We start from the raw sequence: 144,179 nt of genomic DNA on the forward strand, positions 1-144,179 counted from the left end.
ACAGTGTTTCATTTCTTTCACAGAAGGACCCAATTCACTGAAAAAATACTGCATTATGTCATGACATGTAATCAGACTAAATAGTCAAGCCAATCTGCCACCTTTAATTTTTTTCATGGTCTAATTATTTAAAATACCTTCTGAAGTTCTATGAAACACTTGTTATTCCTGAAAGCAGTTTTAAGTATTATATGTTTACATTTACATATTTGAATTTGCCTCTACAGCTGCAGCATTCAAGGCAGGTTCTAAGCCAGGACCTGGTCCCATGCCTGGGCCCCCTATGATGCCAACCAACCCCATGGGAGGCCCCATGGCCCCTATGGCCATGATGCACGGACCTCCAGGACCCAGACCAATGATGATGCCAGGTTAGTGGGCAACTTTAAACTCATGCGATTCCTAATTACTAAAACTTAAAAATATTGTGCACAAAATATGCTAGCTGGTATTTTGTAAATCAAAATTTTGTTATACATGTATTTACAAAAATGGCTAAAAAAAGATAATTAGATATTATAAGTTGAGCTGTGCTTTGTTAAAAGGGGGTTTAATTTATGTGCGTAATGTGTCATCCGTACAGGCTAATCATGGACAACACTTTCTGCCGAAAATAGATTTTTGCTAAGAAGAGACTTTCTTTAAACGATAAATATCATAAAAGCGGAAAGTGCACAGGCTAATCTGGGACGACGGTTTATGCACATGCTTTAAAACGATTAATATCATAAAAGTGGAAAGTGCACAGGCTAATCTGGGACGACGGTTTATGCACATGCATTAAAACACCTTTTGGCAGAGTGAGGCTCATTGGTATTCGTCTGCATTTGAATATGTTGAATTATCAAAAAATGTATTGGGTGATGATGTTCTTTTAAAAAGCTTAAATCTTCTCTACCTATATATCAGACTTGAAATTAAACTTGAATTTGGGTTGTGTACTTGTACATCCTTTTGGAATTAAATTAGTTTAAAAACATGGTAGTAAATATATAAATAACTGTACTAAAATATGAACATTACGCATCCATTATAGCCAAGTTATACTATTTCTAAGCAAATCGAGTTAAAAACAAGTTTTATTTTTAAAAACATTTTTACATTAACTTCAAAAAGTCTATACATCTCACTTTAAAAAATATTTACCTCAATAAACTAACTAAGTTACAAAATCATGACAACTGTTGTAAATTGTATTGATATTTCCTTCCTGAGAGAGCATTATGAATGATTGCCATTTAATGTTCACATATGATAACACATTTTGTATTGCAGGGATGCGGCCAATGGTACCAATGGGACCAATGGGAATGGGGCCGCCAATGCAGTTCCGGGGAGGGCCCCCTATGATGGGACCACCAGGGGGTCCCCGAATGATGAACAGATAATCTCTAGTGTATAACAACAGATTGTTGTTGTTTTAATTTCCTGTGGCTTTTCATTTGCACACTGCTGAATACTTGTTTATTCCACTTTTTATAAACACGATAAATACCTGGTAGATTTTATCTTATGTTTTCCACTGATCATTTGTTTGATTATCAAGTCATTTTGTTATTATTGAACTGTATTTTCTACACAAGATGAATTAATACTGTCAAGTCTGTTACCTTGTGTTAATTCAATATTTAGATGTTATTTCCTGAAATTCAATTTTTATCTATATTTTCTAGGACTGATGAACAGGTTATCTCCATCTGGCATTATATTCATGTGGTTTCTGATAAAATGTCATTCAGTGTCTCAAGAACAAGTTCATATATCTGTAGTTTCTCTGCATAATTGTCATCATTGATATCAGCCCCATGAGCATTGTAATATTTGATTCTTTATAGCCTCATCTTATGTATCATTTCAATTTACCAAAATGATGTTTAACCAGTACTACATTTTTCGGGAAAGCCATCGTTGTGTTTTTTTACGCAAATTGATAGTATGCACATCACATCATTTTTTACGTTTGATTTCCATAGTATGTCTAGCAAAGTTTGGATAATAAAAGTAAAGACAATCTTTTGTTGTCACATATTTTATTTCAATACATCAACAACAATAAAGAGTTATGCCCCCCTTCGAAGAAGAGGGGGTATATTGTTTTGCACATGTCGGTAGGTTGGAAGGTCGTTGGTCAGTCAGTCCGTCCGTCCGTCCACCAGATGGTTTCCGGATGATAACTCAAGAACGCTTATGCCTAGGATCATTAAACTTCATAGGTACATTGATCATGACTGGCAGATGACCCCTATTGATTTTGAGGTCACTAGGTCAAAGGTCAAGGTCACAGTGACTCGTTCTTGGATGCAGTTTAGGACCACATTTGCAGATTATATTATGTACTGTTGTGGTGGGGTCTCCGTCCGTCCACCGGATGGTTTCCGGATGATAACTCAAGAACGCTTATGCCTAGGATCATGAAACTTCATAGGTACGTTGATCATGACTGGCAGATGACCCCTAATGATTTTCAGGTCAAAGGTCAAGGTCACAGTGACAAAAAACGTATTCACACAATGGCTGCCACTACAACTGACAGCCCATATGGGGGGCATGCATGTTTTACAAACAGCCCTTGTTTTAGGCATGAATTTATGGTTGGCAGAATTTTTTTGAAATGCCTTCAAATTGCTATAGCTTATCAACTTACCAATTAGCATAACCATTCCCACTAATACATATTTTGATGCATCTGTAGTCCCTATGAAAGTTACCAAGTTTTAAAGGCTTCATTTCTAACCGTTAGTTACTGATGAGCAGCAAAAAGCATAAACCTGAACAGACTCCGAGTTACTTGCAGTCTGTTCTGGTTTTATGATGGTTGCAAAAGCCATTTTCACTTTGTTTCCTATGTTGGAAAGGGATAACTAATTGGCTCATTTTTTTCATACTGTGTTTTAATGTTTTAATGACAGAATTTCACAGACTTAGTGGGGTATTCTTATATCTTTTTAACCTGATCATGATATAAAACTAATGTTTACTAGCTTTAAAATCGTATAACCATATAATTTAACCCTACTGACGTACTGTGCACATATTAAACATTTAAATCATTAATTGTAATTTTGTTTTTAAAACCATTTTTATATCTTGATAAACTTTGAAAATGTGAAGCAATAAAACAAATTTATGTTTTTTCTATATGAAATACGATCTTGTTTTTTTTCACCTTATACTGTAAGGTTATGTTTCGACTTTTTTTTTTTAAAGGTTATTAATAAAATTGTAAAAGCGTAATTGTCATTCAGTTTATGTTTTGAATCTTGGGTAACAGTTTTCATAGTTGCCAGTATAAGAGGTACGTTAAATAAGGCATTTTGTGTGGATCTATGTTGAACAAGGCATTTTGTGTGAGCAGTACGTTAAGCAAGGAATTTTGTGTAAAAAGTTTGTTGAGCAAGACATTTTGTCTTGGAAGTTTGTAAAGCAAAGGAATTTTGTGTAAAAAGTTTGTTGAGCAAGACATTTTGTCTTGGAAGTTCTTTGAGCAAGGAATTTTGTGTAAAGTTTGTTGAGCAAGACATTTTGTCTTGGAAGTTCGTTGAGCAAGGAATATTGTGTAAGAATATGATTGGAAAGGCATTTTGTGTAAGCTCATTGAACACAGCTTTTTGTGTGAGAAGTTTGTTGAGCAAGGAATTTTGTGAAAGAAAAAAGTACTTAGAACTAGGCATAAAACAAAATATATTAAGCATCACATGGATCTGACAAAATATAAAAAAGGGAAATAACATTTATTACTAGAACTATATTAAAAGGACACTTTGATCAAATGAGGATATTCAGAAAAATTGTCATAAATTTAAAATAAGATATATAGTATGTTAAAACTGAAAAAAAAACAACTTATGATATGGTTTTGCTTCCAGAGGTCCTGATGTCAATTTTTTATTCAACTTTTTTCCTGCTATTTTAAACTTTACCACTTATATACATATTTAACTCTTTCGACCGAGGGAGCGTTCTTAAGATCTCCCCCATAGACACCAAGTACTCTCAGCCCAGGAAATGGACTCAAGAGCATTTATATAAGCCTTAGGCTTTTGATGCAATCAAGCAAAAATAAATAGGTTTAAACTAATTGTCAGATCATCATGAAACTTGGTCAGAAGACAAATAGTTCTGGTTAGTTGAAAAACATGGGCACCAGAGAGGGCAGTGCATTTTTAGCTCACCTGAGCACAACGTGCTCATGGTGACCTTTATTATCGCCTTTTTGTCTGTCATGTGTTGTCCGTTGTGCGACGTCAACATTTGCCTTGTTCACTCTCTAGAGGCCACATTTATTGTCCAATCTTTATGAAATTTGGTCAGAAGATTGGTTTCAATAATATCTTGGATGAGTACGAAAATGGTTACGTTTGCTTTAAAAACATGGCTGCCAAGGGGCGGGGCATTTTTCCTTATATGGCTATAGCAAAATCTTGTTAACACTCTAGATGCCACATTTATTGTCCGACTCATAAAACTTGGTCAGAAGATTCATCACAATGATATCTTGGAAGAGATCGAAAATGATGTCGGTTGGTTGAAAAACATGGCCCCCAGAGGGCGGGGCATTTTTCCTTATATGGCTATAGTAAAACCTTGATAAAACTCTAGAGGCAACATTTATTTTTTCGATCTTCATGAAACTTGCTCAGAAGATTTGTCCCAATGATATCTTGGATGAGTTCAGAAATGGTAACCTTTGCTTGAAAAACATGGCTGCCAAGGGTCGGGTAGTTTTCTCATTTTATTGTTTACGTTGTTATTCTTACAATAATAATTCTTTAAATTACAATTTTTAGCTCATCTATTTTTTGAAAAAAAAAAATGAGCTATTGTCATCACCTTGGCGTTGGCGTCCGGTTATGTTTTGCGTTTAGGTCCACTTTTCTCAGAAAGTATCAATGCTATTGCATTCAAACTTGGTACACTTACTTACTATCATGAGGGGACTGGGCAGGCAAAGTTAGATAACTTTGGCATGCATTTTGACAGAATTATGTGCCCTTTTTATACTTAGAAAATTGAAAATTTTGGTTAAGTTTTATGTTTAGGTCCATTTTATTCCTTAAGTATCAAAGCTATAGCTTTCATACTTGCAACACTTATTAACTATCAAAAGGGGACTGTGCGGGTAAAGTTATGTAACTCTGACTGGCATTTGGACGGAATTATGTGCCCTTTTTATACTTAAAAATTTTAAAAAAAAGTTTTGTGTTTTGGTCCACTTTACCCCTAAACTATCATAGATATTGCTTTCATACTTGGAACACTCGCAAACTATCATAAGGGGACAGTAAAGGACAAGTTGCATACTTCTGGTTGTCATTTTTATGGAATTATGGTCCTTTTTTGACTTAATAACTTTGAATATATGGTTAAATTTTGTGTTTCGATCCACTTTACTTCTAAAGTATAAAGTCTATTGCTTTCAAACTTCAAATACTTTTATGCTATCATGAGGGTACTGTACCTGGCAAGTTGAATTTTACCTTGACTTTTGAATGACCTTGACTCTCAAGGTCAAATTATTAAATTTTGCTAAAATTGCCATTACTTCTTTATGATTTGATTTGATCGATACTTTGACAAAACAACATCTGACATACCACAATAGACTCCACCCAAACCATCCCCTACGCCCCCAACGAATCCCCCCCCCCCATTTTTTTAAAGATCATCTAATAAATGACCACCACACCCTCACACTATACCCTGCCCCAACCCCCCCCCCCCGAAATATTTTTTTAAACATGTTATTTGGCAATTTTTTTGCATTTTTGGAAGATAATGTAATAAATTACCACATCCCCACACTATACACCCTCTCCACTCCATCTCTCCCTTCTTTGTGTTTGAAATTGACCAGTCGCCAAATTATCGATCGCTCCGCCCACATAGTCACGTGGTCTAGTGATTAGAAAACTCCGACAAGCAGATCGCAATTATAGCTGATTACGTGAGGGAAATTCTATATTTGTAATGATGTATTATGCTCTTTTCTATAAAATAAATTATTAAAGCCGCACACTAAACTAAACTGCTTTGTAAAACGTTAATACAATCATAAAAACTTTAGAGAGAAATGGCGTAATCAAAATAAATGAGTTAACGGCAGACTGACTATCAGAAACGTTTCTTATACATATTATATAGGGAGGTGATGAAAAATCCGTTGTAAAAATGAGCATTTATTTCATATTGATTTTGAACTTGTATTTAACCGTCTGACAGTGAACCCGGTGGCTATTCATATATAATTTTAAAAATATTTTTATTAAATTCAAATGACATATCCATATCATGATGGGTTTTTTGTTTATTAAAAATGTTTAGATCTTTGTTTTATTGTGTTATTTTTAAAAAGACACCGATTTTTTTTATTTAGATATAAATTAAATTTTTATTGTAACCATAATTTAATACAGGCCTGATTTCGTGGTTTCATTAACAGATAGTCTTATATGCATTTTATTACATTTATGTTTAATGCCAACCTGTTACATTTCACTATCAAAAAATGAAATGTTGGTATTACGGTGCTGCTCACGAACATTCGAATTGAATACATTTAGCATATTATGCATTTGCTTATTTATAACAAGATGGCCCTTATATGTTAATTGCAATTTTCACATTTCTCCCCGTATCAATATATGTTGTATTAGAAATGTTGTTGTTGTAATATAAGCCGTACATGTTACACTTGAAGTCGCTTTAAGCTGGCTAAGCCGCGTTGAAATCACCTTTTTGTTGTTTTCACTTTAGTTAAAACAATATTTAAGTTAACAATTTATAATGATTTCCCTTGTTTATGATCCACAGAAAATAAATATATAATTGGAAATCATTTAAGTAATTAAATAGTTTTCTTTTCTTGTGTACAGTACCTAACAATGCCTTAATGTTCCTTCATTCTGAGATCCACGCAACATACTGTTATTTATTAATCATCGACAATTACGCTGAGATTAATAAGCACGTGTGGCAATTATTATGTTGCCCAAACTGCTTAATAATATTGTGCATCAAACGGTATAACACGTTTTATAGAACACACACCTGGTGTGGTTAAACTATTTATTGTGTTTGTTTTCTCATTACTCGTTCATATGTTCAAGAAATAAAGATAAAATAATAACCTTTTATAAAGTATGTATAGCACCTACAATTTTGAATAATGATCGAACAGTAATGATCATGCATTTGATATAAAATCTGTGTAAACTCTTAAAAATTACGTCCATTCCATATGTACAACACGCTTTGTTTGTCGGACAAAATGGCGGCCAGATAAGAGTTGCTGAGGGGTGTGTGAAAAATCGATATCTGATTGGCTGATCGACAAAATGTGGGCGGAGTTGGCGACTGGTCAATTGAGATGAGTCCCTTCACCTTTAAAAAGAAAAATAGATGAGCGATCTGCACCTGCAAGGCGGTGCTCTTGTTTTGTGAAATGTCTTCAATCTTGTTTCACTATATGAAACATAATTTTTCTTAGGAGGATGCCCAAGCTAAAAAAACGTTTTGTTCAGCAGAAAGTGCTGCAAGTAGGGAGAGGATGAGGCAGAATAGGATTTCATAGAATGGTGGTGGTGATCGAGTTCTGAAAAGCCCCACAATTCCCAAGGGTCTGCATCATCTGACGATAGATTACTATATTCAGATGTGGGTATGATACGCCCTATTGTGGCATCTGAGGCAAGTATGAAAACTTGCTTGCTTGTGATGTGAATACCGCAGAAATTGATACAAATTGTACCTCAGATATGATGAATGGCACAGAATATGCTCTGAAGTGTACTACAAGTGTGGTTGAAGCAACAACATTTATATCTCAAGCTGCCCGATCAATTACGAAATGTATGCAAAAGCAAGCACATGCAATGAAGCCTATACAAACTATAAAGGATGCAGTTATAGAAGCTCGTGCGACTACTGAATTTAAAAAAAAAGAGAAACAAAACAGAAAACATGCAATGAGATTATATATAAAAAAAACTCAAATCTGATCAGAAGCATAACGAAGAAAAACAAGATTTGTTACATACGGGCAACAACAGTTTTCGCAGTCAGAATAGTTCATGTAAAACGTCTACAGATAACTTGCTGACAATTCAATCAGAAACTTCCAAAACACCCTCAAAACAAAAAAGGCATAAAAACCCAAAATATGTTCATGACCTTCATGCTAACACTCGCAATGTTAACCTCACAAGTATTGAACACAACTTTGTCTATGGGTATGGACCAACAAATGTCCAATGTGCAAATATTAGTAATGAACAAAAACATCCTGACAGTGAACAAATGTCTACACAACAGAGCATGAATGTTTTGCATGGGATGGCTTTTTCAAGTATAGTTACATGATCTTTCCATCACGCTTATTGTAGATTCAGTTTTAAATCACGTGTTAGTCAATGCACAATAAATGCTTTATGTTCTTTGATTGATGCAAAATATTGTCATGTTGAAACATCACAACATTTAGACCAGATACTCTGTGTTGGAGACCTTGTGTACAATAAAACTGTCTCAACATTGAAAAGAGCGAACAGAATCATTAATAAGCTATTGTGCTTTGAAGAACTTCCAAATTCAGTGAATATTCATGATAGACAAATAATTGTTAATAAATATTACATTGTTTCAGGTGTATGCATACAAACATTCAATAGTTCTCATGTGCCATCTTTATACGAAGCCTTCCATACTACTTTTGATCAAAGTTCATACATACTGATTATGACTGGGTCCATTTGCTCAGCAGTGTTCATACAATGTGAGAAGTATGTTATATGTCTCCCACTCTCATGGTCCAGATGGTTTATCATCTCCAGACGGCACATCAGTCTTAGCAACTTTCAATAATTTAGAAGATTTAGTACTTTTCTTGTACTCTATGTATACAAGTATACATATTGATTGTATTGTGAAACAGATCATGACTGCTGTGAAACTTACGCTTAAGATCATTCCAAAGACTACACAAATGATGATATTGGTGTTCAAGCACATGATATGTGGATTGTTTGGGAAAAAAGGTTAACAACAGTTCTGTTACTAAGCAAAGAATGAGTCCTCAAACAAAAAAAAATACTTTATGTAATGAAGAAAGTTTTCCACAAATATGCACTAAAGACAATTCAGCAACTTTGATAAGTAAATACTTAAATGATCAAAAACAGAGACATGAAATAAACAAACAAAGAACATTGAAAGAAACGCATATCTTTTTTTGTACAAACAAAGACAAAGATAATCTAACAAATTTAGGCTGAACAAATGAATCTAGAAGAAATTTCAGATCATTAGCTTAAAATAAGTTCATTGAGAGAAAAAGAACAGGGAATTCAATGAGAAAAGCAAGACAGAATAAAGATTTTAAAGCAAAAGAAAGAGACGCAATGAGAACCTTTTGGCAATCACCTACAATACAACTTATTTAAAAAGAAAGAACATTGAAATCAAAGAGAAAAGCAAGGCATAATGAAGATTTTAAAGCAAAAGAAAGAGACGCAAAGAGAACCTTTAGGCAATCACCTACAATACAACTTATCGAAAAAGAAAGAACATTGAAATCAAATAGGAAAATATGGCAGAATGAAGATTTTTAAGCAAAAGAAAGAGACGCAATGAGAACCTTTAGGCAAATACCTACAATACAACTTATCGAAAAAGAAAGAACACTGAATTCAAAGAGGAAAGCAAGATCAGATCCTTATAATTTAGAAACAGAACGAATTAAGAAAAAACAATGGAGGTCAATTTTGAGAAATAAAAGTTTAGAGGCCATTTCAAATCGATGCAAAAAGCAGCAAAAAGAAAAAGTAATGATTACCTAGAGCATGAATGTATTGCTTCTAAACAAAGGAAGTCAGGTAAAACGATGAATGATTGTATTGAAAAATCCATGCTGCAATTGAAATCGGGCCAATCTTTATCTGCAGTTGCTGTGAACAAACTTGGTTCCGACAAAGTGTGTCTGAAACTACATGCATGTCAAAAGAAGACAAGAAAAAGTATTTGAATACGTTGGTGTATGTCGATGCAAAACAGTGGATTTATACTACATGTAAAATAAATATTGCCCAAAGAAAAATACCAAAGCTGTCGGTTATTAATGGCATGCAGTGGCCAGTTAAGCCAAAAAAATTAGATCTTCACCCATTAGAGCAACGCTTAATTGCTTTAAGAATACCGTTTATGCAGATACGAGAATAGCCCAGGGGACGACAGTTGTCTATTAAAGGAAATGTTGTTAATGTACCTGTTGATATACAACCTGTTGTTAACGCTCTGCCAAGACCGCTTGGTGAAAATATAACAATTGCTGTGAAATTTAAGAATAGATGTCATATAAATCGTGTGCTTTTTCGGAAAATGTTCGCCCTTTGATTGTTTTAGCTGCTTTGGACTGGTTAATTAATCATAGTGATTTGTACAAAAACACTAATATTGCATTAGATCCAGATTGGAAAAGAACTGTTACTGAGTCCAAGTCTGATGAAGCAGAACATTTTTTGTGTAACACATCAGATATCTCACTACCTGATGGTACTCACTCATTTTGTAATGAAAATGGATCAAATCAAAACCTTTATGATTCAGATGCTGAAGAAGTGTTTCAAGAAAATGTCGGAAACATTGATACTCTATTAGATGATGCAACTATTGAAAATAGAAATGCAACATTCACATTTGCACCAGGTGAAGGTCAAATGCCATTGAGATTATATCAAGATATAGATGCAGAATATCTCTGTTTTCCTTCTATTTTCTGTGGTCAGAAACGATTTAATAACGATCAAAGACTTGTTCCAGTTCATTATAGCGACATTGCTAAATGGGAATTACGCAGTAAAGATAGACGGGCTGCTAACAGTGTTCAAAACATATTTTTCCAACTGACGAAAATGCAAATGAAACAATTAAATGAGAAAGTCAATCTTGCTGTTCGAAGGTGCAAAGATAGCAGCATGAAAATTACTGTCATTCAGGCTAAAGATCCAAATTAATTTCATGGACAATATGGTTAAAAAAAGATGAGGGCTATTACATATTCAAGAAACTGCGCAATTCTCCAGCCTATTTGGAAACAAGGAAAAAAGATGTCTTTGCTATGATTAGACAATTAGGGTTGCCAACAAGGTTTATGTCACTATCTTCTGCTGATACTAGGTGGCCTGATCTACTAAAAATGCTCTCAAAGTTGAATCTAGACAAGGAATTGAATAATACATAGATTGAAAATCTTACTTGGAAAGAAAAAATAAAGTAATACACAAAGATCCTGTAACATGATCAAGATATTTTGACCACAGGGTTCAGGAGTTTATCAACATTGTGCTGACAAGTGAGCATAAACCACTTGATAAATTAACAGATTATTTTTACAGATTTGAATTCCAACAGCGTGGTTCTCCACACATTTACATGCTTGTATGGATAGAACATGCTCCAAAGCTTGGAGTTAACAGCAATGAAGAAATATCTCTTTATGTGAATCAATTTTTGCAGTGCACTCCTAAAAATGATGCTCTGGGCTCCTAAAATGAACTTCAACTTCATAAACACTCAAGGACCTGTCGCAAGAGAGAAGACAAATTGTGTCGCTTTGGTTATCCACTGCCTCCACTTTCTGAGACCATGGTTTTAGATCCTCTAGAAGACGACAAAGACAAATACTATAAATTGTATCAAAATCTTCAAAAGAAAATAAATGATCACTAAGATGAGTATGATATAACATATATGGAGGAGTTTCTCAAAACTGTTGTGCAGATGCCTGAAGCAGAATACATCAAGTGCATACGAAGTTCTTTGGCAGTTTCCAAAGTCTTCTTAAAGCGATCTCCTAAAGACATACGAGTCAATTTATATAATGAATCTGTTTTGAAAGCTTGGAAGGTAAACATAGACATTCAGTTTGTTCTTGACCCTTATGCATGTGCGATGTACATTGTTTCTTATAAAAGTAAATAACAGAGAGGTATGAGTAATTTTATGCATGCTGCAGCAAAAGAAGCAAGAAATGGAAATCTTGATATCAAGAGACAAGTGCGACATATTGGCAATGTCTTTTCAAATAGTGTTGAAGTAAGTGCCCAGGAAGCTGTGTATTTAGTTCTTGGAATGTCACTCACAAAGAACACCAGAGATGTTGTATTCATAAACACTTCCCTACAAATCAACGTATTCAATTGTTTAAGCAAAATTCACTGCTTGATGAAATGCCAAATGATTCAAGAGATGTTTTGTCAGACAACCTCTTAAAAAGATATTCTAGGCGTCCATCAGCTATAATTAATTGGTGCTTAGCTGATTATGTTTCTCAGAAAAACATTCATTATCCAGAAAATTTGCCAAAACTTAATGATGAAGAAAGTGAGGACAATTTTGCTGCAGATGATGACAAGGATTCTCATGAGTATGATGATGTCACATTTGGAACTGATGATACTATTCTTACATTAAAAATGGTGTAAAAATAAATATGTAGAAGGAAAAATAACTAAGCCATTCGTTAATTCCGTTTCAATAAAAAAAAACTGATGAAGAAAATCACTTCAGAGAAAAGCTACTGCTATTTTATCCATGGAAAGATGAAGACAAAGATTTGCTCGGGAAATTTGATGCTTTCAGATCTCACTATCTGTCCATGCAGAGAATCATTGATGCCAAATGTAAAGAGTATGAACATTTTGCAGATGAATTAGAGCTTTCTAGAGATGTAGTTGAAGCAGACTGTGATGGTTTTGATGACATAGCACCAAGTACCGAACAAATGGAAGGCGACACTGCTGAGGAAGAAGCTATTGATTCTGAATTATTTATTTACTTCAATCCTGATTGAGTATTTAAACACACAGAATATGATATTGGTAATGAACTAGGTTGTTATGTTTCTGCTCAAAGGACTGTAACAAATGAAAACATTTTATCTGAAACTGACTACAGAAAACTCATATGCAACCTAAATACAAAACAAAAGCAATTCCACAATCATGTCATTCATTGGATCAAAACCAGAGATGAGCCCATTTACACATTTTTTACCGGTGGCGCTGGCGTTGGAAAAAGTGTTGTTATAAAAGCGTTGTACCAAACATTATATCGATTTCTAAACATGAAAGATGGGGAAAATGCTGATGACGTAAGAGTACTTCTTTGTGCTTTTTCTGCAAAGCTGCCGTCAATATAAATGGCTAAACTATTTCAGCAGCATTTATGCAAAAGTATAAGCAATCTGATCAAACATTAACTTGTGACAATTTGAATTCATTTCGATCAAAATATAGGAGTTTACACTTACACCACCAAACGGTATTCTTGTTCCTTTCAGTTCTTGCAGTTGGTGATCTCTATCAGTTAAAACCTGTTAGTGGAAATTTGATATTTAATGATTTAACTTGTGATGCTACAGCATTAGCTTCCAACCTTTGGAAAGAACATCTTAACATTTTTGAACTAACTTGAACTAACTGAAATAATGAGACAAAAAGACGACCTTGAATTCTCCGAGTTACTCAACAGTCTCAGAGTAAATCAGGCTACAGATGTAAATATGGCAAGACTCAAACTATGTGAAACATTTCTTCTCCTTTGTATGACATCAATGCCCCCATCTCTTTGCAGAGCACTCTTTCAATCATTCCCTTATCAATAAAATGGCCACAGAAAAGGTTATAATATCAAGTTTTACCAGCGTGGTTTCTCCAAAGCTTACCAGAGACAGGCAAGAAAATGCAACTAGGACTTTGCCCAATGATCCAAGTAAAAATGCAAACCTTCATAGTTCCCTAACTGTAGTTGTTGACATGATTTATGACTTAACTGTGAACATTCATACAGAAGATGGGCTTCCAAATGGTGCAGCATGTGTTGTCAAGTATATTGAATACAAACAGACAGAAACCACTCGTCCAAGCATTATTTGGGTTCATGTAGATAATGAAATAGCCGGACAGGAAACAAGAGTGAAATACAAGAATCGTGGATTTTATCATTCAGAAATTGATGCTAACTGGACACCTATTTTTGATATCGAAAGCTCTTTTACTTATAACAGAAAAACATTCCAAAGAATTCAGTTCCCTTTACAGCCATCAGGAGGGCGTTCTGTGCACAGAGCTCAAGAAAGTACTTTAGACAAAGTTGTGATTGATTTATCACAGCGCAAAATTAGAAAAGTTCCACATCTGCATTATGATGCACTTAGTAGAGTAAGATCTCTATCAAAATTACGTTTTGAATATCAATCAGCTTGCATTGCACGTTGATGAACAGGTGCATGCAGAAATGGAAAGATTGCGACAACATGCTTCACTTCAACTGTGTTATACACCCTTGGAGCATCTTGATTCAAATCAGTTTTTCAAAATTGTTTTCAATAATTGCAGGTCTTTAAACTTGCATTTTGATGATATAAAGGTTGATCATGATGTACTACACTGCAACTCCAATATATCGCGGTTGAAGGGGTCCAAAGATCGCGACCGTGATATATCCGGCGCGCGATATAAATTGTCAGTTTATGTATGCATGTATATGTTTACATTAGCATCATTATGCAATCTCAAAACACGCTATTTACCAACCTTATTCAAGTTTGTGTTATATCCATATGTCATTAATTGGTATAACACAAAACATTATTCCATGTGAGTATTTTCAAATGCGTATAATTAAATTTTTAATCCGAAAAACATTGCCGAGTTTTATTGTTCAAGAAAGCATGCACAAATTAGACCCATGTACAAAATGACGTCATTCATTTCTCATGAAAAGCATGCACAGCATGGGGTTTAATAGTAGAGCATTGTGACTAACTGATCTATATTGTATACTGTATTTAACGCACACAGATTGTTGAGATAGGTCAGTATTGACTTGTGACATTTACTGTTATAATTGTGTACACCTTCATGTGTGCACTGGTGCGTTTCGGCAGTTCAAAGCAAATTCAATAGAGAATTGTAACACCCGAAATGACCTGTCATGTTTGACAAATGGGTCTTTTGTTTATGGCAGTACACAGGTGTTAATGTGATGTATAATGTAAGCAAACAATCTGGTCCAAACTGGATTATGACTGTTGGATTAAAGTTGGTGAAAAAAAGGGGAAAATACTTGCTTGAAACGGATTTTAATGCATCAAATTCTCAGATAAAAACATTTTATTTAAGGATTATGCTCGTCAGATTTTTGGGAGCCATAGCCGATTCGCGATATATTGGACAACGCGATATAACGGACCGTGATGTATTGGAGTTGCAGTGTATCTTCACACATTACTGCATTTGCACAAACACGTTTATGTTCCAAAAATGCCGATGAAAACTACTCGATTTCAAGATTCAGTGTGAAAAGGAATGATCAAAATGAAACAAATCCAAATAGAAAACCCCCACATGGTTTGATTGTGTGTATTAAACAAGATATCAGAATTCTTAACAACATTACTTTCAGTGAGGAAAACATTGACATTCCGTACCTTCATGTAAAATTGGTTGTGATGAAAAACAAATTGTATTCATTTACAAAGTGCCGTCTTTGCCATTCACAAATTTTAAAGACAAATTTCAATTCCATCTTAGTCAATGTTTAATTCAATATATAGCTACAATATTTATTGGAGATTTTAACATTAATTCTCAAACAGACAACATGCTCTGTCATATGATGATGGACACTTATGCATGTAAACAGTTAATCAATTCTGCCACAACAGACTTTGGATCAACTCTTGATTTGATATTCACTCAACTTGAAGGTTTATCAGGTGTAATAGAAAATTATTGGTCAGACCATAAATTAATATATTTTGCTGAAAAAAAATAAATAATCATTTAAAGAATTTTAAATACTTTTTTGTTCTATCACGTGCCAAAACAAGACTACAGTTGCGCATACATATAGTGTTTTTTTTATCCGTGCACACTAGGAGATAAAATGTTGGTATCAAAGAAATTGTATACATGCTGAAATTAATAGTTCAGAGCCATGTCTTAAAATTAATTGGCACCAACTTGGAGTGAAACACTGATTACTGATCCATATATCTATATACTTGGAGTTCAAACCATAATGGCATAACCACACTGTTAAAACTGGAGTTGTTACTTTATATTTAACTGACTGGAGTTGCTTTACAGTTTTGATCATTTACTGGATCTGAAAAAAGTTTTCACTGGCACTAACTTGGAGTTGAACACTGATTTCTGATCCATATATCTATATACTTGGAGTTGAAACCACAATGGCATACCCACACTGTTGACACTGGAGTTGTTATATTAAAATGACTGAAGTTGCTTTCGAAATTTTGATAATTTACTGGATCTGACAAGGAGTGTACAATGGCACTAACTGGGAGTTGAACACTGATTACTGATCCATATATCTATATACTTGGAGTTGATATATATATTTGGAGTTGATCTATATACTTAGAGATGATCTATATACTTGGAGTTGATCTATATACTTGAAGTTGATCAATATACTTGGAGATGATCTATATACTTGCAGTTGATCTATATACTTGGAGTTGATCTATATACATTGTACTTGGAGTTGATCTATATACTTGGAGTTGATCTATATACTTGGAGTTGATCTATATACTTGGAGATTATCTATATACTTGGAGTTGATCTATATACTTGGAGTTGATCTATATACTTGGAGTTCATCTATATACTTGGAGTTGATCTATCTACTTGGAGTTGATCTATATACTTGGAGTTGGAACCATAATGGCATACCCACACTGTTGAGACTGGAGTTGTTATATTTAACTGACTAGAGATGCTTGCAAAATTTTGATCATTTACTGGATCTGACAAGAAGTTCACACTGGCACTAACTTGGAGTTGAACACTGATTACAGATCAATATATCTATATAGTTGGAGTTGAAACCATATAAGCATGCCCACACTGTTGAGACTGAATCATAATGGCATGCCCACAATGTTGAGAATGGAGTTGTTATATTGAATTGACTCGAATTACTTTCAAAATTTTGATCTTTTACTGAATCTGACAAGGACAGGTCAGTTCCTTTGTATCTCAGGTGAGCGACTTTGGGCCTTTCAGGCCCTCTTGTTCCTTAAATGGCTACCGGCTTATGGCTTTAGTAAAACCTTGTAAACACTCTAGAGGCCACATTAATTGCCTAATCTGCATGAAACTTGGTCACAAGATTTGTCCCAATGATATCTTTAACGAGGTCAAAAATTGTTTCAGTTGGTTGAAAAACAAGGCCACCAGGGAGCGGGGCATTTTTCCTTATATGGCTATTGTAAAAAAAAAATAACACTTTTTGTTTCACATTTATTGTTCAACCTTAATGAAACTTGGTCAGAACGTTCGTTTTAATGATAGTTTGGATGTGTACGAAGATGTATCCGGTCTGTTGAAAAACATGACCACCAGGTTGTTCACTATTCATGAAAGTTGGTTAGAACATTTGTTCTAATTGCATCTTGGGCTGCACAGAACAGGTAAGTTCCTTTGAATCTCAGGTGAACGACTTTGGGCCTTTCAGGCCCTCTTGTTATGTGTTGTTGTTTTTTCAACACAAAGGTCGACAAACATAATCCATAATGGAAGAACAATTTACGATTCGAACTTTGGTGACGTAATCATGCAATATGCATGTGAACTGGTTCGATTATGCATACTGGACCCGTGTTCATTTGTCTTGCATGAATCCTTGAATAAAGTCCAACTAACAATAACGGTGCCAACATGATAACACTTACTACCAGCATTAACGTGTTAGCTCACCTGAGCACATTGAGCTTTTGGGATCACCTGTCGTGAGTCGTCAACATTTAGCCTTGTTAACACTAGAGGCCAAATTTTTTGTCTGATCTTTATGAAACTTGGTTAAACGATTTTTCCCAATGATATCTTGGTCGATGTCGAAACTGGATCATGTGAAGTCAAAAAATAGGTCACTAGGTCAAGTCAAAGAAAACACTTGTTAACACTCCAGAAGTCACATTTATTGTCTAATCTTTATGAAACTTGGTCATAACATTTGTCTTAATGTTTACTCAGCTGAGTTCGAAAATGGTTTCGCTTGGTTGAAAAACATGGCCGCCAGGGGGCGGGGCAATTTTTCTTATATGGCTTTAGTAAAATCTTGTTAACACTCTAGAAGTCACATTTATGGTCCAATCTTCATTTAAATTGGTCAGAACATTTACTCTTATGATAGCTCGGCTGAGTTGGAAAATTTGTTCCGGTCCTTTAAAAAACATGGTCACCAGGGGGTTAGGCAGTTTTCCTTTTATGGCAATACTACATGTATAGCAAAACATTGTAAACAATCATTTATTTACATTTATAGTCCAATCTTCATGAAACGTGGTCAGAATATTTGTCCCAATTATATCTCAGCTGAGTTTGAAAATGGTTCCGGTCCGTTGAAAAACACGTCGGCCAGGGTGCGGGGCAGTTTTCCTTAGCTGGCTACTGTATATACTAAAACCTTGTTAACACTCTAAAAGTCACATTTAAAGTCAACTCTTCATGAAACGTGGTCAGATCATTTGTCACAATAATATCTCAGCTGAGTTCCAAAAAACATGGCCACCAGGGGGCACGGATGTTTTCCATATATGGCTACAGTCGAACCTTGTTAACACTCAGGAAGTCACATTTATATTCCAATCTACATGAAACTTGTTAAGAACATTTGTTCTTATGATAGCTCAGCTCAGTTTTAAAATGGTTGCGGTCTGTTGATAAACATGGCCGCCAAGAGGTTGGGCAGTTTTCCTTATATGGCTATTGTAAAACCTTGTAAACACTCTGAAGTCATATTTATAGTCCAATATTCATGAACAAATTTCAGAACATTTGTTCTTATGATATCTCAGCCGAGTTCCAAAATGATTCTGGTTTGTTGAAAGACATCGAGGGCGGGGCAGTTTTCCTTTTATGGCTACAGTTAAACCTTGTTAACTCTCTAGAAGTCATATTTGTAGTAAAATCTTAATGAAACTTAGGCACATTTGTTTTTTATGATATCTAGGCCAAGAATCTTTGTGGTTATGGTCTGTTGAAAAACATGGCAGCCACGGCATTTGGTAGTTTTCCATAAATGGCATAATAGTGTAACCTTGTTTACACTCTACTTAGAAACTACCATTGTACACTGTGAATAAAATGTATGCATATTATGATATTCATGACCTCCATGCAGGCATCTGAATATTAATTCAGATACAATATACATTTAAATTGCCAAATTTGTATGCCCCCAGATCGAATGATTACTGACCATTGTTATCAAATAAAATATTTTGCTAGAAAATACAAAATTCCCTGGAAAAGGTAATCCTGCCAGGAAAAGTAACATAGCCAGTGGACATGTGCCAACTCAGTTGTTTATACATCAAGTTCTCTTATACTAAAGATGCATCATTTTCGATGGAATAAGATTTCCCTGGCACTTCTCTATTGTTCATATCCTTATAAATGCAAACTTATCGCTCTAATTACTAATATGCCCTGTACAGGGTCCAAGCGTAGATTTATTCCTTTATAACTGTAAAATTAGTTAAGTAACATAACTAAAATTAAAATTAAAGTTGAAAATTGCAGTCTTGGAGTAAGAACATGAAATAAAACCAGCACTTTTTACCCAGCATTTCTTTTTGAAAGTTATCATAAAATTAACAAAAATTTGAATGACAACATTACTGACATGATGAAAATCATTGTTGACATTGTACATGCTAGTTCGGTTATGTTTATTAAACCAAATTAACATACTAGCGTTATTATGTTTAAAAAACCCACTAAAGTTATCTCTTACAACAAAATGTAAAATGCTACCCACACCCAAGTCTTTCTTTGACTGACCATCTAAAAATCAATGTTATTATCCCCCATCATAGGCGGAAGGATGTTTTGGCATATGCCGTCTATCCGTCCATCCAGCACTTTCATGTCCGGAGCTATATCTTGGAAGTTCTTTGGCGGATTTCATTGAAACTTGGTATGAGTATATATATAGATACGAGGATGATGCACGCCAAATGGCATTGTACACCATCTGTTAATAACGGAGTTATGGCCCTTTGTATACTTACAAAAATGCTTTTTTAAGTGTCAAATATAACACGTTTGTGTCCAGAAGCATATTGGCGGGGGATATCAATTCAACAAATTTGCTTGTTTACTACCTAAAACAAGAACCTCTGGCCATATATTTGACATCAATTTTTGTTGTGTATCATGGTCATCTGCAGTGAAATAAAACTTGATCAAAGTTATGCATGGACTGTATCAATATAAGTCTCCCTCTGTAAGAGGGGTTTAATGCATGTGAGTAAAGTGTCGTGAAGTATACACAGGCTTATCAGGGACAACACTTTCAGCCTAAATTGGATTTTCGCCATGAACAGACTTTCTTTAAAAGATAAATATCTTAAAAGCAGTAAGTGTTGTCCCTGATTAGCCTGTGTGGGCAGACTGCACAGGCTAATCTGGGACGACACTTTACGAACATGCATACCCCCCCCCCCCCCCAGAGCACAGCCCATATATATCCTATACGTGGAAGTGGAATAACAGTATAAAGGTCATCCAGTTACCCAGTACAGCATATTAGCAATAAAATGGCAGAAATAAAAATACAGCATAGTTGCAATCGATCTATGTTTGGAATGTTTTTAAAGCAAACTTTGTCACATTAAAACAGTCATTTAGAAACAATAAATGAACGTCAAAAGCATTGAGACAGGAATTTTGCATACTTTACATGAATTTAATCTTACAGATTCATATAATACAACATGGATAACTATTATTGCCAGACAACAACTAACAAGCAAGGCAAGTAATACAAGCTGAGAAACAGATAAATATGTTCATCATCTGTAGCCTTTTATTCCGTGCACATTAACAACAATCGTTAATAACATAAGCAAGGTCATCATAGAAATATCAACACATTATACAAGTAAACGCTCAAAAAATACTTGATTTCAATACGTTGAAGCACTCCTGGTGATAAATGCACATGGAATAATAACATGTTATAGGGACAAGAGTATCTAACATCACAGAATAACATACCCGGTAAGCATTATCAAAGAAGATGCACAACATTTTAAAATAACAGCACCACATTGTGAGTCACAGCTCAGACTCAAGTCCAGTCACTTAAATTCAACAAGATAAGAGGCCACACTCATAATTAAAGTTGGTGAAAATATCTTGTAAGTAACATAACTATGATGGACACTTCTAGCATAGTGAGTCACACTTGGAATATCAATGATCCAAATTTGAAAATTGACACTGACTTAACATTCATGGCATTTCAGATAATATATTTCGCCAGTTGCTCCAATTCCAAATAAAATATGTATATGCAATTAGAAGCCATTTGATAAGCTTGTCAAACTAAAAGTGGTCTCTTTTGTAAATAAGGAGTAATAAAAGGTGATTGTATCCACTAATCTGACCAACCCTTATTTTTAGTATGAACCATAAAATGTGTTGGTACTTCAAAATGAGTTTTTCGATCAGTTTTGCAAAATTGGATCACTTCATACAAATTAAGTTATAAGTTTGAAAAGAGAATTTGAATATTTCTGTATCATCAATAAATGTGTAAGACAGAAGTTAACCAAAAAATAGTAAAGCTGACCTATCAAGCCTATTTTGTTGGGCATTTAATTAGACAGAAACAACTTTTTCTTGGCCACTATGATGACTGTTGTCAAGCAAGCATTACTCCTGCTTTACATTTCTTCATACACATCGTTAATAAGCAATTAACCCTTTACCACTTAGATACAGATTTTGACGCATTTGTTGTCCCTTAGAAAGTTACATTTAATTAAAGACCTTTCTAACAAAATTCAAGTTTTTAATGCTTCATTTCCAACCCTTAGATACTGAGAGCTACTCGCAGGCTGTTCTGGTTTAATGCTGTTTGCACAAATTCATTTTTACTTTGCCTCTGAGTGGGAAAGAAAAGGAAGTATAAAAACAAATGTACATCACCATATCAGATGAAGGTTCTATCTTCACACACAAAACATGAAATTTTAAACTAAACAATTCAATCTGTACAAAATTGTATAAAAATCTAATTTCTAAAAGTAATCTTCTTGAAGTGCTACATGTATATTTTTCTCCCTTTTCAAATTAATGCTATGAATAAAATCCATTATTGGTCTTTTGAAACAGAGCATCTACAATTATTTACAAGCCACACTTAAATTGTGTATTTTGATTTTTTGCTAAAAAATTGAAGAAAGCCTCACTTTGTTATGGACGGTGTAAGAAATAGAGAAATATTGCATAAGTAACATATTTTCCATCACCTAACTTAAAAAAACACACAATCAAACATAAAATAAAACATATTGATATACAAGATTATTTTCGAGCAATATATGTCCCCTACCGGCTCAACCATTGTAAGATTATTTTTTTTGCCATAGCAACCAAAATTCTTGACGTAGGAATAATATCCATATTGCCATCTGAACATGTTTCAAGTTTCATGAAAAAATATGAAAAACTTTTAAAGTTATCGCAGGATCCAGAAAAGTGTGACAGACACACAGACTCACAGAGCGCAAACCATAATGCCCCTCCGGTGAAACCGTTAAAATACAATTACAAAATATGTAATGGATAAATTGGTTTCAACATTAAAAGGTGCATACTGATATTAATTCCAAGTTAAACATAAGACTAACAAATTTTTGTTAAAAAACATGTCAAATTTTGATATCATTTCAGTCCATGGTTTATAACGCATACTATTAAATTATCATTTGCTGTGTAACATGCTAACCAGTGCAGATGCAAAACAATTAATATGCAATCATTAATTAAAATAGGCAATACAAACATACATCAACAAAAATAAAAGCTTAAAGCGAGTATATACGATTTTGTCAAATATTAATGAATTTATATAAAATGTGTAAAACACTTAATATATTTATATTTCAATAGAAACTAAAATAAAAGTTCAGAAGAACATGTGTCGAAAAATGCGAGATAAGCCAGATATTTAAATCTGAAATCGAAAATGGCTGTACAGTCGAATTCACCAGCATGCATATCATGCATGTATGATGTGAATCTAAACTTACTTTAACGGTTCATCTTAAATTCCTGCAACGATATATATTCATATGACACACAAACACTAACTCTGGTCCTAATAAAAAGACGAATGCTTCAGTTATTGTAGGAAAATATTTTTATCACAATCTGCTCAGAGCACTAATTTGTCTTGGCTGCATTTTATGAAATTCGTATTTAATGTATAATTTTTCTTGCCTATTTGTGTTATTGTAACATATTTTATCAATATATTACAATTTAACACATATAAAATCGTATAATCTCGCTTTAACAGATTATCAGCTTACAATATGTTTCAGAAAGCAACACCAAATACAAAATATTATAAAGTGTAACTTGCAGTTTATATTTAATATGCATTATTGATCAAATGTTCAATATAATTGATGTATTTTATGACTTTTTTAAGAAAATAACACTCTGGAATTTGTCTAGTTTTTAACAATATTGGAATGTTATGTGTATTTTTATATATTATTTAGAAAAATATGTTAGTATCCATTTAACCATTAATAAAAATTATTGTTGGTTCTTAAACAATCTATCAAATTTGTAGCTTCTTAAACTATCTATCAAAGTTATTGTTTTAAAACTGATATTGACACACAAACATGAGTGTTATATATTTCAATTATATAAAATAATTTACATAACGTGATTTCCTATAAATGATATGACTCTGTGATTATGTTACATAAACTGTATTGAGAAAATGTGCATTTCGAAATAAATGAAATGAAAAATGCATACTGAGTAAATCACTTAAAACAATAGGCAGCTCAATAATTAATCAAGCAATACAATTTATATGGAGTACAGAATGGTCATCAGACTTGACTCTTTGCACAACGTCAAGTGAGCTTCTCTGACATATATATTAACCATTTGTAAACTTGATCATAACATGAGAAGAGCACATGTTTTGAGAGCGTTTAACTTTAGATTTGGCAATTTATGTGGCCCCTCAAATTTTTCTCCAATTTACAAATTGACCTCGTTTCTTCATAGATTTAATTTTTTCTTTACATTAATATATCATCAAAACAATATGTACTGCACTGTGTAATGCAATTAAAGAAATTAAAATGAAATTATGCTGAAGATGCAAAATAGACAAAAAGGGGCTATCATGAAAGCTTGCAATGAGCATATTATGTTGATGTATCCTAAGAAAGACACAATTATCTTGTCACCAAACCTGCTCCACATAGCACCAACTTCAATGTATGTAAACGTTATGCAAAAATAATAACATACCAAAGCTATGAAACAGAACATTTGTACACGTAAAACAATCCTGCAATTTGTGTCATCCAATCAATAAGACACAATTTATAAAGATGTTTTAAATACATTAATCTAAAAGAAATATTCAAACAAGCATGATCAGAGCTAAGCACAATTTGAAAACTGGAAAGCAGGCTAATTAAAGCATAGTTGTTGTTATTCCAAACACTTAAAGAACAATTCTTGGAAAGCAGTAATGGTCTTTTTAAAATAATAAAACATAAACATTCAAATTAATAACAAAACGTGGACATTTGCAATAACAAGCAAAGACAATATTATTTTCTGACAAAATACCAGAATAAATATTAAAAAACCCGCATAACTCGCACGCCAGACAAAACATTTAACACATCAATTTTAACTACTTATTCAAATATGAATGTAACATTTGGACATATGAAAGAATACAATAAATGCAAGCTTGTTCAATCTGCCAATTTGTGTGTGTGATAACACTAAAGCCCTGCAGAACCATTTTTAGTCTTGGTTCGATGGCGAACCCCGTCGTTCCTTAGGTTGTACCTATTGTCTTCTTCTTCCACCTCATCATCTTCCTCTTTTTCTTCATTATCATGTAGTGCTTGAGACTGCTCCTTAGCCCTAGGAGTTACTTCAAGATCATTCTTCACGTCACGCTTCACATAGAACTTCCAGATTGTGTACCCCACTAGACCTTAATGATGGACACAAAAGTAAATGAAAAATGTGTTTATGTACATATCAATACTTTTCAAAGTCTATATAATAGAGTTAAATCTTCAGTTATAGAAATACTTATTCTACAGTTTTGAACTAGACCTTTAAGAGAAGTGACAAACACCCGAAAACTGAATGTAGTTATTCGTAGCAATTTGTGGCAACAAGAACTTTGTGCAAAAAAACAGAAGTCCCTTGCTGGGGTTAATTTTGTCAGGATAAGAACAAGATTTCCACAAGTTTCATGACATCCTTAAGTACTCTACCACAGGATGCAGATCTTAGGTATCAGTAATAATAAATATTTCCATAATCATAGCAATTATGACTTTGGATTGAAGAAAAACAAATCTGAAATTACATGCATATTCTCCATATGGCCCTCTATCCACATATAAAGTTTCATCAGCCGGGCTTAAGTGTTTTTTTTTAAACTTATTGCAAGGTCCATGGGCATTGCAGATCGGGGAAATTTTAAAAAGGGTTTCCATACAAAAATCCATATAAACTAGTGACACAGGAGTTAGTAGGCCAGGGGAATAATTTAAAGAACATTTGTATATGCTGCTAAATATGGAATATCAAGTCCATGGGTTTATTGCGTCAGAATATTTCTTCAGGTCTTTCCTATAATGTCAATGTACAAGTTGTGACCCACTGGGAGGGGAAGGGGCAGTTTTTACCTGAGGGGTACAATTTTTACATTGTATGTAGAAAGCTTCTACATGATACATTAAACCGATTATGAAAAACATGGGCATTGTTATTTTAGACAAGAAGATTTTAAAAGGATTTCCATACATAATGGGCCCTGCTCTACGTACCGTAAAAGGAATTTAATGCATATGCGTTAAGTGTTGTCCCAGATAAGCATGTGCAGTCCGCACAGACTTATCCAGGACGACACTTTCCACCTTGATATTTTCCGTTTCCAAAAAGTCTTTTCTAAGCAAAAATCTAGCTAAAGTGGAACGTGTCATCCCTGATTAGCCTGTGTGGACTGCACAGGCTAATCTTGAACTACACATTACACACATGCATTAAATCCCCTTTTTACAGAGCACAGCCTAATTGGTAAAACCGGTGACACCTGCAGCGAGCCAATTGTTTGTAGAGGACTTCTAGATGAAGCAGATTACCAAATAAGAAAGCCACATGTTTCGGAGTTTCAGACAACATTTATTATGAATTTCCATACAAGTTAATGTACAAAGTGTGTCCACTAGGGCTTGATGCTTTATTTCGCATGGGCATGATTTAACAAACTGGGTACACAACCTTTAAGTCATGCTAAACACCAAACATTGGACTTTTGAGGTTTTTGATAGGAAGATTTTTTAAAGAATGCACCTACACAAATCTATGTAGAAATAGTAATCTTTAGCGCTTGGCAAACTGCGTCCCCATGGCATGACTTAAGAAAACTTTGTAATGGGCTTGTAGATGATGATACATAACAAATATGTAGCTTTAAGCTTTGCTGCTTCAGTTTAGTTTCTTTAAGGCATGGGAAGTTTTCACCTTAGGGGGCATGATTTGATGAAAGTTGGTAGAGGGCCAGAGTGTGATGTTACACAAAAAATACTAAACTCTGGACCTTGCATATTATATGAAAGATATTTTAAGTTTTCACAATATACTTATAAGGAAACAAGTAACACCTAGAGTGTGGCCAATTTTGACCACCGGGGGATGTTTAAACACTTTCTCACTTAGAAGCAAATTGAAAATGGCTTTTGCAACAAGCACAAAACCAGAACAGCCTGCGAGTAACTCACAGTCTGTTCTGGTTTTATGGTTTCAGCTGCTCATCAGTATCTAAGGCTTGGAAATGAAGCCTTTAAAACTGAAATATAGTAAGAAAAGTCTTTAATTAACTTTTACTTTCTAAATAACTACACATACCTGAAAATACGTATCAAAGTGGCAAATGGTACAAATATGTTTTTAAGTGGCAAAGGATTAAACAAACTTTGTGGAGGACCATAATATGATGTTACATACTAAACATTGATCTTCTGCACCATAAAAGCTCAAAAACATTTATTATCATAAAGAAGTAAAATATCCATGTTCAATATTGTTTTGCAACAATTACATTTGGATATTTTACAGTTTCAACAAGAGCTGTCTCCATAGGATGACATATGCCCCCAAAAAACGCTTTGATAGAAGTTATGAGCATTTTTCGAAACCTAAATGCAGATTGTGAAACCTAAACCCGGACCCTAAATTAAAGTTTAGGTTCAAGGTCACAGGGGTCAAAATTTGTGTGCATATGGAAAGGCCTTGTCCATATACCAAATATGAAGGTTACATCTGAAGCAACATAGAAGTTATGAGCATTTTTCGAAACCTTAACGCAAAAGTGTGACGGACAGACAGACAGACTGACAGACAGGCGGACTGCTAAATGTCACCCTACCAGGGGCATAAAAAATGGATATATATAATAGTGATGCTTGAAGGATACTTACAGAAAAATCCAAGGCTCCAAAAGTACGCGATATGAGTGGGAAGTGGCTTGCTCAAGGTTTCAGCATCAAACTTGATAGCAATCAGCAGCTCTGTCACCGTGATTGCGATGATCATCCATGCCTGGCGACCAAACTTCTTGCATTCCCTGTTGCGATAAAAAGAGTATTATAACAAAATGCCCATTTGAAAGCTAGATGGGACAATAGGCAAATTGTTACAAAAGACTCAAAGCCCTTCATGTTTTCTAACTACTTTTTGAAAATGACTATGTCATAAATACAGGAATGAAAACACTAAATAGCAATGCAGATATAAGATTATACGAGTAAAATTGTACGTGGCTTTTAAATTTCACTTTAAAACTATGCCAACAATAGAGAGCTTCAATTATGCGGCTTTAAAATACTAGAATCTTTAAGTAACATGAATATTGTTCATGAGCACAAAACATTTGTTAATCCCTTTCTCACTCAGAAGCATAGTGAAAATAGCTATGTGAAAACTGCAAAAAAACAGAACAGCCTGCGAGTAACTCACAGTCTATTCAGGTTTTATGCTGTTAAATGCTCTTCAGTATCTATGCCTTGGGAATGAAACCTTTAAAACTTGAATCTAGTAATAAAGGTTTGACATTAAATTGAACTTTCTAAGGGACTTCAAATACGTCAAAATATGTATATAAGTGGTAAAGAATTAAACGAGTTAGGTACCTATCCTTGCAGTAAGACATATTAACCAGGATGTTATCTTTAAACAAAACACCATGTTTCCAAGTTTCAAACTTGGAAGAGATATGTTTGGGACAATTCTGACCAAGTTTAATGAAGACTGGGCAATACTTGTAAATGTGGCCTGTAAATTTAACAAGCCTTTTCTGTAAATCAACGCATCCTAGTGTTTCAACCCTATGAGACCCAAGTGTTTCAACCCTATGAGACCCAAGTGTTTCAACCCTGTGAGACCCAAGTGTTTCAACCCTATAAGACCCAAGTGTTTCAACCCTATGAGACCCAAGTGTTTCAACCCTGTGAGACCCAAGTGTTTCAACCCTATGAGACCCAAGTGTTTCAACCCTATGAGACCCAAGTGTTTCAACCCTATGAGACCCAAGTGTTGCAACCCTATGAGACCCAAGTGTTCTAACCCTATGAGACCCAAGTGTTTCAACCTTATGATACCCAGTTTTACACTCAGTCAAGATATCATGGCATAAAATGCTGATGCTGAGTTTTCATGAAGATTGGGCACTAAATGCAACCACTAGAGTGTTCACAAGGCAAATTTTTACAAAATCCCATGGACAAAAGGTCACATCAACAAGAGCTGTCACAATAGGATGACTATGCCCCCTATAAACACTTGATAGAAGTTATGAGCTTTTTTCAAAACCTAAACGCAGATTTCGAAACCGAAATGCAGACCCTAAGTTCAAGGCCCCAGGGCTCATAATTTGTGTGCATATGGAAAGGCCTTGTCCATATACACATGCATGCCAAATATGAAATTGCTATCTGAAGCTACATAGAAGTTATGAGCATTTTTCAAAACTTAAACGCAAAGTGTGACAGACAGACAGACAGACAGTCAGAAAAGTATATGCCCTCTTTCGGGGGCATAAAAATAGAATGTTATGAACAGGTTATTAAATGATAAAACTTTTGTACAAAAATGGGCCACTGTCTTGTTTGATTAAAGCAAAATGTGTTCATAAATGTTTGCAAAAATATATTGAAATATAAAATATATGCAACATTGCTGTATATACCAGAACAGTTTGTAAACATAATAAATCAAACAAACTCTTAGGGCCATGTTTGTTTGACATATTTTGACCACTGCTGCGTCTTTACAATCTCTTTGTTCAAATGTCTCTAAATGACTCTAAGCTTATAATTGTTCTGATCAAGTTTCATGAAGACTGGGCATTAAATATGGGTGTTTGCAAGGTAACTGTTGACGGCACATACAAGTGGAGGAATAACAATGTGGATCCCTTACAGGATCGTGGAAAAGAAACCAGCTATTTGACCCTCTCCCCAATTCCCCATGTAATACATACGGGTCATCGAGGTACTGGAACCCCTCACGCAGGGATGCAGCGCCCATGAACAGGAAGAACACAAGCCGGGTGAGGTTGAGGAAGTGCTCCGGTGGGATCCACAGCACAAACTTCAGGTAGAATGTGTTCAGCTCCGCAAGCAGAAACTTAAAATTAACAGAACATTTTTGTAAACAACAAGAGATTGCCAAGCAATATGGTCCCCTGCCGGTGAAACTTCACCATTGTCAGTATTTTTATTATTATTATTATTATTTATTTTTTAAATATTTGTTGCCATAGCAAATAGAATTCTTGATGTAGGAACAAAATGATATGTTTAAAGTTATCGCAGGATCCCGAAAAGTGTGACAGACAGACTGACAGACTGACTGACAGACTTACAGACAGAGCGCAAACCATAAGTCCCCTCCGGTTTCATTAGTAGGGGACAAAAAGGTCTGTGAGTAGTGTTAGCACATACGCTGCTAGCAGAAACTTTCTATACTTAATAGACAAATTTTGTTTACGGGTTTATTTTAATATTGATTTTAAATGTTAAAAGTTTGCATGAAGTGCACTAAGCCATTCTTGAAATACAAGATGATATAAATCATCCTAGCCCCAAAAATGACACCAGAGCCAGCAAACTAGCTTGCAGTCTCATGAAATAAAATCCAGCAGAGGTAATTAAACCATAAAACAAAAGTGTCCATTCAACGGATGCCTACCACAATGAAAATGCAGATGGTTGCAAACCATCTTATGAGACTGGAGGTCGGCCGCCAGTTGAAGTCCGTCCAGCTGTAGGGAGTGAACTGCAGGGCAACTCTCTTAGCCATCCCCCTGAAAATGGGCAATATATATATATATATATATATACATATGAGCTGTGCTCTGTGAAAAGGAGGTTTTATGCATGTGCATAAAGTGTCATGGCTGATTAGCCTGGGCAGTCCGCAAAAAATCAAGTTTAAGCAGAAAGTGTCGTACCTGATTATCTAGGATAACACTTTACGCACAGGCATTAAACCCCCTTTCTACAGAGCACTGCCCATATATGATTGTCCTTTAAGTAACAGGCCTATGATCATTTTCAGTGTGTGTGTAGAAGAAGCAGCTGATTTAACCACAGGCACTCGGCATTAGTTGCTTGCCCCCTACCCCAGCTGCTTCCCCCCTAACAAAACCCTCAAAATTGTCCATTTAACAAATTAATGTCAAAACAAAACAAAACAAGAGATGTGTTCGTCAGAAACACAATGCCCCCTATTGCACCTTTGACCTTGAAGGATGACCTTGACCTTGAACTTCCACCACTCAAAATGTGCAGCTTAATGAGAACGCCGCTTTTAATTTATATATATATTTTTTTACCTTTGACCTTGAAGGATTACCTTGACCTTGAACTTCTGCCACTCAAAATGTGCAGCTTTATGAGATACACATGCATGCCAAATATCAAGTTGCCATCTTCAATATTTAAAAAGTTATGGCTAATGTTAAAGTTTTTCGGACGGACAGACGCCATATATTTGACATTTGACCTTGAAGGATGACCTTCACCTTCACCTTTCACCACTCAAAAGTTTTAGCTCCATGAGATACACACGCATGCCAAATATCAAGTTGCTATCTTCAATATTAAAAAAGTTATGGCCAATGTTAAAGTTTTCGGACGGACAGACGCCATAAATTTGACAATTGACCTTGAAGGATGACCTTGACCTTTCACCACTCAAAATGTGCAGCTCCATGAGATACACATGCATGCTAAATATCAATTTGCTATCTTCAATAGTGAAAAAGTTATGGCCAATGTTAATGTTTTTTTCGAACGGACGGACAGACAGATAATTAGTGTATAATTAATTATCTCAGTATAGGAATATTTATATTTTCATTATCATTATTACTGTGACAGTGAATTTTACATGCATGTGTTTCTGGCGCTAAATAGCGTCACTGCCGTTTAAACGTCATGACGTCATTTCCTGTTTATTTGTTTTTTGAAGTCATTAGTCTTGTTTGTGTTGAGAAATAGAAAGAAAATGTAGTTAATTTGTAAAAACAAACTTTGAAAAAGCCTATTTAGGCGAAATATATCAGAAAAGAGTGGAACTTGTTCTGTGTAAATTTATATTTATCCCTACTGGATACAAAACTGAGTACCATGACATAAACAACAACTACTACTTGGATATACATTTGCAGGAGACAATGACCTCTAATCTGTATGTGTGGTCTATCTTGTTTTTCTTTAAAAAAATACCCTGTCCTCTATACTACAAAAATGACAGAAAAAAGTGGCTAACAATGGTTAAAATGCTACACAAAGCTAGTATTACCTGTATCTGGGTTAGTTCCACATGCCCTGTGACACATAGCTTTGTATTACCTGAATGTGGGTTGGTTCCACATGCCCCTCCAGTGGTAAGGCTTCATGGAGAGGTAGTTTAGGGTCTTCATGCCCAGGTAGATTCCCAGACCATTGCACACCAGGGCATCCATGATCCACTGGGGACAAAGAAAGCTTCACAGTCACCATGGTAAGAAATACACTTTGCTTCTAAGTGGAAAAAGGTTACAGAGTGGAAATATCACCTTATAACAAGCCTTGATTAAAAGTTGTGTGTGAAATAAACAACACATACACTTTTGTTTATCTTATATTTTGTATAATCAACTGTAATAAATTAAACAAATCAATGGTAAAAGGCAGTTATCCTTAAAAGCAGCCTTCAGAAATGTCAGAATTGTTGAGAGTTAAAGGCCAGAATTTCATAACAAAAAGATGACAACGAAGAATAAATGAAACCAAGGGCCAAATGGCCCTAGTTCGCTCACCTGAGAGGAGTCGGTTCATTCAATCTTTACCAAATGTCAAACTTGACCTAGATATTGTCCAGACAAACATCCTGGTCAAGTTTCATCATTATTTCATCTGCGAGTCATGATCAATGCACCTATGAAGTTTCATCATCCTAGGAGTAAGCATTCTTGAGTTATCATCCCGAAACCATTTTTCTAAGTTGAGTTACCGTGACCTTGACAGCCATTGTGTGAATACTTTTTTTGGCACTGTGGCCTTGACTTTTGACCTAGTGACCTGATGATCAATAGGGGTCATCTGCCAGTCATGATCAATATACCTATGAAGTTTCATGAACCTAGGCATAAGCGTTCTTGAGTTATCATCCAGAAACCATTTAACTATTTCAGGTCACCGTGACCTTGACCTTTGACCTAGTGACCTGAAAATCAATAGGGGTCATCTGCGAATCATGATCATTGTACCTATGAAGATTCATGATACTAGGCATAAGCGTTCTTGAGTTATCATCCAGAAACCATTTTACTATTTCAGGTCACTGTGACCTTGACCTTTGACCTAGTGATCTGAAAATCAATAGGGGTCATCTTCGAGTCATGATCAATGTACCTATAAAGTTTCATAATCCTAGGCAAAAGAGTTCTTGAGTTATCATCTGGGAACCATTTTACTATTTCGGGTCACTGTGACCTTCAACTTTGACCAAGTGACCTGAAAATCAGAAGGGGGTATCTGCGAGTCATGATCAATGTATCTATGAAGTTTCATGATCCTAGGCATAAGCGTTCTTGAGTTATCATCCGGAAACCATTTTGCTGCTTTGGGTCACCGTGACCTTTGACCTAGTGACCTGAAAATCTATAGGGGTCATCTGCGAGTCATGATCAATGTATCTATTAAGTTTCATGATCCTAGGCATAAGCGTTCTTGAGTTATCATCCGGAAACCATTTTACAATTTCAGGTCATCGTGACCTTGACCTTTGACCTAGTGACCTGAAAATCAATAGGGGTCATCTGCCAGTCATGATCAATGTACCTATGAAGTTTCATGATCCTTGGCATAAGCACTCTTGAGTTATCATCTGGAAACCATCTGGTGGACGGACGGACCGACATGAGCAAAACAATAAACTCCCTCTTCTTCGAAAGGGGGGGGGGGGAGCATAATGAGAAAACTGCCCCCCTCCCAGCAGCCATGTTATTCAACTGACCGGAACCATTTTTGACTCAACTCTCGTATCAAGGAAACAAATGTTCTGCGCAAATTTCATGAAAATTGGGCCAAAAATGTGACTTCTACTGTGTTCACGTTTTCACTATATACATATAGAGAAAAATGCCCCTCCCAATGGCCGCCATGTTTTTTCACCGATCCCGACCATTTTCAAACTCGTCCGAGATATCAATAAAACCAATGTTTTGACCAACTTTCATGATGATTGGGCAAAAATTGTGACTTCTAGAGTGTTTACAAGGTTTCTCTATAGCCAAATAGGGAAAACTGCCACTATGTACATATAGAGAAAAATGCCCCACCCACTGGCGGCCATGTTTTTCACCGATCCCGACCATTTTCGAACTTGTCCGAGACATCAATTGAACCAATGTTTTGACCAACTTTCATGATGATTGGGCAAAAATTGTGACTTCTAGAGTGTTTACAAGGTTTCTCTATAGCCAAATAAGGAAAACTGCCCCGCCCACTGGTGGCCATGTTTTTCAACGGATTGGAACCACTTTTGAACTCAACCAAGATATCATAAGACAAACATTTTGACAAAGTTACATGAAGATTGGGCATGAAATGTGACTTCTACAATGTTTACAAGGTTGTTTTTTTTGACCAAGTGACCTAGTTTTTGACCTGGCACAACCCAGTTTCGAACTCGTCCGAGATTTAATTGTGACAAAGCTTCTGACCAAGTTTCATGAAGATGGGACAAGAAATGTGGCCTATAGAGTGTTTACGAGCAATTGTTAACGGATGGACAGACGGACATACGACTGACAAAGACCGGTCACAGTTTCAGGTACACTTATACAATGTCAGGTACACAACTACAGTGTCAGGTACACAACAACAGTGTCAGGTACACAACAACAGTGTCAGGTACACAACTACAGTGTCAGGTACACAACTAGTGTCAGGTACACAACTACAGTGTCAAGTACACAACTACAGTGCCAGGTACACAACTACAGTGTCAGGTACACAACTACAGTGTCAGGTACACAACTACATTGTCAGGTACACAACAACAGTGTCAGGTACACAACTACAGTGTCAGGTACACAACTTCAGTGTCAGGTACACAACTACAGTGTCAGGTACACAACTACAGTGTCAGTTACACACCTACAGTGTCAGGTTCACAACTACAGCGTCAGGTACACAACTACAGTGTCAGGTACACAACTACAGTGTCAGGTACACACCTACAGTGTCAGGTACACAACTACAGTGTCAGGTACACTCACAGGACTACTTTCAAGCAGCAAACCTTACAAACTAGTGTCAGGTACACAACTACAGTGTCAGGTACACAACTACAGTGTCAGGTACACTCACAGGACTACCTTCAAGCAGCAAACCTTACAAACTAGTGTCAGGTACATAACTACAGTGCCAGGTAAACAGCTACAGTGTCGAGTAAACAACTACAATGTCAGGTACACAACAACAGTGTCAGGTGCACAACTACAGTGTCAGGTACACAGCTACAGTGTCAGGTACACAGCTACAGTGTCAGGTACCCAACTACAGTGTCAGGTACACAACTACAGTGTCAAGTACAAAACAACAAAGTCAGGTACACAACTTCAGTGTCAGGAACACAACTACAGTGTCAGGTAAACTCACATGACTACCTTCAAGCAGCAAACATTACCAACTACAGTGTCAGGTAAACAACTACAGTGTCAGGTACTTAATTGCAGTGTCAAGTACACATCTACAGTGTCATGTACACAACTACAGTGTCAGGTACACAACTACAGTGTCAGGTACACAACTACAGTGTCAGGTATAAAACTGCAGTGTCAGGTACACAACTACAGTGTCAGGTACATGACTACAGTGTCAGGTACACAACAACAGTGTCAGGTACACAGCTACAAAGTCAGGTTCACAACTACAGTGTCATGTTCACAACTACAGTGTCAGGTACACAACTACAGTGTCAGGTACACAACTACAGTATCAGGCACACAACTACAGTGTCAGGTACACAACTAAAGTGTCAGGTTCACAACTACAGTGTCAGGTACACAACTACAGTGCCAGGTACACAACTACAGTGTCAGGTACACAACTACAGTGTCAGGTACACTCACAGGACTGCCTTCAAGCAACAAACTTTACAAACTACAGTGTCAGGTACACAACTACAGTGCCAGGTAAACAGCTACAGTGTCGAGTAAACAACTACAATGTCAGGTACACAACAACAGTGTCAGGTGCACAACTACAGTGTCAGGTACACAACTACAGTGTCAGGTACACAACTACAGTGTCAGGTACACTCACAGGACTACCTTCAAGCAGCAAACCTTACAAACTACAGTGTCAGGTACACAACTACAGTGCCAGGTAAACAGCTACAGTGTCGAGTAAACAACTACAATGTCAGGTACACAACAACAGTGTCAGGTGCACAACTACAGTGTCAGGTACACAGCTACAGTGTCAGGTACCTAACTACAGTGTCAGGTACACAACTTCAGTGTCAGGAACACAACTACAGTGTCAGGTACACACACATGACTACCTTCAAGCAGTAAACATTACCAACTACAGTGTCAGGTTAACAACTACAGTGTCAGGTACTTAATTGCAGTGTCAAGTACACAACTACAGTGCCATGTACACAAGTACAGTGTCATGTACACACTTATAGTGTCAGGTACACAACTACAGTGTCAGGTACAAAACTACAGTGTCAAGTATACAACTACATTGTCAGGTACATGACTACAGTGTCAGGTACACAACTACAGTGTCAGGTACACAACAACAGTGTCAGGTATACAACTACATTGTTAGGTACACAACTATAGTGTCAGGTACACAACTACAGTGTCAGGTATACAACTACAGTATCAGGTACTCAACTACAGTGTCAGGTACACAACTACAGTGTCATGTAAACAACTACAGTGTCAGGTACACAACTACAGTGTCAGGTACTCAACTACAGAGTCAGGTACACTCACATGGTCCCACCAACACTCAGAGAAGTTAGGCAGCTGATGTTCAAGGGTGTACTCTAGAATCTCAAACATCAGGCTGATCACCCAACAAAACCACACATCTCGGATAATCAGAGTCTGAAATATTATAATTTACAATCATTTCAAGTAAGTTGGAAAAATAGTGAATAACTTTTCCAAACCACATATCTGAGATAATCAGCATATCACAGGAGAAATAATGCACTTTAATTATAGCCTTGCTGGTAAATTACCACAGAGAACCACGTTAACCAGTGTGGCAGTGTCTGAAACATTAAGGCACCAGCAAATCCCCTGAAACACACATGGCTATTATTGTATTGTACCCTTAAAGTTGAAAATCAGCCAACATTGAAAATCAATAGATTGTTCAATAAACTGGCTGAAACTGGTTGTTTGCATATACCTTATAAACAAGATATGTGTTCGTCAGAAACACTATGTCCCCTTTTGCGCCGCTTTGAAGCTATATATTTGACCTTTGACCTTGAAGAATGACCTTGACCTTGCACCACTCAAAATGTGCAACTCCATGAGATACACATGCATGCCAAATATCAATTTGCTATCTTCAATATTACAAAGGTTGTTTCAAATGTTAAAGTTGGGGCAAACAAACAAACAAACACACAAACCAACAGACAGGGCAAAAACAATATGTCCCCCACTATAGTGGTGGGGGACATAAAAATTAAATGAAAATGGGTCTATTGCTACATGTGGCAAGCATACCTCCAGCGCAGTCTGCGCATTGTCGCAGTCTGGTCAGGGGCCAGACTGCTCAATTACACAGGCTAGTCTGGAGCTGCGCTGGAAGCATATAACATAATCATTTTCAATTGCGGCTGCTCATAATGAGTCTTGTTCTGTGAAAGCTGGTCATAATGCATGTGCGCAAAGTGTTGTCCCAGATTAGCATGTGCAGCCTGCACAGGCTAATTAGGGACGACACTTTCCACCTAAACTTGATTTTTGGTAAGGAGGGACTTCCTTGAAACTAAAAATACTATTAAAGCAGAAAGTGTTGTCCCTGATTAGCCTGTGCCGACTGCACAGGCTAATCTGGGACGACACTTTACGCACATGAATGAAGCCCAGTTTTCTCAGAACAAGACACATATACTCATAGTGTCCAAGTTTTGTATAGTATTAAATCATAATTGCAAGTCTGCTTAATGGCTTCTTATTATGGGCATTCACGGTAAAAAACTGACTTGTGTAACTTTTTTAATATCATGTTTTAAGCCGCTTTTACCCATTAACCATTAAATAGATCAGCATCATTCTCTTCTCCCTAGTAACAATTACACCAAAGCTCAAGATTATAGATCAAAGCATTCTCTGGATATCATGAATTGTCTACCAGCCAACCATCTGACCATCAAACCATCCAACAGTTGCATACCAGTATACCCCAACTTCTTTGAAGGAAGGTGTGGTGGGGGGATAATTAAACCCAAAAAGTTTTTTCACAATTAGATTTTATGTTTCCATAAGATTAGCAATTCAAAAAGATCTTACTCCATTTTAAAAGTCCTGTCTTGTCTACATAAATTCATTGGTGTTAGTCAGACTTGATATTTATAGATTAAAAAACTAATTTTCCGATATATTAATATTTCACCATGCAGATTCACAAATTTTGACGTCTATTTTCACAGTGATGAGCTTCCTTCCGTCAATTAATTTTAGAGTTAGTATCTGATTAAAGATATTCAAGTTTAAGTTAGTGAATATAATGGTAACATTATAATCATATAAATGTCTTAAAGGCCAGTTTTGATCTTTTTTTATTTGACCCCACCCATATGTGTATGCGGTTTGAAGTTTATCAGATCCTTCCCCTCACCTTGGGCAGCATTATGTGTGGGCTTCAGAGTGTGTCCCACCACTCCTATGTAATACACTTCTTTCATACACGAAAGTTGGGACGAATTTTGAATCATAGCGAAATTTCCAGCTATTTATTTGTCGCTGAAAGATTTTAATTTTGGTGTGGTCTTGTTTTGTGGGGGCAGCCAAAGTACCTGGAGGAAACCCCACCTGTTTCGGTATGTTGACCACAGAAGAAATTCACATGCTTCTGGAAACAGGGATTGAACCTTGGTCGCCTCAGTGAAAAGAGCTTGTACCAACCCACCCAATCTAGTGTATTATACCCCTGTGAGCTTGTACCAACCCACCCAATCTGGTGTATTATACCCCTGTGAGCTTGTACCAACCCACCCAATCTGGTGTATTATACCCCTGTGAGCTTGTACCAACCCACCCAATCTGGTGTATGATACCCCTGTGACCTTGTACCAACCCACCCAATCTAGTGTATTATACCCCTGTGAGCTTGTACCAACCCACCCAATCTGGTGTATTATACCCCTGTGAGCTTGTACCAACCCACCCAATCTGGTGTATGATACCCCTGTGAGCTTGTACCAACCCACCCAATCTAGTGTATTATACCCCTGTGAGCTTGTACCAACCCACCCAATCTGGTGTATTATACCCCTGTGAGCTTGTACCAACCCACCCAATCTGGTGTATGATACCCCTGTGACCTTGTACCAACCAACCCAATCTGGTGTATTATACCCCTGTGAGCTTGTACCAACCCACCCAATCTGATGTATCTTACCCCTGTGAGCTTGTACCAACCCACCCAATCTGGTGTATGATACCCCTGTGACCTTGTACCAACCCACCCAATCTAGTGTATCATACCCCTGTGAGCTTGTACCAACCCACCCAATCTGGTGTATTATACCCCTGTGAGCTTGTACTAACCCACCCAATCTGGTGTATTATACCCCTGTGAGCTTGTACCAACCCACCCAATCTAGTGTATCATACCCCTGTGAGCTTGTACCAACCCACCCAATCTGGTGTATCTTACCCCTGTGAGCTTGTACCAACCCACCCAATCTAGTGTATCATACCCCTGTGAGCTTGTACCAACCCACCCAATCTGGTGTATCTTACCCCTGTGAGCTTGTACCAACCCACCCAATCTAGTGTATCATACCCCTGTGAGCTTGTACCAACCCACCCAATCTGGTGTATTATACCCCTGTACACTGAGAGCTTGTAACACCCCACCCAATCTATTATACCCCTGCGCACTGACATAAAACAGTGGTCACACAATTATAGTTTTGCGGACCTGTATCAGCTGGTAAACTGCAGAAAAATCATTAATTTGTCAGTCAGCAAAGACAAAAGATTTCAGATAAGGCATTTGACCCTTTCCCACTCAGAAGCAAAGTGAAAATGGCAATGTGCAAACAGGTTTTATGCTTTTTGCTGCTCATCAGTATCTAAATTTTGGAAATGAAGCCATTAAAACTTGTATCTAGTAAGAAAGGTCTATAATGAAAATTCAACTTTCTAGGGGACTATAAATGCGTCAAAATACGTATATCTAACTGGTAAAGGGTTAAATTAAGCCTTTAACTTTGTCTATTAGAAAAATCATTACCTTTAACCACCATCCAAAGAAATGAGTAGGAACAAACCCATCCATTTTGTCCTGCAACAGATTGTGTGATTTGACATAATATATTTATTCTGTTCAAAACTTGTATACAGTGATTTATTGTTCCATATTGTATCTATAGCACCTTTTTAAACATGACATAATTGACATTGACAAAAATTATAATTAAAAAAAAGGTGTCACAAAACAAAACCTTTAAATATAATTTTAATCACCGTTCAAAAGCAAAAATGGTGATTAATTTCTCCAAGGTCTGAGTTTCATTTTTTTCCTAAAGAATCTCAAAAATATTGACTTGTTGGATATTTAAAAAAGCTACAGAAATATCAGTATATTAAATAAAGCTCTATAGAAAAAGGTTTATTATAAAAACATTTGGGTAAACTTATCATAAAATAATATTGATAACAAAATAGTAATCTAAGATTGAGTATTCGCCGCATCTGGTCCAGTCAAGATTCCATCTTATTCCTGAAACAAAATCAATAACAGTATTTACCCAGAAATTATGCCAAGGGTCATTTGGGTTTTCTGCGTCGTAAATCAGGCAGTTCCCGCCATAACTTTTCTCAGGGAGGGGCTTGCCGAGGTTAGGGTCCAAATGGCGAATCAAGAGACGGGCATCGTCCCTACTCTGTACACAGAACACAGATGAACTTCAATCAAATGTAATGTTAAATTTTACTTTTAGTTAATGCCTACTTCCAAAATATAGAAAACATCGTTAAATGTATACTTAAATCAAACACTGTGTTGAAATTCAATTTCATTTAATTGTCTTTACATGGAAAACATTTCATTAAAATTAAACATTTGTTTTCGGTGCGGTAATGCAAATATCATCCCTGGGATAAAGGACTGTTCATATTTATTCATTCCTATGATAGGGGACTGTTCATGTTTATTAATTCCTATGTTAGGGGATTGTTCATATTTATTTATTCCTGAGATAGAGGACTGTTCATATTTATTCATCCCTGGGATAGGGTAGTGTTCATATTGATTCATCCCTCGAACAGGGGACAGTTTATATGTATTCATCCCTTGGGATACAAAACTGTTTACATTTATTAGCGATGCTGTTTTTCGGAGAAAACCCGAGCAAGCTATTGTCATAGCCTGCTGGTCGTCAAAGTGCTTCCACCTACAACTTTGAAACTTCATACGTAGATGCACCTTGATGAGTTCTACACGCAACACCCATTTTTGGGTCACTAGGTCAAAGGTCACGGTCACTGTGACCTCTAATATCAAACTTTAATATATTCTCTAAAATCAAAGTGCTTCCACCTACAACTTTGAAACTTCATATGTAGATGCACCTTGATGAGTTCTACACGCCACACCCATTTTTGGGTCACTAGGTCAAAGGTCACTGTTACCTCTAATATAAAACTTAAACAAAAATCTTAACATTGCCTCTAAAATCAAAGTGCTTCCACCTACAACTTTGATTGAAACTTCATATGTAGATGCACCTTGATGAGTTCTACACACCACACCCATTTTGGGTCACTAAGTCAAAGGTCAAGGTCACTTTGACCTCTTAAAAAAAAATTCTGACAAGCTTTCGCAGCCGAACGTGGCATCAGCTATGAAGTGCTCTTGTTCATCCATGGGTTAGGGGACTGTTTATATTTATTCAACCCTGGGATAGGGGACTGTTCATATTTATTCATCCATGTGTTAGGGAACTGTTTATATTTATTCATCCCTGGGATACGGAACTGTTTATATTTATTCATCCATGGGTTAGGGGACTGTTTATATTTATTCATCCATGTGTCAGGGAACTTTTTATATTTATTCATCCCTGGGATACGGAACTGTTTATATTTATTCAACCCTGGGATAGGGGACTGTTCATATTTATTCATCCATGTGTTAGGGAACTGTTTATATTTATTCATCCCTGGGATACGGAACTGTTTATATTTATTCATCCATGGGCTAGGGACTGTTTATATTTATTCATCCCTGGGATAGGGGACTGTTCATATTTATTCATCCATGGGTTAGGGGACTGTTTATATTTATTCAACCCTGGGATAGGGGACTGTTCATATTTATTCATCCATGGGTTAGGGGACTGTTTATATTTATTCATCCCTGGGATAGAGGACTGTTTATATTTATTCATCCCTGGGATAGGGGACTGTTTATATTTATTCATCCATGGATTAGGGGACTGTTTATATTTATTCATCCCTGGGATAGGGGACGGTTCATAGTAATAAATCTTTGGGATAGGGGACTGTTCATATTTATTCATCTCTGTGATAGGGGACTGTTCATATTTATTCATCCCTGGGATAAGGAACTGTTCATATTTATTCATCCCTTGGATAGAGGACTGTTCATATTAATTCATCCATGAGATAGAGGAGTGTTCATATTTATTCATCCATGGGATAGGGGACTGTTCATATTTATTCATCTCTGTGATAGGACTGTTCATATTTATTCATCCCTGGGATAAGGAACTGTTCATATTCATTCATCCCTTGGATAGAGGACTGTTCATATTAATTCATCCCTGGGATAGAGGACTGTTCATATCTATTCATCCCTGGGATAGGGGACTGTTCATATTTATTCATCCATGGGTTAGGGAACTGTTCATATTAATTCATCTCTGTGATAGGGGACTGTTCATATTTATTCATCCATGGGTTAGGGAACTGTTCATATTAATTCATCCCTGGGATAGAGGACTGTTCATATTTATTCATCCCTGGGATAGGGGACTGTTCATATTTATTCATCCCTGGGATAGGGGACTGTTCATATTTATTCATCCCTGGGATAGGGGACTGTTCATATTTTTTTATCCCTGGGATAGGGGACTGTTCATATTTATTTATCCCTGGGATAGGGGACTGTTTATATTAATTCATCCCTGGATAGGGGACTGTTCATATTTATTCATCCCTGGGATAGGGGACTGTTCATATTTATTCATCCCTGGGATAGGGGACTGTTCATATTTATTCATCCATGGGTTAGGGGACTGTTTATATTTATTTAACCCTGGGATACGGAACTGTTTATATTTATTCATCCATGGGTTAGGGAACTGTTCATATTTATTCAACCCTGGGATAGGGGACTGTTTATATTTATTCATCCATGGGTTAGGGGACTGTTTATATTTTTTCATCCATGGGTTAGGGAACTGTTCATATTTATTCATCCCTGGGATAGGGGACTGTTTATATTTATTCATCCCTGGGATAGGGGACTGTTCATATTTTTTTCATCCCTGGGATATGAGATTTGCAGATTTGCCTGTGCAGTCCACACAGGCTCATCAGATGTGACTCTTTCCAGTTGTATGGATTTTTTGGCTTAAGGAAGTTTCTTCAACACTTAAATCCAATTTAGGCAGCAAGTCTGGGAGGACACTTTATGCACATACATATTACCCATTTTCCCAGAGCAGGGCTCATATAAACATTGGCTCCCGTTCTAGACAGGATAAAAAGAGAATAATAGGTTGGTGACGTGGATGGAGAATGTTTATCTGGCAAGTTGGAGGAATTTATCAGGTGAGCCGAAGGCGAACCCCATACGATCCTCCAACGAGCCAGATAACCATTCTCCATCCACTTCACCAACCTATTATTCTATTTATCATGTCACAATTATTTCTTTTTATTTTATGCTTTTTTTCGTTTATTTACACTGTAAAAGAGTTTAACTGGAGAGTTTCGCTGGAATAATGATGTCATTTTGTAAAAAAAATGATGTCATTTCACAGTAAAACAGAGCGACTGACGGATATTCGCGGTCGCATGGTCAACTAGCCTAATAACTTTTGGGTTATTAGGTTCCCTGGTTATCAGGCTGATTTAAACTAAAAGCATGCGACAGGATAAAATGTCTTATTGCACCAAAATGCTACAACTATATCCTACAAAAAAAAATATTTCTTACTAAAAGGTTAAATAGTTGTATTTTAATGACATGCAAGTGCTATCATTAAATATGTAAATACTAATCAACACATGCAGGCTATTTTTTCCACTGGCGGCTTTTTGACCAGTTCAATTTTTTTTTTCTACAAACCATCAGAGGTTTATTTACCTGATATACCTAAAAAAGTTGTACCATATAAACATGTAAAAAACACTGATTATTTGTTTAATAATTATTAATAATTTTTGTTGCAAACAGAAATTTCACTAAATGTGAAAGTCCTAACCAGATTTGAGTGAACATGTGCATAACGATTGTCAAATGCTTTACACATTAGCTGAATCAGTTTTGAAGAATAACAAAAGTCCTATTTATTTAAAATTATAAACTATTGTGCTTACTTGGAAGAGAAGGTAGACCAAGGATAGCTCATACAGAATGCTTAGACATAAAATAAGTCTCCAAAATGCTGAAAAATAGGAAACAAAGTAAACAGTAAGTTTATAGAAACAAATTTGGGATGTGTGTACAAACATAGCGTACTAGTACATATATATAGAACCATTTATAAAAAGTGCCATTAAATTTAAAAACAATTTTTATCAAAGAATGATTGCCAAACTTGCAATAAAAGCAACAATATTACGTAAAAAGTTACACAATGCAACAATTATGCAGTTGCTAAATAACTGTTCAAATAACAATAACTTTTTCTTGAAAATAACAGTTTGCCAATAGAAATTTATTAATCAGATGATAAAAATTGAAGCACAAAACTATAGTGCATATCAGAAAAAATAAGACATGCAAAAATCATCTAACAAAACCAACAGCCATTTGTGGTCATTAAAAGTGTGATAATGTGCCATTTGTGGTCATTATAAGTGTGACAATGTGCCATTTGTGGTCATTATAAGTGTGATAATGTGCCATTTCTAGTCATTATAAGTGTGATAATGTACCATTAATGGTCATTATAAGTGCGATAATGTGACATTCATCAGCCCATTTGTGGTCATTATAAGTGTGATAATGTGCCATTTCTGGTCATTATAAGTGTGATAATGTGACATTTGTGGTCATTATAAGTGTGATAATGTGACATTTGTGGTCATTAAAAGTGTGATAATGTGCCATTTGTGGTCATTATAGGTGTGATAATGTGCCATTTGTGGTCATTATAAGTGTGATAATGTGACATTTGTGGTCATTAAAAGTGTGATAATGTGACATGTGTGGTCATTATAAGTGTGATAATGTGACATGTGTGGTCATTATAAGTGTGATAATGTGCCATTCATCAGCCCATTTGTGGTCATTATAAGTGTGATAATGTGCCATTTGTGGTCATTATAAGTGTGATAATGTGCCATTTGTGGTCATTATAAGTGTGATAATGTGCCATTTGTGGTCATTATAAGTGTGATAATGTGACATTTGTGGTCATTATAAGTGTGATAATGTGACATTTGTGGTCATTATAAGTGTGATAATGTGACATTATTCAGCCCATTTGAGGTCATTATAAGTGTGATAATGTGTCATTTGTGGTCATTATAAGTGTGATAATGTGACATTTGTGGTCATTAAAAGTGTGATAATGTTACATTTGTGGTCATTATAAGTGTGATAATGTGACATTTGTGGTCATTATAAGTGTGATAATGTGCCAAATGTGGTCATTATAAGTGTGATAATATGCCATTCATCAGCCCATTTGTGGTCATTATAAGTGTGATAATGTGACATTTGTGGTCATTAAAAGTGTGATAATGTGACATTTGTGGTCATTATAAGTGTGATAATGTGCCATTTGTGGTCATTATAAGTGTGATAATGTGCCATTTGTGGTCATTAAAAGTGTGATAATGTGACATTTGTGGTCATTATAAGTGTGATAATGTGACATTCATCAGCCCATTTGTGGTCATTATAAGTGTGATAATGTGCCATTCATCAGCCCATTTGTGGTCATTATAAGTGTGATAATGTGACATTTGTGGTAATTATAAGTGTGATAATGTGCCATTTGTGGTCATTATAAGTGTGATAATGTGCCATTTGTGGTCATTATAAGTGTGATAATGTGACATTTGTGGTCATTATAAGTGTGATAATGTGACATTCATCAGCCCATTTGTGGTCATTATAAGTGTGATAATGTGCCATTCATCAGCCCATTTGTGGTCATTATAAGTGTGATAATGTGCAATTTGTGGTCATTATAAATGTGATAATGTGACATTTGTGGTCATTATAAGTGTGATAATGTGCCATTTGTGGTCATTATAAGTGTGATAATTTGACATTTGTGGTCATTATAAGTGTGATAATGTGCCATTTGTGTCATTATAATTGTGATAATGTGCCATTTGTGGTCATTATAAGTGTGATAATGTGTCATTTGTGGTCATTATAAGTGTGATAATGTGACATTCATCAGCCCATTTTTATCAGCCCATTTGTGGTCATTATAAGTGTGATAATGTGCCCTTTGTGGTCATTATAAGTGTGATAATGTGCCATTTCTGGTCATTATAAGTGTGATAATGTGCCAAATGTGGTCATTATAAGTGTGATACTATGCCATTTGTGGTCATTATAAGTGTGATAATGTGCCATTTGTGGTCATTATAAGTGTGATAATGTGCCAATTGTGGTCATTATAAGTGTGATAATGTGCCATTTGTGGTCATTATAAGTGTGATAATGTGACATTCATCAGCCCATGAGCAAAGGGAATAAGTTGTCACATAGTATAATTCCTTAAAGAACTGCTAAATGGACTGACTCAAAACAATTAAAAAGAATATGTTTAGGGTCACCAAGAACATTCGATGAAATATTTTCATGAATGGTTTATTACATCTGGTAATAAAGATTATCATCAATTAAATATTTCATGAAAAACAGTTTTGGAAAATAAATAGTTAGACTGAAGAACATATTACAGGGTCAAAAACAGAAATATTTTGATTCAGTATTTTGGCTTCCAAAGTTATAAAAGTACTGGCTATCAATAATACAAAACACTAAAACAAGTTTTATCTTATTTTTTACCAGATACATCTATCAAACAAGTTTGCCCAGCCTGTGCAATGTCAATATCTAAAGAAAATCAAAATTTAGAATTCCCAATCAGCTTGCGTTTTACCAGGATGGGGCCTCCTAAAAGGGCCATCGGGGGTCTGGGTGACACCAAACAGCAGGAAACATAGGCCCATGGCAGTCACTCCTCTGAAAGGTGCAGACAGTAATAGTGTTCATGCACAAATTAACATATTCTGCCTACTGAAAATAAAAAAAACTAATAGCATTTGACCTTATAGAAAAATTTAATCATTTTCATCAAACAAATAATTCCTAGCTTGCCCAATTATGAGGGATAATTACGTTTACTTGTGTTAAGTCAACCTTGAAACTGATGATAGCTTAAAGCTTTAACCAATAATTAATTAAACATTTAATTTAACATTAACACTTAAGGACAAAACATTTTATTTCTCCATAACTCCAAAATCTTGCATTATAGTCTTTTGATAATGAGCTGCTGTCTGAAGCTCAGTTGGTAGAGGGCTAGACTAGAGATGTGAGGTTGCAGGTTTGATCCAAGGCCAGGCAACATAACTTGTGTAGGGATTGGTCATGAAATCCGTATTTACAGCCCCTTCTCCCACCACCTCTGCTTCAAGAAGACAGCTGCCAGTTTCTGGCATATGTATGCACACATAATGCTGGTAAACCAGCTTACTCAGAATCCCTTCATTCACCCATTTATGCCTAGTGGACTCTCCCATCCTTCTAAATTGGATCAATTTATTTCCAAAATTAGGGATGTCTAGTATATTTATTTCTAAATTTAGAATATTTCTACCAGAAATTCCTTTAAGCAAACAGTGCAGACCCTGATGAGACGCTGCATCATGCGGCGTCTCATCTGGGTCTACGCTGTTTGCCAAGTCCTTTTTTCTAGACGCTAGGCATAAATGGGTTAAGGATACATTGTAAAATAATATTTGAAATCAATTATTGATCATGCATACCCATTTCATATCCAGGGTTTTATTTGGCCCGATTTTATAGCCGATCTTCGGCTATGTTCCCAATCCCAAAAAGTATATTTTTTTCCCAAAATGTGGCAAAAAATTCCCAATTTTCAAAAAAAAACAACATTTGTTTTTAGAAAGTAGTGTCTAATGCGTATGTTATCTCAATTTTAATTCAATTGCATCTAACAAAGTATTATATGATTGTGTTCTTTTAATCTGAATGATTATAAAGAGTCATATCAAATTTAGTAATTCCCTAATCAGTGGACTTTTCGTGTGAAAAAAAAGGTTAGTGAATAGGGCTGTAACGAATACTCTAGGTGACGAATACGATACGTATCACCAATACAGGGTGGCGAATACGAATATTTATTCGGGAATATGAATTTCAATAAACAACAATAATACTGACAACTTGACATGACATTATATAGCATGAAACTATGAGTATTTGTCAATTTGATTAATTTAGTATCATTGCATACTGAAAATATGAAATATAACACTTTGAAATAACAAAACACTGACTAGAACTACTTAAACTTTGAACACAGTTTTGAAAACATGACTAGTAGTGTCAACATTATCAATAGCATTCCCTTTGCTAGGCTCCATGTTTGTCGATAAGTTGCACAATCATTGTCGTAAAGATAAACAAAAAAGAAATTCCATCTGCTAATCCTTTGTGTGTATGTTTGAGCATCAAATCACTCGTATTTACCTAAATAATCATTAAACAACCATAGAAATATTTTTCAATTCAATGTCGTAAATATTCAACCGGTGCCCGCCATTTTTGTTGATAATCTCACTGTGTAAGATAGTGGGTGGGGTAAATATGATGAAAAACGCCGAATAAGAGAATTAATCTTCATTTGTAAGGTAAGATAAGATGATTAAACTTTCAATTCCGAAACCACATTATTTGTATTCGTCAAATATTCGGTTCGGGGGGTAAAGAATAACGAATACGATTCATCCACAGCCGTATTCGAGTAATTCGAATATTCGAATGAATCAATACAGCCCTACTAGTGAATTTATTTTCTCAATTTCATGAAAATGCCGATAAAATTCCCAATTCCAAAGCCATGGGCTATCTTCCCAAAAAGTGGAGAAAAACCCTGATATCAGTACCTTTCAATCTGATGTTCATAATCCAAAGATGTGTGTGAGTTTGTATCATTGTCAAAATGTATTGATAATGCATACCGTTTCATATTAGTCTGTATCTATTGATAATGCATACCACAACTGTTTCATATTATAGTCCGTATCTATTGATAATAAATACCGTTTCATATTATAGTCTGTATCTATTAATAATGCATAATAATTCAAATTATAGTCTGTATCTATTGATAATATACACCGTTTCATATTATATTCTATATCTATTGATAATATATACAGTTTCATATTATACCGGTAATCTGTATCTATTGATAATGCATACCGTTGCATATTACAGTCTGTATCTGTTGACTGTTCTACTGATTATGCATACTGTTTCATATTATAGTCTGTATCTATTGATGCATACTGTTTCATATTAGTCTGTATCTATTGATAATGCATATTGTTTCATATTACAGTCTGTATCTATTGATAATGCATACCGTTTCATATTATAGTTTTTATCCATTGATATATACCTTTTCATGTTGTGGTCTGCATCTATTGATAATGCATACTGTTTTATATTACAGTCTGTATCTGTTATTGCTTCTATTGATAATGCATACCGTTTCATATTATAGGCTGTATCTGTTTACATTTCTATTTATTACCGGGTATGCATACCGTTTCATATTATAGTCTGTATCTGTTGATGGTTCTTCGATGAGTGCCACATATACCAAGATGAAGCTGAATATCACCAACACAGTCAGAGTGTGAGCACGCCTGAAATATTGTCAAGATAAAATAAAGGCATAGTGTTTATTAGTGAAATCAACACATTTCCTAAGGTACATAATGTTAATTTGCTGGAAACAAAATTGTAATCACAGGTAAAATTAAGCATGGTTCAAGTTTGGAGACACATTTCTCTATCTTTATGTACATCTAGGATGGCTACATTGAGATGAACTACCCGGGTAGTTCATACACTGTAAGATTATTCAGGATAGTGATTAACGAATGATAATTGAATTTATGCTAGTTAGAATATTAACAATTGTTAAATGTTTAGCTTCACCTAATGATACAATTTTTGAACCACAGGGTCCTGATGTGTAAGCATTAAAGTAAATAAAAACAAGAGCACCGCCTTGCGGGTGCAGACCGCTCATCTATTCTCTTTTTAAAGGTGAAGGGACTCTCATTTTCAATCACAAAGGAGGGAGGAGTGGAGTGAAGAGGGGTGTATAGTGTGGGGTTGTGGACATTTATTACATTATCTTCCAAAAAAGCGAAAAAAAAAAAAAAAAAAAATCGGGGGGGGGGGGGGGGGGGGGGGGGGGGGGTGGGGGGGGGTATTTCAAACATAACCGTTTAAAAAAAAAATGGGGGGGGGGGGTAAAGTGTGAGGGTGTGGTGATAATTTGTGAGATGATCTTAAAAAAAAAAAATCAAAAAAAAAGTGTGAGGGTGTGGTGGACATTTGTGAGATGATCTTAAAAAAAAAAAAAATTAGGGGGTGGGGAGGGGGGGAGGGGGGGGGGGGGCACGGGGGATGGTTTGGGTGAAGTCTATTGTGGTATGTCAGGTAAGAGTAGTTTCATCAAAGTATCAATCAAATCTAATCATAAATAAAGAAGTTATGGCAATTTTAGCAAAATTTAATAATTTGACCTTGAGAGTCAAGGTCATTCAAAGGTCAAAGTAAAATTCAAGTTGCCAGGTACAGTAACCTCATGATAGCATGTAAGTATTTGAAGTTTGAAAGCAATAGCCTTGATACTTCGAGTGGATCGAAACACAAAATTTAACCATATATTAAAAGTTACTAAGTCAAAAAAGGGCCATAATTCCGTAACAATGACAACCAGAGTTATGCAACTTGTCCTTTTACTGTACCCTTATGATAGTTTGTGAGTGTTCCAAGTATGAAAGCAATATCTATGATACTTTAGGGGTAAAGTGGACCAAAACATAAATCTTAACCAAATTTTCAATTTTCTAAGTATAAAGGGCCCATAATTCCGTCCAAAAGCCAGTCAGAGTTACATAACTTTGCCTGCAACCGTCCCCTTATGATAGTTCATAAATCTTGCAAGTATGAAAGCAATAGCTTTGATACTGTAGGAATAAAGTGGACCTAAACACAAAACTTAATCAAATTTTCAATTTTCTAAGTATAAAAAGGGCACATAATTCTGTCAAAATGCCAGTCAGAGTTACATTACTTTGCCTGCACAGTCCCCTTATGATAGTTAGTAAGTGTTGCAAGTATGAAAGCAATAGCTTTGATGCTTAAGGAATAAAATGGACCTAAACACAAAACTTAACCAAAATTGTCAATTTTCTAAGTATAAAAAGGGCACATAATTCTGTCAAAATGCATGCCAGAGTTATCTAACTTTGCCTGCCCAGTCCCCTCATGATAGTAAGTAAGTGTACCAAGTTTGAATGCAATAGCATTGATACTTACTGAGAAAAGTGGAACTAAACGCAAAACTTAACCAAAATTTTCAATTTTTTAAGTATAAAAAGGGCACATAATTCTGTCAAAATGCACGCCAGAGTTATCTAACTTTGCCTGCCCAGTCCCCTCATGATAGTAAGTAAGTGTACCAAGTTTGAATGCAATAGCATTGATACTTTCTGAGAAAAGTGGACCTAAACGCAAAACTTAACCGGACGCTGACGCCAACGCCGACGCCAAGGTGATGACAATAGCTCATAATTTTTTTTCAAAAAATAGATGAGCTAAAAAATTGTAAAGAATAGTTTTTAATGCTTATGCTAACTTTTAATGTCTAAAAGTAGATAATTTGAAGAAATTTGCCATTTGGTTTCTACATATACAGTGTAGATCATTAAAAATATCTGAGTGGTAAAGAGTTATTAAACACAGCTGAAACTGCCCAGATAGCTATGGGGAATTACATGAGAATATCAATAGGGTGTAAACCAGCATATCAAAGGAAGTAAAATAGACACAAAGATTAAGGATGTAGAACAGAATACTCGATCATATTAGCGGCAAACAGCATTTAGCAAATCAAACTAAAATTTTTATAATACAGCATTAGATCGTGAAATTTTGCAAGCCAACATTCAAATACTTAGAATTAAAGCCGGCCTTCCTCACCTTATAATGCATAACATGCAAACTTTGCTATTTCTACACTGCTTATCCTAGAAATATGAACATTCTGATAAACCCACCAGAAGAAGGTCATGGTTCCATCATCCTGGATGTCCTTATATTTGTTTTTCTCCTCTTCCCAGTTGTGAGCAGTCGCCGCGTGCAGACGGCGGTACATCATCTTCCTCTGCATAGGCATTGCAGTTTTCCTGCAACGTCAAACATATATGAAGAGTTAAAAAAAAATCATAACTTAAGCTGAAACTAAATCAGAATATTGGAAGATTAGCCGACAACTGTTAGACAGATAGTATGATCTTCAACAAGTTAGACATAGATAGTATGATCTTCAACAAGTTAGACATAGATAGTATGATCTCCTACAAGTTAGACATAGATAGTATGATCTTTTACAAGTTAGACAGAGATAGTATGATCTTCAACAAGTTAGACATAGATAGTATGATCTCCTACAAGTTAGACATAGATAGTATGATCTCCTACAAGTTAGACATAGATAGTATGATCTTCAACAAGTTAGACATAGATAGTATGATCTCCTACAAGTTAGACATAGATAGTATGATCTCCTACAAGTTAGACAGAGATAGTATGATCTTCAACAAGTTAGACATAGATAGTATGATCTCCTACAAGTTAGACATAGATAGTATGATCTCCTACAAGTTAGACATAGATAGTATGATCTCCTACAAGTTAGACATAGATAGTATGATCTCTTACAAGTTAGACATAGATAGTATGATCTCCTACAAGTTAGACATAGATAGTATGATCTCCTACAAGTTAGACATAGATAGTATGATCTCCTACAAGTAAGACATAGATAGTATGACCTCCTACAAGTTAGACATAGATAGTATGATCTCCTACAAGTTAGACATAGATAGTATGACCTCCTACAAGTTAGACATAGATAGTATGATCTCCTACAAGTTAGACATTCATGTAGATAGTATGATCTTCAACAAGTTAGACATAGATAGTATGATCTCCTACAAGTTAGACATAGATAGTATGACCTCCTACAAGTTAGACATAGATAGTATGATCTCCTACAAGTTAGACATGCATGTAGATAGTATGATCTTCAACAAGTTAGACATAGATAGTATGATCTCCTACAAGTTAGACATAGATAGTATGACCTCCTACAAGTTAGACATAGATAGTATGATCTCCTACAAGTTAGACATTCATGTAGATAGTATGATCTCCTACAAGTTAGACATAGATAGTATGATCTCCTACAAGTTAGACATAGATAGTATGATCTCCTACAAGTTAGACATAGATAGTATGATCTCTTACAAGTTAGACATAGATAGTATGATCTCCTACAAGTTAGACATAGATAGTATGATCTCTTACAAGTTAGACATAGATAGTATGATCTCCTACAAGTTAGACATAGATAGTATGATCTCTTACAAGTTAGACATAGATAGTATGATCTCCAACAAGTTAGACATAGATAGTATGATCTCTTACAAGTTAGACATAGATAGTATGATCTTCAACAAGTTAGACATAGATAGTATGATCTCCTACAAGTTAGACATAGATAGTATGATCTCCTACAAGTTAGACATAGATAGTATGATCTCCTACAAGTTAGACATAGATAGTATGATCTCTTACAAGTTAGACATAGATAGTATGATCTCCTACAAGTTAGACATAGATAGTATGATCTCCTACAAGTTAGACATAGATAGTATGATCTCCTACAAGTTAGACATAGATAGTATGACCTCCTACAAGTTAGACATAGATAGTATGATCTCCTACAAGTTAGACATAGATAGTATGACCTCCTACAAGTTAGACATAGATAGTATGATCTCCTACAAGTTAGACATTCATGTAGATAGTATGATCTTCAACAAGTTAGACATAGATAGTATGATCTCCTACAAGTTAGACATAGATAGTATGACCTCCTACAAGTTAGACATAGATAGTATGATCTCCTACAAGTTAGACATGCATGTAGATAGTATGATCTTCAACAAGTTAGACATAGATAGTATGATCTCCTACAAGTTATACATAGATAGTATGACCTCCTACAAGTTAGACATAGATAGTATGATCTCCTACAAGTTAGACATTCATGTAGATAGTATGATCTCCTACAAGTTAGACATAGATAGTATGATCTCCTACAAGTTAGACATAGATAGTATGATCTCCTACAAGTTAGACATAGATAGTATGATCTCCTACAAGTTAGACATAGATAGTATGATCTCCTACAAGTTAGACATAGATAGTATGATCTCCTACAAGTTAGACATAGATAGTATGATCTCCTACAAGTTAGACATAGATAGTATGATCTCCTACAAGTTAGACATAGATAGTATGATCTCCTACAAGTTAGACATAGATAGTATGATCTCTTACAAGTTAGACATAGATAGTATGATATCCTACAAGTTAGACATAGATAGTATGATCTCTTACAAGTTAGACATAGATAGTATTATCTCCAACAAGCTAGACATAGATAGTATGATCTCTTACAAGTTAGACATAGATAGTATGATCTTCAACAAGTTAGACATAGATAGTATGATCTCCTACAAGTTAGACATAGATAGTATGATCTCTTACAAGTTAGACATAGATAGTATGATCTCCTACAAGTTAGACATAGATAGTATGATCTCTTACAAGTTAGACATAGATAGTATGATCTCCAACAAGTTAGACATAGATAGTATGATCTCTTACAAGTTAGACATAGATAGTATGATCTCCTACAAGTTAGACATAGATAGTATGATCTCTTACAAGTTAGACATAGATAGTATGATTTCCTACAAGTTAGACATAGATAGTATGATCTCTTACAAGTTAGACATAGATAGTATGATCTCCTACAAGTTAGACATAGATAGTATGATCTCTTACAAGTTAGACAGAGATAGTATGATCTCCAACAAGTTAGACATAGATAGTATGATCTCTTACAAGTTAGACATAGATAGTATGATTTCCTACAAGTTAGACATAGATAGTATGATCTCTTACAAGTTAGACATAGATAGTATGATCTCCTACAAGTTAGACATAGATAGTATGATCTCTTACAAGTTTGACATAGATAGTATGATCTCCTACAAGTTAGACATAGATAGTATGATCTTCAACAAGTTAGACATTCATGTAGATAGTATGATCTCCTACAAGTTAGACATTCATGTAGATAGTATGATCTCCTACAAGTTAGACATTCATGTAGATAGTATGATCTCCTACAAGTTAGACATAGATAGTATGATCTCTTACAAGTTAGACATAGATAGTATGATCTCCTACAAGTTAGACATAGATAGTATGATCTCCTACAAGTTAGACATAGATAATATGATCTCCTACAAGTTAGACATAGATAGTATGATCTTCAACAAGTTAGACATTCATGTAGATAGTATGATCTCCTACAAGTTAGACATTCATGTAGATAGTATGATCTCCTACAAGTTAGACATTCATGTAGATAGTATGATCTCCTACAAGTTAGACATAGATAGTATGATCTCTTACAAGTTAGACATAGATAGTATGATCTCCTACAAGTTAGACATAGATAGTATGATCTCCTACAAGTTAGACATAGATAGTATGATCTCCTATAAGTTAGACATTCATGTAGATAGTATGATCTCCTACAAGTTAGACATTCATGTAGATAGTATGATCTCCTACAAGTTAGACATAGATAGTATGATCTCCTACAAGTTAGACATAGATAGTATGATCTCCTACAAGTTAGACATAGAAAGTATGATCTCCTACAAGTTAGACATTCATGTAGATAGTATGATCTTCTACAAGTTAGACATTCATGTAGATAGTATGATCTCCTACAAGTTAGACATTCATGTAGATAGTATGATCTCCTACAAGTTAGACATTCATGTAGATAGTATGATCTTCTACAAGTTAGACATTCATGTAGATAGTATGATCTCCTACAAGTTAGACATTCATGTAGATAGTATGATCTCCTACAAGTTAGACATTCATGTAGATAGTATGATCTCCTACAAGTTAGACATTCATGTAGATAGTATGATCTCCTACAAGTTAGACATAGATAGTATGATCTTCAACAAGTTAGACATAGATAGTATGATCTCCTACAAGTTAGACATAGATAGTATGATCTCCTACAAGTTAGACATTCATGTAGATAGTATGATCTCCTACAAGTTAGACATTCATGTAGATAGTATGATCTCCTACAAGTTAGACATTCATGTAGATAGTATGATCTCCTACAAGTTAGACATAGATAGTATGATCTTCAACAAGTTAGACATAGATAGTATGATCTCCTACAAGTTAGACATTCATGTAGATAGTATGATCTCCTACAAGTTAGACATAGATAGTATGATCTTCAACAAGTTAGACATAGATAGTATGATCTCCTACAAGTTAGACATAGATAGAATGATCTCCTACAAGTTAGACATTCATGTAGATAGTATGATCTCCTATAAGTTAGACATTCATGTAGATAGTATGATCTCCTACAAGTTAGACATAGATAGAATGATCTTCAACAAGTAAGACATAGATAGTATGATCTCCTACAAGTTAGACATAGATAGTATGATCTCCTACAAGTTAGACATTCATGTAGATAGTATGAACTCCTACAAGTTAGACATAGATAGTATGATCTTCAACAAGTTAGACATAGATAGTATGATCTCCTACAAGTTAGACATAGATAGTATGATCTCCTACAAGTTAGACATTCATGTAGATAGTATGATCTCCTACAAGTTAGACATTCATGTAGATAGTATGATCTTCAACAAGTTAGACATAGATAGTATGATCTCCTACAAGTTAGACATAGATAGTATGACCTCCTACAAGTTAGACATAGATAGTATGATCTCCAACAAGTTAGACAGAGCTAGTATGACCTCCTACAAGTTAGACATAGATAGTATGATCTCTTACAAGTTAGACATAGATAGTATGATCTCCTACAAGTTAGACATAGATAGTATGATCTCCTACAAGTTAGACATTAAGAGTATGATCTCCTACAGTTAGACATAAATAGTATGATCTCCTAAAAGTTTGACATAGATAGTAGTATGATCTCCTACAAGTTTGACATAGATAGTATGATCTCCTACAAGTTAGATATAGATAGTATGATTTCCTACAAGTAAGACATAGATAGTATGATCTCCTACATGTTAGACATAGATAGTATGATCTCCTGCAAGTTAGACAGAGATAGTATGACCTCCTACAAGTTAGACATAGATAGTATGAGCTCCTGCAAGTTAGACATAGATAGTATGATCTCCTACAAGTTAGACATAGATAGTATGATCTTCAACAAGTTAGACATAGATAGTATGATCTCCTACAAGTTAGACATAGATAGTATGATCTCCTACAAGTTAGACATAGATAGTATGATCTCCTACAAGTTAGAACATAGATAGTATGATCCTCCTACAGTTAGACATAGATAGTATGATCTTCAACAAGTTAGACATAGATAGTATGATCTCCTACAAGTTTAGACATAGATAGTATGATCTCCTTACAAGTTAGACATAGATAGTATGATCTCCTACAAGTTAGACATTCATGTAGATAGTATGATCTCCTACAAGTTAGACATAGATAGTATGATCTCCTACAAGTAGACATAGATAGTATGATCCTCCTACAAGTTAGACATAGATAGTATGATCTCTTACAAGTTAGACATAGATAGTATGACTCTACAAGTTAGACATAGATAGTATGATCTTTTACAAGTTTAGACATAGATAGTATGATCTCCTACAAGTTAGACATAGATAGTATGATCTCTTACAAGTCAGACATAGATGTATTATCTCCAACAAGTTAGACATAGATAGTATGATCTCTTACAAGTTAGACATAGATAGTAATGATCTTCAACAAGTTAGACATAGATAGTATGATCTCCTACAAGTTAGACATAGATAGTATGATCTCCTACAAGTTAGACATAGATAGTATGATCTCCTACAAGTTAGACATAGATAGTATGATCTCTTACAAGTTAGACATAGATAGTATGATCTCCTACAAGTTAGACATAGATAGTATGATCTCCTACAAGTTAGACATAGATAGTATGATCTCCTACAAGTTAGACATAGACAGTATGACCTCCTACAAGTTAGACATAGATAGTATGATCTCCTACAAGTTAGACATAGATAGTATGACCTCCTACAAGTTAGACATAGATAGTATGATCTCTACAAGTTAGACATTCATGTAGATAGTATGATCTTCAACAAGTTAGACATAGATAGTATGATCTCCTACAAGTTAGACATAGATAGTATGACCTCCTACAAGTTAGAACATAGATAGTATGATCTCCTACAAGTTAGACATGGCATGTAGATAGTATGATCTTCAACAAGTTAGACATAGATAGTATGATCTCCTACAAGTTAGACATAGATAGTATGACCTCCTACAAGTTAGACATAGATAGTATGATCTCCTACAAGTTAGACATTCATGTAGATAGTATGATCTCCTACAAGTTAGAAATAGATAGTATGATCTCCTACAAGTTAGACATAGATAGTATGATCTCCTACAAGTTAGACATAGATAGTATGATCTCCTACAAGTTAGACATAGATAGTATGATCTCCTACAAGTTAGACATAGATAGTATGATCTCTTACAAGTTAGACATAGATAGTATGATCTCTTACAAGTTAGACATAGATAGTATGATCTCCAACAAGCTAGACATAGATAGTATGATCTCTTACAAGTTAGACATAGATAGTATGATCTTCAACAAGTTAGACATAGATAGTATGATCTCCTACAAGTTAGACATAGATAGTATGATCTCTTACAAGTTAGACATAGATAGTATGATCTCCATAAGTTAGACATAGATAGTATGATCTCTTACAAGTTAGACATAGATAGTATGATCTCCAACAAGTTAGACATAGATAGTATGATCTCTTACAAGTTAGACATAGATAGTATGATCTCCTACAAGTTAGACATAGATAGTATGATCTCTTACAAGTTAGACATAGATAGTATGATTTCCTACAAGTTAGACATAGATAGTATGATCTCTTACAAGTTAGACATAGATAGTATGATCTCTTACAAGTTTGACATAGATAGTATGATCTCCAACAAGTTAGACATAGATAGTATGATCTCTTACAAGTTAGACATAGATAGTATGATCTCCTACAAGTTAGACATAGATAGTATGATCTCTTACAAGTTAGACATAGATAGTATGATCTCCTACAAGTTAGACATAGATAGTATGATCTCCTACAAGTTAGACATAGATAGAATGATCTTCAACAAGTAAGACATAGATAGTATGATCTCCTACAAGTTAGACATAGATAGTATGATCTCCTACAAGTTAGACATTCATGTAGATAGTATGATCTCCTACAAGTTAGACATAGATAGTATGATCTTCAACAAGTTAGACATAGATAGTATGATCTCCTACAAGTTAGACATAGATAGTATGATCTCCTACAAGTTAGACATTCATGTAGATAGTATGATCTCCTACAAGTTAGACATTCATGTAGATAGTATGATCTTCAACAAGTTAGACATAGATAGTATGATCTCCTACAAGTTAGACATAGATAGTATGACCTCCTACAAGTTAGACATAGATAGTATGATCTCCAACAAGTTAGACAGAGATAGTATGACCTCCTACAAGTTAGACATAGATAGTATGATCTCTTACAAGTTAGACATAGATAGTATGATCTCCTACAAGTTAGACATAGATAGTATGATCTCCTACAAGTTAGACATTAAGAGTATGATCTCCTACAAGTTAGACATAAATAGTATGATCTCCTAAAAGTTTGACATAGATAGTAGTATGATCTCCTACAAGTTTGACATAGATAGTATGATCTCCTACAAGTTAGATATAGATAGTATGATTTCCTACAAGTAAGACATAGATAGTATGATCTCCTACAAGTTAGACATAGATAGTATGATCTCCTGCAAGTTAGACAGAGATAGTATGACCTCCTACAAGTTAGACATAGATAGTATGTGCTCCTGCAAGTTAGACATAGATAGTATGATCTCCTACAAGTTAGACATAGATAGTATGATCTTCAACAAGTTAGACATAGATAGTATGATCTCCTACAAGTTAGACATAGATAGTATGATCTCCTACAAGTTAGACAGAGATAGTATGATCTTCAACAAGTTAGACATAGATAGTATGATCTCCTACAAGTTAGACATAGATAGTATGATCTCCTACAAGTTAGAAATAGATAGTATGATCTCCTACAAGTTAGACATAGATAGTATGATCTCTTACAAGTTAGACATAGATAGTATGATCTCCTACAAGTTAGACATAGATAGTATGATCTCCTACAAGTTAGACATAGATAGTATGATCTCCTACAAGTAAGACATAGATAGTATGACCTCCTACAAGTTAGACATAGATAGTATGATCTCCTACAAGTTAGACATAGATAGTATGACCTCCTACAAGTTAGACATAGATAGTATGATCTCCTACAAGTTAGACATTCATGTAGATAGTATGATCTTCAACAAGTTAGACATAGATAGTATGATCTCCTACAAGTTAGACATAGATAGTATGACCTCCTACAAGTTAGACATAGATAGTATGATCTCCTACAAGTTAGACATGCATGTAGATAGTATGATCTTCAACAAGTTAGACATAGATAGTATGATCTCCTACAAGTTAGACATAGATAGTATGATCTCCTACAAGTTAGACATAGATAGTATGATCTCCTACAAGTTAGACATTCATGTAGATAGTATGATCTCCTACAAGTTAGACATAGATAGTATGATCTCCTACAAGTTAGACATAGATAGTATGATCTCCTACAAGTTAGACATAGATAGTATGATCTCTTACAAGTTAGACATAGATAGTATGATCTACAAGTTAGACATAGATAGTATGATCTTTTACAAGTTAGACATAGATAGTATGATCTCCTACAAGTTAGACATAGATAGTATGATCTCTTACAAGTCAGACATAGATAGTATGATCTCCAACAAGTTAGACATAGATAGTATGATCTCTTACAAGTTAGACATAGATAGTATGATCTTCAACAAGTTAGACATAGATAGTATGATCTCCTACAAGTTAGACATAGATAGTATGATCTCCTACAAGTTAGACATAGATAGTATGATCTCCTACAAGTTAGACATAGATAGTATGATCTCTTACAAGTTAGACATAGATAGTATGATCTCCTACAAGTTAGACATAGATAGTATGATCTCCTACAAGTTAGACATAGATAGTATGATCTCCTACAAGTTAGACATAGATAGTATGACCTCCTACAAGTTAGACATAGATAGTATGATCTCCTACAAGTTAGACATAGATAGTATGACCTCCTACAAGTTAGACATAGATAGTATGATCTCCTACAAGTTAGACATTCATGTAGATAGTATGATCTTCAACAAGTTAGACATAGATAGTATGATCTCCTACAAGTTAGACATAGATAGTATGACCTCCTACAAGTTAGACATAGATAGTATGATCTCCTACAAGTTAGACATGCATGTAGATAGTATGATCTTCAACAAGTTAGACATAGATAGTATGATCTCCTACAAGTTAGACATAGATAGTATGACCTCCTACAAGTTAGACATAGATAGTATGATCTCCTACAAGTTAGACATTCATGTAGATAGTATGATCTCCTACAAGTTAGACATAGATAGTATGATCTCCTACAAGTTAGACATAGATAGTATGATCTCCTACAAGTTAGACATAGATAGTATGATCTCCTACAAGTTAGACATAGATAGTATGATCTCCTACAAGTAAGACATAGATAGTATGATCTCCTACAAGTTAGACATAGATAGTATGATCTCTTACAAGTTAGACATAGATAGTATGATCTCTTACAAGTTAGACATAGATAGTATGATCTCCAACAAGCTAGACATAGATAGTATGATCTCTTACAAGTTAGACATAGATAGTATGATCTTCAACAAGTTAGACATAGATAGTATGATCTCCTACAAGTTAGACATAGATAGTATGATCTCTTACAAGTTAGACATAGATAGTATGATCTCCTACAAGTTAGACATAGATAGTATGATCTCTTACAAGTTAGACATAGATAGTATGATCTCCAACAAGTTAGACATAGATAGTATGATCTCTTACAAGTTAGACATAGATAGTATGATCTCCTACAAGTTAGACATAGATAGTATGATCTCTTACAAGTTAGACATAGATAGTATGATTTCCTACAAGTTAGACATAGATAGTATGATCTCTTACAAGTTAGACATAGATAGTATGATCTCTTACAAGTTTGACATAGATAGTATGATCTCCAACAAGTTAGACATAGATAGTATGATCTCTTACAAGTTAGACATAGATAGTATGATCTCCTACAAGTTAGACATAGATAGTATGATCTCTTACAAGTTAGACATAGATAGTATGATCTCCTACAAGTTAGACATAGATAGTATGATCTCTTACAAGTTAGACATAGATAGTATGATCTCCTACAAGTTAGACATAGATAGTATGATCTTCAACAAGTTAGACATTTATGTAGATAGTATGATCTCCTACAAGTTAGACATTCATGTAGATAGTATGATCTCCTACAAGTTAGACATTCATGTAGATAGTATGATCTCCTACAAGTTAGACATAGATAGTATGATCTCTTACAAGTTAGACATAGATAGTATGATCTCCTACAAGTTAGACATAGATAGTATGATCTCCTACAAGTTAGACATAGATAATATGATCTCCTACAAGTTAGACATAGATAGTATGATCTTCAACAAGTTAGACATTCATGTAGATAGTATGATCTCCTACAAGTTAGACATTCATGTAGATAGTATGATCTCCTACAAGTTAGACATAGATAGTATGATCTCTTACAAGTTAGACATAGATAGTATGATCTCCTACAAGTTAGACATAGATAGTATGATCTCCTACAAGTTAGACATAGATAGTATGATCTCCTACAAGTTAGACATTCATGTAGATAGTATGATCTCCTACAAGTTAGACATTCATGTAGATAGTATGATCTCCTACAAGTTAGACATAGATAGTTTGATCTCCTACAAGTTAGACATAGATAGTATGATCTCCTACAAGTTAGACATAGATAGTATGATCTCCTACAAGTTAGACATTCATGTAGATAGCATGATCTTCTACAAGTTAGACATTCATGTAGATAGTATGATCTCCTACAAGTTAGACATTCATGTAGATAGTATGATCTCCTACAAGTTAGACATTCATGTAGATAGTATGATCTCCTACAAGTTAGACATAGATAGTATGATCTCCTACAAGTTAGACATTCATGTAGATAGTATGATCTCCTACAAGTTAGACATTCATGTAGATAGTATGATCTCCTACAAGTTAGACATAGATAGTATGATCTTCAACAAGTTAGACATAGATAGTATGATCTCCTACAAGTTAGACATAGATAGTATGATCTCCTACAAGTTAGACATTCATGTAGATAGTATGATCTCCTACAAGTTAGACATTCATGTAGATAGTATGATCTCCTACAAGTTAGACATTCATGTAGATAGTATGATCTCCTACAAGTTAGACATAGATAGTATGATCTTCAACAAGTTAGACATAGATAGTATGATCTCCTACAAGTTAGACATTCATGTAGATAGTATGATCTCCTACAAGTTAGACATAGATAGTATGATCTTCAACAAGTTAGACATAGATAGTATGATCTCCTACAAGTTAGACATAGATAGAATGATCTCCTACAAGTTAGACATTCATGTAGATAGTATGATCTCCTACAAGTTAGACATTCATGTAGATAGTATGATCTCCTACAAGTTAGACATAGATAGAATGATCTTCAACAAGTTAGACATAGATAGTATGATCTCCTACAAGTTAGACATAGATAGTATGATCTCCTACAAGTTAGACATTCATGTAGATAGTATGATCTCCTACAAGTTAGACATTCATGTAGATAGTATGATCTCCTACAAGTTAGACATAGATAGTATGATCTTCAACAAGTTAGACATAGATAGTATGATCTCCTACAAGTTAGACATAGATAGTATGATCTCCTACAAGTTAGACATTCATGTAGATAGTATGATCTCCTACAAGTTAGACATTCATGTAGATAGTATGATCTTCAACAAGTTAGACATAGATAGTATGATCTCCTACAAGTAAGACATAGATAGTATGACCTCCTACAAGTTAGACATAGATAGCATGATCTCCAACAAGTTAGACAGAGATAGTATGACCTCCTACAAGTTAGACATAGATAGTATGATCTCTTACAAGTTAGACATAGATAGTATGATCTCCTACAAGTTAGACATAGATAGTATGATCTCCTACAAGTTAGACATTAAGAGTATGATCTCCTACAAGTTAGACATAAATAGTATGATCTCCTAAAAGTTTGACATAGATAGTAGTATGATCTCCTACAAGTTTGACATAGATAGTATGATCTCCTACAAGTTAGATATAGATAGTATGATTTCCTACAAGTAAGACATAGATAGTATGATCTCCTACAAGTTAGACATAGATAGTATGATCTCCTGCAAGTTAGACAGAGATAGTATGACCTCCTACAAGTTAGACATAGATAGTATGAGCTCCTGCAAGTTAGACATAGATAGTATGATCTCCTACAAGTTAGACATAGATAGTATGATTTCCTACAAGTTAGACATACAGAGTATGATCTCTTACAAGTTAGACATAGATAGTATGATCTCCTACAAGTTAGACATTCATGTAGATAGTATGATCTCCAACAAGTTAGACATAGATAGTATGATCTCCTACAAGTTAGACATAGAGAGTATGATCTCCTACAAGTTAGACATAGAGAGTATGATCTCCTACAAGTTAGACATAGATAGTATGATCTCCAACAAGTTAGACATAAAGAGTATGATCTCCTACAAGTTATACATTATAGATAGTATGATCTCCTACAAATGAAAATTTGAGATTTATGACGGACCATAACTCTTCAGTTACTGGATTGATTTCCTTGCATTGGGTGAAGATCTTTAATATGAAAACTGTCAGACTGAGCTGTCTACCTACTGCCCAACCGCTAAAACAAAATGATCAAACCAATAACAATCAACATAGTGATAGCTACAATTTCATAACAAGCACAGAACTCTTTTCTTACCAAAGTAAGCGTCAAAGTTAACATTGTTGGGAGCTAGGTCTGTTTTGAAATAAGGCCTAAAGTGGGCAAAGCAAAGTCAACAATGATACACACACATAAAGTTACTATATTTTATTCAACTCTGATAAAATGCAACAGATGTATATACAAATTAGGTAACATTCAGTATTGCAATTATATGATGTTGACAGTCAGAAAGGTGGTTCAATAAATAGTTATTCAAACTCACTGAGCAGAGAATAGAAGTGCTTTCAGTTCTTCTAAAACATTGTGGTTTTCAAAACGCCTCTTTGTAATGTGTCACAACAATCACGTCAACAGAGTTAATAACACAGTCATACAATTCAATGCACATGTTCTTGGAATACTTTGAGTTGATCAAACACTAGTGACTTTGAGTTCTGTGTTATTAGTTGATACAAGTTATGCGAAAAAAGCCAACATACAGGATTCTCGATTACTCAAAAGTGGTTTTCTTCACTTGTTATTCAAATTTATAAATGATTTAAACATTCACATGCTGATATTCTGCTCACTACCCAGTGAAAATACTTACTCAAGTTTGTACAAATTGTTTGAAATGGGGCTAAAAATTGGCTGCTTCCAAAAAACAGCCAAGTACCAGCAAACAATCAGACAAGTCCGTCCATGCATCTGCCAATACTACAGACCTAACATCCGCCATAAAATGGCTATAGCAAAAAGATTGCAGAGAATAAAATCAGTGTCCGACAAATTTCTTATTTTTCAGGTAGCTCACTGGGCTACCAATAAAAATATTTGGTAGCCCATACAATTTTCCTACAAAATGATAAGAGGCAGGTTTTAATCTTTATTTTATTTCTTCATATACATATACATAATATGTATACATACATATAATAATACAGCAAGTAGTCTGATGTACACAGTCAATATCGTAAATTAATGTTACAGTACAGGCACCGTGTACTTAAATGTAAATGTACCAAACAAAATCATATACTACATGTAGATATTACATGTATGTGTACTGAAATTCGGACAACACGTTAAGTCGGAAACGTAGATAAAGCGTTTAGATTATCAATACGATTGACTCGTATGGTGTTAATCAATGCAATTGCCCTTTTTAACAACAAATACCGAGTTTCAAGAAATCAGGAGTATTAAATCATTTATTTACTTGTGTCCGACTTTAAGTACTGTCCGAATTTACGTATTGCGTCCGTATGTTACGACACTTGTGTGCAGTCAGCATACAATACAATTATCGTTTCAATAATGAAGGATCTGATACAGCGTTACGGTTACGATACAGCGTGTTTATATTATATTTTATTAAGAGGAAATGTCAATGCCAAATAATTCGCGAGATACCCCGGTACTTTAGTTGAAATTAACAACGAAACTTTAAATGGAAATTTAATGATCTCAATGTTGTACCCGCTACGAAATTTTTATTTACAAATAAATACAATTTTCGCGCGCTTTTTATCTGGACAAAGAAATTCATTTATTAAATGTAGAATTTTGTAACCTAAAATAGCTGTACACAACGCGTGCTAACCGTGGCAGGTGATTTATGCATGTTGCAATACAACGGTCCTGATTGGGAGCTTATTTCATCATATCTTTAAATAGAACCATATGCGGAAATTCATTTGACACTTTAGAAAATTTAAAACGTTTGTTTATGACTCTTATCGTCTATATTACCCAACCATAATTTGGTTTTAAAAATATAAATCGGGCATATATGGGATTATTGATTAACAGTCGATTAATCAAATTATTTATTGACAATGCCAACTAATTAGCAGGTGTTAACCGCGTTCACACTGTTGTTATTAATATTCATTTTCGGCTTCGTTACCGTTTTGAAGAATCTGCTATTGTTTTGATTTATTTAATGTTCGGCGTCCTTGGATATTTAACGACATCAAAAACGTTGTCGCTATTACTCATTGTTGCGGTTACCAAAGAATTCCAAACTGCGAAATGATGTTGCATCATGTGCGCCAACTACCCAACCAGCTCTCATTATATTATAAGCAATACACAGTGTACAAACACATGGTCAGCGTGTTTATTCTACGTATGTCTGTCAGTAAACCGGGCTACCGCTCTTATAGATTAATAGTAGCCCGGTGGGCTTAAGCTGGAAAATTTCAGTAGCCCGATGAAAAATTTCGGTAGCCCCCGGGCTCCGGGCAATGGATTTGTCGGACACTGATAAAATGATGAGTTTCTCTTACTGTTGAACATGTTTAATATGGATTACTCAAATATTTATGTTAAGTATACTGGATAAGGAAAATTATTATACGTGCGACGGTGCACTATTTGGAAATTTGATCTGACCCCTGGATCAAAAGTTATTATCATGAATGTTGCATGTTGTTAGTAAAATGAGGGTTTTTTACCTATTTATTTACCCATAACTTTTGATGCAAGGGTTAGATCAAAATTCCAAATAGCTCACCGTCGCACATATGCTCATAGCTACTGTGTGTGCAGGGCTCGAAATTAACACTCGCACACTCGCAAAATGCGAGTAAAAAAATACTGATTGCGAGTTAAGTTTTAAGCCACTAGTATTTTTTTGCGGGTAAATAAATAGTGCAAAGAAATGAGTAGGTATAATGCTGCTCGACGTCATGATCGCTAAATCTTAGGTCAATTTATGGAACGCCCAAGTACCCTTATGCGTAAGCGGGCACCTTGTATGTAGACTGGTAAATACAGATACGCTGATGGTATTGGTACAAAGGAAGTGAAACAGTCGACTATTCACACATGTTCATTGAAGCGAAAAATAACTTGTCGCTTTATTCCCACAGACGGAAATAACACAAAATATACATAATACAAAAGATAAAGCAAAGTTAACCGTTTAGTTAGAAAAAACGGATTTTAAATCCTTCTACGAAAACAGTGAATAAGTGGGAAAAATAACTTAAAATAAGACTGAAACTTGTTGTAGATGAAGATGGTCAATCAACCTGATGTGGACCATTATGGTCCAAGGAACTGATATCTTTGTATGGTTGCAGAAATAAAATGTGTATACATCATGAATTACTAACGACTCGCCCCCTTAACGACTCACCCCATAACGACTCGCCCCGTTTTTTATAACGACTCGCCCCACATGTATAACGACTCGCCCCACATAGATAACGACTCGCCCCATCATTACTTTTATGGTAGGATTTTTTATTAAATTTTGCTCATGTTTATGCTTTACTTCGATTTTATTGTGTTTTAAGTCGGTAAAAACTGGGGGGGGGTATTGAATAGTGCTGCAACAATATACCGGTTTATTGGTATATATCGCAATACGCAATTGGCATTTTGTATTGCGATACGATTTTCATCATACCGGTACGGACATTTTACAAAAATTCATTCACATTTCGTCCAGAAAAGCCATTCGAAATAATGATAACAAGGAAAACAAAACAAAGCAGTGTACAAAAAAAATTCCGTAAAAATAGCATTCTGAAAGTGTATTATACAGAGTAGCGTTGTTACATCGGAGCATTCGTTCGATGCTTTTGAACAGATTATCGTTGAATTAATTGCGCACAGCTGTAAATGTTTTGTTCGATTCTGAATTGAGCATTATTAAATTTGTATTCCGAACTTCGGAATTACGCTTCCAAATTTTAATGCTAATGCGACAATAAAAAATTCTAGCGTCAAATAAAAAGTGCTTTATCCTTTGTCTCAATAAAAAGCACGCGAAAATTATACAGATATGTAGAACGTGGCATGGAAAGTATGGGTGTATTTTGTGTTGTATAAAACCGGGAACATCACGTCAGGTGAATTACTCGTGTTCAGTGGAAAAAACGTCCCGGTTGGACGTTATTTCATCACATCTTTAAATAGTAATGAATGCCAAAATGTATTTGATACTTAAGAAAATTTGCGAATGTTTGTGTTTCTTGTTATTCTTGAGCACATTTATAGTAAATATATACCAGAATTTGCTTTAAAACTGGAATATATGGGATTATCAGGTAATTGGCAAGTTATAATTTTGGTACAAGTAAGCAATATATTGCGATATATTGCAATACGGGTTTTTGAACTGACAATATATTGCAATACGGTTTTGGGCGTATTGTTGCAGCACTAGTATTGAAACAATATCTTAAGATTTGGCAAATTAGAAGTTTGATGAAATTTGTTAAAATGCTTTACTTTAACTTTCACCTTTTTCAGGAACGTCATAGTGTCAACAGAAACTGGGATACTGTATCACATCCTGCATGATATGTTCAAGATTTCTACACCTGGAATTTTATTAATTCTTGCAATTAATATTATGCATTACCACAGTAACATAACTATGTTTTTGCATATATTATATATAACGACTCGCCCCATCATTTTTATTGTTACATTTTTAGCAACTATGTTAAATGTAAACAGTTCAAATGAATAGAAAGAGAAATATATAAGAACAACTATTTTTGTGTTGATGGTTTATTAGATACTTATGTACTTAAATACAACAACAACAACTTATAACTATACAATGCTTGTTTGTCACAAAAACAGAAAGTTACGAAGGGTAATATCAATACATTGAATTAATAAGAAACACCTACAAATTAAAGGTGCCTTTTCACAGATTTTGGCATTTTTTTACTTATTCATTAAATGCTTTATATCGATAAATGTAAACATTGGATCGTAAAAGCTCCAGTAAAAAATCAAGAATAAAAGTAAAAAAAGGAAAAGAACATTGCCCGGACCAGGTTTCGAACCAGTGACCCCTGGAGTCCTGCCAGAGTCCTGAAGTAAAAACGCTTTAGCCTACTGAGCTATTCCGCCGAGTACACTTAGTAGACGTATTTTATACCTTATTTAAGCAATCTTCGTAGTTTCACAAAACTTAACGACAAAAACAGAACTCTCCAAATTATTCAATCGTTTCCCGTTGCAACGCTTTATAATTTTTAGGTTTTAAAATCGTCAAAAGATGCATATAATGGCTATATTAGACCATGGTAAATGTTCAGTATTACTGTTTCCTCACAAATATCATAACTAAAACGAAAATTTGCGAATCTGAAACAACTTTTTTCAATTTTGTCAATTTACCAAAGCGTGAAAAGATCCCTTTAAAAGAACCGCCATTTAATTAGAATTTTAATGTTAATTTGAAACCATTGCAAACTTTCCGCGCTAATTGTTCACACCTACACTATTAATTAAAAGAAACGCCATTTGATAAGCATTTTAAAGTAAAGTTTGTGTGCATAACACAAAAGGACTTATACGCATATTTATAATATGAAATAAGATTTTTAACACGTGTGATGTGTATTCAGATCAACAGGTAATAAGTAGGTAGATTTAAGATTATAATGGTAATTTTAAGATTATAAATAAAAAATAATCTTACAGAAGAATTGTGTCCGTAAAATTTCGGCAATAATTAAATTGCGGCAAAGACCTTTTTTCATTTTTCTTACCTTTCAATACTCGTATATATGAAAATATCTTTACCAAGAAGCAAGGTATTCACGCTTTTGCGATTATGGCACGTGTATTGTTGATTGTCATCACCCGCCCGCGGTAATGTACGTGTCAATTATGTTGTTTATTCATCGGCCTCTTTTATAACGATAATCCCTCTATTCTTGAGTAATTTAACCGGGGAATCTTTAATTGTCGGTATGATCTTAGCCTTTGCTTCTTTTTATAAATATAAAGAAAAGTATGACATGAGACAAATGTGCCGATATCCAATAGTCCTTAATTATCACAAAATTCATGCTTTTTGGTAATATTGTCACTGGACATACATGTAAAAAAAAATCATAAAATAAAACTTAACACTAGCATCTTAATTTGACATTTAGTATATGTTTAATCAGTATTGACGTTACATGATCTCTAATGTTGTGTCACCTGCTACAAAGTACAAACTGCGACATATAGAGATCACTTCTCCGACGTCTGTCAGTTTGACACAATTTTTTTCATTCAGAATATGCCTGCAATAAACGAATATAAGGTCAGGTATCAGGCATAAAACCGCTAAGATAAGATAAGATTTATTTTGAGTCGGCAAGAGTGAAACATCAAACATAAGCTCAGACAGCTTGAACAACCGACTATCAAACATGATGAATAAGAAATAACAAGTGTATAAAAGCTGAAAGACTGGAAACAAATTGTTCTACAATTAAAAGGCAGATATACATATAAATATATGGCATGATATTACAACATCAGATACGGTACTAAAAAGTTTAGATTTGTCTAGATTAAAAGTCAGATAATTTTTTAAGAGAAAGAATAAAATATCAACTGAACGATGGTTATCAAACTATGCCGAACCTTAAATTCATATTCTGAATTGATTTCATTTATATTACCAGATATAATATAACATTTTATTTTGATAAGGCGAGTCGTTATATATGCGGGGCGAGTCGTTATACATGTGGGGCGAGTCGTTATAAAAAACGGGGCGAGTCGTTATGGGGCGAGTCGTTAAGGGGGCGAGTTGTTACATAACCATACATCATTACATGTTAAGTACTTTTATTTTGTTTAAATAGTACTTAACTAATGTCCAAGGTTTTTTATGTTTCCATCAAAATTTGCGAGAATGTTTTTGATTTTGCGAGTTGGTATTAAAGCTGCTCGCAATTTTTTGCAAATAGAAAAAAAGTTAAATTCGAGCCCTGGTGTGTAAGTTTCAAGGTTCTAGTGCTAATAGTGTAGGAGGAGATAGTGGCCAGAACAGACAGCAGAGATCAATACAATATCCCCATGCTTTTTTTGATGACCCACACGCAGACAAAATAAAATAACGCTCAGTGTTTTGCAGTTTTGACTACAGATTGAAAATTGATAATTAGGTCGAATTATGGTGTTGGGACTGACAGAATCACTTCGAATTGACGATTTCTTCTGTTTAACAAAGTTCGTATTAACAATTACATTTTACATTAAAAAAAGAAGAACCACCATCGGGACTTAAATACTTCTAAATAACTTTTCAATATAAGGAACGATAAAAACTCGGATGTGTTTTATTCGGATGTTAATCCGTTCCTTTGATTTTTCATCCGAAATTGTAATCCGAAAATATCAGCTTATAGATTATAGTATCCTTTAATAAATGTTGCTGACCTCGCGCGCGATTGATTATTTCATACAAGCATATACCTGGGCCTTTTAACAATTATTTAGCATCATAAATTTCATTTAAGAACTTTTTTACACCAGTTAATAACGCTATTTACCTGCCGTTGATTTTCGTTTCGGATAATGAAAAGGTCAAGGTTCAATTAGTCTTTCGATGCCACACTTACATGCGGCTCGAGCTAAATCGAGCTGCAGCATGCGCGCATATGCTGGTACCAGGCATATATCTATGACATCTTCCGTTTAGGCAACACAGAAAAGATTGTTTTTAGTGCATAAATGATTCATCTGATGGCGATGAGTAATGCGACAATCATTTCTCTCCTATTATTATGTCTGGAGTTTCAGTATTTCTGCTTTTTCTGTCGATTAATTTTCGAATATATGTCTCAATGGATGTCGGAGAGTTCCGGAAAATGAATTTGTGTATGTTTACTAGTAGTAAAGCTTTCGTTGGTTCAATAAAATGATTTTAAATTGTGTCTTTCACGCATAACATGAGAATCTGAAAGGTTGTTTTACCTTAAGTTACATTAGGTGGTGTACCACTGCAGGTCTTTGGAACCTCTGTTGTGGCCTCTTCTTCCTTCTCACTGGTTACTAAGTAAATGTGTTATTTCTGGTTATAATAAGATTATATTCACATTTAAAGTCAAACGTCGCTCTTGGTAAGTTATGCCACACGTTAACAATACGGTTTGAGAAAAAGTTATTGTTTTATGGCTGAAAAGGTGCCTATGAATTCTTACGGTACAGTAATTGTTAAATTAACAAGAAATTCGACCACATAATGCAATTAAAAGACTTTATTCAAATTAAGTGTCCACTTTATCATTTTGTTTATCTATCTATCTATCTTTATATATTGTCTAACTCCCCTTTCGGATATTAACGACAGGTGCCGGTAAAAGTGTTAAAACTGAAAAAGTGAGAATGTTAAAAGTATGTTAGATTTATTAAAAGATTTAAAAGGAGAAAATTTAATTGTATAGAACTAACGGTGGAAGGAATGATTGAGTCTGTGAGAATCATAATTAATTTAAAAACCATGATACCGCTTAATTATATTGATTGAACTACAAAGTAATAGCTAAATAACAGACAGCATGATACATTATAAAGAAGTGAAACTCCAGCTGCTGGAGTAGTATTGAATTATTATTATAAACAATTAGGAGGTCCTTTATTTAAGGCAAGTGACCGATTGCCAAAACAGTACAAAACAGGACAATACAGCACAATACAAAACAACATAAGCACAAATAAGAATAAAGCTGGGGTCACCGCCTTGGAACGGTCAATGCAAAGCATTGGGGGTTTAAACCGGTTTTGGAGCGCTCAACCTCACACTTGGCCCAGCAATATTCATAATACATGTACATGTAAATAAATTTTAACCTCATAGCATTGTAACTAAAATTAAGCAATAATAAAAGGGAATTAAAACGCATTCAGTTTAATTACCATTTAATTACTCAATGGTATTGAAGATACCAGAGCAACAGAGTTACAACTTTTTGAGGAACGATGGAATGAAACTATAAATAAGTGTCAACTACATTCCTTCTTTATAGAAAAAGATTTAAGAATATACCATCATGAAGTTTAAATTTCAGATCATCATCGCACAAATACAGGACGAAGCAGCAATAATGGGTGTAAAAGTTCCATATTACATTTCTTGGTTGTTTATGTGCTGCTAAAAAATAAATCAAACAAGAAACGCCTGTCACAGAGAAAATAAAAATATAATTATAAACTCAATGACCTATGCATGTAGATTACAACTTGGAAAGTTGGTCGTATGACGTCACAAAAATCCATGTACCCAGGAACTGAGAAGCATAAGCAGGTTTCATTTTTACCTTAATATAATGGATCTCTGACACAATAATGATGGCAAAATCATTCCAATAATCGTCTGCTTATGTTAATTCAATTAATAACAGGCTTTCAAAATTTTCATCAAAAGTTGTAACTCTGTACGTTGCTCTGGTCTTCTTCCTACCATTGAGTAATTAAATGATAATCACATTTAATATGTTATCATTCCCTTGTGTTATTGTTTAATTTGAGTTGCAAGGCTATGATGTTAAATTTTTATTTACACGTATATGTACCATGAATATTTCTGGACCAAGTGTGAGGTTGAGCGCTCTAAAACCGGTTTAAACCCCAAGTGTTTGTGCGTTGACCGTTCCAAGGCGGTGACCCCAGCTTTATTATACTATATGCGTATGCTGTTTCGTATTGTGCCATACTGTTTTTGCAAGTGTTCACTTGCCATAATTAAAGAAACACGAACTTGTGTATGATAGGAATGCAATACTGTTGGAGCAACTGGAGTTTCACTTTGAAACTTTATATTTCATTCGTTTGATGTTCATCGGTGTCTAAACTGTCGGAAAAATTACGACCAATTTTCATTAACGCCGATAAATCGTTAAATCGTCTGTTGATGGTTTTCCGATTGCATATCAATAATTTAGCTTTGAAAATTTAAGACGAAATATATATTTTTTCTCCATATTTAAAACACGTGTGTATATCTATTCTGAACATAATAAACTATGGAGTAACTGATATTGATGACCAATTAAATTACACTTCACCGGAGACGTAGATCTCTGACTTCATGTACAAATATTCTTCGAAGGAAGCAATAAATGATGCAATGTTAACAATAATTGTTATTGGATACGAAAGCGGTTAATTCAGATACAGCCAATTGACGATAGAGGAAAATATTACTAAGCGAACATCGGCCTGCAAAATCCGACTGTTGAACATACAATTCACTTCCGCAAAATGGCGGCTGGTGGCAGGACACATTTTATGCAGTTTTTTTCTCGGGACAAGGTGAACGTACGGCAAAGTATAGAGATCAGACAGTAGTGAAAATGCTGTTACGATCCATCATGTTTCTTGATATATTATTGCGTATTTCCCTGCATTATTATGAATGTATTTTAAAGACTTCCTTGACAATTGTCTAAATTTTAAACTCTAAATATTTAAGTTCCTGCTTCCTCAAAATGATAAGATGGACCATGGGGCCATGTTTTGCTACTCATACCACATTCATGATTTGTAATTAAAAAACAACTTATTTTCTACACACAATGTCATGATTTTGTTTTACTCTTACCCCTAGTCCATATAAATGTCGGGGGACAAAAATATGTCTCAACTGATATCGTCCTGTAGGACGAGATCTTGAGGGAAATTCAATGGGTGCTGGAGGTATTGGTAAATGACAAGTTCGGTAAATTGATTTATATTGTATATGCCATGGAGTGTTCGGTAAATTGGTTTTTATAGAGGTGGTATACCTACGAGGTGTTAATGACACCAATTATTGACGTACAATAACATCAGGGGCATTTATTTGCAAACTGTGGATTAATTTTGAGTTGAGTAATTAATGCTATGCCTATGGAAAAGAATTAAGGGGAATGAATGAGCTACCTATGAACGAATTCTGTTAGGAAATTGTAGGTAAATTTACAATTTAAATAACGCAATACTGTTGTGTTTTTTTTAATAATTGGTGCTTTTATTTAAATAACATAATAGTAATAATAAATAATTATTTATGGCGGAATCAATGTGAGATCTTCAATTAAGTTTAATGCTATTTAAAAAAGTTTCTTGTAAAATATTGTAGACATGATTTTATAAATATGATTGCAGTTTAAATATAAAGCGCAATAGTATTTTAGACCACCGATAAACACTCAATTTCTCAATATATAAACATAAGTTTGCCAACATATTGAATATGTTGCTCAGCTCTTGCCACGTGGAGGCCACCTCTTGTAAGAGCCTAATGTTGAATTTTATATTACATGTTTTATTATTTCTTTCTGGTTGAGAAAAACACAAGAAAAAGAAAAAAAATCTTCAGCATTACTTATAATCAGTTTTGAATAAAGACATTACAGGCGACCACAAAAGAAATGCAAATTCACAATTTTAATGTATCTCTGTTATCCCAAAAAAAATACCAAGACTTACCGGTGTGTATACAGTGACTCCATCTTCCACATGCATCACATGCAATAGCGTGCACATGAGAAGTGACCTCAATATTGCAGAAAATACATGGATGTTCAGCCATGATTGTATGATACAGTTAAAAAAAATCACCTGCATATATACACACTTTAACAATTGAGCAACAACACTTACCTTAATTACTGGAGAACCCATGAAAACCTTCTCTTCATCCTCTGTTTGATTTCTTAGTTGAAAATGACCATGATAATTTTATAATTACCCAATGACATAATAATTTTATTTTTACCACAAATAAACATCCTTTGATGTCACCACCAGTATTTTTTGTAAAGATGATTAAAGAAGGAAAACATTTGTTTATTTCACTGTTTGAAAGTTACTGGTCGTGTATGTAAAAACTTGGCCACCAGTGTTAAAGCATGTTCACGATCTAAACTTACATATCTAGATTATTTTAAGAATAATACCTTATGTGCTGACCTGATTGTAGGAAAAAGAAGCGAGAAATTTATTTATATAAGAAACAAACATATTTGATATTAGTATTTTAAACCACCGACAATTTCTCATTATATAAACATGAGGTAGTTTGCCAACGGTGTGAAAGTTACTGGTAGTGTATGTAAAAATTTGGCCACCAGTGTTAAAGCATGTTCACGATCTAAACATACATATCTAGATTGTTTTAAGAATAATACCTTATGTACTGACCTGATTGTAGGAAAAAAGAAGCGAGAAATTTATTTATATAAGAAACAAACATATTTGATATTAGTATTTTAAACCACCGAAAATTTCTCATTATATAAACATGAGGTTACCATAATGAAAATGTTGCCCAGCTCTTGCCACGTGGAGGCCACCTCTTGTAAGAGCCACATTATTATTTTTTTTAACTGATACGCTTTTATTAAGATTTTTTCAACTAATTGTTTAAAAACATATATAAAAAACAAAACAATCATGACCTAAAGATAAACTTTAAATATATAATTTACATCCCTTGATTATAATATTAATTGCAAGCCTGGATAATTAATATTAACACTTTGCAAACATCTCTAAATTGATAAAATCAACTCCCTACATTCAAACAGATAATTTAATTAGTGCCAAACAACTCAATAAATGTACACGCTTCTCGACAAAAGGTGCGATAATCCCTTTTTACACCAATTTACCGAAACCTCCACGGCATTTACTATATAAATCAATTTACCAAGCTTGTCATTTACCGAAACCCCCATTACTCAATTCATTTGTTCATGCATTCTACTTTCTTAATAGATATGCCTTGAGAAAATTTTTTAATGAAAAAGAGTCTTACTGGTCAGAAAATACATATTTTAACATCAGCTTTTTTTCACTCGTCCTGTAGAACAAGAGCTTTAGGGAAATTCACTCGTCCTTTCAAGATTTCACTCGTCAATATAAGCGGTTAAGTGGAATTTTTGTCCCCTGAATGTAGTCCCAGAGCCTTTGATAATTTTTGCTATTGCAGCGCTGGTAGTACATATGCACCCCTTCATAAACACAATGGCAGTTTTTCACATAGATTTCATGCGCATCACTTAACAGACGTTGTTCGTTACCTATTAAGGAAAGCGATAAATAAACTTCAAAAACACATTCAATTTCTTGAATGGCAGCCTACAGACATTATCCTTTGCATGCAACCTAAAAAACACAAGGATATTTCAACACACTATTCTTGCTGGCATTTTCATTTTGAAATTTGGAACAATGTGAATATTAAACATCTGTTAGACATTGTTATCAACTTAGGTTACATCAAATATCGTGATAATGATGATATGCAAAATATTGGTGTACTGCGAACTAACATATACACTGTAGCGAATTTTGTTGTCGGCAACATTACTACAGTTTCCCAATACGTTAGATAGAGCGTGCTGAAGAATAACAAAGTAAATAAAAAGCAATTATTTCGTGCTTAAATGGTAACATATGCATGAGTTTTTGCTTTGGACAGGACTGGTAAACATTGATAAGTTTTTGCAGTATCAGTGTTCGTTAGCATTTTCAGTGGTGATCAAATTTTGTACTTTGAACAAAAGACAGGGCATTGCGACCCTTAGGGTTTTAAAGCTGAGAGTTGAAGTATTGCAACTACTGTTACCAATACCCCACATCTTCGATGCTACATGTATGTAGAAAGGATCCTAAAAAAGGACCAGATCACAAAGTTAACGGACCCGATCCCAAACCGAAATTGAACAAAAGAATCCTTTTTCAAAAAAAAAAGTTTTTTAGAAACAAGTGTCAAATGATAATTATATCTCAATTCTATTTCTAACAAAGTATATAACAATATACATGTGTATTGTTGTTGTTTTTTCAAAATGGCCTGGAAAAGAAAGATGTGTCTATATATGATATAAAAATTAGCACAATTTGGTCCATTTTTAACCAGGTTTTCCGAAGGAAAAAACTGGTTATTAGATTGGCGAATGCGGGCGGGCTGGCTGGCTGGCGGGCTGGCTGGCTGGCGGAATAAGCTTGTCCGGGCCATAACTATGTCGTTCATTGTCAGATTTTAAAATCATTTGGCACATTTGTTCACCATCATTGGACGGTGTGTCGCGCGAAATAATTACGTCGATATCTCCAAGGTCAAGGTCACACTTTGAGTTCAAAGGTCAAAAATGGCCATAAATGAGCTTGTCCAAGCCATAACTATGTCGTTCATCGTCAGATTTTAAAATCATTTGGCACATTTGTTCACCATCATTGGACGGTGTGTCGCGCGAAATAATTACGTCGATATCTCCAAGGTCAAGGTCACACTTTGAGTTCAAAGGTCAAAAATGGCCATAAATGAGCTTGTCCTGGCCATAACTATGTCATTCATTGTGAGATTTTAAAATCATTTGGCACATTTGTTCACCATCATGGGACGGTGTGTCCCACGAAAGAATCACGTCAATATCTCCAATGTCAAGGTCACCACGACTAAAAATAGATTTAAAAAAAAAAAATACAAAGGGGGTTAATTTTTTTTGGTCATTTCAAAAGTTCAGTTTGAGTTTTCTCCCTTTATCAGATTTTTTTTTCACAATGAAAACCTGGTTTTGTGACAATTTTGTCCCTTGTGTCCATAAAAAATTGCCAAATTTGCAATTTAAACGATTAAAAAAAATAATTTGACTAGACTCCCATTTCCAGAAATAGCTAGAAAAATCCCTGCCCTTACTGTTATTTTTGTTTAGCACTAGACTCAACTCACTAGTACATGTACATGTACTAGTAGGAATTTAAAGCTAATGATGATGCACACATGATGGTTTTTAGTTGATTCTATTGACTTTCAATTTAAACCTTTATTGGAAATCTACATCAATGTATATAGGTGTACTGCTTTTATTTATTTTTTGATCATAGTAGAAAAATCAATTTAAAAACACATTACTGTAATCATCCGATTGGTTTATACATTTTGCTGTAGGTAATATTATAGCCACTTTTCCTGTACTTTTAGCCACTCAACATGTAAATGGAGTTTGATATTAAAAACCTTTTTCAACTTAAATAAAACATTTGATGCAAGTTTGTGTGTCTCTAAACAAAAAAGTCAAAATAAATGCAGAATAATGTATAAATCAACGCTTATCATAGCAACAGGTCATTTCTAGGAAGGAACCCTAGTTTTGTTCATTTCTTTCCTATAAATCTGTTTTGTCATCATTTTGGTACGAAAGCACTTTCTTGCCATAATTTTGATATAAATCATTAAATTAATATTCTAATAGACTTATAAACACCAGCATACTGTTTTAAACTAATAAAAGAGAATATTTTCAATGTATTTGCAAGTACAAAACATATAAATATCAAATTCTGATAACTTTTTAGCTAACTTACATTTTTTACAACATAAAAATAAAAATTCACATGTTTTGAACCAAAAACAATAAATTCTATGTCAAAGATTTTTAGCTCATCTATTTTATTTTTTTTAAATATGAGCTATTGTCATCACCTTGGCGTCGGCGTCCGGTTAAGTTTTGCGTTTAGGTCCACTTTTCTCAGAAAGTATCAATGCTATTGCATTCAAACTTGGTACACTTACTTACTATCATGAGGGGACTGGGCAGGCAAAGTTAGATAACTCTGGCGTGCATTTTGACTGAATTATGTGCCCTTTTTATACTTAGAAAATTGAAAATTTTGGTTAAGTTTTGCGTTTAGGTCCACTTTTTTCAGAAAGTATTAATGCTAGTGCATTCAAACTTGGTACACTTACTTACTATCATGAGGGGACTGGGCAGGCAAAGTTAGATAACTCTGGTGTGCATTTTGACAGAATTATGTGCCCTTTTTATACTTAGAAAATTGAAAATTTCGGTTAAGTTTTGTGTTTAGGTCCATTTTATTCCTTAAGTATCAAGCTATTGCTTTCATACTTGCAACACTTACTAACTATCGTAAGGGGACTGTGCAGGCAAAGTTATGTAACTCTGACTGGCATTTGGTCGGAATTATGGGCCCTTTATACTTAGAAAATTGAAAGTTTGGTTAAGTTTTGTGTTTTGGTCCACTTTACCCCTAAAGTATCATAGATATTGCTTTCATACTTGGAACACTCGCAAACTATCATAAGGTTACAGTAAAAGGACAAGTTGCATAACTCTGGATGTCATTTTTACGGAATTATGGCCCTTTTTTGACTTAGTAAATTTGAATATATGGTTAAATTTTGTGTTTCGATCCACTTTACTTCTTAAGTATCAAGGCTATTGCTTTCAAACTTCAAATACTTTCATGTTATCATGAGGTTACTGTACCTGGCAAGTTAAATTTTACCTTGACCTTTAAACGACCTTGACTCTCAAGGTCAGATTATTAAATTTTGCTAAAATTGCCTTAACTTCTTTATTTATGATTAGATTTGATTGATACTTTGACAAAACTACTCTTACCTGACATACCACAATAGACTCCACCCAAACCATCGCCCGTGCCCCCCCCCCAACCCCCCCCCCCCCCCCTCTCATCTCACAAATGACCACCACACCCTCACACTATACCCCCCCCCCACCCCACCCCCTCCCCATTTTTTTTTTTTAACGGTTAAAAAACAAAACTATTTATTTTGATTATTTTATGTTTGAAATACCGTCCAACCATCGCACCCAAGAATCCCACCCCCACCCCCCCTCCCCCACCTGAATCCCCCCCCCCCCCTTAATTTATTTTTTTTTTTTTTTTTAAGATCATCTCACAAATGACCACCACACCCTCACACTATACTACCCCCCCCCCACCCCACCCCCTCCCCAATTTTTTTTTTTAACAGTTAAAAAACACAAATATTTATTTTTTTATTTTATGTTTGAAATACCGTCCAACCATCGCGCCCAAGAATCCGCCCCCCCCCCCCCACCCCCTCCCCAATTTTTTTTTAAACAGTTAAAAAACACAAATATTTATTTTTTTTATTTTATGTTTGAAATACCGTCCAACCATCGCGCCCAAGAATCCGCCCCCCCCCCAACCGACCCCCCCCCCCCACCCCCCCCCCACCCCCCCCCCCCCCCCCCGATTTTTTTTTTCCCTTTTTTCGCATTTTTGGACGATAATGTAATAAATGTCCACCCCACCCCCCCCCCCCCACCCCCCCCCCCCCCCGCACAATGCACCGGTCTTCACTCCACCCCTCCCTCCTTTGTGATTGAAAATGAGTGTCCCTTCACCTTTAAAAAGAAAATAGATGAGCGGTCTGCACCCGCAAGGCTGTGCTCTTGTTTTTAAATTAAGATGACTGACCAAAGTTTTAGCAGAAATATGTCCCAATGCCCCAAATAAGGGATCGAGTGAGCTCATTTAAGGGAATGGATGAACCTATATCAAAGAAGGATATATAAAGATTATTTATAAGTTAGAGCAAGAGGTCTTGCATTTTCATGGTATATTTTGGCACATCTTAGAAAATTAAGATTTTTCGAAGTAAACATGTTGATTTTATATCATGTTGTGTTCATATCCAAAATAATAAAAAATTTACCAAAAATTTAAATTCCTGGTTTCAAGTTCGTTAATTGTTCTTTGGTGAAATGACATGCCAGTGAAAAGCATTAAATGTCTTATTAATTATTTTTTATAAATCTTCATAAAAGAGTTCTCTTGTTGTCCATGATTAAACATTATTTTTGATTATGATTAAGATTAAATGATGAGATGCAGGGGCACAAAAATATTTAATGTTAAGTTTATCAAAATCAGCAATAATTGTGTGCATCTGAGCAATCCTTTATCGAAAGTCAAAATGAAAAGTGTTTTTTTAATAAACTATATTACAGACATACTTCTGTTTCACAGTATTTAAGATTTGTTAACTACATGTAGACTTGGCACTTACAAATAATGGCTACAGCATATAGTATGGGGGTATCAAAAACCTTATTCCTTCAATGTACCACTTTTTTACTTTGCTTTCAGTCAGTAAATCCAAGTGTATTTATTTAGTTCACCAAATAAATTTCTCCCATACAGCCATCACATTTGTCACTTTTAACTCTTATTTATAACCTCACACTTTGAAGAAGGCAGTTTACAAGCACCTTAATATTATGTTTTTCAGACTTTTAGACCAAAGAAAAAGTTTGAGCAAGGCACACTTAAATTTAACCTACACAAGCAAGCAAATGCTTCGCTGAATTCAGGGATAGATCTAAAGGAGGTTGTAAAGTTGCCCTCAGGGGAAGATCAAAATGATTGGGTTGCTGTTCATGGTAAGCTGCATGTTTTTATTATATTCATGAATAACTTATTCACAAAATTCTGAAAGATATAATCTTTTTCAATTGTCGCCCATGTTGATTATATGTAATGCTTAACTTAATAGGGCAGTTTTACTTTAAACTTACAGATTTAACATATTCGTAGACTATTAAGAAAAGCAGTTAATGATTATAAACCAGAAGTATCAAATTCAAAGATTTCTTTGCCTATATGTTATTATCTCCTGCCACAGGCGTTTGGCGTTGTCTGTCCTTCCGTCCGTCCAGCACTTTTGTGTCTGGAGCCATATCTTGGAAGTGCTTTGGCGGATTTCATTTAAAACATGGTGTGATTATATATATGGATAAGAGGATGAGGCACGACAAGTGGCATTATACACCATGAGATAATAACGTAGTTATGGCCCTTTGTATCTTGAACAAATGCTTTTTGTGTGTGTCTGGAGCTATATCTTTGAAGTGCTTTGACGGATTTCATTGAAACTTAGTATAAGTATATATATATATGGATAAGAGGATGATGCACGTTGGCATTGTCCATCCGTCCAGAAAACTTTTGTTTCCAAAGGTATAAAGGCGGGGCATATCAATTCAACGAATTTGCTTGTTCTAATGTAGTTTTTTCCATTGTAATAAAATACATTGATTGTATGTTTCAACCCTTTTCTATTATTTACACTTTCAATGTAAGCCCATTATTTCTCAACTCAATTTTGATTAAAAAATAGTGTCTGCTCAAGTTTCATAAGTTAAACATTCAAAATGGTAAATGGTATGTACCGGTATTCATTGTCATTATAACCATTTCAATTGGATAAACTGAGTGTGTTTCAGTGGTGGACTTCTTCAACAGGATCAACCTCTTGTATGGCACAATCTGTGAATACTGTACAGACCAAACATGCCCAACCATGTCTGGTGGGCCACGGTAAACTTTAACATCAGTTTCTTGCTGAATGTTTGGTGTCTTTGTGTTAGAAATCACTGATACTAGTAAAACATTATAGTGGGCACTCAAACATTGGCACTCTTATTGGTCAGATTTTTATGTCCCCCACCACTGTAGTGGGGGACATATTGTTTTTGCCCTTTCTGTTGGTTGGTTGGTTTGCGCCAACTTTAACATTTGCAATAACTTTTGCAATATTGAAGATAGCAACTTGATATTTGGCATGCATATGTATCTCATGGAGCTGCACATTTTGAGTGGTGAAAGGTCAAGGTCATCCTTCAAGGTCAAAGGTCAAAAAAACTAAATCAAAACGGCGCACAAGGGGACATAGTGTTTCTGACAAACACATTTCTTGTTACTTTTTTGTTTTTAAACAAGTAATTTTAGTGCTTATAATAGTTTTTGCCAGTTATATGTTTAAAATGACAATACATTGATATAAAACATATATAAGATTTTCTACAAATTGAGAGACCTTTTTAGACAGAACTCCATCATGAAAACCCTAAATCAAACACAATTTCAAATTTGACATGTGTTTTTTGCTGTCCAGTCAGATAAAATTGAATCCACAGCTACATGAAAGCCATAGAAACATGAAAGTAAACATATCAAGTTTAAGGACATTGTTGACTAGCTTTTCTCCACTGTGTTCCAGGTATGAGTACATGTGGTGTGATGGCCACCACTACAAGAAGCCCACGGCCCTGCCAGCCCCTCAGTACATCACCCTCCTGATGGAGTGGGTGGAGTCACAGATCAACGACGAAACCATCTTTCCTATCAAAGTTGGTACGTTGGCTAGTCTTTAGATTGGTCTTCCATTGCTGGACCCTTGAGTGGTCATTGAAAATTCATAACTTCTGGTGGTTTTGCAATAACAATATGAATGGTAGCTAGTGTGTTTATTTATTTTCATTTTATTAAGAAAATAAGTTAAATAACAGCTACACTTTGCTAAATATTTTAATGCAAGCACTTTCATAATAAGCTGCACCATGGGTCTTTCTTAATACTACATCTTTCATTAATATAATTTTTACTTCCATATTTAAGTGAAGAAATTACTCAGACTTATGTAACAAATATTGGTATAAACAACTTGCATATTAAAGGGGGCTTTTCACAGATTTTGGCATGTTTTGAAGTTTGTCATTAAATGCTTTATAATGATAGATGTTAACATTGGAGATAAAAAGCTCCAGTAAATAATCAAGAATAAAATTTTAAAAAAGAAAAAAAGGTAACCCTCAGCAGGGCTCGAACTACTGACCCCTGGAGTCCTGGAGTGAAAAATCTCCCACTTAGACCACTCAGACATCCTTCCGGATGCAATGTCAGGTGTATTTTATACTTCATATAACCAATCCTCGTAGTTTCACAAAATATAACGACAACTCCAAATTATTAATTCGTTTCACATTGCAACGCTGTATAATTTTCAGGATTTATAAATGGTCAAAATATGCATATAATGGCTATTTTAGAGCATGGTAAATGTTCAGTATTACTGTTTCCTCAAAAATATTATAACTAAAGCAAAAATTTGCGAATCTGAAACAACTTTTTTCAATTTTGTCAATTTACCCAAACGTGAAAAGGCCCCTGTAAATGATTGAAGCATAAGCAAAGGGAGATCATTCAATTTTAACAAGTTTTATATTATTATTAAATTAAGTCATAAAGATACAGACTAAGATCATGCATTACATTCAGGAGTGCCGTTTCCCAAGAACTTCCTGCAGACTGTGAAGAAGATTTTGACACGGCTGTTCAGAGTATTTGTTCATGTTTACATTCACCACTTCGACAAATTAGTTGCCATTGGAGCTGTAAGTAAACCATAGGGATCTCTGTTTACTGGGACAAAAAAAGCTTTCTGATGTTTTGTTGAAAACTTGTTTATACCCCTGACATCTATTGATACATGAAGGTCTGTACTGATTTGCCTGTTTATTTGTACGTATGTTCATACAAGGTAAACCAAATATGAGGTATTTTTGTATAACTTGATTAATAATAGTTTCTGCATTGTTCTTGCATGAATGTTATCTTTGCCCACTCTCAACAGACCTACATCATCCACACCTCATTTAGACCTTGACATTTACTCACCAGAGCTTGTTCTTACTATTACGGAAATAACCTATCCCTGAAAAATAGGGAATTTTAGCCTCAATTTACTTGAAATGGAGACAGTGTGTTTTTGTTTGATTTTGAATGTTAGATTAATTATTTCTTATAGTGGCACAAACTGAAAATCTTAAACATAAATATTAAATGAATATAAAAACTTCCAAATGCTTTAGTTCTACACATAACAGACCTTTCCAAATATCTCAAAGTCTAGAGCTATTTCAAAACTACTGAAAGTTGATTAATTAAACAAATATTTTGAGACTTGATTTAGGAAAAGAGATACCTATTGCCATTTGGAATACAACAGAATAATGGCTGTTTAATCAGCCCCCTAAAAAAGACTGAAACTTTTTTAACTTAAACTATTTCAGATGGTCTAAATTCTTAGATCAATCAAATTCATCTTTACCTCTTAGATGCAAATGTTCACGCATTTGAAGTCTCTTAGAAAATTAAATTTAATACAATACTTTTTTTACTAGATTCAAGTTAGAGGTCTCATTAACAAGCCTTAGATACAGATGAGCAGCAAACAGCATAAGACTTCAACAGACTGCAAGTTACTCTTTAACCCTTTGAATGCTGGGAAATTTGTCTTTTGCTAAAATGTCGTCTGCTGTATTTATAAAATTAGCATTTTCTTTGATTTTTTTTCAAAGAATACAATCAGAATAGCAAACAGTTTGGATCCTGATGAGACGCCATGTTCTGTTGCGTCTCATCTGGATCCAAACTGTTTGCAAAGGCCTTCAAAATTCGGTTCCCGCACTGAAAGGGTTAAAGGCTGTTCTGGTTTTATGATGTTTGCACATAGCCCTTTTCACTTTGCTTCTGAGTGGGAATGGGTTAACATCTCAGACTTATTCATCAATGAATCAATGCTTTCATTAGACTAGTGTTTTGAAGAATGCATCTCGTTTTTGTTTAAAGTTTAGTTTAGAATTTTGTTGAAGACCAATCTTTAAGAGCCATTAAAGTTAACATTATTTGTGGAAGAAAAAAAGAGATAAGAACATTTTATCAATATGCTTTTTTAATTCAGCTTCATTATATAATTATACCCCCACAAAGGAAGTTAAGGGGGGGATATAGGAGTGAATTTGTCTGTCTGTCGGTCGGTCTGTCTGTCGGTCCGTATTAAGTGTCCGCTCTCTAATTCAAGTAGTTTTCATCCAATCTTCACCAAACTTGGTCAGAATTTGTATCTACATGATGTCTAGGCTAAGTTAGAACATGGGCCTTGCCGGGTCAAAAACTAGGTCACAGGGTCACTTAGTGCGTTTTAAACATTCAGCATGGTGTCCTCTCTTATTCAAGTAGTTTTCATCCGATCTTCACCAAACTTGGTCAGAAGTTTTATTTAGATAATCTGAAGGCCAAGTTCGAACATGGGCCATGCCAGATCAAAAACTAGGTCACAGGGTCACTTACTACGTTTTACACATTGAGCATGGTGTCCGCTCTCTATTTCAAGTAGTTTAAATCCGACCTTCACCACACTTGGTCAGAAGTTGTAACTAGATGATGTGTAGATGGGTGTCAGACAATTCACCCCCAAGACAATTCACCCCCTGGACAATTCACCCCCAGAATTTGATTTCCTTGGACAATTCACCCTCAAAGACAATTCACCCCCCAAGACAATTCACCCCCATATTTGTATATGAGATTTTATGGTCATTTGCTTTTGTCATATTTGAACATAATTTGTGAGCAGATGTTCTGGGGTTATAATTTTGACTTTGCACACAATTTTGACGTGAAAATAATAAATGTAGTATGTAAATGAAAGATGACATTGTGTTTTTTGTCAAATGCAATTCAACCAATGTATTTTTCTATAAACTGTGTTACAACATATATAATTGAAATAAATTAAGTTTTTTGTATTTATTATATTTGTGCATTTGTTTTAAATAATAATATTATTTTACTATTTTATTATTAGTACTTTGTCAAATATTGAAGATGATTAATTAGTTTCATTAAATTCTTAGAATTTTACATTAATATCACATTATTTATTTATTCATGTTAGATAGGATAATTAATTTAATAAAATAAAATGGTTTAATTGATAAGAAAACCTTAATTAAAGAAAGGAAATTTAATCTGGTTGGGAGCGAGCTATTAATGGGTATTACAATCACGCATTCACACCCCTGGCGAGGTTTTATCAAAGCGTCAAAACAGATTAATCAAAATGTCAAAACAGATAAACAAAGACTTCAGTTACACACATTGACATATGACATAATTATGCTGGGCTTGGCATAATACCTGGTAATACCTGTATTAAAAAATTATATTTTTGTTCACTTGATATTTTGATTATTATTTTTAAACAAATAATTATTATTAAAAAAATATTATTTTTAAACATATAATTATTATTATTATAAACAAAGACTTCAGTTACACACATTGACAAATAATTATACTGGACTGGGCATAATACCTGGTAATACCTGTATTAAAAAATTCCATTTTTGTTCACCTGATATTTTCATTATTATTTTTATTTAACTGCCTATAAACATAGGTGTTTCATTAAAAAAAATAATTATTTTTATTCTTATTATCCATTAAGTTGTTCAATGTTCTCTCATTGAAGGATAAGTAATAGAAGTTGTGTGTTGTAATGTTGTGTATTGAAACATATTTTAGTCTACAAATATCAGTATTCATTTCAAATCCAGTAATTCACGCCATTTTCTGTTATAATTTTAAAATGCTACTGATACAGGAGTACTTCATGATTTATTAAATCCACTATAATACCGCTAGTATGGTCCTACTAAAAATGTTTTGAAATGACATGTATTTTTTACATTAATTGTACTCAATTCAAGTCCACTTCAATCATACAGTATGTTAACTCATTCCATACTACAGCCTTATCTCTAAGCAACCCCAATCAGTATATCTACCACTAGATAATCAGAAGAAGATGATCAGTACCCTCATCAGCTCTGAATGCCTGACAGATTATCTGTTTATTGTTACCTTTAGTGGTGTGAAAAGGTTGTTTTTAGGTGTTGTTATTTTGTTGACTGACTATGTGACAAATTTTTTATTATTATTTTTCCCATTTAAAAATAAACATAGTAATATTATGAAAATTTCGAAATCTTGCATAACTTATCAAATAAAAAACATTGGAGTATTTCCAAATAATGTATCCAATACCATTATTATTTATTTATACACCTTTTACAAATATAAACTGTTTTAATGAATAAAAACAATCTTAAATAAAACAAAACTTATAATTGATTATTTAATGGAAAAAAACAATAATAAGATATTGTTAATAATAAAAACAAACATCAATAGATAAAAAGCACAGTTATGTTTCAATTGCAAGTAATTTTATGGAAAAAAAAAGAAAGACATTCTGAGAACATCTTAATATGCTTTTATTCGAACTTCATAAAAATCAAATAAAATACAAATAACTATCCTTAGAAAACAGATATTCGTAATTACTAAATCCTAAACAAACAGCAAAAGAAAACAACAACAAAATATCTGGGGGTGAATTGTCCAGGGAGCAGGGGTGAATTGTCTAGGGGGTGAGTTGTCTCCTGGGGGTGAATTGTCTTGGGGGTGTATTGTCTTATTCCCGTGTAGATCAAGTTCGAACATGGGCCATGCCGGGTCATAAACTAGGTCCTGGGGTCACTTAGTGTGTTTTAAACCTCACCATGTTGTTGGCTCTCTAATTCAAGTAGTTTTTATCCAATCTTCACCAAAATTGGTCAGAAGTTGTATCTTGAAAATGTCTAGATCAAGTTTGAATATGGGTCATGCCGGGTCAAAAACTACATGGGCCTATCTGGGCGTAAAACTAGGTCACAGGGTCACTTAGTGCGTTTTTTAACATTCAGCATGGTGTCCGCTCTCTAATTCAAGTAGTTAACATCTGATCTTCACCAAACTTGGTCAGAAGTTTTATGGAGATGATCTTAAGGCCAAGTTAGAACATGGGCCTTTCTGGGTCAAAAACTAGGTCAAGGGGTCACTTAGTGTGTTTTAAAAATTGAGCATGGTGTCCGCTGTTTTTTGTGAAGACGACATGCAAAATATTATGTGTCAATGCGGCATGTGGGGGTATTCGTCACTTCTGTGACAAAGCTCTAGTTGACATTGTTCTTTGAAGTCTTTCTCGGATGTTGAATATTGTTAAAATTAATTCATTTGATTTAATAGGTCAACTATCATTTTTACAAAGGACACACTTTCTTTTAACGAAAAATATCAAAAATCAGAAAGTGTTGTCCCTGATTAGCCTGTGCAAACCGCACAGACAGTACTTTACCTACATGCATAAAATAAATCCCCTTTTCATAGAGCCCAGCCCATTTTAAGTTTCATTGAAGTTCATGATGTGAACGTTGTAACTATGTTTTATAAGTAAAATGTCTAATTGTGAATGTTTGCGTACATACTCACATGAACTATTTAAACAAATAAGGTATTGATAGATCCAGATGACTAAACTGCATATCAGTTGAACTTTTTTCAGGTGTTTGATGCTGATTTGCTCTGTTTCAGGAAGCCCATGTTAACACCTGCTACAAACATTTCTACTACTTTGTTACCGAATTCAGCCTTGTTGACAAGAAGGAATTAGAACCACTGGTCAGTAGTGCTTTGGATAACTTTTGATTGAATTAAAATAAGTAAATAAAATAATTAAATGGTAATGAACCCAATATGTTACAGACAAACAGTAATTAAGTCATGTTTCAAAAAGTTGTTTGATGTTTTTAAAGTCTAGCTGAATACACTCACCTTGGTTTATCAAAAATTAACCATCTTACACCAGATATTTTGGATATTTCAAAAGGGTTTTATGGAGTCAATCTTTTTTTTTAGTACAATACAATTTTCTTTAGTAATATTTGCTGTCTTGAAGCCACTGGCTTATTTGAAAGTAGCTGATAGAGCACTGCTTATTTGTTTTTCCCCTACTGGTTTCACCGGAGGGGACTTATGGTTTGCGCTTTGTGAGTCTGTCTGTCTGTCACACTTTTCTGGATCCTGCGATAACTTTAAAAGTTCTTCATATTTTTTCATGAAACTTCAAACATGGATAGATGGCAATATGGACTTTATGCCAGTCATTTCATGTTGTTCCTACGTCAAAAATTATGGTTGCAATGGCAACCAAAAAAACCCAAACATTCTGACAATGGTGGAGGGGACATATATTGCTTGGAAATAGTCTTGTTTAAACACTATTTTTTGCTTGGCTTGTTTTACCACTATTTTAGTGGTCTCTGTTTATTCTTATTTACAGAAAGAAATGACTGAAAAGATCTGTCACTGAGAGCAAAGAGGAATGATACATCAGTTGTTATTATATATACATAAATATATACTTGTTACTACCGGTAGACGCTAAATGATTGTCTCATTAATATACATGTATGGCCCAACATGGGAATCTTGTATCATCTTTGCAAGAATTCTTTACAATTAAAATTATTTACATGCTCAAAAATATTACTTACTGCAACAGATAGCAACAGAAACACTGAAGCCCTAAAAGAAGAAAGTTATGCAAGTCTCTTTTGCACATTTTGTAATGTTCTGCAGAACTTTCCACCTTAACTTGTTTTTTGCTAAAAAGAGACTTTTTTGAAACAAAAAATAACATCAAAGTTGAAAGTGTCGTCCCATATTAGCCTGAACGGAATTTCACAGGCTCATCTGGGACGTCACTTTATGCACATGCATTTGTCAGGGAGCATGGCTCAATTGATAACATGTATCTAGTGATGATGCAAATCTGTGTACCTGGTACATAAGTCTCAATACAAAAGCTGTGGCTTTAATTGTGATATGTAATGGAAAAAGTCCATTTCAAAAAAATTGGGTGTAGTTAAACCCTTTACCATTTAGATAAGTATTGTCATTCATTTATAGTCCGTTACAAAGTTATATTTAATTAAAGACCTTTCTTACTAGATTCAAGTTTTTAAGGCTTCATTTCTAACCCTTAGATACTGATTAGCAGCAAACAGCATAAAACCTGAACAGACTACAAGTAACTTGCAGGCTGTTCTGGTTTTATGTTGGTTGCAAAAGTCATTTTCACTTTGCTTCTGATGGGGAAAGGGTTAAATGTTGAAAGCAAACCATGGAAATGCTCCTTTTGTGCATACCCTTTTGTTATAATGTTTAAGCACAATAATTTCGGCTTCATTTGCCAATGTTGGATACCAGTTCCCATGCTGGGTTGTCACTGGGCATGCCTCAGATCAACAGAATTTCCTGGATTGTTGTGTTCATTAGGGATGTCTGTTAATATTTGAGTCACGTTCTGAGAAAACTGGGCCTAATGCATGTGCGTAGTGTCATCCCAGATCAGCCTGTGCAGTCCGCACAGGCGAATGAGGGACGACACTTTCCAACTAAATTGGATTTTTGCTAAGAAGAGACTTCATCTTAACAAAAAATGTCATAAAAGCGTAAAGTGTCGTCCCTGATTAGCCTGTGCAGACTGCACAGGCTAATTTGGGACGACACTTTACGCACATGCATTATGCCCAGTTTTCTCAGAACACGACTTATTTAATTGTTTCTTTTACAATTGTAATGAATCAAACTGTTTGCATGAACATGTATGTACAATAATCTTCTAGGCTGGATTCTTTTGTGTATTTATGTAAAATTTTGCTCTCTTAAAAAATGCATACAGGTGTCAAGTATTGGCAAAAAATAATGGCATCGTCAAATGATTACTGGCTCACCATAGCATGAATTGCTGAAGATGAGCTATTATGATCACCCCTTGTCTGATTTGCATCTGCCTGCAATGTGCCTTGTAAATATAAGGCTAATTGCACTCTAGAGCCAAATTTTGTTTATCAAATCTGGATGACACTTGCACAGAAAAGTTATCTGGGCTATAACAAGGTGGAGCTGGAGTGGGGGTAATGTGAATCCAAAAAAAAGGGAATAAAATCCTAGAAAAAAATGTTACCATTCCAGGGTCCACATTGTAGATGAGAATTTTATCTTGACATTATCAAGACTGAGTTTGACTTGGTCACAAGCTTCCAAAACTGGGTTACTAGGTCAAATCTTAGGAATGAAATGCTTTACTTCTTTAAATTCTACATGTATGATGAATTTTTTAGATTGTTTATATTTACACTTTCTTAGCTGTGTTTGATTGTAGATCAAAAAGCATTCAAAAACAAGGTCAGCCATGCAAATCTAAGAAAACCTTGTTACCACTCAAAACGCCACATTTATAAGTCAATCTTGATAAAAGATTGCAAATCTTGACAATATGAATCCCAAGTTTTAATCTAGATCAAGTCTGAGAAAAAAACCTTGTTTCGCCAATAGAGGCTACATGTATGACTCTTTCTAAATGAAATTTAAGCTGTTATATATGTCGCGTTCTATAAAACTGGGCATAATGCATGTGCGTAAAGTGTTGTCCCAGATTAGCCTGTACAGTCCGCACAGGCAAATTAGGGACAATATTTTCTGCCTAAACTTGATTTTCAGTAAGAAGGGACTTCCTTGAAATTAAAAATACCATAATAGCGGACAGTTTTGTCTCTGATTAGCTTGTGCAGACTGCACAGGCTAATCTGGGATGACATTTTACGCACATGCATTAAGCCCAGTTTTCTCAGAAGGCCATATTTGAATCTGGGTCAAGTGGGTTCAGTCAAGAGTGTTTTTGTTCCATCATTGCCCTATTATTTTTATGTTGAGTTTTGATTTTTGTTTATTTTGTTTGAAAATTGTTTTATGGTATGTCTTACTTAAGCAAAACTGCATATTTCTTATTCAGTTCATTTTTGACAGGATTTTGTGATGGAATATCATTTAGATAAAACTGTTTATTTACAGAAGATTTCATTGGAATATATCAGCATATCCATGAAAGATTCCTTTACAGACTCCGCTGCTAACCTCATATTGATGGTTTGCATTAATATTAATTACTGCAGATACAACGGATATGTTTGTTTATTTAATATAACAGATGTGACTACACGATAGTGAATCTCTTTAAATAATTTTTGTTAAGTGGCATAATACATGTTGATGTCTTTAAGCAGGCATACACTTGCATATTGTAGGTGTGTACACATTAGTAGGAGTATGATGCAGACCTCAAATTGTGCATGTATACATTTTAATAAGAACATTTGGTACAACTATTAAAAAGCAATGTTATGGCAGTTAATAGAATGTTTTTAAATTTTACTTAGAGGTAGGAAATGAGGCGGGATTTAAAAAAACTAAAATATTGGGCCAGTGTAGTTGCTAGATTATTTTCCGTTTTGTATTATTGCTGATCATAAACTCATATGTCCATGGTATGGGATACAGTGAACTCCTCCCAATGACAAGAAGTCAAGGGATTTGTAAGAAAACCGAGCCTTATAAACTTAGAGTTAACTTAAGGTCTATTTCTTTGTTTGCGCAATTAAGATTAAGTCAACTATTAATATTCTTTTAAGCTCACCTGAGCACAACATGCTCATGGTGAGCTTTTGTGATCGCTTTTTGTCCGTCTTCTGTTGTGCCGCATCAACATTTGCCTTGTTAACTCTCTAGAGGCCACATTTATTGTCCAATCTACATGAAATTTGGTCAGAAGATTGGTTTCAATTATATCTTGGATGAGTTCGAAAATGGTTATGTTTGCTCGAAAAACATGGCTGCCAAGGGGCGGGGCATTTTTTCTTTTATGGCTATATATGGCTTTTGTAAAATCTTGTTAACACTCTAGAGGCCACATTTATTATCTGATCTTCATAAAACTTGGTCAGAAGATTCATCCCAATAATATCTTGGATGAGTTTGAAAATGATGCCGGTTGGTTGAAAAACATGGCCGCCAGGGGGCGGGGCACTTTTCCTTATATGGCTTTAGTAAAACCTTGTTAACATTCTAGAGGCCACATTTATTTTCCAATCTTCATGAAACTTGCTCAGAAGATTGTCCCACTGATATCTTGAATGAGTTAAAAAATGGTAACCTTTGCTTGAAAAACATGGCTGCCAAGGGGCGGGGATTTTTTCCTTATATGGCTATAGTAAAATCTTGTTAACACTCTAGAGGCCACTTTTATTGTCCAATCTTCATGAAACTTGGTCAGAAGATTCATCCCAATAATATCTTGGAGGAGTTTGAAAATGATGCGGTTTGGTTGAAAAACATGGCCCCCAGGGGACGGGTCATTTTTCCGTATATGGCTATATATAGTAAAACCTGGTTAACACTCTAGAGGCCACATTTATTGTCCAATCTTGATGAAATATGGTTAGAAGCTTTGTCTTAATTATATCTTGGATGAGTTCGAAAATGGTTACGTTTGCCTGAAAAACATGGCTGCCAAGAGGAAGGGCATTTTTTCTTATATGGCTATATAAGGTTATAGTAAAATCTTGTTAGCACTCTAGAGGCCACATTTATAGTTTGCTCTTCATGAAACTCGGTCAGAAGATTCATCCCAATAATATCTTGGACGAGTTCAAAAATGATGCCGGTTGGTTAAAAAACATGGCCACCACGGGGGCGGGGCTATTTTCCTTATACATGTGTATGGCTATTGTAAAACCTTGTTAACACTCTAGAGGTCACATTTATTTTCCGATCATCATGAAACTTGGTCAGAAGATTTGTCCCATCGATATCTTGGATGAGTTCAAAAATGGTTTTGGTTACTTTAAAAACTTAGCCACCAGGGGCGGGGCATTTTTCCTTATATGGCTATATATGGCCTTAGTTAAACCTTGTTAACACTCTAGAGGCCACATTTAATGTCCAATCTTCATGATATTTGGTCAGACGATTGGTCTCAATGATATCTTGGACGAGTTCGAAAATAATTTTGTTTATTTGAAAAAAATGGCTTCCAAGGGGCGGGGCATTTTTCCTTATATGGCTATAGTAAAATCTTGTTAACACTGTAGAGGCCACATTTACTGTCGATCTTCATGAAACTTGTCAGAAGATTCATCCCTATAATATCTTGGACGAGTTCAAAAAAGGTTGCCGGTGGGTTGAAAAACATGGCTGCCAGGGGTCGGGGCATTTTTCCTTATATGGCTATAGTAAAACCTTGTTAACACTCTAGAGGCCACATTTATTTTCCAATATTCGTGATACTTGGTCATAAGATTTGTCCCAATAATATCTGGTTTTCTCAGGTGAGCGACTTTGGGCCTTTCAGGCCCTCTTGTTGTTGTTTGCAACAGATTATGAAGCCAGATCAATGGCTGGCATGTGTAAAGCAGACATTGAGTTTTTAATACATCCAAATACTAGAATAACTGTTACAATGCACCAATAATTTTAATGAACATCTTAGTTTTGATACGGCATTTTATACAGTCAGAGAAAGTTTATTTCTTTAAATAGTATACAGTGAAAGAATGGATAAACTCATAAAACATATGCATTAACAAAACTGAATGTGAATATATGAAATACATAAAAAGCGTATTGTATGATTGCAAAGATTATTGGTGCTGAGTTGATGTGTCATGGCCATATTGTAGTGCAGACCTGTGTTGCTGTTGTCATGGATTGCTAAGTATGAATCTGTCAGTGCCTTAGTAGTTGTCATTCTGATTGGTTTAATCATGAATTGTCAACCTGATGAGGCACTGCTGAATAGTGGACATTTAATGAAGAGCAAGGCACAACTGTGTGTTTGCAAGTTAACTTCCACATAAAATAGTATGAAGTATCTCCCCATTTTAATTGTGCAAGAAGCACTTTTTAGCTTGGCTGTTTTCGGAGAAAACCCGAAGTATTGTCATAGCCAGCTTGTCGTCAGCCGTCCGCCGTGCTAAAACCTTAACGTTGGCTTTAAAATCAAAGTGCGTCCACCTACAACTTTGAAACTTCATATGTAGATGCACCTTGATGAGTTCTACAGGCCACACCCATTTTGGGTCAAAGGTCAAGGTCACTGTGACCTCTACAAAAATATTTTTTAATCTGAAGTTTTCATGTATTCACAAAAGCACCCGCAGCCGAGCGTTGGCACCCGTTATGCGGTGCTCTTGTTCAAGAATCACATCATTTTGTAACTGATGTCAGTGGTATCTGATCTTTTGATGCTTCCTTTTTTCTTTGTTTACAATTTTGTTCTTATGTTATTGTTTTTCTATTGCATGTTTTTGTCAGATTATTGCATAACCTATGTGTGCCAATTGTAAATAATGACAACTATTATATTTCTAGTTTGATTGCAGGTTTTTTAATAGGTTTACATGCATTTCTTTGCTTCAAAACTCAATGTGTATGAATTATTATAGAGACCAGTTTTTTAAATTAACAAATCTTGAACCTTTATAACATTAAAAAAAAAATTAATTAAAGGACATAATAGGTGAAAGTTAAAGTGATACTAGTTACGGTTTTATTCTTTGAAAAACTTTAATATTTATTGATAAACAGAATGTTTACCATATATGTTAACTACATTTTTTAATACTAATAATCACCCGTTAGTTCTATGGCGTACCTGTAATATTTAAAAATTATTATGTGTAACCAAGATCAGATCTCATATTTTCTAATAATCTTAAAATAAATAACAAGTAGCATGTGAATAACTATGCATTAAAATGTAATGTTTAAGCACTTTTATATTATAGTGTTGATCCTTACAAATTTCTCATGTTATTAATTGAACTGATTTTTAGCTCGGCTGTTTTCAGAGAAAACCCGAGGTATTGTCATTGCCAGCTCGTCCTGTCCGCTGTCCGTGTCAAGGTTTGTTTAGGTTTTTTAACATTGGCTCTAAAATCAAAGTCCTTCCACCTACAACTTTGAAATTTCATATGTAGATGCACCTTGATGAGTTCTACATGCCACACCCATTTTGGGTCACTAGGTCAAAGGTCAAGGTCACTATGACCTCTAAAAAAAAAAAATCTGACTAGCTTTCGCAGCCGAGCGTGGCACCCGTTATGCGGTGCTCTTGTTAGGTATTTTACGTGCCGCGTGATACCGACTTATAACATATGTAATATTTTTCTGTCAATGCCTCACATATTACTGAGGCTATTTCTTTTGTATCCTGTACAATTACTCTTCTTTTAAATAAAACTGATAGAAAATCATCTCCAGACTAAAATATATTAGTTGAACCTACCAACCTACTTGTAATAGAAATGCCTGAACCCCTGAATATTTTCGTATCAGGTATTTGTATACACCCAGATCGAATAATCGGGGGTATATTGTTTTTGGCCTGTCTGTCATACTGTCTGTCATTCTGTCCCAAAACTTTAACCTAGGTCATAACTTTTGTATTATTGATGATATTTGGCATGCATGTGTATCTCATGGAGCTGCACATAATGAGTGGTGAAAGCTTAAGGTCAAGGTCATCCTTTAAGATCAAATGTCAAATATATGGCTTCAAAGTGGCGCAGTAGGGGGCATTGTGTTTCACAAAGACAGCTCTTGTTTATTTGCTTATGTTTAAAACAATTTTTTAGGATATAATTGCTTATTTATTAACAATATGCTTTCTGTTGTGTACTAACAGTTTAATAACTACTAAATATAGAATAAATCACGCTAAATAGCAGACCTATTATGACAAATATGCTGTGAAGTTTAACAGGTTTGGGAACTCATATTATTCTTTTGAACAAAGCCACATAAATTCTCAAAATCAATGAAAATTTCATAAAATAATGTTTACCCAAAAAATCCAGTGTTCCTTATAGCAATAGCCAAAATTTCAACGCTAGATGTAGAATGGTAACATTTAACGAAATACAAAATGCTTGTCTGTTATTTTTTGTGTCACAATGTATTCCAGGTGAATTTCCCGCGACGATACTTAAATATTGTCAATTCTTTCACTGCACACCATTCAGAGCTCCAGATAATTATTTAAGATTTCACTCATGACTTTTTAGCTGATGAGTAAAATACAAAATCAAAGACTTTTGCGGGAGTATTACTCCCGCAAAAGTCTTTGATTTTGTATTTTATAAAAATTGTATACATGAACATGCAGAAAACACGTACGAATAATAAAGAACATCTACTCTTGTTTACATAAACATGCATTTTGAATCAAGAATATTCTTTTAATTGATATATTCAAGAATTGCTTTAGTTTTGAGTCAGACTTGGCATTAAACACACCTATACGACACTTTCCCCTTAGCAAGATTTTCGGTAAGAAGGGACTTCCTTTAAACGAAAAATTCCATAAAAGCAGAAAGTGTCGTCCCTGATTAGCCTTTGCGGACTGCACAAACTAATCTGGGACTACACTTTACGCACATGCATAATGCCCAGTTTTCTCAGAACGCTACACATATATACAGGCCTCCACTGGTGATTATGTCATTAACAAATTGCTATACATGAAGAATGGAATGTATAGGTGTGTTTAATGCCAAGTCTGACTCAAAATTAAAGCATTTCTTGAATATATCAATTAAAAGAATATTCTTTATTCGTAGACTTTAGTCTAATAATTGTTTGGTAAATACGGACCCGGATGACCATCGGATGATTTCGACAGTTTCTCACCCGATGAAGTGGCTTTACTTTAATTGAGCCTTGTTCTTATAAAACTGGGCTTAATGCATGTGCGTAAAGTGTCATCCCAGATAAGCCTGTGCAGTCCGCACATGCTAATAAGGGACGACACTTTCCGCCTAAAATTGATTTTCGATAAGGAGGGACTTCCTTGAAACTAAAAATACCATAAAAGCGTAAAGTGTCATCCCTGATTAGCCTTTGTGGACTGCACAGGCTTATTTGGGACGACATTAAAAGCACATGCATTAAGCCCAGTTTTCTCAGAACGCGGCTCAATTGACTAGCCTCTGCTACTTGTCAAGTATCCCATTGTTTCTTATCCATAAGCTTTTAACAGTTAGAAGAGCATTATCACAACGAAGTCAAAATGCTTCTATCTTTTACTACTATATTGATAATACAGAACAGCGGGAATACAGTCTGTAAATGCATTCGTTCACACGTCCGCATGGTCATCTCTCATAACTTCCTGAGTCCTGAAATGAAAAAGGTTCAAATGGTCAGCGTACGGTGTCCTTATTGTATACCCATATAAAAACAACATAACGAATTTTGTCTTATACTGTATATAGTTTCTTCAAACAAGCTAATAATCGTTTTCTTACCCAAATAAGTTAAAAACAAAAATTCAGAAACAATTATTTGTACTAGAAAAGAATAATGCCCATACTATCTCCATAATTTTCATCCAGTTTACATAGATTTCTTTAACCGTACACCATTTGCATACTTAGTAATGCAGTTAGTTATTTTTTTTCCTTAGCCAAGAGCAACCAACAAAAAACCGCTAAACAAGATGTAATGACAGTGGATCGTTTTGATCGAAGTTGGTCAAGTATGTTAGCGATCACCTATATATATAATTACATTTATGAAGCGCTTATGTCGGCTAAATAAATAAATGGCGTTTAGTTATGCGAATTAATTCAAAATTGTTCATTGATATTGTAAGTTATTTCTAGTGTTTTTGTCGAATGTATGCCTAGCGTCTAGAAAAAAGGCATGGCAAACAGCGTAGACCCAGATGAGACGCCGCATGGAACAGTGTACGTAATCAGTGGCTGTGTTCCAATGCATAAAATTGATAAGATCCTGTCAGCCGATACGATATGTCAACCAAAATTAAAGGCGAATGAGCAATTAAATTATGTCAAAGATTATAAACTAATATTAATTTAATACAAATTAGCGTTCACACGTTCGTGTTACTACTACTACAACTATTACTACTACTTCTTCTACATCTACAACAACTACTATTACAACTACTACTTCTACCTCTACTTCTACTACTACTACTACTATTACTACTACTACTAGTACAACTACAACAACAACTACTACTACTATTACTACTTCTACTACTACCACTACTACTACAACAACAACTACTACTATAACTACCTCTACTACTTCTACTACTACTACTACTACTACTTCTACTACTACTACTACTACTACTTCTACTAGTACTAGTACTACTACTACAACTACTTCTACAACTACAACAACAAAAACAGCAACTACTACTACAACAACAACTACCTCTACTACTACTACAACTACAACAACTACTACAACAACAACAACGACTACTACTACAACGACTACTACTACTACTACTACTACTACTACTACTTCTACTACTACTACTGTTACTACAACAACAACAACAACTACTACTACTCCTACTTCTACTACTACTACTACTACTACTACTACTTCTTCTACTACTACTAATGCTACTTTTAATCCTGCTATTACTACTCCTACTACTTCTGATACGACTACTACTACTTCTATTACTCCCACGTAAGTTTGCATAAAAGAGCGTTTGAATTATATGTCAGTAACTGTATAGGTTAACATGACTAGTCTGAAACACGAATGTCATAACCTTGTTGTACTCGATCTTCGTGGAATATAACGAAAACAACAATGACAAACGTATGACACTGCCATCGGTGACAGTTAAATTAGGACAGTTTGTGTCATCCTGACCTGCAAAAGTCATCATGCCTTTGATATATACTGTATACGTCGTCATAGAATTGTAATAACCACCCTGTATAATCCAAATAAAAAACAGCAGCACATTACCAACGTATGAACATTTCTGAGGCAAAAAATACTAAGTACAATTAGCATGAGAAAATGCTTTAATCAGCATTATTTATGAGTTTGATCAACACAGACACACGTATAAATGTTCAAATAATATGCAAAGTATTTCCCCTTAAAATATAATATATTGATTTTAGAACATTGGGACAGAAAGCACATTCTGCTAGCATCTCCTACCGATGTTTTGCGTGGGCGGGAAGGGGCGTACTAAGAACACATGCCTTGTATGGGGATATAAGGCTTGTGATATAATCTGAACCAAACATTCTTATGTAGTATCACTTCTTTAAAAAAAACGTCACCGGTTTAATTCTCTTCAACATATTCTTAAGTGCATATAAGATGTAATCTTGCGCCATAGCGCACTATGCACCATGCAGTGTGTTCTTATATTGATGCCGCTGCTTATTGCATCGATATGCCGAAATAACGCACAGTTTAGAACACAAATCTCGGTTATTCGTATATCTGTATATATGTGCCTGATTGTGTAGGTAGCATTTGAACTTCATACGTAACGTGACTGCATATTGCTTGAAATTTAACTGCATAAACCATGATTATATCAATTATGAAAATAGGCTAGCAAGACATGATAAAAAGCTTAATTGTCATTTTTTGCTATTGCCTGTCGACTCCAAGAAACGTCTGAAATTTTTAATGGTGACTTTCCAGTCATTTACTCATTTGAATGGATACTAGTAAATGATCCATGCAAATTTAATGTACCAGCCACTTTGGAACAGCTATTGATGATCGATCGAGAATAAACGCTTCAGTCTTTTTGACGTCGTCTAAGTCACACTGACATTTTGAATAAATGAAAAAACTGTGCCACATGCTCGACTATACGTGTTTCAATATAACTGGATCGTTAATAAAGTCACGATGACATGTGCATGTATGCAAAAACAAACATCTGCTACACACCTTCCTATACAAATTACAATATTCCATGGACGTTAGCAAAGTCACGATGACATGTGGATTCATGCAAATACAAACATCTGCCAATACTAGATCAACACATATAAATATTAATGTAACGTCAACAAGAGTAACGATGAAATGTGAACGCATGCAAAAACAGACATAAGAGACATTCTTGGTTATACACGTTACAGCATTAATGGAACGGTACCAAAGGTGTGATGACTGTGACTGCAACAAACTTAATTCATGTAATCCAGGAAGTCATTATCACACTCACGCAATACTAAAGTCAACAGCCTTTATGAGATTCGGCAACATATTAGAAGGATGTTTACTGTTAATGTGGTTTCAAAAGTGTAATACTGTTATAAACAAGATTTACTCAGGCTTTGGAAGAAAATTTCTCTTGTCATATTTCAATCTTTTATAAGCATGGTTCCAAACATTGAACGAATACCTGTTATGTTTTAAAATGTTCTATAATGTATACATGATGTTTAGAGGAATCAAGCTGAGCACATTTCAACAATATAAGATGCATTGTTTACGTTTATGTCTATCTCAGCTAAAAATTCATCATACCGTTACATTGATATCTGCATGATATAACGCTGCCTGATATAAATTTGTGAAACCTTTCCGGTAGTAGTTATATCAGTCAATGTTTTAAGGCAGTTAATTTTAATAGAATATTACTATAAATGTATAATTTTTATTTAAATAGAATCAGATTCAACAGGACTAACAATATGATACCAAGATTGTATATATTTTATACACAAAATGCGACATAATCAGCAAAATATGTATTTTACAAATATTGAGCGCAAGTACTCTTGACGTCATTATTAATATATCAAACGGCAAAACTCATATTCGTTCACGCAAAATCTAAACGCGAAAACGCGTATCGATTACTGTTCACTATTTCTTTTAAAATGGGGGACGTACAGGTATGATAAACAGAAGAACAACATGACTGCCTGATGATAAAGAAACCTGTTATTTTTTTAATATCATGTCATGGCGAGATACTTGCAACATGCTGCAATGGAGAGATACTTGCAACATGCTGCAATGGCGAGATATTAATGCAACATGCTGCAATGGCGAGATATTTGCAACATGCTGCATTTACTGCCTGATCATGAAGTAACCTGTTATTTTCTTAATATCATGTCATGGCGAGATACTTGCAACATGCTGGATTTACTGCCTGATCATGAAGTAACCTGTTATTTTCTCAATATCACTTCATGGCGAGATACTTGCAACATGCTGCAATAGCGAGATACCTGCAACATGCTGCAATGCAACAAGACTTACACATCATTTAATGAGTATGCGTATGTGTGATGGGCAAAAATACATTCTAAAAATTGTTTTTCATAGTTTTCACATTTCGTGAGTCTCTTCTATAAATAGCAATCAAAATAAAACGATCTTCAATGAAATGTGGTATAAACATTCACAAGTTTGAGTAATATGTTACAATTTTGGACATTAAACAACTATGTGCTAACTTACCAATTTTGTGTTCAATGTTGTTTGCCTACCTGTGGGCACACTGGGTTAGCAACTTGTATAAACAAGTAAAATTGATTTGCCGCTGGGTATAGACATATGAATGAAAGAAATGTTTTTATGTCTATTTGTCTGTCTAACTCTCTGTCTGTGTTTCCGTCCGTCTCTCTGTCTGACTATATGTGTGTCCGTCTGTTTATGTGTCTGTCTGTCCGTATGTCCATCTTTCTGTCTGTCTGACACTTTGTCCGTGGGTGCGTATGTCTGTCTGTCTATTTGTCTGTCTGTCTTAGCTGAGTTTGAAAACGGGTTCAGTCCGTTGAAAAGCATGCCTGCAATGTGGCGGGCAAGTTTACATTGCATGTCGATAGTATTAACAGTCTAGAAGTCACATTTTAGTCATATCAACACTCAACTTGCTGAGGACATGTTTTGTTTTCGAATGATATCTGGGATGAGATAAACATGAGTGCTCCAGACTATTGAACAACATGCATGGGGCATGGAGATTTAATTTAAATGATTATATTAATTCTCTTAAAGTCAAATTGTTTGTTCAATATTCTTCAAGCATACGTAGAATGATTATTCTAATAACGATTTCATTGTGTTCGAAAATGGTTCACGTCTCCTTAAACATATGGTTGCAATTGCATTTTGTAGTTTAGCTCTAACAGTTGGCAAATGTTCAGCCTTGACTAGGGCTAAACGGGTATCTGAACACTTTTCAGATAATTATTTGTTAAGGAAACGCGTTATTAAAGCGGGTATATACGATTTTTCATATGTGTTTAATTGTAATATATTGATAAAATATGTTACAAAAACACAAAATAGGCAAGAAAAATTATACATTAAAGCCGAATTTCATAAAATGCAGCAAAGACAAATTAGCGCCCCGAGCCGATAGTGACGTACATATTTTCCTACAATAACCGAAGCATTCGTCTAAGTTTTATAAACCGTTAAACTACGAGGGGTGTTCCAGAAGTTTGTGGATTTTCGCTATAACTTTTTAGTTTGCTGGTAAAAGTCAATGAAATTTACATATTATACAAACCAATTATCACGGACTTTATATATAAGCTAAAAATGCATTAATTCCATAAAGCGCGTTTGAAACGCGTTGCCATAGAGACCTCAGTAACGACATGCGGCGCACGCGTGTATTTTATAAAAAGTATGAGCGTTACGCGAATTTAAATTTGGTTTAAATGTCGTTGATAAACAGAATTTACGGCAAATTTCACGTTACAGCGCCTAAGTCCTCCTTACAGCCCGGATTTGGCCCCTATAGACTTCCGCGTCTTCCCGGAAGTTAAATCACAGTTGCGCGGTTTTCGCTTTGCAAGTAAACAGGAACTTACAGTTGCAGCAAAGCGAATCGTGTCGTCTTTTGACGCTGACTGGTATAGAGACACTTTTTACAAGTGGATTTCCCGACACATAAAGTGCATTCGCGTTGGAGGTGATTATGTGCAAAAGATTTGACAGTTGTTAACTTCATAACGTCATTGACGTTGAACAGAAACGTTACACGTGCGTCGGTGTGCGCATCGTGCACATGTTTAAATCACTGATATATAATTATTTATTGTTTTATGTATTTCCATGATATTTGGAGAGTAGATTTGGAAAGGACGAAATATTCTAAACATGCTATTTGTTTGTCCATTTATGTTACCAAATGAAAGTTATAGCGAAAATCCACTAACTTCTGGAACACCCCTCGTAAGTTTAGATGCACATCGTACATGTATGGTATACATGCTGGCGAATTCGGCTGTACAGCCGTTTTCAATTTCAGAATTAAATATCTGGCTTATTTCGCATTTTTCGACACATGTTCTTCTTAACTTTTATTTTAATTTATATTGAAATATATATATAATAAGTTTTTTACACAGTTTATATAAATTCATAAATATTTGACTAAATCGTATATACCCGCTTTAAGTGCAGCGTTATTTGATGTATAACCGTTTTGTCAATCCTGACACTCATCGACCAATGTTGATGTTAATAGTTTCGAATATACAAAAATGAAATCACCGTGGTCGTTTTGTTAAATAAATGATCTCAGTATGTCATTCCAGAAAACCTTCCTTTTTCAAGTCGTAATCAAAGTCAATGTTAGCTTTAGATTTACTTTAGAGATTGTTCAGACAAATAAAGGAACGCAAATGGCGATAACAAACTTTTAAAAGCCAATTTGCAATCTAAATTAATCCAATTACAATTATTCAAACTTTTAAAAGCCAATTTGCAATCTAAATAAATCCAATTACAAATATTCTCTCCATTCTATCAATTCTTTCCTCGATCTGAGGTAGTAAACAGCGTGTCATCTGGAAATGAGGTAATTAAAATTACATAACATCAATATCAGTGAATGAAAATGATAGAAATCTGTCATGAAATAGGATGCTGCTGCTTTTATTAGAAGACTTATATTTTTTTTAAATCTTAAACTACAATTTTTTTCTCTCAAATAAAATGTAAAAAAATAATAATGTGGAAAACATCATTTTAAGCCTAAATATGCTAAAAATCAATATTTCAATTAATGTTCGTATTTTACTTCAGTATACTAAAAAGTGTAATGATCTTACAACAAACGTGCCATTTTTTCCAAGTACATTTGATAAAAATCTGTATGAATCTAGAACATCCAAGGCTTGTATTATTTGACATATTGTTATAACTGTTGAAGCTTCATCTAAAGTTATGATACCTTCAATTGAAATGGACTCAGCCTGGTTTAATTTTGCATAATTAATTTCGTTTACATAATTATTAAAGCCTTCACTATTACATTCATTTTTGCTTATATAGAGACTTACAGTAAGATGCTATTGTATTTAGTATACACGTTTGGCCAGTTATTTCATTTACCATCCTCATACTTTAGTTTATATATTGTTTGTGGCATTGTACTGTTCGTTTTTCTAGGCTGCAAAACTATTCAGATGGCTTTTCACCTTCTAAAGTACTATAACGAAAGGATTCGTAGTCGAAATAGATGCTTTGCGTATTTTCACTGCTACAGTATAATTACCTCCCTTAGTTTTAAATTTGCCAGGTTAACAATATGAAATTGTAACTTGTTCTTCATAAAGTAAGTTGATTCAAAGACCTGTAGATAAGGTCTTTGGTTGATTGTATGGCAAACAAGAAATATCTTTAAAAAAAAGATATACGGCGTTGATTGTGGTTGGAGCTTGTGAAAGGTAAAGAATTCAATAAATGAGATCAAGGATAGCGAATATCTTTTTCTGTGCAGTTCATAGCTGCATCACACGCAGTACGGTATATTATGCGGAGTTTTCGAGGCTTACTTTACATTATTACGTATTGCTGTTCATATAGATTCGAAACAGAAAACTAAAAGAAGAATGGGAGGAGATTGAAACTAGGGATGGCAAACCTAAGCAAATCCGTAACCGGTTAACCTGTTTCGATATTCGAGCGGTTAACCGGTTAACCGACCGTCGTTGTACATCATACAAGAAAAAAAAACATCCAAAAAACGTATACATTGATTAAAGGGATCTTTTCACGCTTTGGTAAATTGACAAAATTGAAAAAAGTTGTTTCAGATTCGCAAATTTTCGTTTTAGTTATGATATTTGTGAGGAAACAGTAATACTGAACATTTACCATGGTCTAATATAGCCATAATATGCATCTTTTGACGATTTTAAAACCTAAAAATTATAAAGCGTTGCAACGCGAAACGATTGAATAATTTGGAGAGTTCTGTTTTTGTCGTTAAATTTTGTGAAACTACAAAGATTGCTTATATAAGGTATAAAATACGTCAGGTATGTGTACTAGGCGTAATAGCTCAGTAGGCTAAAGCGTTTTTACTTCAGGACTCTGGCAGGACTCCAGGGGTCACTGGTTCGAAACCTGCTCCGGGCAATGTTCTTTTCCTTTTTTTAATTTTATTCTTGATTTTTTACTGGAGCTTTTACGATCCAATGTTTACATTTATCAATATAAAGCATTTAATGAATAAGTTAAAAAATGCCAAAATCTGTGAAAAGGCCCCTTTAACAAAAACATGTATTTGCATACACTGTCTTGTTGATTGTCTTGTAAACTATTTACTTTAACCATTTTATCAATTAAATACTGTTTGTTTACAAATTTTGTTGGTCCTTTAAATTGGGAATTCAAATTCTAAATTTAATATTATACATTCTGAATCTAATACTTAGTCATTTCCGACATTTTTACATGCTTGTCGGTGGACTGTGATATTTCTTTGTTGTAATATTATTAAGAATAAGTTGCATTAACAGTTTGCTGATTAATAACAATTGTCAATTAGCGTAAATATATTTTGCAATGGGCACAGTGGTTTCCAAACCTCTGTTGTTAAGGCCTGACTGTTTATACTCAATGTCTTTATAAGGGCGTTTAAGTTTGCAATAATTGTTAAAACAACAGTGATCGGATGTAATCACAGTATCCAGCTTTATTGAATAATTGAAACACAATAGAATGTATAGTGCTAAACAAACACAATGTAGGTGAATGTGGAATGATAGAACTGGGTCAACAAAGACAAATTAACCAACTAAAATACCGTGCGCGCACGCTATCTATGGGACCACACCTCCCAATTAATCTTAGTGTTACTGAAGACCCGGCCTACCAAAAAAGAAAAAAGAAGAGTGGTCTCCCGTACGCGCAGAACGTGCTCGAGCTAGGCAAATATTATGAGACTATTGACATTAAAAGTCAGGAACCTACATACTTTAGCTTAAGAAATCTATCAATACCAAATATTGACTTACATCTACCAACATTAATTAAAAAATCCGACAACGACCCAAACAGTGGCTCTATAGCTCAAAACTATGTAACAGATAAATATGGGGATTACACCCAGATTTTCACTGACGGTAGCAAAAATGAGGAACTTGAAATAGCAGGCGCGGCTTTTGTAGTGTATCAACCCAAAAATGTCAGTATACATCAGTGCAAGGTAAAATACAATAAAGAACTGTCTATATTTGCTTGCGAACTAGCTATAATAAACAGCGCCATAAAGTGGCTTAACGAACTTGAAACTCACGAACGCTCAAACCACGCGATATTAACCGATTCTCTCAGCGCCTTACAAGCACTTAATGCAGGATCATCGAAAACGCGTCCCGACCTAATATGTGCAACATTAAAGGGAATCACAAAACTAGCAAACAACAATATCACTCTCCAATTCGTATGGATCCCGAGTCACGTAGGCATTCCGGGTAACGAACACGCTGACCAACTTGCCAGAATAGGTTCCCATGAAGGTCTACCCTCTGATTTAAAGCCTAGCGCGCGCGAACTAATTGCAATCATTAACCAAAAAGGGTATAATGAACAGGATCACAAATGGTCATTGTACTGCGCCGATCATAATTTACCGCTATTAACCAACCCTTGCCATAAGATTAACATCTATAGTCCCATTAAAAGGGAAGACAGGGCTTACTCGCGCATGCGCCTAAGGGTGACTAGATTGCACGGCGACTATTACAAAACTGTCCCTTGCCCCCAGTGCAACATTCATAACACGTTTGAACATCTTTTCTTTATATGCCCTAAACACGCTGAACAGAGACTAGAACTAAGTGCAGGGGTAATAGCGGCCTACAAAAACCCACTTATCATTAATCGCGACTCACTGTTGATGCCTCCAAGCGGAATCGCTCCTGTTGTGCGACTGCACGTGTTTAAATTAAAGCGCGACACGGGCTACTTAGATAAAATATAATATTCCGTTGGACTATTAGCGGTAGATAGAAATAACAACACATACCGTCAGTTATATACTGCTTCATTTATTTAACTTAATAATAGCAATCTTATGTACTAATGACGGGCGGGACTCGGACGATGGTCACTTCGGTGTGCACCATATGGCCACTCGTCTGGGCCCGAACTGAACCTAACCATATTTTCCCGGCCCTATAGGAAAATTAAAATCAATCAATAAATAAATAAATAAAAACTCAGATCAATAATGGCAACTTTATGTACTAATGACGGGCGGGTCTCGGACGATGGTCACTCCGGTGTTGTCCATATATGCTCACTCGTCTGGGCCCGGCTCGAACTTATATACTATTATTAATTAATTTGGTTCTAAAACTGTACCGTAAAACAATCCATGATATATGTAATTTTAAAGATTCCAATTAATAATGACTATCTTATGTACTTATGACAAGAGGAAAATTGCATTAACAAATAAATAGATATAGAAACACTGCATGTAATGTGCACGCCGAGAACCTTTATTTGTATTTGGGGTCCAAATGTACTTTGGATTGGTAGTTCATTACAATGCAGTGTCCAATAGCACCTTGTTGACGTCAATACATAAATAAACAATACTATAAACAAGGCAAAGATGAGGGAGCTGTCTATAACGAACGTTCGCGGTTTTCTCGTCTGCGCTTTAAGATATATAGGAAAATTACACCAATAAATAAATAGATAAAGACTAATAATACTAAAACGACGGAAGGGTACGTCCCCCCCCCCCCCCCCCCCCCCCCAATACATATGTCACTTGGCCCCTTTCGATCACTATGGATAAGCTATAATCCTTCTTTTACAACCAAATAGCGCTCTAGGTAACAAAACCCAGGGTTCCGCGAGACCCTGGTTTTCCTTCTTTTAAGCTGTAATCAGCAACAACGACGAAGGTAGGGGAAAAGCACACAGACAACATACTTCCACGCAGGATCGGAAGACGCAGTAAGTGCGCACGTGGGCAAATTTACCCACAGTGCAACCCCTATAGGTGTAAATATTGTTGTAATTAAATGTGATTAGTAAACATTTTTTCCCATATGTACAAGACTTAAACATGTTGAGTAGAGCGTGTCGGCTGGGCCAGAGGGCGCGCCTGAAGAGATATCTCTCGCCCGTGCACTCTGGCTCCGTTGACATGACATCCGTGCACTCTGGCTCCGTTGACACCTCTGGAAAGGGGTGTCTCCTGTATCTTGCACTATCCCCCGTAACCAATTAACACGTCTTTCTGGGGGCGATGGCCGTATGGGAGACAATCCCGGTGCACTCGATAAAAAATAATGAAGAAGAAGAAGAAGCAAGTTGGGCAGTTCTCCGGTGTATGCGAGCAGAAGAACATCTGAAGAAAAGGGACATTACTCTTAAAGAACAGTATTCTGGAGCAGTTGGGTATTTACCTTGGCTGCAAGCTTTAAACGGTGCTGCCCGGGCTGCAGAGTTCCTGTTTCTTGTTGAGGGTTTTCAGAGTGTTGGATACTACGGACGTCGTACGAGGCAGTGACGGAAGCTTCACCTAAGGCCTTGGGGTGACGTGAGCCAGTGTCTTCGCGGAAGCCAGTAGCCTCACGGAGGCGGTAACCAGTAGCTTCACGGAAGCCGGAGGATTCGTTGAAGGCATCAGTCCCCTCTTTGGTCGCATTGTATATATCTGAAGCGACTCGATTATTTTAAGTTCATAATCAGAAGGCAGGTAGCCTAAGGAAAATTATAATTACATTGTTATTTTGTAAATGGCCTTCCGAGGGTTTCGGAAGGAACCTCGGCATTGTGAGGCCGCGCACATAGCGCTCGGTGGCGGTCTCAGGTAGTCGGCGGCTCGCGCTACAGTACACTCACATTTGGATCTGATCATGCATCTTTTTTATTGTGTGCTCTAAATATTTTTTATTTCAGATTTCAAATGTTCTAATTCTTTAATATTCTCGTTTGAAAAGATTTCTTCCAATTCCTTAATTCTAGATAATAATTTGCTTTCTATGCGTCCTATTTTTTATAAGACCCATATGAAATAGATTTACCTCTTAGTTCCATCAACAGAGGTTCTAGAAAAAGTTGATCTTTTATAGTAAATTGTAATTCACTGTCAGGAACTTAATTTATATTTTAATAATTGTAAATAGGTAGTGCGTATTGAAGTTTCATATCATTATTTCTTGTATGTATACAATGGCTGACAATAGAGAATAATTGTTAATTGTAAATAGGTAAGGCGTATTGAAGTTTCATATCATTATTTCTTGTATGTATACAATGTCCGACAATAGAGAATAATTGTTAATTGTAAATAGGTAAGGCGTATTGAAGTTTCATATCATTATTTCTTGTACGTATACAATGTCTGACAGTAAAAAATAATTGTGTCTCCAAAGACCGGATTTATGATAAAAATGCTAAAGATTATGCTTAAAGGGATCTTTTCACGCTTTGGTAAATTGACAAAATTGAAAAAAGTTGTTTCAGATTCGCAAATTTTCGTTTTAGTTATGATATTTGTGAGGAAACAGTAATACTGAACATTTACCATGGTCTAATATAGCCATAATATGCATCTTTTGACGATTTTAAAACCTAAAAATTATAAAGCGTTGCAAAGCGAAACGATTGAATAATTTGGAGAGTTCTGTTTTTGTCGTTAAATTTTGTGAAACTACAAAGATTGCTTATATAAGGTATAAAATACGTCAAATATGTGTACTTGGCGGAATAGCTCAGTAGGCTAAAGCGTTTTTACTTCAGGACTCTGGCAGGACCTCAGGGGTCACTGGTTCGAAACCTGCTCCGGGCAATGTTCTTTTCCTTTTTTTAATTTTATTCTTGATTTTTTACTGGAGCTTTTACGATCCAATGTTTACATTTATCAATATAAAGCATTTAATGAATAAGTTAAAAAATGCCAAAATCTGTGAAAAGGCCCCTTTAATTTATTATTTAGCGATCCCATTGAAAACTTGGTTAAATTTCAGTGGATTTTAAGTGTTGCAAAAACATCATATGTGATAAAAAAAAATCCAGTCTAGCCTGTTGTATTGGAGTTTTTCTACGCCAGGTTAATCGTTTTTAACTGGTTATGATGTCGGAATGGATCTTAAGAATTGTATCAATTAACTAAACCTAAGTCTTTATTGCGAGATTTATGGTTATTAATAGTCTTTGTAATTATAATAATTTACTAAAGGATCAATAACAAGGTTTAAATCACCACATATGATTAAAGAAAGATTTTCAAGTCTTTCAACGAAAAGCGATATTCACTAACACAAATATCAATTGCAAATAAACATACCGAGAGAATCAACAACAAAGTTATGTATTTTATAATCAGTGCTATTGTATATGAAAATACCTGTTCCCCTTAAATTAGCTGAACCATAGTTAAAAAAGCATTCAGTCACCATTCCGAATAAATGGTTTTGTACATATCAATTGTGAAATATGTGTCACGCAGACAATATATAAATCATATCTAACATAACTCCACACGACCTTCGGCAATAAATGCTCGACAAGGCTTGCTTTCTTTTATTTTAAGTATAACATTCCAAAACGGTAGGACAACAACTTAATATAATTGTTATTCTCTGTAAATTACAAATGCTTATGTTGAAACTGGACAAACAGGGCAAGCACCTTTAATGGTAAGTGTATTTATGGTGGTCATTTCTGGACAAAAGCATTTTCCTGCCTGCGTAATTATTCGTAATGCATAGGTAAACTCCCTTATTATGAGGTACTTTGAAATTATTCTAGATTTTAAAAAGTCGCAATTGCTAGAAAATGTTTCTTTCATTTTTTTTTTTTTGGTTTTTAATATAACGCCAGGCACCAGAACGCTTCCATGGTGATGTGAAGTGAATTAAATCACGTAGTTTTATTATGTTATTTTGTACAAGCCAAGGCCGCGACTTCGATTTTCCGCCTACGGATACCGCGTGGGTTTGATTATTCAAATCATCGATTGCAAGAAACAGCTGAAATACATTGATATTTAAACAATAGTTGTTTTAATTTAAACGGCTGGCTTTCCTCTTGTCCGACATTTTTACTCTTACTACCCTGACTGACTTTCAAATCCTATTGATTCCCCTGTATTGGAAATGAATGAAGAAACACATATTTATACCATCTTTATCAAGCCATTTGTGTTTGTCCTTTTTAAAGGCATGCCGACCTCTCTTTCGTCCGTCTGCTTTGTATTCCGCTTCGTTTGTGTGTTTTTTATGTTAGCGGAATTTCTTCACATAACTTTACAGAGGTAACTTTCGATTGCTCTCTCTTAAAGAACTTCAGAGCGGTATAAATCATATGTGCTATCCGTGCAAAATGTGTCCTTCCTAGTTAAAAAATATCAAGGGGGAATGCTTATACGACAACTTACTGCGTTTTAGTTATGTGAGTTTGAACTCACTGACAAAATGGCTTCGTTTTTATGTTTTTCGTAAAAGAGAATTGTGTATTGTAATTACCTAGTAAGCCACTTAATAATTCTTTTAAATGAATACGCCATTTCGGCCCTCTAAAAACATGCAGAACACGGGCATTAACATGTTGTCTAAGTCCTCCTGAGTGATGATGACTAGGTACGGTTTAGACAGTATCGCTGGAAGCAGTTCGTAGAACACCTATCTGATTGGGTCTTGCTGGGTCTATGAGTGAAACTGCATACTGCCGTATTAGCATGTATTTGTGTAGGAGTGATTGACTGTGACAGGCTGGGACTGGTTGGCCTTACGTGGGAATCGACAATATACATCATCAACCGCTCTGGCATTAATTTACATAACATTGGTAAGGACTTATATCTGAGTACGGTTAAGGCAATGCTGATTCAAGCAGTTTGTACAACGCAGATCCAGCTGAGACTTACTGCTACTGGTTGGCTGTGCGTAGGAAGCTACCACGCACATCAACAGCTTGGGCAAAAACTGAGTCTTTAGCGTTGGGTCAGCACGACATTTAAACTGACACTACCTTCATTCATAATGTTCACATAAATTTTGATAAGATACTGCCACATCTTCTCAACCGATAACTAAAATCAAAATTGCTGGATTCTGTTTTTTTCTGTAAAACGGTACAGTGTGATATCTTTTTGCAATTACCAGTTTTAAGTTTTAATATTTCAGTGCGGAAAGGTATGCACTAACACGTGGCGCATGTTTTTGTTGTGAAAAGACAAAATAACAACGTTTAGCAAGAAAAACACAAAATTGCAAAGCGATATAAAGCGTGTTTTAACAACGCAAAAAATCCTGTGTTGTCCTTAAAGTAAAGCTTTAAAAAGAAAATATAGAAATAAAATCAACAACAACTAACATTAATTAACGAACGCATAACTGTAACCCTAGCGAAAATATTACATTGTCTGAATATATTTAATATACAATAAACATTAGAAAACAACGCAATAAGTAGTTGAAAGCAAAATAGTATAATCTTCGTAGTTGGTTATATTTGCTTGCAAGTACTATCTTTCAAGACGACTAGAAAATCTTGATGAAATAAATTCTTAAATGTATTAATCAACTTGAGTGTTTGAATATATATAATATAATATATGTGTATTTTATTTATTTTTTTCAGACTACCAACATGAAGACACGATCAAACGCAATATTTTAGTGGTACCTGTTGTTTTTTTCAACAAAACTTCTTGAAAAACATTAAAAACTACGTGAGATAACGTAGGCGTTCAAAACAGTATGTTACATGTAAATTAAGGAAAACATATTGTTGTTATCTTGTTTGCGTGGTTACGGTGACCGTGACCATTTAAATGTATGTAGACATCTGTGACTATTTAACATATTTGCCTAAAATGCTACTTATTGTTATTATAACTTGTATAGTAGTTTACATTTTATGTATACGTTTGTTTGATCTCAGTATGTGTCACGATTCACAAATTTTGATCAGAATTACATTATCCCTGAATATAACTATAACACTGAAAGCGAATGCTATATTGGTTTGAGTAGCCGTTGGAGTATACAACTGATCTTAGTCAGCATCATTAATTACATTTTGTTTTGCGCAAGTATGACTAGCTCTAGTTGTTTGTTTCATAAAACACGACGTGTTCTGTGCCTGTTGTTTGCATCTTCATGCTAGTAGCGCATTAACTTGTACCTGGACAGCATAGTAAAACTATTTATTATATAGGTGATACTCAGAAACACAAACAGGAAACAAATGTGCAACATCGCACAATTATTTGGTCTCAGAAATAAGTATATGAAAGCTTTTTTTCGATTAAAACGACATACATTTCCTCGTTATTCCTATCCCCGAATCGTCGGAATCCCTATATAGAGTGACCACGCAATTTAACTACCATGACTCGCTACCAGCTGTCTGAACAGGTACATTCCTTACAATGTCCTTACCACGGGACAACAGGTCAACAACCAGATAATATACCAGACAATCACATATATTCTCCCATCTAATTGGATTCGACTTACATGCCGCTTTTTCTGTCACAACTTGCAAGACCATATCTTGTTACACGCATAAGCAAACACCATACTCATAATTATATTTGACACCAACCATTCAGCAGCAACAAACTCAATATTAAAAGGTAATTTTATGATGAACGTGTATTTTAAAAATGCTTATTTGAGATTATATTCTTTATAAAAAGTCGCTTGTTTACAAATGCCACTTTGTTTTCGTTCTTAGACAACTGTCTACATGTTTTGTAATACTGACAGCAGAAACGCGGCGTCTCTGCCACAAAACCAGTCATACTAATTGGTATTTGAGAACTAGTCCTAAAAGTAATTATTATTGCTATTTAAAAACACTGACTTGATTCACAATATTAATATTGCTATATTTCATTTCGGTTGGCATGTAACTAGGCCAATATCCAAACAAAAAAATCTAACAGGTCATATTCTATGTATTTTCGCAATCCCATTTGATATAGACGAAGACATTATTGTTCAATACATCAAGGAGAAAACAAATGAATACAATACAAAAAACTGTTCTAAGAGCCCAAGTATATGTCAAATTTTGATTTTCAATTGTAACAAAGTTGAATTATATGTCTTGATATTTAAGTTTAACTTGAAGTTTAAGTTGAAAAATGGTTCTAGAACGAAATCACGTGACAGTTTCTCTCGGCTTCTACAGGTAAACTGCATTCTCCTTGCACTTGTGTGCCCGTGTGCCGCAAAACCATGTTCAGAGGATACCGAATCCGAGGAAACCAGTAGCGGTTGCGAATCAAGTTCCCATGGGACCGATTCCGATGATCGAAAGGTTGAAATCGTCATAAACATTAAGGACTGCAGTAGCAGTTCTAGCTGTCAGGAGGACACGCCATGTAGCGATGGGTGTATGTATAACTAGGCAACATTATGCAATTTTTAGAAATCATTTCAATTCACACATTTAAACCTTGCTATAAAACGCGAAATATTTAGTATACACACCCCCTATCATAAAGGAAAATAGATGAAGCAGTCAACGGTGTACAAATCAGCAGTAGTCAAATATATATCGACAACTACATCATTTACAAATACATCATACGGTGCTGATAACTTTTGCTAGATGACTAACGATGGTTAAAGTTACTTTTACTATAGTAAATAATTTAAATTCAATACGATGTCATGATTGCAAACATTCAAACAATGCTTATTTCTACGACACCACCAACAAATTTATATGTAGACCAAGCGGGCATCATATTTTAGACTATATTTGTTACTTTTCAGTGTCGTCATACCACGCACACAATATTTAGCTCCATAATATTCCCTGTAATAGTAAATACATTTGAGCAGGGCTCTGTGAAATACGGGTTTAACCCTTTGCATGCTGGGAAATTTGTAGTCTGCTAAAATGTCGTCTGCTGAATTTTTAAAATTAGCATTTCTTCGATTTTTTTCAAAGAATACTATCAGAATAGCAAACAGTTTGGATCCTGATGAGACGTCACGTTCTGTGGCGTCTCATCAGGATCCAAACTGTTTGCAAAGGCCTTAAAAATTCGGTTCCAGCACTGAAAGGGTTAATACATGTGCGTAATGTGTAGTCCTAGATTAGCCTGGGCAGTCCAGGATAAAGCTGTCAAGCACAGAGTAATAACCTAATTGTGTTAATAATTCCTTTTAAGAACGTATTGTAAAGTTAAATACGATTTTCAACATTGTAATGTGTTATTTAAAAGACAAAGTAATATGAAAACAAGAAAATAACTCGAACAAAAGGATTTGAGTTGAGTGTCAAATACTAATAAGTTATATTCTCTGATAGACAATGCAAAACGCTTCTCCATATTCAATTCCTTTTTTTTAACACAATATGGCTGGATTTTGGAAATCTATCTATCCACTTACTAGATTTATTTCAGGTTTGTCGGGTTAAAGCTGTCTCACTAGTATAATGACATTTTGTTTAGTTTTAGAACGACATTAAATGTAAATTTTAGTATAAGAACATTTTTTGTTTATCTTAAAAAAACAACAACTATACGTTCTTAAGTATTTCACCTGTTCATTCGTTTGTAGGCCCTGATTGCTCAGTAACGGACCATGCTCAGTGCAACGAAACGACCAAACAATGCGAATGTAAATTCGATGGCGAGTTCCCAAATTGCTGTATGTACACTTATAACGTTGCTTACGTCGACATCTTGAGAACATTTACTTAACCCATTTAGGCCTAGTGAACTCCCCCATCCTTCATAATTGGATCAATTTATTTCCAAAATTAGGGATGTATAGTATATTTATTTCTATATTTAAAATATTTCTTACTGAAATTCATTTAAGCAAACAGCGCAGACCCTGATGAGACGCCGCATCATGCGGTGTCTCATCTGGGTCTACGCTGTTTGCCAATGCCTTTTTTGTGGACGCTAGGCATAAATGGGTTAATAAAAGCTTATGCAATAAACCTGGATTTATATCAGCACGGTAAAGGTAAAGCTGTCACTCATAGAGTAATAATGTACTTGTGTTTATTGTAAGAACGTCATATAAATTTATTATGTTTGACATTTCAATATGTTTAATTTTAAAACAAATGATAAGAAAAAAATATAATAATTGAAACAAATGAATTTAACCTCATCATCAAGTGCTTATAATTTCATATTCTCTGCAAGAAACGCAGAAACTCTCGACATGTCTTCTCTCTATTAGAGATGTGTTTGAATATTTGGATGTTTGAAATCTATTCACTTAAATTAATAATTTTGCTTTGCCGGGATAAATCTCTCTTGCGCGGTGCAATGGCTTAAAGGGACCTTTTCACAGATTTTGGCATGCATTGAAGTTTGTCATTAATCCTTTATATTGATCAATGTAAACATTGGATCTAACTAGCTCCAGTAAAAAACAAGAATGATATTAAAAAAAGTATCCCTGAACTGGGCTCAATCCACTGACCCGTGGAGTATTAGTCAATTGCTTAGGCTACTCGGCCATCCGTGCTCATACTGTTCCCTCACAAATATCATACATAGCTACAACGAATATTTGCGAATCTGATACATTTTTTTTTCAATGTTGTCAATTTACCAAAACGTGAAAATGCCCCTTTAATTGTGTTTATTTATGGATTGGTTCTTATTTTTCGGGCGTTTATGCAGTATGAACGCTCAGGGCGAGTTTTGAAAATTCCGTGAAGCGCGCTAGCAACGCACTTTTTACAACGATTTACACTTCCATTGTCTGTTCTTAAGCGTCCATATTGTTTTCGTAAAATGTTTCGTTACCGAAAAGACGTCACACATGATACGTCATAAATTGCGTATTTAAGTGATGAAAACAAAATACGGAAAGCTGGTTCGGTAATATATGTTTAAAGAAATATTTGACAACTAAGAACATTGATGGGATAAATCGAGACATCGAGAAATGAAACATCAAAGAAACAAAAGTAAACACACGGGTAATTCATGTTTGTTACTATATTTACAAAAGTAGTGCGGTCACGGTACTGATCACTGTATAAATACGCGTCAGCGTCTTGAAACCATTGGTCCGATTTTAGAAGCTCCGCCATCGAAGGCGGTATCGCCGGCTTACGGGTTACGCAAAATGAACTGTTTCATTTTTCTTCAGAAAATTAAGAGTGAATGTAAATATTTGCAGAACGTTATATAACGTAAATTGATACAGTCGGAGATAAAATTATATTTAACCTAAAAAAAAATCAAAGTTGAGAGGGTGAGCAAAATGGAATAAACAGAACATTAGTAACGTGTCAAATAAAGACAAGTGCATTCGCTTTTCATACCAAGGTCCCGATTGTTCAGCCGTTGATGGACAAATCTGCTGTATACCAGGGGTGAACTGCGGGTCGGCCAACGTCGGAGAATGCTTCTGCGAGAACGGTGAAATTCCAAAAGAAAATGGCCCTATCGAATGTTGTGAGTAATACGATTTTGTATTGTATCGTGTGATATCTTAAAATGCAATCATATCGAACATATGTTCTCTCGTTGTAGGCAGGTCTAAAATTATCAATGTCTGGATGCGCATCATAACGCTTGTGATATGCATACTGTTATATGCTGTGGTCCAATCATATGGCACACTATAAGTATCGCGCTTTTGTCGTTGTCTTGGTGAATATGTCTTAGTCCAATACCATTGAATGCTGAATTAACCCATTTATGCATAGTGGACTCTCCCATCCTTCTTTATTTCATAAATAAGGGATGTCTGGTATATTTATGTCTATATTTAGAATATTTCCTACAGAAATTCCTTTGAGCAAACACCGTAGACCCTGATGAGACGCCTCATCATGCGGTGTCTCATCTGGGTCTACGTTTTTTGCCAAGGCCTTTTTTTCTAGACGCTAGGCATAAATGGGTTAAGTTTTGTTTTTCATTTTTTATTGTGATATAATGTAATCCAGACCAATCAAATACTGTGCGTTACAGCGGTTTGCTAAACAAATTTACAGAACCGATAATGAACTTTTGTTCCCGCTTTCTTCTTTACAAGTGTCGTAAAACAGGATTAAAGTTCAAAATAATATACGTATTGGAATTTACATAGAATTATTTGCAAACAACATAACAGTTCATAATGCGCGAATGCAGATATTGTCAATGTTTAAACACTTTCCATCAGACATATTTGTAATATTACATAGTTATTGCGCAAAAGGAAATATTATACAAAGTGTATATGCGCTAAAGTTTGTCTGTTTGGTTCAGTATATGAAATCAAATAACCGGTGTTTATTTTGCGCCAAAACAGACGGACAAAACGCATAGTCGGTACTAAAACGGGCATGAAGACGTGTCAAACACATCCCGTAAAACTGTTGTGCTATAGACAGTTGCAATACGTTGAGTTTTGTATTGCACGTTGGTGTAATGTCGTACAGGGAAATCCGAATAACGTTCACGAGATGAGGATCGAACGCGAGACCTCTTGAACGCCAGGTGGACACCGTATTCAATACGCAGCCGCGACAGTAACAACTGTATTATAATTTAAGTTTACATCACTATGCATTATGATGAAGCCATGGATTACTCTGATTTATACTTATTTTAAGGTCTTGTTAAGTGCCCGGATGGAGAGGCGTGCGGAGAGGACGGAGTTTGCAAACCAACCAGTAAGCGCTATATGTTTTACACTATGATGCTTTAACAAAATAGTACACGTGTCGTACGGTAAGCGTTCGATAATAATGTTTATCACATGCCATACCCTAGCTGTTTCCCATGTAATATAACCATTACATATATTTTTATCTTAAACATGTGTAATATGATTTTTAAGCGTTCGCTTACTAACAAAATTCCTTAAATGGGCTAAAACCAACAGTTTGTATGTATCAGTTGCTACTTACCGCAATGGCAGCGAGGACCACATAATTACAAAACTCCGATATCACATGACACGGCATTTTTGAAATCAATATTAAAGACTAAAAATCTCAAACACTAAAAACATCTTTGTTGCCTTGCTTAAGACCTGACAACAGGTCGACAACATAACATTATAAACTGTTTCTTATTAGTGTTACTTATTAAGGGATATCGTTTTACGCGATATATTCTGGTTGTATAGTTGTATGTGTTTAATCAAATTCTTAAAACGTCCTATTGACATATGAGTCGCGTTCTGAGAAAACTGGGCATAATGCATGTGCGTAAACAGTCGTGCCAGATTAGCCTGTGCAGTCCGCACAGGCTAATCAGGGACGACACTTTCCGCCTAAACTTGATTTTCGGTAAGGAGGGACTTCCTTGAAACTAAAAATACCATAAAAGCCGAAAGTGTCGTCTTTGATTAGCCTCTGCGCAGTGCACAGGCTAATCTGGGACGACACTTTACGCACATGCATTATGCCCAGTTTTCTCAGAACGCGGCTCATATGATTTTCATTTCATGCCAATTGTTCTCTCGTAGTTCCGTTTGGCAAGATATGCGTCGATGACGGTGTCCGCTCTTCAAACGCATGCGACCAAAGGGCGGGCATCAAATGTCACACGTACGACTGCTGTGGGCAAGAAAGTAATATCGATTGCCGCGACAAGTACTGCCTGTGTGAAACCCCTCAGGGCTGGGAGTACAACAACGCAACCGTTCCCTGCAAATTCGTGGGAGGCCGGCCGGACAAAAAGCTATGTTTGGACGCCCCTGATGATTTCGGCTCACCTACTACTACTACTTCTACTGTAATCTAACTATCCCGTAAACGACGAGTTGCGAGCTACCGATGACCTCGACGGTAGCAAACATATAGTTACGATTCGTCTGTCCAAATTGCATCTTACAACGTTATGCTGACACCTTTGCACGTGCTCTATATTTCGTAAACATTTGGTAGTGACAATCTAAAAAATAAATGTTTATTTAACCAAATGTATGGGGGACATCAGAGAATACACGATAAAAGCAACGTAAATTGTCATTTAAAATACTCTAAAAAACTAATTTATATCCGACCATATCTTATCTGCCCGTTCTTGTAGTAAGATAACTTGTACTTAAAGACCGTATGAACAACAAAGATAACAAACAGTCTTCCTTAGCCAAAATTCTGCTTACATACGGTGCATACATATTTACATACATCATTTAATTTGAACTGTATGCGGCATTGACGTTTTAAATACGTGGGCATGTAAACATCAAAAAGTATTCACTGATACAAATATTAAAAGTGTAAAAATTCTCTGTTGATCAATAGCTTAGTTCTGTCACCATGATTAAGTATAGAAATGTATTTACATTTGATGTATTCAACTTCCCTTTAATTAAACGTCAGCATAGCAATACTTGTGTTGGTACTTTCTATGTTCTTTAGAAGTTATTAACCTATACATATGTATCTTGTTCTGAGAAAATTGGGCTTTATGCATGTGTGTAGAGTGTCGTCCTAGATTAGCCTGTGCAGTCCGCACAGGCTAATCAGGGACAACACTTTCCGCCTTAACTGGATTTTCGAGTAGAAGAGACTTCCTTTAAACGAAAAATACCATAAAAGCGGAGTGTCGTCCTGACAGGCCTGTGCGGACTGCACAGGCCAATCTGGGACGACACTTTACGCACATGCATTAAGCCCAGTTTTTTTCAGAACACGACTCATATGTACATATAAATTCCGATCGATACTGTACATGTCCGATTTCCGATAAAATGTAATTCCTTAATTGACAACAAAATATTGCCATTAAGCATTTGTTTGTGTCTTCTTATTTTGCCGTAAGATTATCCGAAACAAAACAACAGATTTAAGTCGGAGTCACCTTGGAGCGGGTTGATGGCATTCGACGGCTTTGAGTTATTACGGTAGCGTATGCGAACTGCACAGTCTAATCTGGGACGGCACTTTAGGCATATGCATGAAGCACAGTTCCCCCAAAAAGCGTCTCATATCATCAGCGTGTTCAAAATGAAATGAAAAATATCATTTTCAATTATAATGACCATACATTCACACAGAATATTCATTTTGGAATTCCTAATACATTCGTGACACAATTTTCATGATCTTCACGTTGTAAGCACGGTTGCGATTGAGCAACGCTCAAGTGTTGGATTCCAACCGAGCATGGTGAACAAAATCCAATGGTAATAGCACAGAAGGCATCACTCGTGTACTTGAATATGCACATATGTCATCAGCGTATGTTGTCATTACTATCAAGATCGGAATAAGTCGAAACTAGCCTTTTGACAAAAAAAGATCAAGCAAAGTAGCACAGGCACTATGGTGATTTTATTTGGGCTAAATGCATTTACCGTCCCAGATTGAAATGTGCAGTACGCACGGACTAATCAGAGAAGGCACTTGTCGCCTTTACGAAATTTTTTGTTTAAAGGAACTATGTTGTAAACAAAAATCCTGTCTAGGCGGAAAGTGCTGTCGCAGACTACCGTAATTACTCTAAGTTTTTGGACACTTAAATTTATTACTTTTGTCGTTTTCGAATATTTTAATTACAAAAAAAAATCAAAAAATACAGTTGTCCGAAAATCTAGGTACAAATAACTTAGGTGTCAGAACATTTAGACACACTCTAAAATTATTGCATAGGCGATCGGATCCGGGTATGCACTATGCATATAGCGTTCATTGTATCAACGACTAATAATATCACGTGATTGTAAAATACCAAGTCGTGTAGTATAAATAACGTTTATTTATATTTTCAATCTATTAAAACAAATCCCATGCTTTTTTACATAAAGCTTAAAAGATGAACATTTGACTTACTGATACTCTAGTGTGAACCTGTAATAAACACAATAAAATAAAATTCTACAAACTATGAATTCTTTGTTTTCATCGGTCGTTGTCTAAGGCGTTCAGTTGTTCATGACTCGGAATAGGGCTGCACTACGTTTTGGAGCGTTAAGTATTTGTCACATCAATATTTCTAAAGTGAAACAAGTGTGTATTACCGATATACATGGTTATTTACACAATAACGCAAATGTAATGTCAGTTTTTTTTCAGCCTAACCCGGTCATAAAAACGCATGATAGAAGTAAGCGAAAACAGGGCATACATCTGATAAAATTGCGCTGAAAATATACTTGTCTTAAATAAAGAGTCATTATTTTTGGACGAAAACCCGTATGTTCAAAAATTCAGTCACGAAAAGAAAATATTTTGCCCAAAAAAGGGGTTTCTTGAAAATTTAGCGTCCGAAAATTTAGAGTAATTACGGTAGCGTATGCGAACTGCACAGTCTTATCTGGGTCGGCACTTTAGTCATATGCATGAAGCACAGTTCCCCCAAAAAGCGTCTCATATCATCAGCGTGTTCAAAATGAAAATGAAAGGAAAAATATCATTATCAATTATAATAACCATAATTTCAAACAGAATCTTCATTTTGGAATTCCTTTCATTCGTGAGACAATTTTCACGATCTTCACGTTGTAAGCACGGTTGCATCTGAGCAACGCTCTGTGAAAGCGGAGTTTAATGCAAGTGCGTAAAGTGTCGTTCCAGATTAGCCTGTGCAGTCCACAAGGCCTTATCAGCGACGGCACATCCCGCATGCACCGAATTTTTGCAAAAAGTATTGGATTTCTTTACACGAAAAATAGAAAAGCGGAAAGTGTTGTCTGTGGTTAGTCTGCATTAAAACCCATGTTTACATAGAGCAACCCATTTGTTTTCCGCATTCTTGCAATGCATATACTAGAATTTAATGGTCATCTCTAAACAAGAAAAACAACGAAACGTTTATCAATCAAGAAAATGTTGTTTTTTTAATTTGACACATTTTTTTTTATTTGCAAACCAGTGAATCAGTCGCTTTCATTATTCAAGTGTCTGTGAATCCCGATGAAATATACTGATTTATTATATACACGTTAATTCTTTAAAACTTTTAACATGTTGTTTCCGAAATGACGAGAAAATTTAGGTAACCAACGAAGCAAATTTGCACGCTATTTAGGAGTGTCTTTCTTGAATCGTGAATATACTTTAGTTAAGTTTCCACAAAGATCCTGGAGGTAGAAAAAAACAGTCAAATTTTCAACGTGGAAAATAATCGGCTTAACCCTATTCGTTTTAGCTTGAAAGCGGCCAGCGTACAGAGGCGGTATCGCGTCAGAATCCTTGGGAGTACTTAGCTATGTTGGAAAGACCTATTGACTGCGACTCATGTAGTGGACCTCACCAGAGATGTCCAGTTTAAACTGCCGAAATCAATAAGTCGCGCTCTGAGAAAACATGGCTTAATGCATGTTCGTCAAGTGTCCCCACTATTGTGCATGATACTCAGTTTTCCCAGACTCATTTCTATTGAAAGACACAACTTATCAAAAAGTGTCAACATGTTTCCCATCTATACTTAATAACATATTGTTGGGGGTATGGTAACTCGAAATCATTGGTAAGCTTAATCAAAATGCATAGCAAACCCTGTTATCAACAAATACAGAATTATAACAACAAACGTTATCTTTTGTGATTCTGAAGTGCCGAAACAAGGCTTTTGTTTAAGAAAAATGTTTAAACACTTAGGCAACATAACCCATTAAATTAAATACACTATTAAGTATTTTTTTAAAACAATTTAATACAAAATAAAAAACAAAAAATGTGTTTCAATACAAATAACAAAGAAAAGAGATTTTTTTAATCACAGAGAACTATCTTCTTCAATACAACTATAAAGATCATATCTTCATATCTTACTAATATCATAATAATGTTATACCCATATACTACTATACTATATACCCATTATTCATTTAAAAATTAGTAACTTCACATCCTAACTGCAGTACAGTTTAAACTTATTCGGAGTGTGTTTTATGTAATACAAGTATTTAACAATTTCTTTGTCTTGATTTAGCACTTCTTACAAGAAGTTTGTTGCAACAAACAAAGCTACCCTAACAACGCATCTTGGTTTTAACATGCAAACATGGTTGTACACTGGTTTTTGTAATGTTTCTCCACTAACTTTATTCTTTTGTCTTATTAAGTCTCTTTGGCTTTCTTTTTCAGGATGGCTGCCATCTAAATGAATTGCACTCTGGGAAAATGGGGCTAAATGCACGTGTGCAAAGTATGGTGCAGCATAATCAGGTATGAAACTTCCTGCTTTTATGGAATTTTCGGTTTAACAAGGAAACAAGTAAAAACGGAAAGTGTTCCTCTTTTTAGCCTATGCACAAAATAATATGGGAAGACACTTTAAGCACACAAATTAAGCCCTATTTTCCCAGAGCAGGACTTCAATGAAATTTACACTACTCACTTAAAAGACAGAACAAAAAAAATACATGAAAGCTTACTAAATATCTAAAAAATGTAACTCCTACCCATCATTAAACTTTATTTACTTATAATGTTAACCCCACAGTAACTGAACGTGTTCAATTTTTTAAAAGGCTGTTGATGGTCAAGTGGTCCAGGAAACACCTTTTCATCTCTCGCAGAGTTGACTTCTTCTTCAGGTGAACCTCTTTTGCCATGGTGACAATCCACCACCTGATCTTTGACCTTGGAACCTCGATGACCTAGTTTTGGATCACATCATGTGACCCACATTTGAACTTGACCTAAGTATTTTTCAGATAAACATGCGAACCAAGGTTCATCAAGATTGTCATCTTCTCAGACTTGACATTGTCACCTAGTTTTCGGACACATGTGACCCAGAAATTAAATTAAACTACATATTGCAAAGATACAAATTTTGAAAAAGTTTCATCTGGATTAAGTCAATAATTGTATAATTGTGCCAACAAGAATGGACACAAGATTCTTCTCACATTCGACCTGGTGACATACTTTTTGGATGCACATGGCCCAGATTCAAACATTGTGGAGTTAACATTCTGACTAAGTTTGATCAACAGTTAGTCACAAATGTTAGTGAACAGGCTAATCTGAGATGACATTTAACACACATGGATTAATCCCAGTTATTCCAAAACAAGGCCCATATTTAATATTGCACCTTGTTTGGTTTCCTTTCGAGCAGTGCGGCCACCACTCTCCGCACAACAGCAGGCACATCATCACGCAAGGGGGGTAACTCATCCAGCCTAAAGCTGCGACTGTCTAGCCTCCCTTGGCCAGTGTATTAGAAAGGGTTGTCTGCCCCAAAGATCTCGTACACAGGGCACCTGAACTTCATGCGTCCTCCTTCCGATAATCTAACTGGGCGAATCTGCGAGGTTCAGTTGTAGCTATCTGAAGACAAATATAACCGAATGTTAATTTAAAATAATATGAGCTTACATGTTAGCAGTTTTTAATTCGTGTCATGAGAGCAGTTTTGCCTCCCCTGTATATAGGATAATTGTATCAAAGAAGGTTACTCCTATCTCTGTTGCCATGAGAGCAGTTCTGCCTCCCTTGTCTGTAAGATCAGTGTATAAAGGAAGGTTACTCCTACCTCTGGTGCCATGAAATCAGTGATGCATTTCATGTCTATAAAATATCAGTGAATCAAGGAGGGTAACTCCTACCTCTGGTGCCATGAGAGCAGTGTTGCCTCTCCTGTCTTAAAGATCAGTGGTATAAGGAAACACGAGGCCACGTGTGTTGTCTGCCAGACAGCAACCACAATCACTAATCACCAGGTAAGGGGCCCCATCCGAAAAAGACAAATTTCAGGCAGCAAAATAACAACAACAAAAGAGAAATGACATTATTTAATTTTTTTTTAAATTCAATTAATTAGGCAGATAAGATGTCACGAAATCAAGGCTCCTTATGTATATGTGTAACCATATCATAAATACAGCCAGAAAGGTGAAACTTATATACCAGTATTTATCAATCCTTTCCTGCTCAGAGGAAAAGTGTATATTGCTGTATACAACCAGAATTAAACCAGAACAGCCTGTAAGTAACTTGCAGTCTGTTCAGTTTTTATGTTGTTTGCCTCTAATCAGAATCTTAGAATGAAGGCTTTAAAACTTTTTAAAGGTCTCAAATTAAAATTTAGTTTCTAAGGGGTTAACCACAGAGAGATAGTCCTTCAAGGTTGTTGGGTACCTGATTACATGGAGCATAAGATTATTCCTATTTACAGGACATGCATAACAATTTTGGAAAGTTAAAGAGTCGCCCGAAGACAGCTTTGGAAGTTATAAGACATCTTAAATGATGGTCATGGTGTGTGAATCATGCAAAGGTTAGAATCTTTAATTACATGATTTTTCTTTGTGTATGATTGTTTCTTATTGAAATTGGCATACAGAGGAGATAGATGGCACGTAAGTAACTGGTGTGGCGTAAGTGAGAAAAATATTAACTGGTGTTCAACGTTGTGGCCAACAGCTACTTATAGTGATTGCCTGTTTGAAGCATCTAAATGTTAATGCAAGGTAAAATATGATGGTTGTTGAGTCAATCTCTCCATGAAAAATAACAGTACTGAGAAAACCGTATACATGAACTAAAAATGCACATACAATGAACCTGGTCAATCTTATTCAATAAGGCACTTGCGTATAAAGTCTTCGATAACTTTTTAAATATTGATAATTCATCTACAGAATTTTAACTGAAGTTAAACTGATATCAGTTAATCATCATGCGTGTAAGGATAATGTCAAATAAGGATGGTAAATGTACCAACCCTTCAAAAGTTTGGACGAAAACAATTAACATTCAGCTGTTGACTGCAATTTTGAACACCAGTTTTTTTCTCACTTATGTCACGAAAGTTACTTGCGTGTAATCTGCCCCCTGATTCATTCGCTAATTGTATTCTTGAATTAAAAACCTCTTGATTTTATACTTTATTTCACTTCTGAAATGCTCAGGACCTTGAGTGTGGCCATATTTAAACTTTGCTTGTTTTGGTTACTGAATGTATAAGCTGTGTTATAATCACATGACCAAATCATAGACACAATTTGTGGAAGCAGTGATAGCCTATATCCTCAGACGAGTTATGCTTGCTTCTTCATAACGAGAAACATAGTCATGTTTTTGCCTATTCCCTCAGCGTGGATTCTCTGTGGCAAGGCGAGGGGATAGTTCAAGACGTTATCAGGAAGTTTTGGAACCTGATCCACATAAAATCCCAATATTATCACGATGTTCGGATGAGGTAGTAACTTTTGCTTCCGCACTATGTGGCTGTATTAAAATATATTGATTATTGCGACATAGTATTGGCAAATGTTTACAAAAAACAAACAGTATACCGTCTCTTAATAAAGTTAAATTGTTATTTTCAGACTAGGAAAACAAGTTTCCAGACCTTTGTCGATATTTACCAATCCGATTATAGACTATGGAATAAACAATAAACTAACAACCAAGAAAAATACCAACATCATTTGAATAAACAGGTTACCACGTGTACTTACATGTATGTCATTCAGAAAATGTTCTACATAGAGAATGATATAGACAGATGTGGTTAATTTCAAGTATGACTCAAAATTATAGCAATGCTTGAACATTCCAATCTAAACAATATTCTGTAATCTTAGACTTCGTGAATCAAACCCTAAACACATTAATTACCATACAACAGTCAATATAAATCTTATATCTGTCAATTGTCATTACATTATATCTTTAAAAAACAAACATTACCTAAAAACAAGCAACTTACAGCAAAACATTAATAAAAGTGGGATTGATGTCTTCAAGCATTGATGCAAAGTATCAAGAAAATGCGTCTATATTTGGAAAACGGGGTTAATGCACATGCATAAAATGTCATCCCTGATTATTCTGTGCGGTCAACACAGACTACGACACTGTTATGGTTTGTATTTGTTAAAGGAAGTCACCTCTAAGAGAAAAACCCGTTTGGGTGAAAAATGTCGTCCAATATTAGCCTGTGAAGAATGGGACGACGCACAAGCAATATACCCTGTTTGAACCCCAAATGGAGCTGAAAACATGGTTATTCTCCACGTACACAACTGTTTTCCCCACATACCCACTAGGCCACACAACGGTTTTCCCTACATACCCATTTCCCACATTACTGTTTGTCCCCAACATACCCAGTGTCCGACATAACTGTTTTCCCTACATCACAATCCCACTACCTCACATAGCTGTTTCTCTACATACCCAGTGCCCGGCATAACTGTTTTCCCAAAAAATACATTTAGTTGCATCTTAGAGCACTTGCAGTTGCATATCACAGCATATGTAGTAGAATATCACACCACACGTAGTGGCATATCACAGCACATCTAGTGGCATATCACAACACTTGTAGTGGCATATCACATCACTTGTAGTGGCATATCACACCACTTGTAGTGGCATATCACAGCATAGGTAGTGGAATACACTGTTTTTTTATGGCAATTTCGGGGCCGATATTCGGCCCCATTCCCCTTAAAAAAGAGTATATATTTTTCCCCGATTTTGTAGAAAAAAATCCCCTCCAGAATAATTTTTTTTTTTTTAGAAAAAACTCTCTTATAATAAATATTTACAAAGTATATAACAAATTAAATATTATAATATGATTTTGAATTATTATGAAGAGTTACATTAAATAAGTATTTCCCAAATAAGTGTACTTTTTATATGAATTTCATGCTTTTCCCAAAATGGCCAGGAAAAGGCCTGATGTATCTGCATATATTGTGTCAATATTTGATGATAAAAACATTCCAATTTGGTCCATTTTATTGATTAAAAAATGCTCAAATTTGCAATTTTATCGAGTAGAAAGTCCCAATTAGACTCAAAATGGCTAGGAAAACTGAGAGTGTGCATGAAGGCTAAACTGTCTGAAACTAATGTTGAAAAAATCATTGGGATATATTTTAGAAAAAGGACAGAGAAATTCAGCTGTGAATATAACATTCATACAAACATGTGTATTCATATAATAAACTTCATAACATATAAAAGAGTGAATTTTAATTTTCCCTTTTTCCCAAAAAAAGACGTGTTTTTCCCCTTTGGACGGGCCCCGCCACCATTCCCCTATTTGTGAAAAAACACACTGGAATATCACAGCACATGTAGTGGAATATCACAGCACATGTAGTATCATATCACAGCCCATGTAGTGACACATCACAGCACTAATAGTGGCATATCACAGCACTTGTAGTGGCATATCACAGCACTTGTAGTGGCATATCACAGCACATGTAGTGGCATATCACAGCACTTTGAGTGAAATAGTGGCATATCCCAACACATAAGTAAAGTAGTGGCATATCACAGCCTTTTAAATTAGACTTATTTGACACATGTGTCAGTGCAGCGTGCTAAATGATCTAGTGGAGAATTGCCTGTTAGGACTTGTCTTATATTTGAGGCATGAGTCAGTGCTGCGTGCTTGTTCTGCCCTGGTGAAGGCTCGTCTGTTTGGAATTATTTTTAACATGACACATGTCAAATGACACATGTGCAACTTGCTGGTTCTGTCTAAGTGGAGGCGCGCCTGTTTGGACTTATTTTGAACATGACACATTTGTCAGTGCAGCGTGCTGGTTCTGTTTTAGTGGAGGCTCGCCTGTTAGGACTTATTTTGAGCATGACACATGTGTCAGTGCAGCGTGCTGGTTCTGTCCAAGTGGAGACTCGCCTGTTAGGACTTATTTTGAGCATGACACATGTGTCAGTGCAGCGTGCTGGTTCTGTCCAAGTGGAGACTCGCCTGTTAGGACTTATTTTGAACATGAAACATGTGTCAGTGCAGCATGCTGGTTCTGTCCAAGTGGAGACTCGCCTGTAAGGACTTATTTTGAACATGAAACATGTGTCATTGCAGCATGCTGGTTCTGTCCAAATAGAGACTCGCCTGTTTGGACTTGTTTTGAAGATGACGCATGTGACAGTGAAGCGTACTGGTTCTGTCCTAGTTGCCGCCTTAAAAGTACGTGGCTTTCAAGACTCTGAAAACAAAAAAAAGTGCAGATGATTGCTTGGGAGATCTGGCCGCAGAGAAAATTGTCATAAGTGACGACTGTTGCACTAATTAGAATGTTCGTCTGTTCGTTTGCCAACTGCCAACACGAGCTTGTCAAACACGTAAATTGTAATCTGCCGGCGTTTGCGCGAGGTAAAGCGCGTCCTGTAGAACTTGTGATGTGTGTTTTAATTGTGATACTCGATAATATCCCGTTTCATTGTTTAAGAAAGTCTAATAAAGAAGCCTTCAAGTATAAAGAGTTTCGTTCACATCGATATGTAGGGCATGACCCAGTGGCTTGTGCATACATGACAAATATTATGCTGGTATGCTACTTATGTTTTGCGAACTTGTATAATTTAAGTTGATTGTGTAAAATAGTAGAAATGTAGCACTTTTCGTCGGGAGATGTGTCGCTAATTATCGTTAGACAATAACACTCGGCAGAGTTGGGCCGGACGTCTATTATCGGCTCACTGCCGACATAACGGCCCGATGGCCATTATGCGGCTAGGGCCGATTTTAGACGTCCGGCCCAGCTTTGCCGTGAGTTATCTTTTTTATCGTTTATATCGCTACTATAAATAGTAACAAAATGACGTCGCGAGCGGGCCGTTATTCGTATCTAGCGGGCCAATATAAATTATCAGAAAAGAATTGGATCGCGCGGCTTATACTTAAATAAATGGCGTTCACATTCAGTCTTAGCCTTAGCCAACGGTGGTCAATACAATTAAGCCATAACTCAACGAAAGAATCGAACATAATTATAATGACACGTTACACAAATTTGGATAATACAAATATCGATTAAAAATGAAACTCATCCGTATATTAAATCGATGCCTCTATTTTTGCTTTAAAAGATTCGTCAAAAAGCAAAATTTATTGTAAACCACACACTTACCTCGATGACAATTTAAATCCGGTTCTTATAATAATAATAAAAAAGATTTGTAAAAATTTAATGTTCTGTTATTCCATACGTTTATCTATTTTGATTTAAACATGACACACTTTTGAACGATTGTATCGAATGCTAAACACTGTAACCATAAACACGATTTATGAAATCGGATATCGAAGCGATTATAATAATTTTACTGCTATCGAAGCTCCCAAGTATGCATGACAAACACAAAATCCGAAATACGTTTTGGAATCATTCGATGCTTAAAAATATTTAATTATTTAATAACCCTCCAAGTCAGAATTGTTGTCCTAAAATCCAGAAAGCCTAGCTAGTTACGTCATTGAAATTACGTCACATGCCCGTATGATGAGATACGTCATAAATTGCGTCGTTAATTGTAAAATAAAAACCCGTCACGTCCGAATTGCTGTCCTAAAATCCAGAGAGTATAGGTATAGTTTCGTCATTGAAATTACGTCAAATGAAGTACGTCATAAATTGCGTAATCAATTGATTGAAAATAAAAGTACGGAAAGCTAGTTCTGTATAAATTTAAGTGAAGGACCAAAATAGTATGATATGTGATAAAAGCAAATTACGTATTCCATGTTAAGTGATTTTTTTATTCGAAAATTGAAGTCATCTCTAAACGGAGCATTCTTCTAGCAGAGTTGTCGTTCGTTCCTCACCATACATGCAATAAACCGTAGTGTAAGAGAGCGTAAACGGAGTTGTCGCTTTATGAATGTTATTTAACCATAGTGCTAGAAAGGCAACATGACGAAGATTGCCGAGTGAGTGTTGGCGTACAAATTAGTATTTAAATACCAGTATTACACGGAAACAGATCATAGGCTTTATGTTGGTTGAGTTGTGGTTAATTTTCATAAATATGATACATCTAAAATATTTCATAAATATATAGATCTAACCATGACTCATTACGAAAATAATTATTAACCTTTTGTCTTTTGATTTCATGCCTTTTTTGATGTGGCCTTGAATGGACCAAAGCATGCTATATCTAACGGTTGGAGGGCATGCGAATTGTGTGGTGGGAGAACAAAAAGGATCACATTGTGCTGTCTGGCCAACTTTACAATTTCAAGAGACACATGAGATGAATGACCATCATAAATCAACACGATGAGTTCAATTTGTCGCCAGATCCTTTTTGCACAAATTTCAAGAAGTGTTCATTGAGGTACTTCATGAGAACTTCACCATTCAACAACCCAGAGTATTAAATGGTGTAGGCTGCCCCAGCTGTTGCATTTGTCATTAACGTGTCGTTTGGCAATTTCCCTTTTAACATATAGTAGGGTGGTATAGCATTACCTGCTGCATTTACACAGGCTACTATGGTAGTGGTGCCTGTGCTTGGTGAGGTTACTGCTTGCGTTTTAGTAGCAGAAATACCAGTAATAACTTTTGATGGCCTGTGCTCGGGTTGAATTCCCGTCTCGTCAAGGTTGAAGATGAGACGTGGTTTTGATTTTAGACCATACTTTTCAAGAACCGCGTTCAACTCACATTAGCAATTGTCAATGTTTTCTTGGGTCACTGCTGCTGCACGTTGGATGAAAGGGTCCTTGGTTTTATTGTCTATGATCCCATCTTTTGAGGAAGTTATAATACCAGTAATTACTCAGCTTGTCATCTGAATTACGCCTGACAAACTTCACTGTAAGTTCACTGGCTAGAACATTCAACTGCGCGCGATTTAGACCATACCCCACCTGTGCCAGTGATTCAATATGGTTTACCAGCGGCTCCTCTTCGTCAAATGCAAACAAGGAATCCTTACCCAACCTTGCATTTACATTCTCTTTGTTTAGAACTCTGTCCCTGAATGTTTGTTTTGGAACACCAAATGTCAAAGCAGCCCTGTCCACTTTAATATGGTTTTCCTTAACTGTTTTATAGGCTGCTATCAACTTGTCATGGGTATACTGCTTCAGGTTCTCCATTCTGACAGTTTTTCTTTCTGAAAAATATAATAAAACACAACATTTATTTATAATTGATAAAAAAAATCCTCTCTTCAAATTTCTAACAATTAATGAACAGATAAACAATTACTAGTGTTACCTAGGAAGATGTTAGCGTATTTACAGCAAATGCTGTGCGCATGCGCAGTCCGCCATTTGTAAAAATACGTAAACAGACGCTGTAACATGGAACATACTCATAAAAAAGGATTTTGTGTTACTAAGAAACAATTTATGGGTAGAAATAGTGTTTATGTTTGAAAAGAGTGCTTTCGGATAATGGTAAATTGCAATATTTACCTGTTTTTGTCGCATTTTCGAGCTGTTAAAGGAACACCGACTATGTCAATTTTTTTACCGGAACGAACTGCAGCGGGTGCGAACGTTCCGTCATGTCATTTTACGCGATCTCTATAACCACGACTCAACAAGAACCCACGACTCAACCAAAACCTACCATACAAGTAGCGATAACGGTTTCTCGTATTTGAAAGTTTAATAAAGTAAGTTTTGGGGCCATTAAAACATTATTTCTTTTAAGTTTTGTATCAAGTGGGCTCAGTTTTAAATCCGATTTCTTGAAAAACTTTCAAAGAAGAAAATGCATGTATTTATTTTGCTTTTGTTTATTATTTTACTTTAAAGTTGAATTTAACGCGTGTATGTTCGATAAAACAATTATCATTAAAATAATCGGATGAAAATTGATTCACTTCATCGAAAAATAATGTTGCCTATAATTATTTAAACGTTGAAACAAATCCAAGATGTAAACTTTTTTCGAATAATTATATTCAATTCATTTCCTTAACATGGAAAGTTAATGCTTTTTGCGTGAAAATTTTATTTTTAGTGGACAACTTACGATGGGTCGTGTGCGTGAATTAAAAAAAAACTATGGATGAAATTATATTCGTCTACTCATTACAAAGTTTTGCAGTCATACCAAAGGCGTTACTTTGACATCTAAGGCGAACCTTAAATATTTTCAAAGCTACGGTAGACATTACTAAATGTTTCGTCATTTAATTCATCTTAGTTGCATATAAATGTAGTATAATTTTTTTTTAAGAAAGATTGGGAATGTTTCATCAGTTTAGTTTGTTAACGGTATAATAATTAACCTTTATATAAAGGATAATTTTGGAAAATTGCTTTGGATAATTGTCAGAAATTGCTTTTGACGTATGACATTGCAAACGACTCTCGGTTTACAAGATAAACGAATATCCACCTACGCCTCTAAAGAAATGTGTGAAGCTTCATACCAATGGAAAGCACGCCACCAGTATAGATCACCCCACCAAATACCGCACTGAAGGAAAATCTCGTCAGCTCACGGAGCAGTCGCTCAAACTAAAAGTAACGATTGTATATTGTGTACATAATCGGACACAAAAAGATGTTGCAATACAAAACATAATGTAAGACTAAATACTTTTTATTTGATATATACAATTTATTGAAATATACATATGGATATTATTACTTCTTTATAAATGATATAAATAAGTTGCTTGTTTCGCAAAATGAAATGTTTAATCAAAAAGATACTTCTGTAAAGCGAAACATGTTTAATTTTATTTTGTATTAAAACATCTTTCAACATGAGTGTATAACATTTTTTTAAAGTGTGCTAAATGAATTTTAAGCAGCTTGTTACTAAACCAAAAATTGTATTGGACTTAAGTTTGTACAATATTAAAAGGTCAATTTTTGGTTAGAAATAAACACTTGGAGACTTTTCTAATGCAACACTTTTCAAACTTGAATATCGCAGTAATGAGTTTAGATTTTTATTTAAAATTTCACATGTAATCATTTGACTATATTCTTTGCAAGATTACGATAAAATACTTCATCCGTGACAATCAGGCGCTTTTTCACGTGGGGTAGAAATGGTTTCATCTTTTTTGCACGTGAAAATGGTAAAACGCGGTATGATTACAATTTTACTTCAATTTCTTCATTTGAGGTGGGTTGATACACCAGGAAAACCTCAAATTAATTTAATAATTACAATGTAATATGTCTCGTAATAAATTTCAGGAGCGCAACAGCGCAATCGACATGTTGCATGCCACTTTCTCCTTTTGCTGAAGCAGCCGATCGTCATATATGAATGATTTCATCGTTTGCTTGTACATATTGTAGTCAAATAATCACATGTACCATTTTAAATCGAAATATTGACTCATAACTGAGATATTTAAGTTTGAAAAATGCTGCGTTCAAAAAAGCATCAAGTGTAATACAGCGCGCTATATAATTCCAATTCAATTTCAATTTCATCCTTATAGGTGGGTTTTTAAACAAGTAAAACATAACATTAATTAGAAAAACAATATGGCTTGTATGAGCACAGTGTTACAAGCCGGTCGGTAATTAAGACTTGAAAGTTGATGCGTTTTATATTTCACATTATTATTTTACGATTTGCGAATTTCACTTTTTCAATGATTTTAAAATTTGATATGTTTGATAGTATATCGTTGGTAAATTTCAATTAAATTTACTAGGATTAATGTTTATGAGTTGAATTAGTTCTGAGTTCAATTGTCAACAAAATCCTTTCAAAAATAAGGGAGCTATATTAATTTAAATACGTGTTGCGTTAGAAAAGTCTACAAGTGTACATGTATATGTTCAGTTTAAAAGAAAGTCATTCCAAAACCAAACGTTTTCGCTACCGCGGAATTCATTAAATATATTTAATTATGTATCTAAAAGAGTTTGTAATAATTCATGATTAACAGCGACGACAAAAAATAAAACATATATGTCTGCAGAAAATGTACGACTGTAGGCCGTTCCACTGCCGGGATAGCTTCATATATTACTGGCTGTGGGCGACGGTGCCCGTGCTTTTAATACCAATAGGGGTGGTCAGCAACATCCTGAATATCATCATCCTGTCCCGGAGGCGAATTCGAAAGTTCTTCACGAGCGTCTATCTTCTGTTCCTCGCTGTATCCGACATGTTGTTCATGCTAAGCTCATGCCTACCGGAAACAATGAAAGAGATGACGGGGAAGCGCTTGGTGGACAAGTCTAACGTAATATGCAAGACCATCAACTTGATCGTGCACACTTCCGGGGGATTCTCCGTATGGCTACTGGTGTTACTGACCACCGAACGCGTTATTCGCACCAAATGGCCATACGTGGCCAGAGCAAGGCTAACGTGCCGGAACGCTCTAAAAGCGTCGTGGGTAACGGCGGACATGTGCGCTTTGTTCCCTGCGCCCTACTTCTTCGGGTACGATTTACGACCTGTTATACCTGTTATCCTGAATTCAATCAAACTTTGAACACGTGCCTATCGCGACCCGTTGATTATGAAGTATTCTATTATTACTGGTGGAAGGTTATGATATTGGGGGTGCTCAACATTATTCCTATGTGTATCATTTCTTCGGGTAACCTGGCATTACTGGCCGCGATAGTTAAACATAAGCAGAAGCTGCGACGCGTGGCACCAAACAGTAGGCACCTCAGCCGCAAAGCAAAGGCATAAATCATCGACCCGGATGCTGTTCATTTTATGGACTTTCTTTATGATAACGACATTGCCTTTAACACTGTTCCGAATTTACACGGATTTCAACCCGGCGATCGGACCGTGCAATTACGCACGTCAGCGACTTTTGGAAACCATCACAGCGACGTTGCTTTATTGTAATTTCCCATTTAATGTTTTCTTGTACTTCGCGAGCAGCACTGTTTAAACAAGAACGGCGATCCCTTATTTACGGTGTCTACGTGCGCCTTCGAAATGCCTTTCGCGAAGCGGAACAGCGGCAAACCAGTGTCAGTGATCGGACCTTTACGGTAACTCTGCGCGGACCCACCCACATTTTTACAAGATTTGTTCCATCTGAGCTTAAACGTTAATGGAGAACACTAATTACAATAATTATGTACTTAATAATCTCTATACTGATTTCGTGATTGGTATTATTTGATTTAAAGAATATTTACCGGTATTAAGTTAAACGTAAACGCATGAAAGCAGTACAATCCAAAAACAGTCCAACCTGCCCGAGCAAACGCCTGTGAATAGCGACAGCTTGTCAATAACGACCACATCAATTTCTCCCCGAACGATTTCACTATATATTGAACCTGCGAATAACGCCCGCCTGCCAACAACGACCAGCGACCGCCATTTTACATTTCCAAAGTCGATTTTGATAGCTAACAAGACCACTTAAAAGATTAGCGACCACCATTTTACATTACCAAAAGTCGATTGACTAACACAATCGTTTAAATTAAGATAAGATAACGTTTAATAACGAAAAAAAAAATGGATTTGACAAAACAGCATACATTAACTAAAAAATAAAATGATACGATATTTTTGCAGTATTTTCTATTAAACATTGTACGTAGTCATCGGTTTGCCAAAAAAATCTTGTATTCCTTGAAAGAGGCTTAAAACGACCACTTTATTATAACAATTTACGATTTCAAAACTGTCAATAAAACAATGGCCGCCATGATGCAGTGATAGTCACGTGATAAACATCTTACCAGTGCGTTGGTCGGTCGCTATGAAGATATTGGCAAGTCACAGTTCACTTAACTCGATAGAAGTTTTTTATGTTTATTTAACACACATTGCTTATTGGTAGCCGCCTGCTTCGTTTATGCATATGACAGTTTGTCGAAAGTGTAAAAGTTGCCTTTTTATTTTATTGGCTCGCGCTTAAGGTATTAATTGCCGAAAAATATCAAAGACAAGTTTGGAGCTTACATCAACACATTAATGAAATTTACGGTTTCGTTACAATAACGATGCCAATTACACACATACATTTTGATATTCATTCCTTACTTAAATTTCTCCGTGATAAGACGTGCATATATTATAGATAAGTAAATTGTTTAAGTTAACCATTATGTCATCCAATCGTAAGTTCTTGACGTTTGATGAACGCGTTAAGGTGATAAGTATGTTAGGCAAAGGACACAGTTGTAGGAGAGTGGCTAGTGATTTTAATCGTTTTTGTTTGGAAATTGAAATAATACATGAAAATGTAAAAACAAAACTGTGTTTTCAATCCTTTATTACATTATACATGAATTAGTATTCACATATTTAAACAATAGAGCACATACGTTGATAAGGTACATGTTAAAAGCCTACTAGCATATTTTACAAAATTTCAATCGACCCTGCCAATAAAGACCACCTGTGAACAAAGACCACAACGACCAAATCCCTTGCGTGGTCTTTATTGGCTGGATGGACTGTATAAATACATCTTTTGATAAATCAGGTGACTTTGCTATATTGCTGAACTTAAATACTGTAAACGGCCATAAGATAGAATTGAGAAACAAAATAGGGATGGCATCGAATACCTATATCGGTATTCGAATATTCGCAAATCCATGCACATCGAATGTTCGAATATTCGCATAAAACGACTGGATTGATTTTACTTGACTATAAGTTTCATATCCAGTAGGAATATTAAATATAAATTGACACAGAAATAAGATTGAATATACAAGTGTTGTGTTGAGAAATAGAAAATAAAATCTTCTTCTCTCTTCTGTTACTTATTTGATTTAAACCGTTTGCTCTTTTGTTGTCGCTGATGATGATTTGTTTGTGCGGTTGTTTTTCTTCAAGCATCTATATGTTTAAGGAATAAAACAAAATAAAATAGAATAATTTCCATCGTTCATGCGCGTAAGCAACGCGTTCAGAAGCGCTCTTGTCAACGCCTCGTGCATACTTCATATTCGAATTTTAATAAGGTCGAAATAATCACGGTCACATGGCGTTCTTTGCCTAGTCAGAGCGAAAAAAAAAGTCGACTGCAAATTTAGCGCCTTCGGCGTTCGACATATATTTTCGATGACGTGAGTGCGTAGCCGGCGTTCGACATATATTTTCGATGACGTGAGTGCGTAGCGTAAAAGCCGACATCCTGAAAGTGGGTTTTAATGACTCAGCGACATATAAAAACTATTTTATCAGTGATAGTTATTACGTGAGCATGCGATATTAATTTCCAGCACACAGCTACGTATTATTAAGGGTTGTAAAACTAACTTAAATGATCAATTAACCGTATTTATTTTATATATAATGCTTTTCCTATATTGAAAATTATAATATTGCAAAAATGGCGCTTAGAACCTTTTCGCACTGGCAAAAACATTTTTTCAACTTATGTTTAAGAGCGAAAAAGTCTTAAGCGGCATTCAGTGACTTGAAAACGTATTGAAATTCTTACATTATGACATATATTTGAAATGGCATAGGTATTTTTAGAATATATTTGAACCATTTTACTCTAAACAGATAGCAATTAAATACTGCTCGTATATCATTTAATAATGCTTAAAAATTATATATGTCAATTTATGTTATTATATTTTAATAATTATTTCTGTGCAGTTGTTTTTTGTATTAACATAGGAGGTGTTACAAGTATTAGTTAAATGTCTTTAAAAAAACGGAATAGTATTTTCTTTTGACAATACACTAAGTAATAATAATTTGTTGTTGTGAGTGTTTCCAACAATTAATATATAGTAAGAAAAGGTGCATTGGTGAAATTCACGTGATTGGCTTTTACTTTTCTCTCTGAAACCTTTTTTTGGAATTTCAGGTTGGGTTTCCATTTATTTTTGCAACCTACTATAATTGTTTGTGAATCTAATTTATGCTTTGGCAGATATTTGGCGTATTGTTTTAGGGCTTAGGCATGTCACTATACAAACTGACAGCAAAGTAATGCATTATTGTTATATATTTGATGATTTAACATCATAAATATTAGTTTAGTATATTCTTAGTTTAGTCACAGTGAATGTGGTATGTCTTGACCTTTTTTAGAGAAAGTACACACTCAAAAGTCAAGCACAACGCAACAACATCCACAATCATGCAAAAGAGCACGATTTTAGCATGATGTTTTATAAAATGTGAAGTATCTAAATATAATAATAGTAGTATACAGAGACAGAGTCAAGAATGGCGAAAGTGGGATGTGGCTGTCACGCATTTATCAACAGTGTGCCACAACCTGAATGTATAATGTTATTATTGCAAAGAACATTATTAACAATGAAACATGATTGAATACATGTATTCAGGGATCATATTTTCCCGCAACATCAATCGGTCCGGTTATAAATGGGGAAAAGTATCCGAAAATGTATATCCGAAATCATGACAAATTACGTTAAAATATATACCATTGATTTTGCCATTTATGAAGGTGGTATAATACATGTACAAGTAAAATTTCCTTAGGCATTTTTTTAAACGGAACGAGTTTTCTCAACTGGTTTTATCATTTGGTATTTCATTGTTGTTTCGTGTGCTGTTTTATTAGACTTTTTTCATCGTTGTCAATATTATTAATCTGTGTAAGTCTATACCGTATTTAATTGTTGTCGACTCGATAATAGCTTACAAACATGTACTGAACCAAACAAATGTCTGTGCGTAGGTTGGCTACTGACAACAACAACCAAATATTTAATAAATAATTTGTTGTCAAATAACCCACGGCCGATAGTTTAGATGCATAGGGATTTATCACGAGAGCGAAGCATTTGAAACCACGCATCTAATTTTCCGGTCGTGAGTTATTCAACAACAAAGTATAAAGTACACGAATTATTTCGATTCTAACACGGTTTTACT

At 35.1% G+C, this 144,179-nt stretch overlaps 4 protein-coding genes and 1 long non-coding RNA gene across 8 annotated transcripts in view; 3 read left to right on the plus strand and 2 right to left on the minus strand.

Moving 5' to 3' along the window:
• Nucleotides 1-2,011, plus strand: part of LOC127872472 (U1 small nuclear ribonucleoprotein C-like) — a 20,462-nt gene extending 18,451 nt beyond the window's left edge. The window contains exons 4-5 of the mRNA XM_052415809.1: nucleotides 228-371; nucleotides 1,276-2,011. Coding sequence (XP_052271769.1) covers nucleotides 228-371; nucleotides 1,276-1,388 — 257 coding nt within the window. The 3' untranslated portion in view covers nucleotides 1,389-2,011. The remainder of the gene's footprint in view (nucleotides 1-227; nucleotides 372-1,275) is intronic.
• Nucleotides 2,012-20,884: 18,873 nt separating this feature from the next.
• On the minus strand, nucleotides 20,885-73,084 carry LOC127872315 (phosphatidylserine synthase 2-like). 3 transcript variants are annotated; one of them, XM_052415647.1, is made up of 13 exons: nucleotides 73,029-73,084; nucleotides 52,486-52,614; nucleotides 49,954-50,055; nucleotides 47,256-47,338; nucleotides 44,503-44,570; nucleotides 40,683-40,817; nucleotides 40,166-40,216; nucleotides 36,676-36,789; nucleotides 32,027-32,145; nucleotides 30,360-30,474; nucleotides 29,650-29,795; nucleotides 27,590-27,735; nucleotides 20,885-25,089 (listed from the first exon to the last, which is right to left on the minus strand). In XM_052415647.1, exons 2-13 carry the CDS (start codon nucleotides 52,602-52,604, stop codon nucleotides 24,872-24,874), a joined length of 1,416 nt encoding a protein of 471 aa, XP_052271607.1. In that variant the 5' UTR covers nucleotides 52,605-52,614; nucleotides 73,029-73,084; the 3' UTR covers nucleotides 20,885-24,871. The 3 variants fall into 3 exon arrangements, with proteins under 3 accessions (XP_052271607.1, XP_052271621.1, XP_052271614.1); XM_052415661.1 differs by lacking the exons at nucleotides 49,954-50,055; nucleotides 52,486-52,614; nucleotides 73,029-73,084 and adding an exon at nucleotides 49,770-49,779; XM_052415654.1 differs by lacking the exons at nucleotides 49,954-50,055; nucleotides 52,486-52,614; nucleotides 73,029-73,084 and adding an exon at nucleotides 49,445-49,462.
• A 2,585-nt stretch (nucleotides 73,085-75,669) lies between these two features.
• Nucleotides 75,670-98,921, plus strand: LOC127872458 (MOB kinase activator 3B-like). Of its 2 annotated transcripts, none has more exons than XM_052415793.1 (7): nucleotides 75,670-75,795; nucleotides 83,552-83,702; nucleotides 84,546-84,639; nucleotides 85,322-85,455; nucleotides 86,380-86,495; nucleotides 91,360-91,446; nucleotides 92,108-98,921. In XM_052415793.1, the coding sequence occupies exons 1-7, from the start codon at nucleotides 75,739-75,741 to the stop codon at nucleotides 92,135-92,137; spliced, it is 669 nt and encodes a 222-aa protein (XP_052271753.1). In that variant the 5' UTR covers nucleotides 75,670-75,738; the 3' UTR covers nucleotides 92,138-98,921. The 2 variants fall into 2 exon arrangements, with proteins under 2 accessions (XP_052271753.1, XP_052271758.1); XM_052415798.1 differs by having other exon boundaries at nucleotides 75,718-75,789.
• An 18,180-nt stretch (nucleotides 98,922-117,101) lies between these two features.
• LOC127865151 (proprotein convertase subtilisin/kexin type 5-like) lies at nucleotides 117,102-124,037 on the plus strand. Its single transcript, XM_052405041.1, has 6 exons — nucleotides 117,102-117,128; nucleotides 117,910-118,114; nucleotides 119,295-119,384; nucleotides 121,034-121,162; nucleotides 122,308-122,367; nucleotides 123,168-124,037. Exons 1-6 carry the CDS (start codon nucleotides 117,102-117,104, stop codon nucleotides 123,443-123,445), a joined length of 789 nt encoding a protein of 262 aa, XP_052261001.1. The 3' UTR covers nucleotides 123,446-124,037.
• A 4,021-nt stretch (nucleotides 124,038-128,058) lies between these two features.
• On the minus strand, nucleotides 128,059-130,734 carry LOC127872512 (uncharacterized). The gene is made up of 2 exons (XR_008045731.1): nucleotides 129,213-130,734; nucleotides 128,059-128,934 (listed from the first exon to the last, which is right to left on the minus strand). It is a non-coding gene; the product is annotated as an uncharacterized LOC127872512 (long non-coding RNA).
• Between the last annotated feature and the right edge of the window lie 13,445 nt (nucleotides 130,735-144,179).

Source organism: Dreissena polymorpha, chromosome 1, assembly GCF_020536995.1.
Source record: "Dreissena polymorpha isolate Duluth1 chromosome 1, UMN_Dpol_1.0, whole genome shotgun sequence".
Classification (NCBI taxonomy): domain Eukaryota; kingdom Metazoa; phylum Mollusca; class Bivalvia; order Myida; family Dreissenidae; genus Dreissena; species Dreissena polymorpha.

What these genes read in the sequence shown, in the direction of transcription:
- LOC127872315 (XM_052415647.1), bottom strand. Translation starts at nt 52,604, where the DNA reads ATGCCTATGCAGAGGAAGATGATGTACCGCCGTCTGCACGCGGCGACT. An exon ending in ACAGACTATAATATGAAACG is followed by an intron (nt 47,339 to 49,953) that starts GTATGCATACCC and finishes TGCACCTTTCAG; the next exon opens with AGGAGTGACTGCCATGGGCC. An exon ending in TGGTCTACCTTCTCTTCCAA is followed by an intron (nt 40,818 to 44,502) that starts GTAAGCACAATA and finishes TTCTGTGTACAG; the next exon opens with AGTAGGGACGATGCCCGTCT.
- LOC127872458 (XM_052415793.1), top strand. Translation starts at nt 75,739, where the DNA reads ATGGCGGCTGGTGGCAGGACACATTTTATGCAGTTTTTTTCTCGGGAC. An exon ending in TTTCTCGGGACAAGGTGAAC is followed by an intron (nt 75,796 to 83,551) that starts GTACGGCAAAGT and finishes TATGTTTTTCAG; the next exon opens with ACTTTTAGACCAAAGAAAAA. An exon ending in TGATTGGGTTGCTGTTCATG is followed by an intron (nt 83,703 to 84,545) that starts GTAAGCTGCATG and finishes AGTGTGTTTCAG; the next exon opens with TGGTGGACTTCTTCAACAGG.
- LOC127865151 (XM_052405041.1), top strand. Translation starts at nt 117,102, where the DNA reads ATGACTCGCTACCAGCTGTCTGAACAG. An exon ending in GCTACCAGCTGTCTGAACAG is followed by an intron (nt 117,129 to 117,909) that starts GTACATTCCTTA and finishes CGGCTTCTACAG; the next exon opens with GTAAACTGCATTCTCCTTGC. An exon ending in CGGAGTTTGCAAACCAACCA is followed by an intron (nt 122,368 to 123,167) that starts GTAAGCGCTATA and finishes GTTCTCTCGTAG; the next exon opens with TTCCGTTTGGCAAGATATGC.